The sequence below is a fragment of the Dermacentor variabilis genome, chromosome 8, assembly GCF_050947875.1.
Source record: "Dermacentor variabilis isolate Ectoservices chromosome 8, ASM5094787v1, whole genome shotgun sequence".
In the NCBI taxonomy this organism is placed as follows: Eukaryota; Metazoa; Arthropoda; class Arachnida; order Ixodida; family Ixodidae; genus Dermacentor; species Dermacentor variabilis.
In genome coordinates, this window is record NC_134575.1 from 127,660,293 (window position 1) to 127,804,471 (window position 144,179).

Genomic DNA, 144,179 nt, shown 5'->3' on the forward strand with positions numbered 1-144,179 from the left:
TTGAGCCTGTAAAACTTTTCGTGGGAGATCTGCCTTATAGTCGACGCCAGGTCCAATGACGAGCTCATGTGCGACACTCGTCACATGGTTAACATCGGCCAATAAAGCCAATTGGCTTTATTTGATGCATTGTCAGTGCCTCCAACATACGGCAGTGCTTCATGACATCAGAAAGTGAAGCGATCCTGTCCTTGCCGTTCAGAAAATTGTAGGCATTGTCTGCTGTGTACTTAAGCAAGCGTCCACTTTTTCGTCCTCGGTCATTACTGCGTTGGCTTGCTTGCGGAATTTCAAGATCTCCTCGATGTAGGTAGTGCACATATGAGCCGGTAGATCTGCTCTCTGTGCCAGGGTGTGTCTTGTGTGTTTACATGTTTCCGAATTACTGAAGCATTTCTTAAGCTAACGACGAAACACGGCCGCATCGTTAATAATATTTTATTTTTAAACACATCAGGACAGTGTCAGTGAGCGCGAAGACAACGTTGTTTAATTAGTTGGTCGGTAGTGTCCCAGCCTGTAGACTTGCTTAGCTATTGGTAATGCCTAAGCTACTCGTCCACATTATCACATGCTTTCCAGGCGAAAACCCGAACTCCTCGACAGTAGCACCACGTACCACCAGGCATTGATGACGGAGCGGTACTCATCAGGCCCTGAGCGCCTGCGTCGTTCGACATGTCAGTAGGCGAAGGTGCTAGGTGACGACTCCGTCAAAGAATAAATGGTTCCGGGTCTGTCGTTACTTAATTTACCGGGCACCTGTACCAAAACTGTTACGTCATGAACGAAATAGGTTTTCATAATAGGTTTCAAGGCGACCCTCAGAGGGGCTTACTCTGCTCTCATTTCTTCGCCAACTCGTGTGGCAACATTTACGGCATTAATATTATACTTTCGTGGTCTACATGTGTGACTTTCTACGCACCGGTTCTAGCCATATACTCGCCAACGCCAACCGCCATCGAATTCGCTTTGAAATTGCGACTTTCTTAGCATCGATCCATCCCAACTCTGATATTTGGCCACCACTGTCTTACTCAAACGCTTCCACGGCTGCACTAGATGCAATTTCGCTCAATCTTCTATCACGCGCTGCACACGTCGGCTGCGCTGCAGTCGTGTTGCTGCTGAAATTCAACGCCAGTCGCAACGTAAAACACACTTGGTTACGGCCATATTACATTTGTGTTTGCGTGGATAAGCTCTGCCCCACTAGGTGGCTTAACCGTGCAGGCCGACCACGTTTGCGCTTCCGCTCATCTCGTGAATTCACTTGCGCTTAATTTAATACCAAGCACACCAAAGCACTGTATTAACTAGGCTGTGGCGATAAGACCAAGCACAGCCGGCGTCAGTCTAGCGAGTAAAACCGTACGTGGTGGTTCGTAAAACTTTAACAGGGTGTTCCAGCTAACTTTAGTCAGAATTTAATAATATGTCAATTCCACGTGTCTGGAAAGAACAAAAGTAATGTTGTTTTCCTTTGCTTGGAGATACTTAAACTGTTTTCTTCATTCCGTGTATTTAAGTAAATTGTCAATGAATTATTCGACTTCTGAAATATTCTAACTATATGAAAAAATGTCAATGACAGAATTGTGGAGCGACATAAAAAACTCCCGATACAGATTTCTGTTGCTCAATGCGCGCTACATAAAAGTGTTTTTCCGAGCGTGAAAGAAGCCGACGAATACAGGCAAAGTGCCTGGAGTGGCCAGTCGCGAGGCAATTTCACGCTGATTTCCATTTGAGCTTCAGCCTCTTGTGTTGAGCGAACCTTGTTTAAAAGTAAACTCGGCAACATCTTGGGTGAGTGGGTGCATCACACTGGGTGTGTGCAGCTCCTAACCTAACCCGTTTTCCGGCAGCTTGTGTTATTCGACATATACCACTGCTTATGTGCCTATTCTTAGTGAACTTCTTGACGCCAACTTGGACATCTATGTATGTATCACTCGGTATGGGCCACTCATCAATGGAAAAAAATCCCTTAAGGTTTATCTGGTGCTAGGGCGCCATTGCACACATGTCATCAATAGTCAGACAAAGCCTATCTGAATGTATATTAACACACGCGTCACGCATGCACTTGGGGGCGGAGCTGCTGAATGATCCAGCATGCCCCAGGACATAACGTTGGAGAGAGAGAGGAAGCGCGAGAAAGCTGCCGGCGGCATACGCACCTTACACATGACGCGGGTCTGTGGTGGCAATAGGTTGTGTCACAACTACGCTACATTGCTTATCAATATAAATTTGACATTCAGCGCTAGATGGTTTGAGCCGCTATATTATACTGTTCTTTGGTGGGCTCAACAGAAGAAATGTGCACCATATACGTACGTCACATATTCACCATGACCCAAATCCACAAGATCTGATACATTGCCCTTTTTATTCCTACCTATTGGTTAGGAGAAAGTGTTTGATTCAGCCGAAACCTCAGAGGCCATGGAGGCATGGCGAAATCAGGGTGTAGAGAAGCCGTATGTAAAAATACTGAAAGACATCTATAGCGGCTACACAGCCACCGTAGACTTTCATAAAGAATGCAACAAAGTTCCGTTAAAGAAAAGCGTGAGGCATACGATCTCTCCATTGCTGTTCACAGCGTGTTTACAGGAGCTATTCAAAGACCTGGATTGGGAAGAATTGGGGATAAGAGTTAATGGAGAATACCTTAGTAACTTTCGATTCGCTGATGATATTGCCTTGCTTAGTAACTCAGGGGACCAACTGCAATGCATGCTCGCTGACCTGGAACAGCAAAGCAGAAGGGTTGGTCTAAAAATTAATCTGCAGGAAACTCAAGTAACGTGTAACAGTCTCGGAACAGCACAGCAGTTAGCGATAGGTAGCGAGGCACTGGAAGAAGTAAGGGAATACGCATACTATGGGCAGGTAGTTACAGCGGATCCAGATCATGATGCTTAAACAATCAGAAGAATAAGAATTGGCTGGGATGCGTTTGGAAGACTTTCTCAGATCATGAGCAGCAGGTTGCCATTATCGCTCGAGCGAAAAGTGTAAAACAGCTGTGTCTTACGGGTACTCACCTAAGGAGCAGAAACCTGCAGGCTTACGAAATGGATTCTGTTTAAATTGAAGACAACGTAACGAGCTATGGAAAGAAGAATGATCGGTGTAACGTTAAGGTGTAAGAAAAAGCAGATTGGGTGAGGGAACAAACGCGAGGTATTGACACCTCGGTTGAAATCAAGAAAAAGAAATGGGGGGGGGGGGCATGGACAGGACATGTAATGAGGAGGAAAGATAACCGATGGTCTTCAAGGGTTACGGAGTTGATTCCAAGAGAAGGGAAGCGTAGCAGGGGTCGGCAGAAAGTTAGGTGGGCGGATGAGATTAAGAAGTTTGCAGGGACAACATGGCCACAATAAGCAAAAGGCTGTGGTGGTTGGAGAAATATGGGAGAGGCCATTGCCCTGCAGTGGGAGCAGCCAGGCGATGATGATGATGAGTGGCTAGGAAAGTAGGCCAAGAAAGGTTATAAAGGTTACAAAGGATTGTATTACTCATTTATTCTTACTCTTTATTGTATATATTTGCGGGAACGAGAATATTCAGGCATCATTTGTTTTACGACTCAGTGATACCATAGAATACGAATCGCACATGCCTGACACCAAATATGGTTGCATTTAGAAGTGTCTTTTGGTATAACTCAGTCAACTTCGTTGGGCGACAGTGTTCTTGGCGCATTCCTGGCAGTTTTTCAAAGCTGAACCTTACAGCTGTCAGAGATCGGCGGCGCCGTGGCTGGTGACGCCTTTTCCGCTTGTCTGTTTACATTTGAACTTGTGTATCGTAGCGGTAACAATGCTACCGAAGCTCCAAGAACGCAGATTCACCACATACGCACTCAACGTTCCATAGGGTATATATATAACTCCTTGTAACGTCAGCAGTGCTGTTTAGGCTGCCTAGGAGCACAGGTTTCCGCGTGCTTGCTATCGCTTGCACTCCTTCTCCCTTCGAGTGACATTGTTTTTACCACGAGAGTGCAAATTTGTCAATTTGAATTAGAGAATGGGCCAAAATTTTGCTGCCGCTGTTACTATGAAAAGCGATTTTATAAGAAGATTGGCGTCAGTGACCATTTGTAATTATGCTGCGTATCCTATTTTGTTTGCGCAGTGCCGACTTTCATCTTCTTATTTCCTTCCTTCCTTCCTTAACTCCATTAAACTGCAGCGACCCAGACGCTTGTCTTCTTTACCTGCCTTCCCTTTCTCTTCATTATTTTTCTCTGTCTGAATTGATACTTACATTCTTAATAGAAATAGCAGAAACCAACTGTCGTTTGGTTTATTTAATTTTCTACGCTATGATAAATACCAATATAGGAAGAAGTGGTAAAGGATAGTTCGATAAAAGCTGCGTTTAGGCAGTTTCACAAAAACAAAAGGCATTACGCAGCAACTGGTATAGCACTGTGCAGATGCCATAAGCATATTTCAGAACGCATAATTCACATGGCACAGACATAATATGCGCAAGCTGCGACTTCGAAATACAAAGGCAGAAAACCAATTCATGGCAAACAAATACATTCAACAATCACCAACACAACATTTACAATATACAATTAATTGACAAACCACATTCATCTTCATGTGCGTATGATTACACGTGCTTATTATGTGTGCGTGATCGGAGTGGGTCGGCCATGTAAAGACGATGACGAGACGCTGCAGCAGTTGCGCGAGCGCGCCAAAGAAAGAATTGTAAGAGCAACAACAAGCCAGCGTGGAGTAAACAGGGCGCCAGTGCTCCAGGCACAAGAGGGAAATCGTCGGGCGTGAGGCCCGTGCTTCGTTCTTTCTAATGCACCAGGGCGACGTTCAAGAGGCACGTGGTCACCGGGTTCTCCTGATCGCACGCAGCACAGTGCTCATCGACATGAGAGAAATAAAGCCCATGCACCAGGAGCACAGGTGAAACCGCTGGACTTTGTGTCCAGCGTCGAGATCTCTACCGTGCCAAGGGCACCTGCCCATGCTCCCAACGTCACAGCCGGACTTACTCCTGCATTATGTGATCGCAATTGTTCCCCTTGGGGGCACCAGGATTTTTCTTGAACGGTGCCCGTCTTCGGCACCACCTCTTCGCTCCGAGCGCTGAACCCCATCCCTACCTGTAGTTTATCTCGCAACTCCACTGCAGACCTTGAAACATTATGTCGTGTCTGAATTGGATGCTTTCTTTGTAGACTTAATGTTTTTAGCGTGTTTCGTTATTTTTAGACTTGATTTCCCCCTTTTTGCTGGAGTTGTTTTACTCAGTAAGTGAATGTTTCCCAGTTTATAAGGCCAATAAAACTAATATCCTTACTTCGTATAGCTGTCTGCTAATCTGCTAACGCAATCGATGCTTCAGATTTCGGGGAAACTGGGACTTTTTTTGGTAACATTAAGGCAATACCAGCAGTTGGCTGGCATTATTAGCCATGAACTACCAATCGCATATTTACCATAAAAGGGTCATATTTTTTCTTAATAAATAAACGCTATTCTCCATAATTTATTGCTTGCTAGTTCGTGCGGTTTCAATAATCTGGACACTTCAAAAATGGATTGTTGGTGGCCTCATGTTTTGGTAGAAGTTAATTACTAATAAGCTATTCATTTTTATAGGAAAAACACTCACCTTGGCCGTAGGAAAGCAGTGGTGAAACAAACAACGCAAGGATCATAACATAGTCCATTTTTATAACTAGTTCATTGGACGTGTAAGCAGCCTTTCTGAGAAAAAAGGAGATAAGCATGGCAGTTATTTTTGTGGCAGAAAACATTGGGCATACTAAAGGATGCACAGGCCATGCAATGCGGTAATGTTGCAATAAACGCGCAGCAAAATGTTATTATTTTATTATTAGCTGCAAATTAAATAGACACTGTTCTGGAGAGATATAACCTGTTACATAAGAACCGTGGTCTACAGAAATAACCAAGCGTTGGAGAGTATTCACTAAATTATCCTGTTCCACAAAGCTGTAGTTCACCATTTCGCCTTTTGGCAACTGCGCTAATATATTTTTTATACACTAGGTTGATTATGGTTTAATCAGGCTCAACACTGAACTTTATTGAAACACAGATCCACTGGCTGTTGCACTTGCACTTGTGGAAAGGCCATAACGTCTCTTTTAGGAAGGCATGAATTTTGATTACAAAAATTGAAGCAGCCAGTGCAGACACAATTGTCGTGCTTACTAAAACTGTGCGCAAAAACTATGCGCAAAACTGTGCGCAAAAATATGTTTTGATTCCAATTTCTTGACGTCAAAATTGTGTAACAGCCGACGTAATCATCGGGCGGTGACCCGCAGGGTTATCTGAACAGACCAATCACACACTTTCCTCGTTTATAGGAGGTCACTTTTGTTTCCTTTAAAAACGAATAAGATTGGTTACAGTGAGCGGCTTGCCTTATCTGATTGGCTGACAAGAAGGCAGGAGTATGCTCAAGGGGAGATGGATTCGATGGGGCCGAGCCACGGCTCTGAAAATAGATAACCGGATGAAGAGGGTGGTGCCGGCGTCTGTGTTTCGTCCGCTTACCCTTACTTAAAGCTTGATGTAGCTGCGTCGAAAATCGCGGCGGCATGCAGCGGAAGCTTATGAATGACGCTAAAACGTATTCTCAGCGAAGAAGAGTTGGCAGAACTAGGTCGTTAGCGTGGCGAAAGTGCTCGAACACGTTACATGTCCACGCAAAAAGTTTTATTGTACGCAAATAAGCACATGTTCTCCGGCAGGTGCGAGTATGCAGTCCCTGAGCGATCGGCGGCAGCCGTCTTTTATTCGATTCGGAACGGTGCAGCCTGCGGCTATTCAGAAGAAAATTGAGTTTTTTTCGGAATATTATAATGCATCTTTAACGCGTACACGTCATTTTGAAGGAGTGAGTTGCGGTTTTGTTACGTCACGTGACAGGCAAGTGAAGTTGGTGCAGCCCGCAAGCTTTTGACCAATAGCCGAGGGTTAATGGCGAACAGGCGTAAAATGAGAAATAACCATTTTTTTTTATTCGGTCGAAACATGCATAATCAGTGTATACACGTCATATCAGATGGGGAGCTGGCGTGGCTTTCATGACGTCGCGTGAGAGACAGGTGAAGTGGGGGTGGTCCAAAAAAGATTTTGACTAATCGCGGAGGACTGATTGCAGAACTAGTCTATAAAACCTTGGAATAGTTTTACGTTATAGCGTCCCTGGTTTCTGCGGCGTGAGGTAAGTCGGAAATGCTTATTATGGCGATAAGAAATATATGGAGAATCGTGACGACTTTCCCGTGACGCCATCGCGGTGATATTTCCTATAAAGCGCAAGTGTGACAATGCCGCAGAAGCGCGCCGTGTGGTGTGAGTGCGAAAGAAAGCACGCGACGGCTAGCCGAGAAGGAAGCTGTCTCGATGCATCGGCGCGTTCTCACGCACGCAGCGGAGAAAGGTGGAGAGTGTGTGCAGCATGTCGTCACGTGACGACGAAAGGGGATGCGCAGGGGCAGATTGCTGCTTGGTAGAAGAAAGGGGGCGGGACAGGTATCTCCTCTTCTACTCCGGTGGAGGCGACTGAGTGTGCTAGCGCGCACCCTATCTTGGACGCAATCTGTGGTGGACTGGAGGGCTTGGCTACCAGACGTAGCTAATGGCGTCCTGTGTACTCTATTCATGGATAACTAGTTCACAGCGAAGCGGGAGGAAGCACAAAGCAACTCTCTCCCGCGAAAGCTTGCTGTCGGCGCCAAAGTAAAGCCTGGTTGGAAAACGCCGATGTCAGCGACGACGTTATTATTACGTCACTTTCATACATAGCCATACGCAGAATAGGACTTTGACGAACTTTCTGGATCACCCGTGACCCGCCGTGGTTGCTCAGTGGCTATGGTGTTGTCCTTATGAGCACGAGGTCGCGGGATCGAATCCCGCCCACGGCGGCCGCATTTCGATGGGGGCGAAATGTGAAAACACCCGTGTACTTAGATTTAGGTGCGCGTTACAGAACCCCAGGTGGTCGAAATTTCCGGAGTCATCCACTACGGCGTGCCTCATAATCAGAAAGTAGTTTTGGCGCGTAAAACCCCATGATTAATTAATTAAATGTATCACCGCAGGCATGGTGGCCGCAGGCAGGTGTAGCTTCGGCCTTCGACTCCTTCCCCACGTGGAAAGTGCAATCGGACATGCGCGGCGGGCTGCAGCGAGTTGGAGCTGTTGGCTCTGGTGCTCGTGAACGCAGCCGTCGAACGCAGAGCGCACGAGATCTCAAAGTTTGCATTTGCTCTCTTTTCACGTGTTGCAGGAAATGCGACCAGATATATTCTAGACGTTTTCGCAGTCTGGCCTCGTGCTCTCCTTGGAACGTTTTAGCGCTTGACCCGTTCAGTATTTTCGTCCTATTGCCTTAGCGTACTTTTCTATGTGCTCACCTATTTATTTTGTACTGTCGATAGGGTGTTGTTGCGGCACGATCATTAATTTATTTCTCTAAACAAATAATATGTGGGTTAACACATCATTCATTGTCTGTGAACTGGTAGCTTATTATAGATATTAGACTTGAACTGAGGCCAGCCTATATACCTATTTTTTATCCTACATCGACTAGCGGCGATCCAGCAACGGGCATGGCAGTTTTCACATTTGTAATCCCACTATGTCGTGCATTGATATTCGTGAACCTTTAGTATTATATTGCCTTGTGTACTTTTTCTTATGTTAGTTTTATGTTGCGTGCTATTGTGCGAATAATTTTTTGATGGGATGTCATTTTTTTGCCTTATTAGATAACGCTTGCTTTTCGTTGATGCAATCGTATTAGGCCATGACGCAAGGCCTTGCTTAAGATATGTGTACTATTTCAAACATATCAAAAATACTAATGAATATGTCGTACGCAGACATATGGAAAACTGACGAATACTTTTGTGTTCGATATAAACATTTTACTTGTTAACATCCTTAGTTTTCATTATTCCTGCTCGGGTGGCAGCAACGGATAATAAGAAAAGAGTATGTGGTTGAATATTTCTAACTTCATTCTAGATAAACCATTTCTCCCTTCGTCAATCATGTGACTGCAGCATGCAGCAGGTAAAGGCACAGAAACTCATGCAGCAAAACACACGGATATTTTTCAGTCAACGAGAAAGAACCTTTCCTAATGCTTGCAGCGCCTTAGCTGAAACATTCTTTGTGTGTTTGCACATTTCAGTGACACATCATCTTCAAATATTGCCTTTGGACTGGCACAGTTAATCCAGCCGGTTGGGTTCGTCCGTTTGCTTATAGTGCCAGCACTATACACATGGACAAGCAGAAATAAAATTCTCTGGCATTAGAAGGGAAGCTTATGCTACATCTTGTATTTCGATGTAATCCATCTTTACTTTTGAAGATAACTTTTCAACATTCTGTGATAAAATTTAAAGTGACAGATTGGTGAGTATTTTTTTCTTTTGTGCCTTTTTAGGCACTTAGTATACATACAAATCGTTTGTTGGAAAGTAGAGAGGAAAGAACATAAACCGCGCCGTTTTGCGATATATGATCTTGCTCTGCGTTTCCAGCAATGTCATTTAGTAACACAACAAGAAAATCAATTGCTGGAGTGTATCACCGTGTTTGATAAGGTCACCGAAGCGCCTAGTGCCGTTGCTTTATGCAAGAAACTCCCCGCAATCGCACACAAATTTCTGAGTTATTGTGCTAGACGTAAGGGACTAACCGTCCGCCTACGCCGTACGGCACGCCATTATTCTTCAATGAACCTGTACTTCAAGGAGAGGTATCGTGTCGGCGTTATAGTATCCACGTCCCTATAGGGCATTGTGCCTTTTGGTGAGTTGCGAAAATTTCGGCAGTGAGAAAGCAGGACTCCTCGGTCATTCTGAATAAGTTCGTCGGTACCATTATCGAGATCATGATTCATCTGCATAAGCAGTCCTTTCTCTGAGAAGCAAATGTGCAGCTGGCTGCGACCGGGACAGAGGGACTGACGTTTCGTGCTGGGGAGTTGACGACACAAAATAAATGGACCCGAAGAAAAAGTAAGCCAATTTGCCACTGGCAGGAAAAAATTCAATCACACCAGCAGGCTGCGTGTGTGTGCAATACGACTTAGAACTTTTATCTCATTTTGCTGTCATGGTGCTCTCGACTAAAATTTGTGTTTGTTTACATTATTTCCCCCTTATTGGCCTAATGCCTGCAAATACTTAAAATAAACCGAACTTATTCCTGCTTTCTCGATCGTCAGTATCCTTATGACAAGCATAAACATCCATGACTGGAAAGTGTTGCAGGGATCCGTACACTGGCCTGGTAGAGAGGGTTACCGTGTGTTGCTGAACAAACTTTTCAATCTTTAGCAATGCAATACCAGCTTCAATTATTATGTCCAGTGACGCTGTAATCGCCAGATGACCTTATGTGTTGTGCTAACGCCCATCGCTACGACCTCTGGAGGCCAGAAATTGAATACGGCGATTCTATATTGAGTTCAGTTATTGCAAGCTTTCAATCGCTTTAAATACCTGAACATCAGTCATGTTGAATGCACATCGAATATAGATAGGGAAGAGCCACGGCTCCAAGAATCAGTACTTACGGGAGCACACAGGCGTACCAGAGGCGACAACATCACAATGCATTCCGATGCAAACACCTTTACAAAACTACATGCTTTGTGAAAACGCAAAAGGAAACAAAGGAAAAGAACACCTGTACTATGAAGTCTGGTGGCATAGGAACATCTTTTTTGCGAGGAGCACGTGGCTTTATGGCGAGATGCTTTCATGCTTAAAATCTATTCGTCTAAAAAAAACCTTCCATTCTATTGTATCCCATGTTTAATGCAAGGTGTGACATCGCCTTTACTTTTACAAAGTGATCGCAATGTTTCCGTGCATTGGGAAAACTGTGTTTCGTAATATTATAATCCACGGAACATTTTAAAAATACAAGAAGGTTTCAAGTTTATACAGGACCTCTATTGCTGAACATATATACACTCTACGTTTTCAGGAACCATTACTGCGTGTGTGTCGTTGTTTAGAATTTTTATGCAAATTTTATTTCTTAATTTGTATGTTTATTTTGTTGCAATATCAATTATACGGACGCTTCAGGCGTAGTTCTGCTGTCACCGTTACCGTGAGGCTCCGTATAAAGTCCAAAAGTGATAAAATCGTCACTGCACGCCGTATGTTGCATGTGCGAGTGAAAATGAGAGAGGCTGAGTCAGCGAAAACGGCTGAATAGGTACAATCTCGGGTGTGCGATCAAGGAAGGCGGGCCGGAAGCGCGCCCTCTCTTGTCACACATGAGGCACGTGGTCGAGGCAAGGGAAGGGGGCATCCTTCTCCGGCGGCTGCTCCTTAGGGTGCGGCCATGCGGGCGCCATGTCTTGCAAGCGAACTGCGGTGCTTGCAGGGTCCGTATAGTGCCGGTAGCTTCATATGCCCTGGGCTTTCGACGTTTTGCTCGCGTTGAAGCGAGATGCACGATGGTGCTCGCTGATGCTACCGCAATACCTCATTGCAACATTTTGGTAGTGAATTTCCGGGCTTATTGATGGAAATCTGTTCATGTTCTCCTCTGCGCGCGTGACACCGTGCTTGTTAACTTATTAAACCACACGGGCGGGTATTTGTTCGAATCGGTGAGCAAATATTGCCACGTGTACTTGTTTAACTTTATCGCGCGACCACGCTTCACCGCCTAACAAATATTATCGCACAGCACAGGAGGTGCGTCCATGTATCGGAAGTCTCTCGAAAGGTATCGATGGTTCTATCCGCTCTCTGTTTTTACGAAACCTTGTGCTATCTAATTTCATCGCGTGACGAGAATGGTGTAGAACTTTGTCGAAGACGCATGGGTCCCAGCGAATAGTCTTGAACATTCGACGACTGATATGTAAAAGCCGACGCGCTAGCCCCACTGATCAGATTTTGACCATCGCCGACTGTGTTCGCCGCTCCCGCCGTTCTTTAAGTGTAGAGTGTTTTTCTGGGCACAGGTTCGCGCAGTACAAGTTAGTTTCGTCTTTCGCAGTACTGCTACTGTGTTCTTTATGCGTCACTACCACGTGACATCTGGTGGATGTGCTTTAGGTTCATGTACCAGACGCGCCCGACAAGCCGTAATCCATGCCCAGACCGCAAAGACAACACCAACGTCGTGCCGGAACGTCGAGCAAGCCGCGGGCTACAGCAGCTGCCCCCGAAACACGGACTTCTACCAGAGGCGATCAAGAAAATCGTGAAAGAAGATAGTCCAGAGACGACCAAGAAGACAGCCCCAATGGCAGCCACAACGCCCCCAATAGTTTTACAGCAGCCCAGGGAGCCACTGACGATCCGCGGTTCCACATTCCAGGACCCAGAAAGCTGGCTAGGAGACGTATGATAGGGTCGCTAGTTTAACAGCTGGAACAGCGACGACAAGCTAGGACTTGGCTATTTCGCAATGGAAGACGGGGCCAGGACGTGGATCCAGAATCGAGAAGCCACCTTAACGACGTGAGACCTGTTCTGAACCGACTTCCTGCAAACATTTACAAGCGTCGTGCGTAAAGAGCGCGACCAAGCATTAATAGAAACCCGAGTACAGCTTCCCAATGAGACCATAGCGATCTTAATGTAGGGGATGTCCCTTCTTTTCAGGCGCGCCAGCGCGGAAATGTCGGAGGATAAGAAATCATCCGCTTCCTGGTGTGGGGCGTCAAACAAGAACTTTTCGCCGGACTGACTCGCAACCGGCCGAAGACTGTAGCTGAGTTTTCTATAGAGACATAGACAATCGAAAAAATTCTGTAAATGCCAACTCGGCAGTGTAACCGAGAAGTGCTCACGCCGCTGTGTGCCATCCAAGGACTGGGTTCCCACGACCTTCAAGAGACCATAAGGGCCGTTGCTCGCGAAGAACTGCACAAGGTCTTGCCATCATCGCAACCTCAAGTGGCCTCGATCGCCAACATCGTGAACTAAGAGGTTCACCGATTGCTTGGAGCTACTGAGGTGCAATCAAAATGATCGCAGCCCCAGCCTGAAGCGATGACCTACGCCGCCGTCGCACGTCGTCAACGTCAAGGTCCGCGTCCGCTTCAGTGCCAGAGCCCTGTAACGCCACAATTCTGTCGTCCACCGCCATCGCCGCCAGCACGCAAATCCGTCCCCCAGCGCTGCTACCCGAGGAAGACAGACGTCTGGCGCGCTCCTGACCACAACCCCCTCTACTACCACTGCGGAGAAGCGAGTCACGTCTACCGACAATGTCCATACTTGGAGATGGGTCTGCGCGGGTACGCGTTAACGCGCCGCAACCACAGCTTGTCGAACGACCTCGTGATATCGCCGACTACCTCGCCGCTACTCACTGGAGCTCTCGACGACCGTCCCCTTCGCCTTCACCAGGCCGCTACCCGTCACCGCAGCGCCGTCCATACACTGGCCCAGGCCGGGGCCGCTCTGCGAGCTCATGTCCGGAAAACAAAAAGCAGCAACCGATAGAAGTGCGGTTGCTGTTCGTCGAACTGACCAAGATCCTCGGCCGCTGACGAAGACGCCGAAGAGGCTTTCTCGACGACATAATAACGACACGCCACAGTCCCGACGAAGTCCGGAAGCAAACAACACGCCCACGAAAGACGAGCTGCCGACGCCACGTACCAGCCACAGGTCAACGCGACGCATCTGTGATCCGACGCCAATACCTAATTGTAATGCAAGACAAAGAACCACCGACCTCGACGTGTTTCTCGATGGCCACGCAGTCAGCGCCTTAGTCGACACAGGGGCCGATTTCTCTATCATGAGTGGACACATCGCCACCCAGTTGAAGAAAGTTAAGACTGCGAGGTAAGGCCCTCAAATTCTTATCGCTGGAGGGCACCTCATTACGCCGACTGGAACGGAAGAATTCATGACGGGACCCTGCTCTGCCAACTTCCTTAGCCTGCAACAGTGTTCACGAGACGTCAATCTCGGCATGGAATTCCTGAACCAACACGGCGCAATCATCGATCTGAAGTCGAAAGCGATAACGCTGTCGGAGCTCTCGATGTCACCTTGAGTGTGCTCGAAGGTCAAGTGAGCATCCCACCGCACTCCAGCATTATTATTTCCGTCAGCACCGAAACACCCGCTGGTGCAGAAGCGTCATCGAGGGTAACCAACGTGTACAACTCGACCGTGAAATTTGCATCGCAAGAGCAATCGCTCGACTGCACGGAGAAAAAACAAAAGTGTGGCTGACCAACTTGCACATGAACAAGGGCACGATGATCGCATACATCGAGGAAATTCTGGAAACCAGCAGTGTGCTTTTCCTCTCGGATTCTGCCTCATCTATCCCGACGACCACAGTTCCCGAACCAGACTTCGATATAAATCCATGTCTCCCAATGATTAAGCAGCAACAGCTCAGAAGTCTGCTTCGCCGATACAAAGACTGCTTTTCGACGTCATCGAGGATTCGGGAAACACCAGTCGCAAAGGATGGCATAATGACCGAAGAGTGCTCTCAACCACTCCGCCAGAGTCCTTACAGAGGTTCGAAGCGAGAACGTGAAGCTATTGTCCAAGAAGTCGACGAAATCCTGCGCGACGACAACATCCAGCCGTTGAAAAGGCCATGGGCATCTCGTGTAGTCTTGGTGAAGAAAAAAGACGAAACCCTACGTTTCTGCCTAGATTACCGTCAACATAACAAAACCACGAAGAAGGACGTATACCCCCTCGCACAGACAGACGACTTATTCGGCTCTGCAATGCCAAATATTTCTCGTCGACGGATCTCAAGTCTGGCTACTGGCAAATAGAAGACGACGAGAAAGATCGCGAAAAGACGGCCTTCATCTCCGTTTTACGCGCGCTTACGAACATCCTTATTTTGTTGCTTCCCTGTTGGGGGTGTTTTTGTTGATTACTTTCGTTTGTTTAGATCATCGGGTCGATGCTCTTCAAGAGGCGGTATTGCCACGTGTACTTGTATATCTCTATCAGGCGACCGCGTTTCACCGCCTAACAAATGTTACCGCGCAGCGCAGGACGCGCCTCCATGTATCGGAAGATTCTCGAAAGTTATTGATGGTGCTATCCACTGTCTCGTTTTACCTAACGTTGTGTTATCTGATGTCATTTCGTGGTGTGAATGGTGTAGAACATTGTGGAAGACACGCGGGTCCCAGCGATTAGTCTGGAACCTTCGACGACTGATGTATTAAAGCCGACGCGCTTCACACGACGATCAGATTTTGACGTTCGCCGACTGTGTCCGCTGCTGTCGCCGTTCTTCAAGTGTAGCCTGTTTTTCTCGGCACAGCTTCGCCCAATAAAAGTAAGTTTCGTCTTTCACAGTACTTCTACTGTGTTCTTTATACGTCACTGCCACGTGAAAATATCTAAGCGCGACTGAACTAGAACGTTGAAAGAGACACACAGAGCCAGCGCTGTCTCTGTGCGTCTTTTTCTTTTTACGTGCTCGTTCAGTCGCGCTTACACGTTCTATCATGGCTATGATTGAGTAAGCGATTGTTTGCGTGTTTATACGGCCTAAAAGACTGCTATTCTTACTTTCTAAAGCTGTCTAGTAATTTGCTATCACAATCGGTGCTTCGCCTTTCGGGCGAAACTAAGGCTTTTATTGTTATACGCCGCACATGTATCGGAGGAAGAAGTCACCGTGGCGAGTAGCTTCAGGTTTGAGTTCTATGCATTTTCTATTTTATTTTCTGTGATCTCTGCAATCAGTGACAAGAAAACTGGGGACGTTGTCCTCTGCAATCGGGGACCCAAAGCCCGCCTAGCAATTGGGTCCTGAACGGACACTTCGTTATGCCGCCGACGTGAGTGACCGCTCCGACTCCAGCCTGCTCGCGATTAAATCATCTGATGGCTCCTCCACTGAAGATATTGGCTCGTACATCGATTTTACCTTGGCGTCAAGTCGACATCCGAAGATATTGATAAGAACGACATCACCCTCCTCTCGTCAGGGAAATAAAAAGGCAAGTGGCAAGCAGTCATGCACTATTCCATACGTACCAACAACTACAACAGACAACTACAACTCATTGACGAGGCAGAGCCTTTCGGAATATTTCAAACGAACTGCCCATGGTCAAGCTGACGAAATACGTATAAACGCTCCAAAGAAGATCCTCTCGGTGGAAGTCAATACACCGCAAATACTGGAAACACTGCAAAACATCACTCACTTGGGAAGCATTCCTGTTCGTGCATTCCCCACATACTTCAAGGAAGTGACCACAGGCATCACATACGACGTGGACATTAATATTACAGACACTGCCATCGCGAAACTACTTTCATCGTCGGCTCCTGTGCCCTGCTTTCGCCATTTCGGACAATTCCGATGTGTGAAACTAATGTTCCAGTCGGAAACATTGTCTATGCACGTCAAGCTTTGATATGTGAGGCATTCGGTACGTCCATATGTGCCGAGGCCTTTACAATATAATAAGCGTGTGAAATTTGGTCCCGTCAGCACAGCTGGCAAGGCTGCAGTAACATCCAAACGATGTGGTGGACCTCATGGAGACACCAATGCAACGTTGCTGCAAAGAGTCCAAATTGTTCTGGTGCCCACGACCCAACGTCAAAAAGACCCAAAGATCATGAATGAAACTGGTATTCAAAAGAAGATGCTTAAGGTTCATTTTACACACAGGGAAGCGGCAAGGGCTATCCGCCACCGCAGACACCGTTCAAGATACCGACGTCTAGGATACCCCAGCCCTCGCGTAGAAGGATCGCCGGCTCAAGTGTAGCTTCCACCCTTCCTGATCTGAGGAATCAATGAACAAGTGCCTGAAAGCCTGTGTATTCTACGAAAGTGCAAGGCGACTAGTCATCGGCCCCAAACACATCGGAGACTGAGTGGCCCTCTTTACCATCAAGTCCTGTGGGAACGCCCTAATGTTCCGCTCTGACACGTGCTGGACAGAATGAAAATACGGGTGATATCGACGTCAAGAGTATGTTGAAAGATTTGGTGGTTTTTTGCGCGGGATTCTCCAAAATAAACTGGCTGGCAAGGCTGCCCTGCAACTGCTCAAAGTGCTGGAACCACCTCGAGTGGTTCTAGACTAAGCAAGTATGTCGATGATGTTTGAAGAACGGATGCGCCAATCACTTGTAATGCAATAAAATGCTCGAGGTCTACGTGGTCGTTTGTCGGATTTCCGACAGCGGGTATTTAAGTAACGATTTTCAGTTATTGTATCTGTGAACATAATATGGATTCTTCTTTCAGAATTTCTGGATATGTCCAGCTATGGTCTCTTAACGACAAACTTCAAGCAAATTATTAGTTTGTACACTCAGCCATCTCGTATACTTCAAATACGACGTCCCGACACATACTACTAATGATTACGTATGCCTTACCCCAAAACGCATATTGCGCACGTCCAAAGTGATTGGAGGATACGTCAACCCAAGAGCGAGCATCGATTGCTCGCACCTGGTGTGTCTGCTGTAAGCATCGTAAAGTCCTCACATTGTTATTCGCTAATTTAACACCATCCCCTGTGGGGTAGCATTGCGATGAATTCCTGTGCATTTGACCGACTTCATGTGCAGCCACGGACTAAATGTGCTCAATGACGGATCTGCTATATTTATTCATGGCACATGCTACAGCAGTGGTCTTGAGCCAACGTTTGTATCAAGGAGCCTTCTGTTTTCAGCATGCTGGATGACCGATATAGACGCATGGTAGTTAACTCCTCCCAACTTACGTTCAGTTTAGCTGGTTTCGCCGTTCAGCCTCACGTTGTATTCGTCAACAAAGTAAATTTCATTTAAGACCTCGGTGGGCACAACCTTTCAGAGTATAACATCTCCATCCGAAATAGAGGACATCATTGCATCCACCCTGCGGGACGAAACCAGGAAAGTTAGCGTACCAAGGCACAGACCACCAGTCGGCATACAGAATGAGGCCCTACCTGCCAGTCGTCGCCGCGCGGAACGGCGATACAGAAAAAAAGCAATCGTCAGATCTCCCTCGAACATTCGCCGAGCTCAAGGACATGTTCTTCGACATTTTGACAAGCTTGACAGAGAGCATTGGAGGACATTCTAAATACAAGACAGCCTCTATCTATGATGTGGCGGGTCATCCGAAGTCTCCAGACAACTCCACGACAAAGATACCCATTCCGTGCAATGGATCTACCTTAACTCCGGACCAAATTGGAGATAGCAGAGGACTACTGCAAACTTAATGAGGACACGTCTAACGCAGTGACTTCATCCCTTGTCCCCACCACGCCCCCGTCATCTGATGAGTGTCTCCAAGTATATTTTACGAGTCAAGAGCTTGACGCTGCACTTTTGGTTTCCGGATGCTCATCGGCGCCAGGACCTGACGGAATCAAGTACGCTGCACTATGCCATCTTGGCAAAGAATGACGACATATTGTTCTGTCTTTCTATAGTACAGCGTTGGAGCCAGGCAATGTTCCAGATAGTTGTAAATTCAGTCGCATTCTAGTGCTGCTTAAACCGAGGAAGAGCACTAACGAGGTTTCCTACTCCAGACAGATCTCTTTAGCCAGCTGTGTCAGCAAATGGAAAGAATAGGCTTGTCAAAGATAGAATGGTCCCTGGAGAACAATAATTGCTTTCCTAATATTATGCATGGTTTCAGAAGAGGCCGTTCTTCCATTGGTGCTGTTGTCGACTTGATCTCCAATGTCTCCAATGTTTAAAAAGAAAGACTTCGCCATCGGTTAGATGGAGCTGTTTTTCTGGACATGAAGGGTGGATACGACATTGTACTCAATTATGCAATCTTTGATGCACTGGAAGATCTATACGCCGGTGGCCCGCGACATGCATGCATTGTTAGCTACTTCACTAGCCGCACGGTGTATATGTCGACAAATGATGGCGACACTGTACTGTACAATATCCATAGAGGTCTTCAGCATGGTGGAGTTCTCAGTGCAACTCTTTTCAATGTTATACTGATTGGCCTTGCATCTGAACTTCATTAAACAGTGAAGATGAGCACATATGCGGATGACATGTGCATATGGGCATCTGGAGCCACCAGCACTCAAATGCGTGCTAGGCTTCAACGTGCAGTGACAATCACAGCTAAGTATCTGCGACCTCAATGCCTCCAGCTCTCAACAGAAAAAAGTTCCGTGATTGCATTCACGCGTAAACGAATGGCCAGTTATCCGATAATCTTTAACGGAGTAGCGATACCTGCGGTAAAACACCACATATTCCTTGGCTTAGTCATAGACCGGGGATTATCTCGGTCAAGACACGTCGCCGAACTGAAGTCAAAGGTGAAGAGTTTTGTTCATATCCTTCGCTTCGTTGCAAGAACAAGATGGGGGACCTCAGAGTCGTCATTATTCCAATTGTACCAAGCGCTATTCATGGGGTTTATGCGGTACAGTATACCGGCGCTCTCAAGCAGTGGACTTAGCTCTGTGCGCACGCTGGAGAGCATTCAAGCTCAAACATTGCGCACAAGGTTGGACATCCCACGATGCCCGTCAGGCAATGGAAAAGTAGCGGAAGCTCATGCTTGCCCTATTGGTGTACACTTCCTCTGCGAACCTCTTCGCATGTACCTTCGCGCATTGACCCGACACAGATGCTATCCTCAGTCATCGCTCCCTGCCATGAACGTTCCATGTCACAGCTTTTCAAGGACTCTATCGCGTCGCAGGATCTTCTGCCGTCAAAATTGTTTGACGCCTGTATTCCGAGTTTACCACTGTGGGTTCTGCCTAAGCCTTTCGCTACGTTGCAGATCCCTTGAACTACAAAAAAATCATGCTTTGTATCTATTGGCCTCAAGTAATGTACCCAGTTTCACATTTCTGCAGAGCACGGAGATACTGCACATGTGTATGCCGATGCCTGTGTCAAACAATATGCCTCCACTGCATCCTTCGTCATCCCACATATGATCGTCGTTCGGTGGTTTAAACTAGACCATAAGTCAACATCAACTGCCACAGAACTTGTTGCTATTCGGGAGGCACTTCGCTTTCTCTCCGAGGAGCCTCCTCACGCATGGACTATATTCTGCGATTCCAATCCAGCTCTTTAAGCAATTGACAGTGTCCTCAATCGGGGCCCGTATTACTCAGTGGCTGTAAAATTACAGCGCATCTCGGCCACGCAAATAGAATGAGCCACAATGTCACATTTTAGTGGCTACCTTCACACTGCGGGGTGATAGGCAACGAAGAGGCAGATGCTGAGGCGAAAACTGCCTTAAATAATGCTTCTGAAGTACGCATTCCGTTCTCACGAACAGACATAAACGCCCTACTTCGTCGCCTAATAGGCAATCGTACGTTGGGACACTGCACCCAACGAGTTCGACGACACAAGCGACTACACAAATGGGACCAACAAATGATATTTCGTATGCCTCACAAGCTGAAAAAAGTCAAACAAGCATGGTGCACAGAATTTGCCTTGGTGCCGCATTTACCAACAGTTATAGAAATTTCATAGGTAGCAGTCATAATAACACAAACTGCGAATATTGTAAGGTACCAAGCACATAATCATATATTTTGCGCGCATCCGGCTTAGCGCACGAACAACATAATCTGGTCTCTAGTATTGAAAACATCGATACGAGGCCGCTATTTAGGACCTTGGCGTAATGCAATGAGCGCAGCCCTTATAACAAGTGCCACAATAGCATTTGTCCGAGCCACTGGGCTGGACACATGGCTTTAGAGGTGCCACAAGGATGTTAACTTGTATATACGCATATACGCATTTATATCGGCAAGGCTGTTGTAGTATTAAAGATTGAGTGTCTATTTGGTTTTTACTCTTTGACTTGTTGTTGTATTATTTACCCTTTCTGATGCATTACCTTCCTGACATCAATTTATTATTGTTTTATCTTTCTTTACAATGCTCTTCAGTTACACATGAAAATTTGTCATAGGCTAATACGATCACATCTTATGCAAGTCTTTTCTCTCGCTGAAGATTTCTCCAACCCATATTTACCAGATAACATTAGGTGTTTTAGTGTCCTGTACCAAAGAAACATGTGGACTATGGTGGGCGCCATAGTACCTGACATCAAACTAAGTTAAAGCAACCCTACATTTTGTGTTTCTTTTTTTGTTGTGAAGCCTATGTAGTTGCATACATAAGCATCCACGGCGGTGGCTTAGCGGGTATGGTGCTGCGCTGTAAGGACGAGGTCGCGGGATCAAACTCCGGCAGCAGCGGCCGCATTTCGGTGGGTGCCAATCGTAAAAAGCGCCCGTGTCCTGTGCATTGGGGGCAGGCTAAAGATCCATTCGTTTTCGATATGAATCCGAAGTCCCTCACTACGTGCGTCTCATAGTCAAACCTTCGTTTTCGCCCGTAAAAGCTCGTAACTCAATTCAATTTATTTCTATACATAAACATTTATTTATTAGGACGTCATCAGCGTACGGCTTCCACTCCAAGTTTTAGTAGCTGCGACCTCGTGCTGAGCAGGAGAACTTCATTATTCCACCATTGCTGGGTTGAATAAATATTATTCGTTGGAGTTGTTTTCACGTGAAAATAGATTATTTCGCAATTTCGATTGGCACTTTACTGTTTTCACCGCTACTTTTGCTGCGTCTTTGAATATGAAAAGAAATCGTGGAATTACTGTTTCATCATAGTCTTAATGACACTTTCCTAATCACCAACAAAACCAAAACTAGAAAGTTTCGTTGATTTACAAGCTCTATTTATATTGCGAAATTGACCGCGTGCTGATTTTGGTTGGGTAAAGTTACATTGCTTTGCATTGTGTAGCTAGTCAGTATTATAGCTGACAGTAAAGCATACACAGTGCAAGGAGGTGGATTGATCTTGCTGGATAAATAATTTAATTAGTACAGAACCACTTCGATGCGCCGAAGGGACACAGCTGCTAGATGGGTTATCGCTTTTAGTTGTTGATGAACGAATGCCCATTAATGGGGCGACGGCAACTCGCGTGATTAGGATTACATTGCCGTCTCTGGGCTTATTCATACAAACTTGAGAACTCTTGTCGTTGGGACGACACAATACATCGCCAAAGCACATACTTTCAAGCGCCATACGGAAGGTTTCAGGACGATCTTTCCATAAAACCGTGATAAAGGGACGTAAGAACCACATGAATTCTGCTTTCGGTAGTGCTAAAATTAACGAGAGTTTGTTATAGACTGACAAATATATTGGCTGTTCCATGAAAAACAGTCTCGAATGGCGCATCGTTCATATATTTTGATAGTTACCTTTCCGAATTGAGCACAATCGCCGAGTGCTACCAGTATGAAAGAGCTGAAGGGCTGGGGAAGATGCACGAGCAGCTATATTTTACTCCCTCGAATAAACAGTGGACAAATGATGTGGAACATGCATTTCAATATTAAAGTTCCCACTGTATGCTTGGTCATATAAACGAAGATGATAATACTTGTGCTCTCGCTCTCATCTGGCAAAGCAGAAGGGACTAATGGCATTATTACTTTACGTGGAGTCATCTTTCCCAAGACACACACTTAATTTTTTTAAGCGCTGTGAACTCTTATGCTGCCTCAAATAAATACAGCTGCCGAAGTCTAGACTCCCGCTACGAAATCAGCGAGTAGCGCTCGTGCCAATGTCGCAATCCAGTGTGCACGAGTTACGTAAGTACTGTGGCTGAAAGCTTGTTCCGAATCCGCCGCCTTGACTCGGAGTGGTGGCGCTGGCTAGGACTCTCAGAGCTGCATACACTCTTAAAGAAATGTACACACGTTTGGGTCACATCTTCCTGCACAACAATAACGGTCATCTGTCTTGCTTGCGTTTCCTTTCTTGAAAACCCTGCGCTCGTTACTTTCCTGTTAAAAGTGCTCTTTCATGCTGAAATCGCGCATGCTGTTCATGACTTAGAAGTACCCCACTCGTGGTGGTAAAGAAAGGAAATGAGGACAAGACAGGTGACAATTATTGTTGTGTGGCGTGTTAAGACCCAAAGGATGTAACTTTCCTTAAGAGTGTACAGTACAAATACACTTATAACCAACACTGCCGTGGTAGCTCAATTGGTAAAACGTTACGCACATAATGACAAAGATTGGACTTGCACTTGAGGTCGATGAGTGCGCCATGTTGCCTTAGGAAGTCCATGCCGAGGACGACGTCCCGTGAGAATTTTCACAGGATAACAAAAAGTGTTATTGAGTGTCCAACGTGTCTCGTTTATAAGCCCTTCCCTAGCAGCGCTAACTTTCTTTCTAATTTCTAGATTTCCCATTCGCATTCTTCATGTAATTATAATATTTGAGAATATGATTAATACTTAGGACTACTAATGTAATTAGGTAGCATGAAGAAAGTAATTTGAGTAACTTCAAGCAACAGCAAATATTATCTTGGTTCTGTCCAGCTACGTGGCATTCGCATATGTTTAAGTTCAAGTTAAAGTTTAGATGGGGCACCCTGTATATATATATATATATATATATATATATATATATATATATATATATTGCTGCTAGGTATGACGAGCCAGCGCTGCGAAGCAAGTGACTGGAACGCGCTTTCGGGAAGAGGCGGGCGCTGACGAAGAAGTAGAGGTTCCGCGGACTCCGGCTTCTGTTTTTTGTACGCCATCTTGTACAACTTCCTGACTCGCCGATGCCGGGTACGGCTTCAATCGTCTTTTCGTGACAGAACTGGTGGAGGTGGGAGGGTGCGGATCATCCGATGCCACAAAGCCCTCCTGATAGCAGGAGTATTAGCCCTATGCTAGTGAATACCCCTGTTCACCGGGTCAGCAGAATAATCAGAGGATTGCCTCCGGAGCTTGTTCATCTCTCCACAACAACGTCGACAACCCCACGGACCAGCATGGAAGGAACATGGACGTCTCTATCGTCCATTAAGCAAAGTACGGCGACAACGGCCACTCAGTACCTGCTGCAGAATCTCTGAGTGCCGAAAGTGTTCCACGGGGATATCTTCGAGGATTGATCCTCGCGTCCAGTTTAAGCGCGTTGCCAAGATAAATGAATGGAGCGACGTGGCGATGTTGAGAAACCTCTACTTCAGCTTGGAGGAAGGTGCTCGCACTTGGTACAAGAACCGAGAAGGGCTCCCCAAGTCGTGGCTCGAGTTCCGCCATGCCTTGCTGGAGACATACACCAATGCTGATCGCCACGGACGAGCCGAACGTGCGCTCCAATCCCGCATTCATCTGCCGAATGAGAGCGTGACGTCGTACGTAGTGGATATGACGCGCCTCTTCCGTCGGGTGGACCCTACCATGTGAGAAGAAAAGAAGCTGCGCCATCTAATGCGGGGAGTTAAAGAACAGCTATTTGCTTGCCTTGTTCGAAGCCCGCCGAAGACCATGGCTGAATTCTTAACCGAAGCCCCCACGATAGAAAAGATGCTACACCAGCGCTCAGCTTTCTATAAAAGGCAATTGAACGCTACTTCACCTTCGGACCAGCGCTACGTTACGGATGACAGGCACGCTAATGCGGCTTCACTGCCGGATGTGGTTGCCTTAGGAAACCTGGACGTTCTGCGAGACCTTATCCGCTCTGTGGTACGTGATGAGCTTAAACGGCTAAGCTGCTTGCTTCAGCCCACGCTGGGTTCAATTTCTGCCCTCGTGAGAAGTGAAGTGCAGCAGGCGATTCAAGGTCCCGTTCCAAGCAGCAATGCGCTGCCTGTGACAGCACAGTTGCAGCTGGCGTTCTATGCAGAAATTTTGGGGCGAGTCCCTGTTTCGTCCCCGACCCATTTGACCCATTTCGTCCCCGCCACGTCTTACGCCGCGTCATACGTCCCGCCCCTCCCATCAGTGCAACCGATCCAATGTATGGAGGATCGCGCCCGCTTGAAAGGAAATCTGACATCTGGCGTACCCCGGACAGAAGGCCTCTGTGCTATCACTGTGGAGCAGCCGTTCACATACACCGCGACTGCCCATATCGCCGCCTCGGACAGCAAGGTTTTGCCGCGGATTCACCAAGGCCCAGATATGGCGAAAGGCTTAGGGCGATTGAAATATAACTGAACCAGCAGAATATGCCACTGTTCCCGCGGTGGCAGTCGTGCTTTCCATCCCCCAGGCGATCTTCGCAAGCTCCTAGAAGCCCTCCAATGGCACCGCAGCGACGATCACCAAGCCCTCGCCAGGCAAACTAAGAACAGCGACCTTCGGGGGCGAGGCCGCTCGTAATCACCCTTCCGAAGACCTCCCATGGACGCGAGCAGGGTCTATTCAGCACGATTCAGCGAACACAACAGAGGAGCTCAGTGACAAACTCTCGCTAGACATGACTGTTGTGCTGGACGGCTCCCACGTTAGTGCGTTATTGGACACGGTGCCGACTACTCAATCTTGCGCGGAAAACTAGCGACGGAACTTAGAAAAGTTTTCACGCCTTCGTCTGGAAAACAAGTTTGTACTGCTAGCAGGCTCGATTTGTAGCACCGTTGGGCATGTGCACGGTTCATGTGCACATGTGCGCATGTGCATGTTTGTGGGTGTACGTTTCCTTCCATCTGCTTTATACTGAGCGATTGTCCTCGGGACATCATCTTGGGCTTCGACTTTTTGCGAGAGTATGGTGCCATTATAGACTTCCGGGAGCGCGCAGTCACTTTTTCGACAGAGAGCACAGCGAACAGCCGCGACAATTGCCGACGTAACGCGCTTCGGATTTACAGTGACAGTGTAACTTTGCCACCACGCGCAAGCGTCCTGGTAGCGGTCGTATGCGACGATCTGCGTGACGGCGAAGCTGTTGCGGAGGGCAATTTCTCCTTTATGCTGACTCATGGTGTATGTGCAGCCGCAGTCTCATCATGCTTCGAGGTGGACATTCTGCGCTCCTCATGAAGAAATTCAGCCAGAAACATGGGCACCTATTTCGTCGTACTACTATCGCTTTTGCTGAGCCCATAGCATACGTTATTATAATAATAATATTTGGGGTTTTACGTGCCAAAACCACTTTCTGATTATGAGGCACGCCGTAGTGGAGGACTCCGGAAATTTTGGCCACTTGGGGTTCTTAACGTGCACCTAAATCTAAGCACACGGGTGCTTTCGCATTTCGCCCCCATCGAAATGCGGCCGCCATAACCGGGATTCGATCCCGCGAACTCGTGCTCAGCAGCCCAACACCATGGCCACTGAGCACATAGCATACGTTGCTGAATGATTTGCGTCTATGACAAAGGACAACCCAGCTCAGACACTCAGCAATATCGACAACAATTCAGACCTTTCGGAGGAAAGGCAGAAAGCGCTGCTCGACTTCTTACTTCGGTTAAAGGAGTACTTCGCATCTTCTTCTAAGGTTCGCCAGATGCCCATCACGAGACACCGAATAATCACGTATGACGATTCTCGTCCCATACGTCAACAGCCTTATTGCGTTTTGACGAAAGAGCGCAAGGTGATTAATGCACAAGTAAAAGAAACACATACAACCATACAAACCATCCCAAAGCCCTCGGTCGTCGCCGGTAGTCCTCGTCAAAAAGAAAGACGGAAAGCTTCGGTTCTGTGTTGACTATAGAAAGTTCAACAATGTCACAAAAAGACGTTTATCCGTTTCCGCGGACGGTTCATTCGTTAGATCGACTGGGGCGAACCAGGAATTTTTCATCTATAGATCTGAAGAGTGAATATTGGCAAATCGATGTTGACGAACGATATCGCGAAAAAAAACTATATTTGTTACCCCCGATGGACTGTAAGAACTTATAGCACTTCTATTCGGCCTGTGTTCTGCACCGGCCACATTCCAGAGAATGATGGACACTCTTCGCACGGGTCTGAAGTGGCACAGTTGTTCAGTATACTTAGATGATGTCGTCGTGTTTGCGGCGACGTTCGAAGAACATCTCAAGCGTTTAGAGGCGGTACTTGAGGCGCTCCGCTCCGCTAATCTCACGCTAAAGCCAGAAAAGTGTCAATTCGGTTAGAAAGAGCTCAAATTTCTCGAGCATTGTTGTAAACGCCGACGGCGTCCAGCCTGACCCAGACAAAACACCTGCTGTTTCTGCTTTTCCGACTCCTCGTGACAAGAAAGCAGTACGCAGCTTCCTCGGTCTGTGTGCGTACTATCTTCGCTTGATCGCTAATTTCTCCCGGAGCTCCGAACCACTTATACGCCTCACGCGAGAAGACACACCCTTCGTTTAGACGGATGATAAGGAGGCAGCTTTCACGGAGTTACGCAGCGCCTCCAGGAATCACCGTCCTCGCTCACTTTGACGAGGACGCTGACACCGAGGTGCACAGCGACGCAGGCAACATCGGTCTTGGCGCTGTACTAATTCAACACCAGAAAGGTGTTCTGCGAGTGATCGCTTACACTAGTCGCACCCTTTCACTCACCGAAGTCAACTACTCCACTTCCGAGAAAGAGTGTCTAGCGATTGTGTGGGGCATCAATAAATTTCGGCCTTATCTCTAGGCCGCCCTTTCAAAGTGGTGACAGACCACCATTCCTTGTGTTGGTTAGCCAACTTAGGAGACCCATCCGGGCGACTTGCCCGATGAATACTCCGTCTGCAGGAGTTCGATGTTACCATCGTCTACAAATCGGGCTGGAAACGCTAATATGCGCACACGTTGTCGCGCGCTCCTGTCAAAACTTGCAATAAGCACATGGACGAAGACGGCGCATTCCTTGGCGCCCTCACAGCATCTAACGTAATCATACGGCAGCACGAGGACGCCGTAATACGCCCTCTCATCGATCACCTAGAAGGGAAGAATGTTAGAATCCCATGACATATTTCTCGCAGTCTCTCGACCTTCTGCCTCTGAAAGAGTGTCCTCTAGAAGAAAAACTCGAGTGCCAACGACAAAGAGTATCTATTTCTCACACCTGCCGCCTTCCGTGGCGACATCCTCCTAGCCTGCCATGATTAGCCCACGTCAGGACACTTGGGATTTTCACGTACTCTTGCAAGAGTACGCCAGACGTACTACTGGTCCAGGCTTTCTACCACGGTGAATCGTTACGTGCAAAGCTGCCGTGAGTGTCAACGCAGGAAATTGCCGCCTGTGAAGCCCGGGCGGTTACTCCAACCCATCGCACCACCTCGCACGCCGTTTCATCAAATCGGCAGGGACCTTCTGGAATACTTTACCTTGTCAACCAGCGTAAACAAGTGGGTTACAGCCGCCACAGATTATCTAACACGCTACGCCGAGACGAAAGCTGTACAACGTCCCACGGCCTACAAAGTTGCCCAGTTCCATATAGATCACATAGTCCTCAGACATGGCGCTCCATCTCATGTTATCACCGACAGAGGAACTGCATTTACAGCCCAATTAATAGAGGACATATTCGAGCAGAGCTGTACGCCGCATCGCAAGGCGACTGCCTATCATCTACAGACCAAGGCACTGACGGAACGGCTAAACAAAACCATTGCTGACATGCTGTCTGTGTATGTAGGCGTCCCGCATAAAACATGGGATCAAGTCCTCCCGTACGTTACATTCGCGTAAAACACCGCCATTCAGGAAACCACGCGATTCACACCGTTCCGTCTTGTCTACGGGCGCGAGGTCCAGACAACGCTAGACGCTATGCTCCCGCAAGACACTGACGCATCAATTACTTCCGACGCCGAGCAACTTAACACGTAGACGAAGCTCGTCAACTCGCGCGCATACACATCACGAAGCAGCAGAGTACAGACGTGCTACGCTGCCACCTTCGACATCGGCAAGTCGAGTACCAGCCAGGGGACCAAGTCGGGCTGTGGGCTTCTATGCGTCGCCAGGGGTTGTCTGAGAAGGTGATTAGTAGATAATTTGGACCCTACAAAGTGATACGCCGCGTTAGTGAAGTGAACTATGAGGTCATTCCCGACAGTGCCGCGTCGCCTCGGCGTCGACAGCACCACTCAGAGATAGTGCATGTTATTCGCCTCAAACCGTATTTCGCGCTTTAAGGAGGCGCCAAGCCGGTCTTATACGACTTCCACACTTCCACTTTCTTTATTAAGCATCGTAGTTTAGTAAGCATCGGGTCAATGCTTTTCTTTTGGAGGGGGAATAATGCCGGTAAGTGTCACGAGCCAGCGGTCAGAAAGAAGTGACTAGAAAGCACACTCGGCAAGAGGCGCGCGCTGAAGAAGTAGAGGTCCTGAGGACGCCGGCTTGAGTTTTTTGTACGCCATCTTGCGCAACTGTCTCTCTCGCCGACGCCGGGTACAGCTTCAATTGCCTTTTTGTGACAATATATATATATATATATATATATATATATATATATATATATATATATATATATATATATATATATATATATATATATATATATATATATATATGCACGTATGTGTATAAAAACAAATTCAATTATGGGGTTTTACGTGCCAAAACCCCTTTCTGATTATGAGGCACGCCGTAGTGGAGGACTCCGGAAATTTCGACCACCTGGGGTTCTTTAACATGCACCTAAATTTAACTACACAAGTGTTTACGCATTTCGCCCCCATCTAAATGTGGCCGCCGTGGACCGGATTCGATCCCGACCTCGTGCTCAGCAGCCCAACACCATAGGCACTGCAACCACGGCGGGTGTGTATGTTTATATATATATATATATATATATATATATATATATATATATATATATATATATATATATATATATATATATATATATATATATATATATATATATATATATATATATATATATTTACAGGGTTTTAATATTGAAACAACAATGTAACTGGAACACCAATGTACTTCGACGGACACTTTGAAATTTAATACCTCAGAACTGCTGCGGTCCAGAGTGGATACACTGCGAAATGAGTGCTCAGTGACTATATTCTTTAGATTGAAATATGCGGCGTAAATTATTTAAATAAACAGGTAATTATTCAATATAACATTTAAATTTATCATAGAAGCAATGGCCACCTCATTGAGTATATACATCAAGGCGTAGAATAGTGATATCTGCCATATGGAATCTTGAAAAATTTCGTGCAGTAAAAAGAAAAACACCCCGTATACGTATATATTACTGCGGAAAAGGTATTTGTTTCACCAACAGCAAGCCTTTCATGATGGAAGAGACGATTGAGCAGCAGTCGCAACAACGAGAACGAACACTAATTCCTGCTACTTCTACTGACTGCAGATTCTTCTACGCCGCTGCCTCGTGTCTGTTTGGTTCCTGCCATCTGCGCCCTGCGCAGTTCATTCATCATCGAGTCATCTGTACAATCATCTGGGAAGTGCTTCACCTCCCTGGACCACGCTGCGCTTGTGCTATCTTGGCACGGAGAGGATATAAACGGATCCGCTGTCGCTCCAGCTTCATTGAGCAGCAGTCGCAACAACGAGAACGAACGCTAATTCCTCCTACTTCTACTGACTGCAGGTTGGTTTTCATTTTTTCCTGGAAATTTTCCTACGTCACGGTTCTTTTTGCGACTGCTGCTCACTAGTTTTTGGTTTTTGACTGTGTCTACTTCTTCTGCTGTGAGATGCCTACTAATGCTGAGCTATGCAAAAAGATTGAGCGGCTCGAATCCTTGCTAGAGGGCAAACTGGATTCTGTTGTTGAAGAGATTGCTGCAAGGATTGTGCAAAAACTTGAAGAGCAGGGCCCTGGTAATATTTCTGAACTTGCTGATAGTGTAAGATTTATCAGTCTGCAGTATGAAGAAATGAGGACGACGTTTGATGGACTGTCCGCTACAAACGAGGCGTTGACAGCACAAAATGAATCCGTGACAAAAAGAATTGCATCAATGGAACAGTACAGCAGGCTGAACAATATTGAAATTAAAGGTATCCCGTCCACGCAAGGAGAGGATTGCTCTGCCATTTTGAGCACTGTCGCTGACGCAATTCACTGTCAAATTGATGTGGCGGACATCGACGCAGTTCAACGGGTCGCTGGCAAATCACCCCATAAAAATCTAATCGTTCGATTTTGCTCCCGTGTCAAGAAGAATGACTTCGTCCGTAAGGCTCGAAAGGCGCGCCTGAGAACCTCCATGATCGGGCTCTCTGGTAATAAAGATAGCCCTATTTATGTCAGTGAGCACCTCACATTTGAGAACAAACGTCTGTTCAGCCGAGCTCTTGCTCTAAAGAAGCAGCATAAGCGGCAGTTCCTTTGGACAGACAACTGTCAGTTTAAAGCACGCAAGGCTGAAAATAGCAAAGTGTTCTTCATAAGCTCTGAGTCTGACCTCAGCGTCATCACTTAACCTGATTTGCGATTAGTCTGTGTTTTAGTCATCCAATCATTCCCCCAAACATGTATTTGTTTTCACCATCTGAAGCTACGTCACTGCTTAAATCTGTTGGTTGTTCATTGCTTCACTTCAATGCACGAAGTTTGCTTACGAATTATGATAACATATCTTCATTCATCGACTCTCTTTCCCACACTTTTTCATTCATCTGCATAACTGAGACATAGCTTGGCCAGGCTGATAGCAATTTATACGGGTTCCGCGCCTATCAAGCTGAGCATTGTAACCGTGTTGCATATCAACATGGTGGTAGCGCGATTTTTGCCGCAACCCAGAATAAATATAAACGTAGACTGCACCTTTCTATAGATCTATTTCACTGCGAAACTGTTCGGATCGAAACCGATGCCTTGTCTTTTCCAAATTATTGTGGCAGAATTATTATTGGCTGTAATTGTCGTTCTCCATCTTCTTCCATAGCTGATTTCCTTCGTCATCTTAGCTCAGTTCTTCAAACAATTACTAGTGAAAACAAGCCTGTCCTAATTGTAGGGGATATAAATATTAACTTGCTCGATGTCGACAATAGTACTTTATGCGCTTATTCGGACTGTTTTTGCGGCTTTGGGCTTGAGCAATAAATAACTTCGGCCACCAGGATTTCCACTCAAGGAAGCCGCTCCCTCTTAGACCATGCCCTCACTAATATTTCGCTTTCACCAGAGTCTGGTGTAATTGGCATAGACATATCAGATCATTACCCTGTATTCGTCACATTCAAATCTAACCCTCCTAGGTCAGATCCCTGTTATCTTACGTCTCGTCTTCATATTATAAATTTTGTTGATGCAATTGACAACATTGACTGGATAGCTATAGCTACCAAACTAAATCCAGAAGAAGCGCTTCAGTTATTTTCCTCTTTACATTTAAAAGCAGTTCATGCTAACACTGTCATTGGTATGTGCAAAAAGAACTTTAAATTTGCGCATAATGCTTGGATCACTAATGGGCTACTTGTGAGCATGAGGGAAAAAGAAAACATGTATACTAAGACTAAAAAACAGCCTTTCAATGTTAATTTAGCATTACGCTATAAGAAATATTGCAACATGTTGAGTAATTTATTGAAGAAATCTAAAAGGCAATATTACGAAAATGAATTCATGAAAAATAAGTTTCATCCAAAAAAAAACAATGGCAACTTATCAACGAGTTTTTGAATGTACCGCGTTCTTGCAGTTCAATTGAAAAAGTAATCTACAATAATATGAATATAACTGACCCGCCTAGCATTGCTCGTGCCTTCAGTAGCCACTTTTATGAAATTTATAATACTACTCATGTTCCTTCTGTTTATCATACGAGCCGATGCGATAAATCTTTCTTTTTGTTTCCTGTAACATCTCAAGTAGGCCTTACTGAGATTTTCAACTGAAAGGACACAAGTGCTGGTTTAGATGGAATTTGCGCATTTGATATAATGCTTGTTGCTCCTACTATTTCTCATGCTCTAAGTAACCTAATTAACCTTATGTTCAAGACCGGTATATTCCCTAGAAGTCTAAAGAAAGCTAAAGTCATTCCTGTTCATAAAAAGGGTGACAAAGTTCAAGTCGCGAACTATCGTCCTATATGTATTTTACCTTCAATTAGTACCATTGTAAAAAAATTAATACTTCCTCGTATTAACATTTACCTTAAAAAATTTAGCGTGCTGAAACCCTGTCCGTTCGGTTTTTGTTCAGGAAACTCGACTAACTTGGCTTTGCTAGCATTAACTGATTATATTCGACATTCACTTGATATCGGATACTTTGTTGGCTTGGTCTTTTTAGACTTTACTAAAGCCTTTGATGAAATAAACCACAAAGTTTTGTTTACTAAACTGGAGTCAGTTGGCATTTCTGGTCCAGCTCCTAATTTATTAAAAAGTTATCTGTTTAATCGTGAATTAAGAGTGCACGCATGCGAGGCTTTCGCTGAAAGCAAAATTAACCAAGGAGTGCCTCAAGGCTCGATTTTAGGTCCACTATTATTTTCCAATTATATAAATGATTTACCTGACTGCCTTAATTATAACCTACCTATAGTAAACGCCGACGACACGACTGTTGCCCTCTCTTATAAATCATTACTTTCGCTAACTTTGAAGCTAAACAATGATCTGTCAAAATTTACTGAATGGTGTAACACCAATTTTCTAGTTATAAACCCTACGAAAATGCAATTCCTGTTATTTAAGTCACCAGAAAGACATTTACCTTGCTCTCCGACCATAACTCTGAATAGGCATGACATTCCTGCCTCCACTTGTGTTTCTTTCCTCGGCATCAAATTAGATATCCATCTTAAGTTTACTAACCACATTGCACACATCAAACAAAAAACAGCATTTGGCATTAGAGCACTACACAAATCATGTGCATTTTCTCCCCAAGAAGCATTACTATCGTTATACTTCGCTTTCATTCATAGTCATATCATTTATGGTGTCGCTTCTTGGGGTAATAATTATCATTGTCATCTTTCCACTATTCAGCACATTCAAAATCAGGCTATCCACATTATAACGCCAAGCCATCTTCTCTCTAACGCCTCTTCACAACTACGTACAAACCGCATTCTTCAAGTTACTGATTTGTTTAGCTATCATTTAGCGATATTATTTTTCAAATTACTAACTCAACAAGTTTCTTACAACTTTGTTAGTTCTGATCTGCTTTTTAATCCCAACAAAACAAGACGTGCAGCACAAGGAAATTTCTTGTTGCCTTTGTCATACTAATTACGGAAAGATGGCTTCCTCTTTTTGCACGCTTAAATTTCGGAACAGTCTTCCATATTCCATCAAGTTGTCAACTACCTTGTACTCTTTCAAAAATGAACTCAATAATTATTTGCTGTCTGATTAATTTCCTACAATGTTATTTTGCTATTTAGAAGCTGTGGAATTACCATTGATTGTGCATCTTTCCTCTTCCTTTTGTCTTTTATGTGTGGTGTCACTCAGTTTCTTGGTTATATTTTGTTTATTTCATGATTTGTTTCTGTGCTCTGTATTCCGCTTTATTTTCTTTTGTACAACTTCTAATCCAAGGGTCCCGGTGCAGTCTCTGACTTTGGGACCCTTGTCTGTATACCATATTTTGTAACAAATTGTTATGAACGAATATAAAAGTGGAACTGAAACTGATAGCATAAATCTTATAACATGGCACGGGCTCTTCATTCTGGGCAGGGCAACATGAATATAGGCTTGCAAATATCCCCTAAATAGTCATTCCCAAGAATATTTATACGTAACATATTTCGTAGAGGCTTGCGGTCTCTTTCGTCACCAAAGAACTCCACAGCTGACGCTCACTCGAGGTTTTTACCATTGCCCCTGGTCAATCGACGTCGACCGCACCGGCTGCCCTACCAACCAGAACGACATTCGTCACGCTTTCACACACGAAAGATCCTAGCGTCTTCTCATGCCTGGACAGTACTGACGTGGACCACTGGTTGAACTTAGCAGGTGAGATCATACTGTAAGGGTCGCGAGCGTTCTTTTTCGCCTCGGCGGAACACCTCAATATAGTTCAAACCCACGAAGAGCAGCTTACAAGCTGGCACAGGTTCAAGAAGAAGATTCGCAGCATGAGTGGAAGCCCTTCGGGCCGACCACTCACTACCACGAAAGAATTATCTACTCGTGCGCAGACGTCAACGGAGCCCTATGTAACCTGCATACTAGAAGCACTAGCTCTCTGCCGCAAAGCCGACGAAAAGAGGGCGGAGGCGGACAAAGCTTCTTAATGGAATTCCCGATGGTGCCTTCAACTTGCGTGTGTTTACGAACGTTACGACTGTTGACGCCGTCATTAAATAATGCCTACGCATGGAACAAACCAAAAGCCCACGCATCGCGCATACGTTTCCGCATCTGCCGATTACCGCTGCGGCATCATCCTTCTTGCGAACGTGTAGGCGCAGGACGTATTTGGCTGAAGAAAGCTTGAAGTTCGGCAACGTAGTCGGCAGGTGATGGCATAGGTGTTTTGGTAGTGGCGACAAAGAAATCGCCGAGAAGGCGTAGGTGAGTGCCGCAGACTAGCTCAGCACAGCAGCCACCTAGGTCGCGCTTGAGTGCGGCTCTGATGCCAAGTAAGACGAGGGGCAGATGTAGAACCCAAGTTCTCCAGCGATTCATGCGCCATAAGGGACGCCTTGAGATGCCGGTGAAAACGGTCAACTAGTTCATTGGACTGCGGGTGGTAATAGGTCGTGTGAAAACGTGTCGTTCCGAGTAGTTTCAGTAGCTCCTTGAAGAGTGCTGAGTCAAACTACCGACCGCGATCGGTGATTATTGTGGATGGACAGCCGAACCTTGGGATCCATGCAGACACGAAAGCTGCTGCAGCAGTGGGCGCTGAGATGTCAGCTATAGGTGTTGCTTTAGGCCATCGTGTTAGCTGTCGATACATGTCAGTATGTAGCTGTAACCTCTCTAAGGTGGAAGAGGGCAGACGAGGTCCAAGTGTACGATGTCGAAACGAGCATCCAGTGGAAGAACAGACTTGGTAGGCGAAGTGGGGTGGCACTGGATCTTAGAGCGTTGACACGACAAACAGCAGTGAACCCAATCGCTAATTTGCGCGTTTAGCCGAGGCCAAATGAAATGACTGGACAGAAGCTTCTGTGTCGCGCGTATGCCAGGATGCGACAGGTTGTGGACGGTTTCGAATATACTTCTGCGAAGGGGTGCTGGAATGTATGGTCTAGGTGTGTCGGTAGAAGTGTCGCACACGACGGACATGCCATGTGGAGTCACAACGACGTCCTCCACTATCAGGGACGTTGACGAATTCCGGAGTGTACGAAGTTCGGTGTCGTCACGCGGTTGACTGGTTAGTTAAGACGACATCGCTGATGAAAGGTTCAGACGTCAGCGTGGAAATGGCATTGACGCGACTCAGAACGTCGGCTGGAACGTTGTCGGTACCCTTGATGTGGCGGAACGTTGTTGTAAACTCGGAAATATAGGAAAGGTCTCTAATCTCGCGGGGCGAGTAACAGGACGCCGAACAATTCGTTGCGTGCACAAGGGGCTTGTGTTCAGTCAAGACAGTGAATGCACGTCCTTCTAAGAAATAGCGAAAATGCTTGATAGCCAGGTAAGCAGCGAGTATTTCACGACCGAAAACGCTGTAGCGGGACTGCACAGGCTTCAGTTTCTTGGAGAAAAAGACGATTGAATGCCACGCATTGTTTATGAATTGCTGCAGACGGCACCAACGGAGGTGTTCGAAGCGTCGGTCAAGATGGCATAGGGCGCGTATGGCTTTCGGTGTCTAAGCAGCGTGACGTCGGCGACGGCCGACTTGAGTCTTGTGAAAGCATCGGTGCTCTCTTCAGCCCACTGAAGCACTTGTTTACGTTTGTTTACCAGCAGAGCGTCTAGAGGAGATATAAGTCGTGTGCAATCGGGAATGAAGCGGTTGTAAAAATTGACAAATCTGAAAAATTGGCGAAGCTTGGTGAGCGTGGTCGGTCGAGGAAGGTTTTCGATGACGCGAATCTTGGAGGGCAGCGGTCGAATGCCGTTATTGTTTACGATATGACCGCGGAACTCGAGTTCGGTTTGACCGAATTCGCTCTTGGAGGCGTTGATGACAATTCCTTTATTCGTAAGGCATGAAAACAACTACAAGTGGTGAAGATGTTCTTCTGCGGAAGAGCTTGCGACGAGGTCGTGAATGTGTGCAGAAACGAAAGGCAAGCATCGGGTGGCGGAATCGATAAAAGGCTGGAAGGATTGGCCCGCGTTCCGTAAACCGAAAGACGTGCGGAGACATTCGAAAAGACCGAAGGGTGTGGTGATGGCGGTCTTGAGAATGTCTTCTCCAGAGACCGGTAGTTGATGATAGGTGCGGACAATATCGATCTTAGAAAAGATCGTCGCACCATGCAACGCTCCCGTGAGGTCTTGAATGTTCGGTAGAGTGTAGTGATCAGGAACTGTAACGTTCTTTAGTGCCCGGTAATCGCCGCATGGGCGCCAGTCTCCCGGCTTCTTAGGCACCATGTGAAATGGTGATGCCCAGTTACTGGAGGAAGGGCGGATGAAGCCAAGCTCCAGCATGTGTTCGAACTCCGCGCAAGCGATCTTGAGTTTCTCCGGGGACAAACGCCGGGGTGGGATATCGACTGGCGGGCCAGAGGTGACGATGTGGTGGCACACGTCATGTTGTACCGGTGGCGTTCAGCCCGGCAGGCGCGCCAAAGTGGGAAACTCGCTTAGAAGCGCGGCGAAAGGTTTGTCCAACATGGTAGAAATAGGAGCGATCGGCGATGTGCCTGATGATGGGACGCCGACAACTGATAGCTGGGTCACGAAGTCATGAGACGGCATCGTTCATGAGACGGCATGAGACGCCGAGTTGTTCAGCGGACAGAAGGTGGTGGATGCGAGAACGCTGTGAAACTGCTGTGCGCTGTAGCTGTAAAAATGGGGAGTTTAACAAATCTGTTACCTCGTCAATGGCGGTGGGCGAGAGCGCTGCGACGGTGTAATGAAACTTTGAGGCGTGAGAGCGGATACCAGCGACTTGAAATTGCGAATCGGCCTGAAGAAACCACGCCGAAGGATGCTGGTCCCAGCACTGTGAGAGGTGGACAGCGATGGCCGAATAGGAAGGCTCACCGCGTGCCTCGGAAGGGTTCTGTCCTTGAGCTCTCGTAGCGTTGGTCTGGTCCATGGTCGTCTCTACCACAGGAGCATATGGCAGTATCACGTCCGCCATTACCAAACTGTGGCGACGAACGACCACGTAGACCGGTAAAGTCTCGGGCTCTCGCAGGAGAAGAAAAACCGTCACTCGATCGCTTAGCGTAGCATTCTTTTTAATAATACCCTCGTGAAATGCGAGCCCGTGCCGCAGCGTGCCAGCCTCTCGTGCCTCGTGTAGACGCGAGCGTCTGCGCAACTCTCCTGCTACGCCGATGCTGCCGCCGCTAGAATATATATATATATATATATATATATATATATATATATATATATATATATATATATATATATATATATATATATATATATATATATATATATATATATATATTATTAAAACGCGTTCCTCATGCTGATGGCGTAAAGAGGGTTCTGTGGGCACATGAAGACTCTCTGGTCGTTAAGACTTGACACTACTTCCAAGTAAGTGGAACGTCAATGCGAACGAGAATTGGTCATAATTGCACCAATATACTTGTCTGTACTCGAAAAATGTATCCCTTCTCGCAGCTTAAAGCCACTCTGCTACAAGGGTCTTTTGGTGATGTCTTTATGATTTCGCCTCAATGGAAACTAGGCCCACTAATACCTAAAGCTATTCGAAATTTCTCTTTTTGATTTCTTCAAGCCCTCCATAGTGGGCCAAACATTTTTCGGGCAACACCCGCTTTCCTCTCTGTCCCGCGATATTGCGAAAACCGAGAAGACTACCAATCTGATATGTCATGCACACACTTATTATGCATGGTTAGAGCAAATAGAAGAAAACTAGTCACTTGTAATTATACCGCGTTTTCGCCATTAGCCCACCAGTATTGGTGAAAATATTCTCGGGCTGCGCCCACTTTGCTTGTGTGCCACGCGACGTCGCAAATCTCACCGCGGTAGCTCAGTTGGTAGAGCATCGCACGCGTAATGCCACGACGTGGGATAGCTGCCCCCTGCGTCAAGTTTTTTTCATTCTCTTTCATTTCCATTTATTTATGATTTCTTTAATTCGATTACTAAGTATAAGTGATTTATGATTTGTTTGGTGTCATTATTTGTTGTCTGCTCATTATATATATATATATATATATATATATATATATATATATATATATATAATATGAGTGGGTAGCAGTATAACGTTTTCGAGCACTTTAGGTGGCCTATAGCACACCGCTCTGCTCACTCACGTTGGCCGAGTATCCGTCTTTGTGACGTTTTACACATACCATTACACGCTGCCGCTATTGTCGGCCAGCCAAAGCAAGCCTGGCCAGGGGGAGCGAGTGAATTGCAGACGCCGGAAACCACACAGACGCCGGTTCCACCAAACCATTACGCGCGCGAGATTAGGCCGCGATCGTCGGCTTACTCTCGCGCGCTTTCACTTGCACATGCAGCATACTGCGCGCTGCAACGGTGTTATCGCCCTTCGATTTTACGTAGGATATCACAGCGACGGCGACGGTAAAACTGCTCCTATAGCGTCCCTATAGTCTCAATTGCAAAAAAAAAGAGAATTATTGCTCTATTTTATCACCAGTACTCTTAGGACAGTGTAACGTGCATGTAACCGTCTCACTGTGGCGGTGGACGCAGACTTAATCCGAACCTTTAAAGGAAGCTCACCAGTATTTACATTTCCATAGTAGTCATGTGAGACACTAAAACGGCCATTCCATACGGCCAAGCACACCGCTCTAAGCATATATGCTGGAAGAAAGAAAATTTCAGTACTAATTGCCACTAATTAAAAATCTCCCGGACTAGATAATTGGTGATAGCGCAAATTTAGCTGGCAAGCTCAATCGGGAGTACTTGCCAAAATCTAAATCACCTAAGAGCTAGTGCACCCCAATATTTGGATATAATCTTTATCCATTCTTCGTCGGTGCCAAAGGTTTCAACTATTCTTTAAAAATACCAAACTGCCTTGCTCGAAGTGATCGCCTTAAGCACATATTTGTAGAACGACCCCGAGTAGTGTATAGGAAAAGCAAAAAGTTACGTGATACTCTGACCAAATCGACCCTGAAACCGAGCCTTTGCACAGGCTGTATGCCTTGAAACAAATCACGTTACCAGGTTTTTCCACACATGAGCCTGGCACAGAAAGCAATCAGCGCTGGCTCCAACTTCTCCGTCTAAATTGAACGAAGTTTTCCATGTGACACCGCCAATGTGGTCTACCTTCTTCAAAGTACTACGTGTTCTCAATATACACCTTTCATGATGCGATTTAATTACCCCAGGTCACACCGAAAACTCTTTCGAATCAACCGGTATTCAAACAAGCCAATCTTTCTGTTCGCGTTTTCAACTACATAAAAGCAACAGTATTGGAATGAGGCTTAGGTTACAGCACGACCGGGAAATCTAGGAATACTTTCTCGTTTATATTGTACCGGAGCACTTCGGCGCCAGTTCTGTGCCAGCACAGAGAAAGAAGTTGACGTTCGTGTGTGTCTCGCTCTGTCGAATTTCCGTACTGTGGCTGCCTTGTGTTAGTGGCCCTTTTCCAGACGCCGTGCTCACGTTGCTGAGACGAACAAGCCTGTTAAATTTCGTGGACGCGCGGTGTAGTTCCTTTCCTCGTCCTGGAGCTCCGCAGCCGTACTTTACCATATCACCCTGCAATGACTGAGGACGCCACTACCTCTCAAGGCCTACCCACCCCCACGCCTGCCATGTGTGCTGTTGTGGTTCGTCAGCGTGACCCCCCGACCTTTAGCGGCACTGGCGATCGCGATGTCAAAGACTGGCTGTCCGAGTATGAGCGCTACTGTGGGATGACGCGGCCAAGCTGACTCACGTCATCTTTTACCCGATGGACGTGGCCAGCTTATGGTTTAACAATAACGAAGACGATTTTACGGCCTGGTTGGTTTTCAAGGAAAACCTCCCTTCGTTGTTCGGTCGGCCAGCCAGGCGCAATCCTCGCGCTGTACACCACCTGCGTGCCTGAGCTCAACAAAATGAGCTCAACCTTCACGAGCTACATTCAAGACGTTATCGACCTCTGCAGGAGGGTGCATGTTTCAATGGCGGAAACCGAGAAAATAAGGCACATCCTGAAAGGCATAGACGACGATGCCTTATATATGCTGGTAGCCAAGAACTCGCAGACCATCACTCAAGTAATTTAACTGTGCCAAATTTTTTATGAGCTGCGTAAGGAGCGCCTTTCCACGCGTCGTACCACTGTGGTATGCATGGAAATTTTAGCCTTCGAAACCACACGTACTGGAGCTGAAAATTCCGCCCTGTTGCCGCAAATTCAGCACTACTTCTGCGAGGAAGTGGCCCGCCAGCTCTCCCTTCTGGCATCTGTTCGCGATACCCCTACCACATTGCACAACCTGTTCCGTCGTGTCATTGAGGCGGAAGTCGCTGAGGCATTGCCATCCCCTGTGGCTCCAGCGCACGTTACACTGCCTCTCCCTTACGCTGAAACGGTGACTCTCCCATATGCGCGACCACCTCAAACGCTAAGCAGCCCAGTCACCAGTTGCTACTCGCCGTCATGTGCCGAACGCTCAGTTCACATACTAGCGTACCCACCTACCAGAGCCTCTCACAAACCGTGGCGTACTCCGGATAACCGCCCCGCCTGCTACGCCTGCCGTATCGCTGGGCATGTTGAGTGCGACTGTCGCCGCCATGTAGGTTTTTCTTGTCACGTCGCCTTTCGCTTTAAGTACACCTCAACGACCATAACGCCATCTTCACACTGACGCTTCAGCTGACGCTTCACGTCGTGCCAACTTCAGCTCACGTCGGTCGCTTTCACCTAGCCGCCGCTCCATTTCCCCCATGCTTCGGCGTTCCAACTCTCCGCCGAGGGAAAACTAACAGCCGCAGTTCCTGAAGCAACAACGGCGCTGTCGTTGAAATTTTCAAGGCCTCATACTTTGCCCCCTAATGAAATCGCAGCGTTTATAGATGGTGTTGCGTCCAACGCTCTTGTCGACACAGGAGCTGCCGCGTCTGGGATAAGTGCAGTACTGTGCCGCAAACTGAAAAAAGCGGCGATACCGGTTCCTGATCTGTCATTACGGACGGCGAGCTGGCATCACGTTAAGCGTTTGGCCGCGTGCACCGCTCGTGTTTTGATTGAAGACGTACCGTGTGTCGTCGAATTTGTCTTCCTCTCGCTTGCGTTGCATGTTATCCTAGGCTGTGATTTCCTTTCAGAACATCATGCTGTAGTCCACTGCGCTGTGCGCAACAGGCCCTGTATCCGTTCAGTACGATAATCACTGACCCTACCCGCCCGTCTCCTCAAGTAGTTGTCGCTGCCAACGTCGTCATTTCTCCATTTTTGGTCACCTTAGTGTCCATCCGCTGTGGCTCTGTTACCGATTCAAGTGCTTGTTTTACGTCGTCTGAAGATTGTTCCCTTCCCCGGAGACTCGCACTTCCGTTTCTTGTCATCGAATTTGCTGATGGTTGCCGCGTAGTTTACGCCACGCAATCCCGTTTGTGCCCTTACAACTTCATTACACCACGAATGCCTCGGCCATCTGGACACTTTTCATGCCATTTTCCCATCCCAGGAGCCGCGCGGCGCCTCCGCTCCCTAGCGTTGTTTTTTTTTTCTTTCTCTTCTTATTACGCCGACTCGCTCGCTTCCTCTCCCCCTTTCCCCATTCCCCGCTTGCCTTTGCTTTTGCTGTCCTTTTGCCAGTCAATGGCGCGTACTTTTTTTTTAATCGCACGTTTGGCCTACCCCAGTCATTGTTTGTGAACTGGCGAGTGCTGCCCCGTGGGTTCTTTATGCGTTAGCTCGCACGCAGTTTTGTCCATATTTTTATTGTGCCAGCATACGGCAGAACATATGTAAATTCCACTTCCAACACAACATATGTTTGGCCTCCTTTTATTGACTTCTGCTTCCGAAAAGAAATATTTTTGCATAAGTTGTTATAATACACGTCCAAAAATAAACTAAAGTGAAAAAGGCATAACATGTACAAAACAACACAAATGTTCACAGGCAGTGAAATAAAAAAAAATAAATAACTTATACTCGAGGAAACACGAATGCCTTTTAACATACAGACATATAAAAGGATTTTATATAATGTCCTAAAGAGCAAAGTGTAAAGGTACTTCTGATATGCGCACTCAGAGCTTCTTGTATACTCACTGTATACTCTTATACACTCCATACACTGTACACTGTATACACTGTATACTCACGTGCATGACATAGTCATAACAACCAAAGAAAGGGAAAATTCACTGGTAATGACAAAAAAAATAACACGCAAAATACTTAAAATGTAGAACAAAATGCCAAGATTGTTTGATTGACAGGCATAGCATAAAAAAAGCAAGAGCTTACTTTTAAACCTGCACAAAAGTATATGGAATGTGTGACATGTTCATTAGTACTGAAGAAAATGGAAAAGACACAGCAGAACAAAAAATTACATTATACTAAAAACTGAAATACACATTTCACATTATTTTGCACTTGGCCATAGCTTGACTAACGGTGGAAAGGTGGAACGGAAGGTTGTCAGCTTCTGCAGCAGCACATACAAATAGTTCGCAGAAAGGCCCATTCCTCAATCAAAGATAAGGTAAAATAAGCCAACAACACTAGTTTTCTTTCATTCCGAATGCAATGCTTAGCAGTAAGATTATGCCACTTAAAGGGAAGCTGAAGAGTCTGTCGAATTCAAGAAGACGCTCATATACGGATGCGGAAACCATATAAATCATGAAGGTAAAATTTTGGGGGGGATTTTTCACTTAGGAGCGACGCAATCGTCGGTTGAAATTGCGCTATAGCTCCGCCCCCCGTCGAGCGCTGCGCGCTGCTGCTGACGCTGACGATGCGAGCGGAGACCGGTAACCGCGGCTTAGTGACGTCAACACTGGTGTTCCGCTCCTTCGCAGTCTCCGCGACCGTGCCTGACCGGGCTTATTTCTGCGTGCGTGCCGTCCTAAGCTGCTTACAAGCTGCGACCCTACATTCCTTTATTTGTGTGTATATAGGAGTGGTAGTAGACGTGCGCAGTATCAATTGACCTTGTAGGCCGATCATGCCGGCGTTCTGTGCAGCCTACGCTTGCACGAACACCAGCGGCCGCGACGATGTTCCGATGTTCCATTAGTTCCTGCAAGACAAGAAGCTTTCAGCTAAGTGGGAGGCTGCTGTGAAGCGAAACAATTTCAAGCGCTCAAGAACAACAGTGTTGTGCTCTAACCACTTCCGTGACGATTACTACCGGAGTTTATCAATAATGCGTGCTTTGGGTTCTCCTAAAGAAACAGTTAGCCCGCTGAACGGAAGGTGCATGTTTATCGCCCACCCTTGACGCAGGTTTCATCGCCAAGCGCCTCGAATCTTTTATTCGCACGTGTGTTATAAAACAGCCTGCATGCAGCTACCATAACGCAGTGCAAGCGTAAAATTTGCATGTGTTTAAAAGCCTGCTCACGCCAAGACGCTGCGCTCCCCCTTCTCTCGCACACATAAGAAACCGATCATCTCACGTAGCCGACGAAATTCGCCGGTTACGAGTAGCGTGCGGATGGCGCGCTGATGAAGGTTCTATACTACACGTGCTACAACAGCCGTAAACTTTTCCCGCGTTTAAACCGTCTGTGTAGATTGCCGACAGCTTTGGGGCAGCGCACAAATGCTGAAGATCGCATCACCGCTTACGTTCTACGAGGAGGCATGCAGGAACATAACACTACAGTTGTTTGCCCGGAAACGCACTCACTGGAACGCTGAATGCAGCTTAGCAAAAAACATACCCGCCGAAGAACATTTCCAACACAAGCAGGTGCTAACACTTCGCCTTCGTTCGCGTGGAAAGCAGCGCTTGCATCAGCATTTTTTGCTTATTGGAGAGGCCGGCTCTTCGCAATCGGCTCGTACATGTAGTATGTACAAGTATGTACGTACGTGTAGTATGTACAAGAATAAACCCCTTACAAGTGATCTTCCACGCGACAGCGACAGCGCTACAAGCGAGGCGATGGCTGTCGCGTTTACTCGTCGTCTGCAAGCCGAACTTCACGCGAGCGACGACTTCCCGGTATGAGGGCCGCAATATACGCACCGAAACTAGCGTGACGCATGCTTTATCAATTTTAGTTGATGTATTTTACTGAAGAAGGAGCAGAAAATATTTCTGAAGGTCTTGCAATAGGTTCTTATTCTTGCACGTGTAAAATTCAATAGTTTGCTCGTTCCGTGTGACAAACAGTAGTATTTGAGTTATGTACATCCAGTTTCGGCTTCGCACAATTGGCTAGTCGCTCATAGCATTTCCGGGCGATGAGCGACGAGTTTTAGGTTTCTAGAAACGAGCGATGGATTGACAACACCGAGCGATTTGTTCAAGTGACGGCCCGTTTTGTCGCTCGAAGCCGTCGCCCGTCACCGTCGCGCGAAAAATTGCTCTCGTAGAGTTTGGACTTAACGCCGAACTCCTCAGAGAAACGCAAGCTCTCGAAAATTTCCATGACCGTCTCAGCAAAACACCACCAAACTACTTTGCACCGTGCTTCGTGTGTAGCGGCAGCAGTCGGTCTGCACGAACACTATTGTTGACGTCACGAGGCGCCCGACCAATCACAGGCGGAAACGAGGCGCGCGAGCTGGGCGTGTCTGCTGCTGCACTTTTCGTCGAAATAAAATATGTTTGCGCTTTCTTTCGCTCAATTTCGATGCGATATTCGAATTCAGAGGGTTGAAAACCACGGCGTACTGCTCTTCACTCTTTTTTTCTGGAAAACCTTTCAGCTTCCCTTTAAGGCACTAAGTCGTACCTACAGGGCTCTCCTTTGCGTTATAAACAAGAACTGCAAAAATCTGCATTTAGGACACTTGCAATGCTCATGCTTTCCGGAAGAAAAAAAGAAGCGTATCATGCTTACACATGAAGGATGTTCGCATGGTATTCCCAGCGGCGATTACTGAGATAATACACAAACACCAACAGTAATTTAGCAGCTGTTAGTACGCTTGTAGATCGTGCCACACAGAAAAAGCACTCAGGGGGGAATGAAAAGTTGGGCAAATTACTGAAGTTGCAGAATGAGACTTGGCACAGAAAAAAAACGCAAGTCATAGACCAGGTGACAATAAAGAGGAACATCTATTTGTCAGCTTTCTCTACCGATAAGAGGGAAGTGTAGCGCAATGAACGCGCAACGACGTCCGGAGACTCATGGAGCATATATGTGGACAGGGCCGTGTTCATGTACATGCGCCTTCTGATGTTAATGGGTCTGCGCGTTCACTTAGGCACCCGGAACAACCTTGTAGGGAGTGTTTTTGAGGTATTCGTGCACCACTACATGATGCACCAGCGGTGCGAGTCGTGAAACGGGTGAACAATCGCGGAGCTCAAGCACACAGCTATCGGGGACCACGAAACTGACGAAGCTGCCCACGCCGGTCCGGTCAACGCAGAGCAGCGCACACCTCCCGATAACACCAGATAAAGAAACATGAAGCGTCATACAGCCTTCTAAGCTGGCGCCGGGCCGGCAGGCGCGCGCGGAGGCAGTCGAAGGTAAGGGAGCTGAGTGAGGGTGCAAGGGGAGAGGAAATCAAAGGAGGGGCAAAATGGCACGGCTTCCTGGATCGGCGCGCGCGAGCGCCCGCCGATCTAGGAGGTTGTACAAGGGGAAACGATTTGGTCTACCACCCTCCTGATGGATGGCACCAATTACCTCTGCTACCAGAGCGGCCGAGTTTCCGAGGCCGGGTGCAGCTACTTGAACGTTTAAGGCCGAGCCACACGACGGACCAAATTACTCTTTTGGGCTGCGGTCCACGCATCACGTGATAGGACGTCACCAGTTGGTGTAGACAGCCGTTGGCCCGCGCAAGACCACGGCCCTCGCAGCCCTACAAATCGCCGAGGCTTCTCCCACTTCAGTTTTGGCGGCGGACCGCATGCAAACCACAGCAACTTTTTCTTTTATTTTGGCGCAGTCAACGAATGTTGTCCGGCAAGAGAGTGTCTTCAGCTAAATCCAAACTAGTTTTCGGCTCAGCAAAATTCAGTCGTTTCATGTCCGCCGTTGCGCCTACACGTGCATGCAGCAGATATATTTTTTATACACCATGTCCTCTTGGAGTGACGAGGAGGTTTTTTTTTATTTTGTATCCCTCGTTGAGCAGTTCACGGCTTTGGGGGAGTCGAGTCGGAATGATTAGAGTGATGACGCGAAAAAAGCGTTAGTGTAGCTGGTCGGTTTGCTATGCCATTTGCTATGGCGGTCCGCCGTGTGGATGTGCTCTGAGCCGGACCGGACCGCGGCGGGCCGTGACGTCGCATCACGTGACTGATCGGCCCGCAGACTTGGTCCGTCGTGTGGATCAGCCTTAATGTGCGTCTTTCGACCTGGACCAACCTTCCTTGGGGGCGCACGTCTGCGGTTGTTCACCGTATTGACACTGGTGACCATGCTGCTCTGCGTCAGCGTCCCTACCGGGTATCACCGACCGAATGTCGTGGTGTGACCGAATGTCGTGGCGTGGACGTGGCGTAATTCAAGAATCCCAGAGCCCCTGGGGTTCTCTGGTCGTGTTGGCGCGTAAAAAGGATGGCTCGATCAAGTTATGCGTCGATTACCGCTGACTAAACAGGATCACACGCTAAGATGTCTTTCCGCTACCGCATACTGATGACGCCCGGCACCGCCTTCAAAGAGCCGAATATTTCTCCTCGCTGGAGCTGCGCTCCGGCTACTGCAAGTGCCGATGGCTTAATCCAACCACCCGAAAACGGCTTTTGTGATCCCTGACGGTTTATATTAATTTAATGTGATGCCTTTCGAACTTGCAACGCGCATACTACTTTCGAGAGGATGATGGACTTTATTCTCAAAGGATTCCAATGTCAAACCTGTTTGTGCTACTTTGAAGATATAGCAGTTTTTGGTGCAGATTCTTCTTCTCACATCACTCGTCTTGAACAAGTTCTCGAGTGTCTCAATGCCGCAGAATTACAGCTAAACTTGGAAAAGAAATGTCATTTTGGCGCCTGAAACTTACGACCTTGGGCCACGTAGCCTGAAAAGAAGGCATTTTACAAGGTCCTATGAAACTGCGTGCAGTTGCTGATAACCACTAGCCTTCACTATAAGGAGCTCTGTAGCTTCATCCACTTGTGCTCGTATATCCGGCGTTTCATTCGAAATTTCACCTCCATTGTTGCCCCCTTGACGCAGCTTCTCGCTGGCAGCAATGACCTCTCGACTTCTAATCCCGAGTGTGATGAGTCATTTACAACGCTTCACCGACTCCTGACATCCCGTCCATTGCTGCGTGACTGATCCTTCCGCACCTACTGAAATCCACACGGACGCTAGCAGTATCGGACTTGGTGCAGTACTTACCGAACGCAAGCATGGCTTTGACGAGTATGTTGTGGCATACGCGTATGCCAGCCGAACACTAATAAACGCAGAGTTCAATTACTCCGTAACGGAAGAGGAATCCTTGGCCATTGTTTAGGCAATCAGTAAATTTCGTACTTACCTTTACGGTTCTCAGTTTGACGTTGTCACCGACCACGATGCAATGTGTTGGTTTTCGCTGTTGAAAGATCCGACTGGACGCCTCTCTCGCTGGGCTTTACGCCTTCAAGAATGCCATATTCCTGTCAGTTACCGCTCGGGAAGAAAACACTCGGACGCTAACGCCATCCCTCTTTCACCCCTACTTTTTCAGTCTGCCTTCTCAACCACTTCCAGCTGCGATTCTTCATGCCTTGCCATCACGTACATGCCGCTGGAACAGCGCAAATATCCCTGGATTGCTTCGCTGCTTTACCATATATCTTGACCTTCGCCTGACTCGCCCTCACCCACCCTCATTCGTGAAGCTCCACAATTTGCCGTTAGCGAAGGCTTTTTATACTGTCGCAATTACTTAAGCGACGGCCGCGGGTGGCTTTTTGTTATTCCTCGTCCTCTGTGGTCGGAAATTTGCACCGTTTTCCACGATGACCTCTAATGTAGCCACGCTGGCGCAAGACGTACTCCCCTCTTCGCCTACGGTACTACTGGCGCGGCATGGATCGCTACGTTCGCCAGTACTATCGATCATACCCTACGTGTCAGCGCCGCAAGACACCTCCCCACAGCACCGCCGGTCCTCTATAGCCGCTGCCTTGTCCTGCCTGACCGTTCCATCGCGTTGGAGTCTACCTTTTCGGTCCCCTTCTTAACACTTCCGACGGCAACCGGTGGTTCATTGTCGCTGTTAACCACCTCACACGGTATGCTTGAAACATCGGCGCTGCCAACCGCCACCGCGAAAGTCGTTTCTTGTTTCTTCGTAACGACATTCTGCGACATGGTCCACCACGTGAATTGATAAGCGAACATGGCCGCGTGTTTCTCTCAAACGTCATCGAAGCCCTACTAAGGGAATGACACATTTTACATCGCACCGCTTCAGTCTACCAGCCTCTAACTAACGACATGACGGAACGTTTCAAGCGTATCCTTCCCGCCATGCGGCCGATATACGAGTCCGGCAATAACACGAATTGGGACCGGGTACTTCCATTCGTAACCTTTGCTTATAACTCTGGCAAACAAGCTGCCACTCATTTCTCATATTTCTTTCTTCTCTATGGACTTGAACCATCATACTGCATGGACACAAGTCTGCCATACCGACCCGACGTTTCTGAAGCGGCGGCTCATAAAGAAGAATGCCGTCAACTGGCGCGTTCGTTTACTACGCAAGACCAGTGTCGTAAAAAAATCTCGCACATGACGTCTCTGGACCTATTGCCCACTATTCCCCCGGAACGCTGGTGTGGCCAGGAATTCTATCCAGCACTCTCGGCCTTTCTACCAAGTTCTTGTCCAAGTACCACGGGCCTTACAGAGTCCTAGAGCAAACGTCGACCATTAGCTATGTCATCGAGCTGGTGGAGCGATTTCCCGACAATCGTTTCCGTGGGCGCGAAACAGTTCATGCAGCACGGCTTAAACCGAGCTACGACCCGCCTGTGCTGTCTTCTGCCTAGGCCGCCAGGTAGGCTCCTTTCTACCAGGGGAATGTTGTACCGGAGCACTTCGGCGCCAGTTCTCTACCAGCACAGACAAAGAACTGGACCTTCGTGTGTGTCTCCCTCTGTCACTTTTCGGGTTGTGGCTGCCTAGTGTTAGTGGCCCTCGTCAAGCTACCGTGCCCACTTTGGTGAGACAAACACGCCTGTTACAATATGTTAAATATCCCGGCCTCGAGTATCTGTGAAATCACCGGAAAAATCAGGTGCTTGCGTTTTCATCGGAACATTGTTGCTATAGTTGAAAAGACATTTCTTGTAACTTAAGCACGAGGCATGTGAAAGTCTTTCTTCGTGCGGACATGTCCGCATATCCTCTATTTATTTACTCTCTTAGAGCAGCTGTTTCGCAGTATACCCCTTTGCATTGCAAGTCTGTGGTATAGTGGAGTCTACTTATCCTGAACGATGACGACCCCTCGAGACTGGGGAAAGCGCTGACTTGGGCGCTTTCCCGTCGCAGCTACCCACGTGTTTTTCGATTGTGCCACCGTAGAAATGACGTTTTGTTTATTGGCTTCTACAAAGGTGAGGATAAGGCTGCCTCGTCCGTGACTCACCGCAGCAATCCACGAGTTGTGTTTTGTCCACGTGTTATTCCCCCCTTTCCAAAAAAAACGTATTTTAGTTGCTCATTATATTTTTTCCTAACACTTTGCTTGGAGCAGCGCCTGCTTTCCCTTTCCAACTCTGAGAACGAACGTCTTCTGTTGTCTCGTTCACTCCGTTGAAGGTCGTACCGCTGGCCGAAAGCATTAGTAACATTATAGTACTGTTGTTATATGTGTGAGCATTTCTTTCGTGATTACTTTCATCGTTCAGCGGAGATTCCAAATCGAGTACACAAATACACAAACACACACACTCACTACATATATTGCCACCTGGTGTTTTGAGCCAGCGTTGCGTGCCCAGCAAAAACGGTGATTGAAGACGATGAAGTCAAGGATCTTGCGCCAGCTGGTGAACCGTCCTCCTTGTGTCTGACATGTCCGTGTCTGGCTGCTGATACTGCTGCTTATTCTTGCCTTAGCGCGTGACAAACTGGTGGAGGTGCGGGGTAATCTAATCTATGCACCAAACCCCTCCGGGCAGCAGGAGCTCCAGCCCCGTACCGGTGGTTACGCCTGTACACCGCGCCAGCAGAAGGATCCGTGGACAAGCCCCTGAGTTTGGACTCCTCCCCGAGAAAATGGCAGCTCTGACCACCCCAACCAGTATGGAAGGCACAACGCCGATTCATTGTACGCTATTCAATCCGCGAACTCCGAATCCCTTCCACGGCGCCATAAATGAGAACGTTGAAGATTGGCTGGTGCACTATGAACGTGTTGCCGCGTTCAACAAGTGGGATGACGCAGACAAGCTGAAAAATGTCTATTTCAGCCTTAACGATGGCGCACGTGTTTGGTACGAGAACCGTGCAGATGCCTTAACATCTTATGCAGAATTCAAACGGCGGATTCTTGAGACGTATGCGAGCCCTGATCGCCGAGAGCGAGCTGAGCGCGATCTCCAGTCCCGTATACAAATGCCGAACGAGGGTGTCGCAATGTACGTCGAGGACATGACGCGTCTCTTTCGACGAGCCGACCCCAGCATGTCGGAAGAAAAGAAGGTGCGGTACCTGAGGCGCGGAGTGAAAGAGCAGCTGTTCGGCGGTCTCGTGCGCAGTCCTCCCAAGACTGTGTCAGAATTTCTTTCCGAGGCCATCACGGTGGAGCAGACTCTTCGCCAGCGGACACCATCATACGAACGTCAAGTGAACACTGCCTCACCTACGGACTTCTTGGGTGCTCTCGGGGGTCACGTCGATTTCTTTCGAGAGCTCATTCGTTCCGTGATCCGCGAAGAACTCCAGAAACTGTCGATACCTTCACAGCCGACGCTCAGCTCCTTGTCCAGCGTTCTCCGTGACGAAGTCCAGCATGCGCTAAAAGAACCACCCTTCAATACAGAAGCTCGACCGCTAAGAAATGACAGCTGCCATAAGTCATATTCGCAAGCCTTGAGGCAACCTGCCCCACCTCCCTCCCCGCTTCGCGCCGCGCGCCCGGCCATGCTAGAGCCCGTCCAAGCTGCCTCGTATTACCAGGACCACCGACAGGCCCCGAGGAAATCAGACGTGTGGCGGGCACCTGATCGCCGTCCCCTTTGCTTTCACTGTGGCGAACTCGCCGAACTTCTCAGCGAACTCGCCGCGACCTAGGTTCGGCCAGCGTCCTCCGGAAATTGAAGAATACGTTGCCCAGCAGCACGGATCTCCATCAGCTCGACACCAGTCACGCTCCCCTTCGCCGCGGTGGTTTTCTCCGACCCGTCGTATGTATTCAAGCGTGGTGCAGGGTCGGTCTCCCTGCCCACGACGGGAAAACTAACCACAGCGACCTTTGGGTGCGAGGCCGCTCAGTCTGGACGTGCTCAAGGACCTCCACTGACGCGTACGTGGACCGACGATATATCGACGACGACAGTACCTGCTGATTACAGAAAAAGAATTTCCTTGGATATTCCTGCACTGCTTGACGGTCGTGAATTGACTGCTTTAGTGGACACTGCCGCGGATTATTCTATAATCAGCGAAAAACTGGAAACCCTTCTGGAGAAAGTGACCACGCCTTGGAATCAAACGCCAGTTCGTACAGCTGGCGGGCACATCGTCACACCACTCGGCATGTGCACGCCACGAATACAGATTCGCGGCTCTACGTTTGTTGGTTAGTTTGAGCATTCTCCCTCAGTGTTCTCGAGACCTAATCACCGGCATGGACTTTCTCAGGGAGCACGGCGCTATAATCAACATTCGACAACGCCTCGTCACTTTCTCGACAAAAAGCGCCACAGCAACGACCAACACCATCCACCCTCGAGCATCTCTTCGTGTCATCGATTACGCTGTCACGTTACCACCGCGTGCAAGTGTCGTGGTTCAAGTGGCATGTGACAAGCTCATACACGGTGAAGCAGTCGTAGAAAGAAATCGCTCTCTCCTGCTTTCTCATGGTGTTTGCGTAACAAGAAGCCTTGTCGATCTCCACGATGGCCACTGTGACGTTCTTGTCACCAACTTCAGCTACGAACACCGGCACCTTTTCCCCGGTACTCCCATCGCCTACGCCGACCCGATCGCCGATGTCACTGAGTGTTTTGTTTCCGAGGCAATCGGCACTGCTGAAGCACCTCTACGCAACGTCGACATTAGTCCAACGCTTCCTGAAGAGAACAGACAACCCCTGCGCGAGCTGTTGCTTGAGTTCCACTCTTGCTTTGCACGGTCGTCGAAGGTATGTCAAACATCGATTACGAAACACCGTATCATCACCTATGACGACGTGCCCCCATACGGCAACAACCTTATCGTGTTTCCCCGACCGAACGACATGCTATTCAAACGCAGGTGAAGGAAATGCTTCAAGACGGCGTAATCCAGCCTTTATGCAGTCCCTGGTCATCGCCAGTCGTTCTTGTTAAAAAGAAAGATGGCACGCTTCGATTTTGTGTAGACTACCGGAAGCTAAACAACGTCACAAAGAAAGACGTGTACCCGTTGCCTCGTGTCGACGATTCTCAGGACAGGCTGAGGCACGCGAAGTATTTTTCCTCTATCGATCTGAAAAGTGGCTACTGGCAAATTGAAGTAGATGAGCGTGACCGCGAGAAAACTGCTTTCGTAACTCCGGACGGCCTTTACGAATTTATAGTACTCCCTTTCGGCCTCTGTTCCGCTCCAGCCACATTCCAGCGAATGATGGATACCGTTCTCGCTGACCTCAAATGGAAAAGCTGCCTCGTCTATCTCGATGATGTCGTTGTCCTTTCGGAAACTTTTGCGAGCACTTTCGACGCCTTCGGAATGTACTCGAAGCCATTCGATCGGCTGACCTTACGCTCAAGCCAGAGAAATGCCATTTCAGTTACGAGGAACTAAAGTTCCTTGGTCACGTCGTAAGCGCGGCAGGTGTTCGGCCTGATCCCGAGGAGACTGCGGCCGTAGCAGCTTTTCCCGCTCCAACCGATAAGAAAAGTGTGAGACGATTTTTGGGCTTGTGTGCATATTATCGACGCTTCATTGAAAATTTTTCGAAGATTGCAGATGCGCTATTTCGCCTTACGCGTGACGACACGCCATTCCCCTGGACTGATGCACAACTGACGGCCTTTGCGGAGCTACAACGTCGCTTGTCTTCGCCTCCCGTGCTCGGTCATTTTGATGAGGATGCCGACACAGAAGTACGCACTGATGCCAGCAATATCGGTCTCTGAGCTATCCTGGTGCAAAGGCAAGACGGGACTGAACGAGTTATCGCCTACGCGAGCCGCACTCTGTCACGCGCAGAGTCCAATTATTCCACCACAGAGAAGGAGTGCCTCGCGGTTATTTGGGCTACCACAAAGTTTAGGCCGTATCTCTACAGGCGGCCATTTAAAGTTGTGACCGAACACCACGCTTTGTGCTGGTTGACCAACCTCCGAGACCCTTCTGGACGATTGGCACGTTGGAGTCTGCGACTCCAGGAATTTAACATCACCATCGTGTACAAGTCGGGCAGGAAACATGAAGATGCTGACACGTTATCACGGGCACCTGTTAAATCTCAGAATCCTGACGAGGAAGACGACAGCGCCTTTCTGGGAGCCCTCAGCGGGCTGGATCTGCTCGCTAAACAGTGATCGGACGCTGAGTTAAGGCCCGTCATCGATCACTTAGAAGGCGGCATCGCGTCCATTGCTCACCCACTTTCGCGACGGTTGTCATTGTGCCTACGAGGGGGCATCTTATACAAAAGAAACACAGGTGCCGGCGACAAACCACATCTGCTACTAGTACCTCACGCCCTTCGCGATGACATCCTATTAGCCTGCCACGACGAGCCGACATCTGCTCACTTGGGCTACTCAAGGACTCTGCACAGGGCACGGCAACTGTACTACTGGCCTAGACTGACTGCTTGCGTCACACGCTACGTGAAAGGATGCCGTGCATGAGAGCGCAGCAAGTCACCACCCTTCAGGCCTGCAGGCCTTCTACAACCCATCGACCCTCCGCGTACGCCGTTTGATCAAGTTGGAATGTACCTTCTTGGACCATTTCCCTTCTCTTCCTCCGGCAATAAGTGGATCATTTTCGCAACTGACTACTTGACGCATTACGCTGAGACGAAAGCACTACCACGCGGGACAGCATCTGAAGTTGCCCAGTTTTTTATGCATCACATTGTGCTTCGGCATGGCGCACCGTCATTCATCATCACTGACCGAGGGACGGCATTTACGGCAAAGCTTCTGGATGACATCTTCAAGCTGAGCTACACGAGTCATCGAAAGGCCACTGCATACCACCCTCCGACTAACGGCTTGACAGAAAGACTAAACAAAACACTGGCAGGCGTGCTCGCTATGTACGTGGATGTGCAGCACAAAACGTGGGACGAAATCCTACCGTACGTAACGTTTGCGTACAACACTGCCACGCAGGAAACTACACGCTTCCCGCCATTCCGCCTTGTTTATGGCCGAGATGTCCAAACTATGCTAGACGCCATGATGCCATACGAAGATACCGACCAGCTCGACCAGTTAGCTTCTGACGTCGAGGAGTACATTCAGCGCGCCGAAGAAGCGCGTCAACTGGCCCGCGTGCACATAAGACAGCAGCAGTGTACCGATGCAATAAGGTACAATCTCCACCATCGACAAGTGACCTATGAGCCTGGTGACCAAGTTTGGGTTTGGACACCCATTAGACGGCGAGGCCTCAGCGAGAAACTCCTCAGCAAGTACTTCGGACCATACACAGTACTAAGGCGTGTAAGCGACGTGAACTATGAAGTGATTCCAGATGGAGACCTGCTATCGCCCAAGCGCTGTTTACCACGCGCAGAGACTCTACATGTGGTCCGCCTCAACCCGCAATTTACAAGGTAAAGTGTACTAGTGAAACAACCTTTTTTTTTGCTGTCGTCGCGTCTTCCGCCAAATAACTTTGAAGCGTTTTATTTGTTCCCGACCACAGAACACATTTTTCCGTATGCATTTCCGTATGTGTGCTAGCGCGTCCCCCCCCCCACTTTTTTTGTTTAACTAAGTTGCCTAGTTTCCATGTACGTTTTGTGTTTGAGCATCGAGTCGACGCTCCATTGGGAGGGGAAATAATGCCGCCTGGTGTTTTGAGCCAGCGTTGCGTGCCCAGCAAAAACGGTGATTGAACACGACGAAGTCAAGGATCTTGCGCCAGCTGGTGAACCGTCCTCCTTGTGTCTGACATTTCCGTGTCTGGCTGCTGATACTGCTGCTTATTCTTGCCTTAGCGCGTGACAATATATATATATATATATATATATATTATCCCCAACCTCTGCAGGAGCCGTTGAAACTGACACACAGAGAGTTTTAGTATAAGGGCCCCAAACCCTTGGGGCCCCATAGAAATAGCGCCGAAGCCACTGCGCGTGTGGTAAACGCAAACTAAGTTTGGGTTATTGCGGCGGGCGCGATATTTTACTGATTGAGCGGTAGCCCCAAAAGCTGCCCCAAAAGCTGCCCCAAGCGATTTGCATAAACAAACATGGTGGCACCCATTGAAGCGGCGGCTCAAACGTAAAACCAAGCTGGGCTCGATTCGTAGTAACACGTAAAGTTTGCAAGGTAGCAGAAGTGACTGCGCTTATCGCTTTCTCTCAACTGTCGTGAGTTATGAAGAGTCATTAATTACACGCCGCCGATTCCTAATTCTATTGTAGATTTCATGGCTCAAGGCCTAAGACGGCTTAGCTTGGGTGATCAAACACGTAAAGTTGGTTACCCAAAACTAAGCGCAACTAATTGTTTGCGGCTTACAGAATAACCTCTACATTGTACATGCGAAAACACGTAACATAGAATTACTCTTTTTATAATAAAATGGTATATTATATTTAAATATTTCGAATAGTTTTTCTTTCAAGCCGTAGTATTGCTCTCAGCGCAATAGGCTATCCGCAAACGCAAAGACCTATTCTAAAGCTCTTCACTTTTGCGTGCGCCAGCGCTAACACCTGCAAAGCTCTTTGGGGCCCCAAACTATTGGTGTACCTATTCTCAAACACTCTATTGACTTACCGGAGGTCACGCAAAATGCCCCCCGTACAAGCATGACCAAAGAATGAATACATCTTTACTGATGGGTGTTCAGCATGAAGGAAGACAGTTATTAACGTCGTTCAGGGCGACTTGTCGCAGGAAATCTGGTGTCGGTGTCTGCTGTCGGGGCGTTGTCCGTCAGAAAAAAATTGTCCCGTGCCACAACCACGCAGGCCCCCTCGTGGCGCAGAGGCGTTACTGAAGTAATTTAATTTTTCAATCCAAAATAATGCGTAAGACTGTTCGTAAAATCCAGCTTACACAGAACCTGCAGATATGACAGGATGAGATTGTAATTTGAATATGGGATAAAATGATTTGAATACCCGAAAAAATGTAATTTTGTTAAGAGGAAACTCAAACACAAACCCCATTTTCCTTGTTTACGGGGGTATCAGCCATTCGCGACTCACAGAGTGAGAGAGAGAGAAAACATTTATTGAGACCATCAAGGTGGTTGCTTTTGAGATTGAGTGGGTGATGTCCTCATTTCAGGACTCCATAAGGAATGACTGCTTGACTTACTTGTTGGCCGGGAGCTTCTTGTCTCGCCCGGGTATCGCCGGTCAGCTGTACCTGCCATCACTGAAATAACGTGCTAGGCGTTTTTAAGTGTTGAGGTTTGCCCCCGTACCCCCAAGAGGTGTGTGCGTGTGTCGCCGCACCAGGGGCAGATGCCGCGATATATATGTGGGAACATTTTACCGTATCTGTGTAGGCTTGGAAAGTGTTGGCCTGAATAAGTCTGAGAGCTACTGCCTCTTCAATGCTGAGCTTTCTGTGAGGGGGGGATTAATCCTGCGTTTCAGTCGCAGGATCTCCAGCCGGCCGCAATAGTTGGATGGCAGGGGCACGAAGGCAAATGGTGGGGATTGATGAGACGATTGGTCTTGCCCCGCTTTGTTGATTACCACTCGAGCTACGGTGTTCGCCCTTTCGTTCCCCTCCAGACCCGCGTGGCACAGCGTCCACGTGATTAGATGGGATTCTTGAAGCCTCGGGCCAAAATCTGAGCCGACAGTAGCGGCGTTCGTCCGTTGGTAAAGTTACGGCAGGCCTGTTGTGAGTCGGTAATGACATGAACTTCTGCCTACCCTGTCTTTTTGCTGTCTGTATTACCAGCGTCACAGCTATGGTGTGAGCTGCAGCTGGGGTCTCTACCCTGGCGGAGGCCGCGAGGGTCAATGAGTTGTCTTTCTCGTTCACGGCGGCTACCGCGAAGACGCCCCCTGCAGGTTACGCCGCCACGCCCACGTACGTTACGTACGGTTCACCTTTGAACTGTCGGCGCTGTCTGTGGACGCGAGCCTTGCGTCGTCCTTCATGGAGTTCATGACTCATGTGCTTTCGTATCTGGTTCGCCTTGATCTTGCCTCTCACCTCAAGTGGGAGTGATCGTTGCCCATCAATGGCACAGAGCTCCGTTGCCGTTCCGGTCCAGTCGACTCGGCCCGCCGCCATGTTCTGCAGTCTGGCTTTTTGCGAAGCCGTAACCTCATCCGACAGCTCAGTGAAGGTGTTGTGGAACCCGAGGGCCGCTAACTTCTTGTTGGAGGTGGTGACAGGGAGACCCAGGGCAATTTTGTACGCACCTCTGATGATGGCACCGACTTGTTCTTTGTCACGTGTTTAGCGAATGATAGTGATACGGCATGGTATACGTTACTCTGCTGATCACCAGAGCCTGGACGAGGTGAAGCGTGTCCTCTTGTCGCATGCCCATGCGGCTTCTTGTAATATGTTCGATAATCCACGAGATCTGGTTGGTGACATACCTTAGGGCTTGGATGGTGTGCGAGGCTTTCAGATTGTTCTGGATCCAAAAACCCAGAATCCTAGTCTTATTACTTTCCGTGATCTTCTGTCGCTGTAGATAGAAGTCCATACCGCCGGGGGACTGGTGGATTCCTTCTCCGTGCACGCGGATCACCTCGGACTTCTCGGGCGCGCAACGGATCCCGCTCGCTGCTGCAGGTCTCTCCACGGCCGTCGCGGCTTCTTGAAGGGTCGCCTCTTTTCGCGCTAAGGAGCCCATGGTTGCCCAGAGCGTGATGTCGTCTGCGTACACGGCGTAACCTAGGTCCGGGATCTTCCGCAACTCTTTGGTCAGCGCTAGCATCGCGAAGTTGAAGAGAATCAGGGAGACTTATCACCCCTTGTGGTGTTCCTTTGTTCGGCGCGTCGATCATATCCAATCGAGTCTGGCCTATTCCGATCGTTGCCGTCCGGCCCGACAGGAACGATTTAACTTAATTAAAGATGCGCTCCCCGCAGCTGGTGTCACTCAGTCCCTTGAGAATGGCCTGGTCAGAGATGTTATGGGAGCGCCCTTCCAGGTCGAGTGCGAGCAGGGGGTGTTCTCCTCCCTTCTGGATGCCCTTGAGAACTTCTTCCCTTAGGATTAGGAATGCATCTTGCGCAGAAAGTCCCGGCCTGAAGCCAAGCATGTTGTGCGGGAAGAGGTTACCGTCCTCTATGTAATGTTGGAGGCGCGTCTCGATCACCTTCTCGTACAGCTTGCAGAGGCAAGAAGTCAGGGAGATGGGACGCAGAGCACCGATCGCGGACTTCTTGCATGGTTTGGGAATTGTCAGCTTCTAGCCTTTTGCCTTTCGTGGGTGTGAGCAATTGCTCCTCCCTGCACTCCCAGCGGGATTGGTTCACCATTACTTTATGTCGCGCCACTTGTTGCTGATTGCCCGGTGTCGGTAGCGGTGGGAACGGGGCCCGATAACGCTATCACCTTCCACTCTTAAAGGCGAAGCGTAAGCGTCCCCTAACTACCCCCTTCTCTGTCGTCCTCTCAACCTATTTCTATTCATCTAATAAGAGGGATACAATTATACTAAACCAGTTCGAAACAAAGTTGAAACCGAAATTTTGTGTACGATTATGTTGTGGACGTATGTATGTCGTTCTGTATAAAATATCAATCTGATTAAGGGAACGTCGCTAGTAAAGCACAGGTTTGTATATAAATGTGTCTGTGACAATAACAACAACAAAAAAGTCTGGGCACCATACATGCTCGTAGACTTGTTTGAATAATAAGTGAGAAATTTCTACTTTTTACTTTTTACATATCTAAGTTGACCAGGTATCCTTACACCAGCACCACGGATAATACTTATGTTTGCTGACAGATTTTACTTCCCTCTGGTGCTCTGTGCGTCCAACACAATTGAGGTTTTGTATTTGTAGTCAGACGAGCTCCAAAGTCTTACGTCGTCTGCTTGCTTGGTGTATGGAGTAATTGCTTGGGACGTGCTAGCAAAGTCCATCATAGAGCATCAGCAGATATTGCACTACTCCCTGGAAGTCTACATTATTGATGCGACGCCCTGAAATAGCTTGCTGTCGTAGTTCCTTGCAGGAATCAATTTTTTCCCGCATGAAGCTCGCATAAATTGCTGTGAACTGTACTGAAGTCTGCCAATCTTGCTGAGATGAAATGTTCGACTAACATCTCAACTGTGCATGCAAAAGCCAGTCATTGTCGGTCGGTGGCCTGCAATATAAAAAAAATGATAGTACAAAAAGTTGATCAATGAAGCAACAACATTAATACAGCAAAATATGTCCAGTTCATTGTTAAGCCCAAATGCTGAATATGATATGAACAAAACATCGCACTAGTTATACCATTGTCGTACGCTCGTCAAACGGTTGTCATCACGCCATCGTCATAGCATAGTCGCCGTCAAACCATCGTCGCTATGCCGTCACCGAGATTCTGGCTTCGTCGTTCTATCCACGTCATACCTTCTTCGTCATTCTATCGTAACGCATGCTGTGTCATTTATTGACAATTATTTCGCCATTGTCATGCGATTGTTGTGACTGCGTCGTTGTCTGACAACCACTACCTGCATCAGTAGTCATACCGCCATCGTGATGCCATCGTGGTCGTGTCATCGTCGTTGCTCCCACTTCGTTATACGACTCTTGTCAATCCGCCGTCGTCGCGCCATTGTCGTTCTACATTCGTCGTTATCATATTGTTCTCATACCGTTTTCTCATGTCATTGTTATCATTTCATCGTGTCCTTATAATTGTCGCCATGCATCCGTTCTCATACCGTCGTCGTGATGCCGTCGCGTTAATTACTTCGCGATGCCCTCATGGAGATGCCGTCGTTTTCACATAGTCGTGCCGTTGACGTCATGGCGTCATCGTTACGTTGTCGTTTATCATCGTCATCGCTTCAGTAGCGTTATCCGACTGTCATGCTTGTGATAATATGTAGTACGCGGGAGTTCGAAGCATGAACACATGAAGACAGTGCGCCATGCGATGTCGAAGAGGACACCAACGCTTTGCAAATACCCGCGAGAAAGCCATGATCATCATGGACACCGATTTGGGAGCGTCGACAGTGGCACGTCAAAAAGCGTGGTGCGAGAGGGTGTGGCCCGTGGCGTGAGCAGTGCGCGAGGTTCGACGGAAAAGAGCTTCCTCGCTGGGCGCCCGGCCCATAGAAGCTGCCCGCGTCACTATGCCACACCCTAGTCAAGGCTATCGTCCGCTGAGAGGCTTCCTCGCCCCGCTCTTGCGCTTGGCAACTGGTCCAGGAGGGCTGGTGGTGCTGAACTGGGGTGATCTATCGTTCAGGTGAGTGGCCACAGGGCTACCCCACCAGCTGCGGACGTGACCCGGTGACTGTGGCCGTGGGTTCCCGAGCGAAAACCCCGCCGGAGGGAAACCGGGCGCGCGGAGGCGCCAGCATATCGACTGTTGCACAGGGCCACCTGAGCCCCGAGAGGTGGTCCGATCCTGTTGTCCAAACCTGCTGGTCGTCACTGCTGTCCGACCCCGCTGGCCGACATAGGTTCAACGAGGTCTCCGACACGGCGATACGCGCTTCTGCCTGAACTGTAGGCCAATTATAATTGTCCGATACATATATATAGCTGCATGTCGTCTATGAGGTATTTTGGGGAACTGCCGCGTGTGTGTTCCATTTCTATGTGTTATGTGCGTCAATACAAGCCTGATCTGTGTTTGTGCTTCCGCGTGCTGCTTGTGCCTCTTTCTGGAGTGATCCTGCACTAAATAACATCCCAATGTTATCCTAGTCAGATGATCTTCATTGATCGATGGACCGTCATTTTTCGTCATCACAGAGTCGCTATCAAGTATACCTTGTCATCATGCTGTTGTGGAGGTGCGAGCAAATGCCTTAGCAAAGTGGAGCAATACCGAAGCAACGGAAGTCTCAGAATGAAGACTAAAGGCGCTAAATAAACTTGACTTTAGATACACATTGTGCCCCTATATTGCGCCAACGCAAAACGTATTACCATCGACAGTCAGTAAAAGGGGAGTTCAAGCTCATGTTTTCTTTTATGATGTAAGAAATATTCTTTGTGTGGTTCACTCACAATAATTGGCTGTTGCCTGTGCTCCCATTGAATGTTACCTGTGCTTGGTCAACAGCGAACAGGTTCTATTTTATTTTCTTCTTAAGAGGCCGAAAATCTCTGCCTTTTACCCACCAACTTCAGCGTTCAAGGCCTGTTTCAGTGCAGGAACAAAGTCTTCAGCAGACTTTTGTTCGATAAAAACTACGTCATCGCCCCACAAAGCTCCCCAGAAGACATCACTCACACAGCTAGTAAGCCGGTGCGTATAGGAGCATGTACTACCGCTACATATGTGCCGTTTACTGGCGCTGAACATTATTTTGTGTTTTACCCATTTTCGTATTCTCATTTCTTTTCCTAAGGCCACTAGTGGGTCGCGAAAGCGAATTGCGAGACGCGTTCCTCGCTGACGGCTGACTAGCTCTTTGAGATGTAAGACACATTTATGGCGTCTGAAGGTTTACAAGCAAGGGTCATTAGGTAGTTCTGTATGGCGCTGGCTAGCGCCCCCCCCCTCACCCCGCCCCCAATGCTGACAGTTAGTCGAGTTTGTCCCCGTGGTTCGGTGCGCGTCTCTCGTTGAGATATGCCGAATAGCGTTCTTGTTCCAATGATAATCGAAGTGACTACCACATCGGTGGAAAGCTATAGTTGACTACTTTAACTGCTCTCTTGGCACGGGGCGACCATTAATTCCAATCGCGTACATTACAATCCGTTTCAATCGTTACATTTTAGGACACAGCAATGAAGGCATAAAATTATGACGATAGGAATAACCGGGACAGCATGGTAACGACAGAATGTTAATTTTGGAGCGAATACTTCGCTCACATGCGTAAGCTCCTGCCGCGGACCCCATAAATTCACACCTTACCTGTTGTTTGCACGTTGTCCAATATTTGCAAATCTGTGCGTCTTGATTTCCACTATATCCGGTGTTTTCGGGCAATCTGCCCTTAACGGGCCTATCGGGACAACCTATTTTGAATAATGTGTGCGCTTTGGGGCTCCTCTATCCCCTGATGGCCCAAATTGTTTAAAAATAAATTGTCATTACAACATCATCAGGCCCTTAATCGCGACATCAATTGCTTTGACGTTAGCCCCGACTAAGTCAAAAAATGTGTCTTACTTAAAATGCCGACTTCTCTATATTGGAGTATTCGCGTCATGCCCATTTGCCACCGTGCGGTGTATTTCGCTGTGCTTTGCCGTAGCGTTGACTGACTTTTTCAGTGTGCTTTTGCAGTGACATCGCATGCTCTCTGCGTGTGAGGTAAGCATAAAATTTCATCTGGCGATACCCTAGAAGCAATGCCATGAAGACAGTCGATAACGGTTGGAAATCTCTGCCGTGTAAGTATGTGTAATGGCCTACAACACAATCAACATGCCGTGAATGGGGTAAACTGGTGAGACACGGCTACATATTAGGCCTGAAGCGGGCAGGCTGAATTTCGGCCATGTCGGGCGACGAAGTAACTGCATTTGGATCCTGGCAAAAAAGGTCTGCAGAGCAGCTCGAGGAAGGACCCTTCATTGGTAAAAAAGCGCAAGCTTACTTTCATCTAAAAGTTTTTTGCCTACAGAACTTAATGTGTACCAGTCTACATAAAAAATATCACCGACATTTACGATAGTTCCGAATGAAAAATTGGAGCGCAGCTCTATAAGTGTTTTCATTTCGCGATATAATGGCGAGCGCGGATATGTCACGTGGGGCACGTTGCAAACGGGGCGAAGTGTGACGCGACTGCCTCGCTAATCGGGCATAACGGCAGGCAGCGCGTCGGTCAAGTGCAGGCGCGATTCCCATCAGCCGCCGCAGACAGATATCCACTCATCCAAGGCGTTGTTTACATATATGGTGTCGTGTGACGCGCTCGCCGCATGCCGTCGGTGAACAGAGGACGACACTCTCCTTTGGCGCCATATTACAGTGGTCATCACAAGTGTTGAGCAGCGCTACGCTTGTCTTCTCATGCGGCGCTCCGCGTCCGCTTTCATCGTTCGCTGTGCTTGATTGCTTGGTTACGCCAAGGGGACACACCACCAACGCTCGCCGGAGGAACGGGTGCCTAAGCGAAAATGTTTCAAAGCTGCGATCTGAAATAATTCAATCATGCTTTTCTTTTATGTGAACGTTCTATTCACTAACCTGCTCTTCAGATCAGTGTTATCGTTCAAAATTGTATTTGCTAATAAATATTGTGCTATAAATGTAAACATATATTGAACACGTTTTCGAGATGATGTGCTTTAACATTCGGAGCTAAACACAGCTATTCATTTGTCTTAAAATGAGGCTACCACAGTTCCTCTCATTTCATACATGTATACCCTGAGGGCCTTACGGCATAACGCACAAGGGTCGGCAAGCTACACAATACAAATTAGTTCACATAATAGCCACATGCATTCTAAATAATACAGAGTAAAAGGAAAGTTTAAAGAAAGTGCAATCTCGGCCCCAAGGCAAAGCAAATGTGCATAATAAGAAATATTGGAAAATGATAAATAAAATTATGCAATGAAGGTTACAAGCATTCGAAACGAGCAACACAATATACACAGTTGAAGAAAAGTGTTCAGTCTTGAACTCTGATCGACAACCTTGGGAAGCCATAATTAACAGTTTATATGGCTACTTAAAACTAAGAATACTTGTGCTTGCTTTAAAGCTAGATGAATCAGTCATGATTACGACGTCACTATTCAGTCAAGAAATTTGCTCAACTGCTTCTTGAATGGACTAATAAAGCATAGAGGCTAGCTATTCATGTACATGGTGTTTAGAAATCTGCTCGATTTATATATGTGAAGTTAGCAGAGCTGGAAAAAGAGCCAAAATAAAAGCACCCTGATCCGGCTGTAACGCAAGAGGAGAATCTGCTTGAAATCATCGTACGTAACGTCTCGCGGAATGAAAGGATGCTGCTGTTACAATTGCGTTTCGGATATTTGTGCATGCAACCACGCCGTCAACACGTCTGTCATGTCGTTACTGATTCTTGCGGTCACTGCCATAAAACAAAGACAAATGAGAAATCGCTCCAGCAGTAGACAGGTCTGTAACAGCGAAAAAGGAATATTTGATCTCTATAGGCTGACTCACACTATTCCAACGTGACACCGATTTCGATCTGCTGACTGCCGGTGACAGCGTTTTTTCTTCGTGTTGGGGCTTCTATCACAATGTACCGGCCCTGACAATCTCTCGACAACCGGCGGAGAGCTCGGCATCGGTACAGTGTGAGAGAGGAGCTGACGCGAAGGTCAGAAACGCTGTCACTGACAGTGGGCAGACCAAAATCGGTGTCGGGTAGGCCTAGTTTAAGTAAGCCTTTACCAAGAGCACCAGCTTCCATCCAACACCACTGAAGTACTTATACACATGCCACACGATTCTCTTTGCGGCCGGGAGGCGCCGCATAAAACTCGGGCTGACTGCATCAAGCTCTCTTATTTCGCCACCTGAACAAATACTGCCGGTGTGTGGCACCGGGTGATCAACAAGTTTGAAGAAATGCCTACACAAAGGGACTGTCGATACACTTTTGTGCGGTGTTCTATGTACAGGGTATGGTTTTCAGATTATGCAGAAGTACTAATAATTACCGTTGGCAGATATCACAATTAGAACCCTTGAGCTGGATTACTTGTAGAGGCGGGCAGTGCTCGCACACGAAATTAAAATGAGTAATGATTATTCTCTATGATGTGAGAAATTCTAAGGGGGATTTATGTCTTAAAATGACACTTGGTATAAAAAACGAGAGGGTCACAGGATAATGAAGCATCCCATAATGTAGAGACATCGCACTGAAGTGCTTCGCATTACATCCGATTTCCTTAGCTCCATATAATTTAATGAGAGCATCGCGCATCAGTATTTTCGCATCCTACACTACTGCAATAAACTCCTTGCCGACACAAATCGAACGATTGACTTTGAGCACAACACTGACATACGTGCCTCACCATATGTAGGGCCCTGTAACGTAAAAAAATATTTCAATATATTTGTATTACACTCTCGTGACGTGAAGATTACGTAACGGCCGACGCTAACACCAGGTGGTGATCCGCAGCTTTGAATAGCCGAGTCACACGCACTCCTGGGTAATTTCATTTTCGTCAATTTCATTTGCTTTAAAAACGAATAACATTTCCCACACTGAGCTGTCTTTCTTTTCTAATTGCTTGACAAGAGGCGAAGAGCACACTCAAGAGGAGGGGGTTTGGGTGGGGCCGAGCCAGCGCAGTGAAAATAGTTAACCGGATGAGAAGGGTCGTGACGGCATCTGCAATTGGGTCGCAACCCTTTACTTCATTCAAGCATACGCTCATCCGACATATGCTCATCTCATTATTCTTGAATCAATCGCTGCAGTTTGTACATATATATGAGACGTGACAAAACTGCACTTACAGCACTGGCATCCACAGTACCACCTCCCTTTTGATTTGCATTTTACAAAATAGTCTTCACCCGCACAATACTTTTGCCACAACGGAACACAGTCCTTTTGCTCGTCAACTGTAATAGCACAAATTCAAGGTCAGTGAGAGCAATCCTGAGAAAAATGTTATGTTTTCAACTTTACTCTGTTCGTATATAGCGCTAAAATATTGTGTTAGCAACAAGCTAATGGAAGCTCGAAATAATATCGAATTAAGAGAGCGTGTTCACCTAGAAGTGAAACAAATTAAACTGTGCGAAGTATAAAAGAATCATAGTTATATACATTACAAATCAAAACTATTTTTGTACTTCTTGGTTTGCGGTAATCGTTCGTGGCAGCAATGCAAGAAGATACACATGGCAGTTTGACTGCTGCTGCGTGGTGACCATTTTCTTTAGATGATGAATAAACCTTGCAAGATACTTCCTATGGACCCCAGCTCAGTACCTTACTGTAATCTACGAGGAATCCTTAGACTCTGGTCAAGTACCAACTAAATGGAAAACGGCCAAAGTCCTGCCTTTGCAAAATCACGTGATAAACAACTTCTAACTACAGGCCGATATCTCTCACAAGCCAGCCATGAAATAAGTTAGAGCACATTATTCACAAACATATAATACAATTCCTTAATTCTAATGATGCTCTAACATCTACCCAGCATGTTTTCCGTCGTTGTTATAGCAGTGTAACAAAATTAGTTGACTTTGTTCGTGATATCGCTTCTAACCTAGACATAAGTAATCAAGTGAATGCCATCTTTATTGACTTGCCTGAAGCTTTTGACTCTGCGAATCTTTCTAAACTGCTAGTAAAATTAAACGTCCTATTCAATAATCCCTCTCTTGTTTCTAGGATAGCCGGTTTTCCTAATTATCGCTCACAGTTTGTTTCGTTTCACTCATTGGAATAAACTCCTGTCGACGTAACGTCAGGCATTCCTCAGGGATCCGTATTAGGCCTTTTATCATTTCTAATATACATGATTGATTTACCTCGAAGTGCCTCAAATAAAATCAGACTTTATGCAGATGACTGCGTATTATACGATTCTGTAACTCCATTTGTGACCACCACCGTCTTTCCCAATCCCTGATGCGTTTCTGCGCTTGGTGAAAAACGTTGCAAATGAACATCGACTATAGTAAAACAGTCGTGGTGTCATTTGCCAGTAGACTGAGCCCCCTTTCGTTCGGTTATTCTCTGGATGGCATCCAACTTAAAGGAGTGTCTCAATATACATACTTAGGTGTCATTCTAACGGAATATCTTTCATGGTCTAAACATATGAAATATGTCAATGGGAGAGCCCTAAAAAATAGGTTTTTGTGCCCCGTTTAGCTTAAAGCCCTCGCGATACTGAACTTCTATTATATCAAACGTCAATGCGCCCTGTTCTATAACGTTCATCTGTCGTTTGGCTCCCCTACAAACAATGTGAAATAGGCTCACTCAATAGCGTTCAACCAAAATCTATCCATTTCATTTGCCGAAACAGCAGCCGCACGTTCTGAGCAACACAGGATCAGCAGTCTGAACATTGAGCCATTACTTTCACGTTATCACAGTGAAGTATTAAATCATTTATATGCAATAATGAATTTCACAACTGGTCTGTTTGAGTGTAACTATACAAGATTTGCCAATGCAAGTTGTACGCTTAGCTCCGACGCCATGAACATAACACCTATTTACGCCCGTAGTACCACATTCAAGTACAGTTTTGTTCCACGTACAATAGAGCTTTGAAATTCTCTACCAAGCAACATGCGTTCACTCTCAACAAAAAGATTTTATAGCTACCACTGGTAAGCACTTCGATAACATGTAAAGCGCATCTTTTTGATCATTCATTGTTTTGTGTATATCTATGTCTGTTAATGCGTAATATAAACTAATGTATATTAACCAGCCCTGTTGTAGCCCCATATTGGTCTGCAGTATGTGTAAATGAAAAAAATTAAAATTAATATATAACCTCTTAACCCATTACAGCCCAGCGCACTTTCAAAAGTACAGTACCATTTTCATTTTTCAATAATTAAAAACAAAACGCAGCCTTCCTTGGTATGCTATTTTGCTAAAAAGAGTCCTGCGAAGACGACCGCATGGTCGTTGTTGTCAGCTGCGTGATGTGTTTGATCTATTCATCACCAAACTCGGAAAAGTGCTGAACATAACGGGTGCTAGCTCTACTTGCAACTTCTTTACTCATTGTCAAGCATAGTATATGCTTCTGGAAGCAGAAGTTTTAAGTAAGTTTTCGAAAAGAAGGGGGTACACGATGAACGCATGACATTTCATAAACAATACATCTTTATGCTGTCGCAATAAAACGAATGCAGCTATACTTTGTAAAGTACAGTGCCTTTATGCGTATGCTAGAGGGATCTGCTTGATATGAAAGCACAAATGATGATATTTTTACCTGTATCTTGTGACAATATTTTGCTGGCTACAAGAAATTCAGTCTGTTGCAGGAAAAATTGTATTGAGAATTACTTCAACATTGCTACTATTCCTCCTGGTTCCTTTGTTGCTGCCAACAAAAATGACGATGGTCTTGTCTTCTCAATCAATAAAATATTGAGCAGCATTAGTGTATATTTAGAAAAATTTAAACCACTTAGATATCGTAAGAAAAATATTTAAAAAGAAAGGTTATTCATGCATCTTTATTACAACTTGAGAAATGAGTGGGACCGAACAGAAAACAACAAAGATAATGTATATTCCTATGCCAATCGAGATAAGTGATGTAATAAAAGTAGGGCAACCAACATTAGTGAACCAGACATAGACCCCACTTCTTGAAATTAGTGAAAATTATAAAGAAAACGACATCCAGCAATCATACAACAGCATTATAATGCGAGAACCAACGGTCAATGGAGCAGACGTCCCAAGTCTCTTGAATGTTTCAATTATCCCTGAACCAAATTATGAATGATTTAGTTTTGAACGCCTGAATTGATCGTCAAGTGCCGGTATCGATCTTTGTCAATAATACATTTGTTTGCGCGCCTCTGAAAGCAACAGCAAAGCCCATCCTTATTACTTGATGGAGTCATGTTACATACTTGATAAGGAAAACCACCTCCATAACAAACAATATTTCTCACTAAATTCTAATCTTACTAGCAGAAGGTTATGCGGGCTTGCGCATAATTTCACTTGACTCTTCGCTGGAAGTCTGTACTTTTCTTGCCCTTGTTTTCGATCTCCCAAAAGGTTTACCCTTGTCTTATTTTTTTTCTCAACCTATGTAACCATTTAATAAAATGCACTGCTATCATTCAGCGCATCCGTTCCTCGTCCAGTACCATCGCTAATTTCCTATTTAATGCTCCGTTCACACTCACCATTTCTAACATTAGTTTCTCCTGGATCCTACCACATTAGGAACTGCGTTTTAGTTAGTTCCGCAACGTGTTTTTCTTTTCCGCGAATACCAGACTGCACCTTTGCACTACAATATCTTCTATTATGACTGGTAATATGACTAGAATAACTGGTGAGGTTTATACATTGCTAAATAGCGGCCATGTCCTCTGCTATAGAAGTCTCCTAGATAAGAACCAATACGGGGTAGGATTCTTAATCTATCAGGAGATAGCCGGCAGCAATGTAGAATTCTACAGCAGTATTGAGAGGGTAGCTGTAGTCGTAATCAATCTAATAAGAGGTATAGATTAAAGGTACTACAAACCTACGCTCCAATCTCCAGTCACGATGATTAGGAACTATAGAAGTTTTATGAAGATGTTGAATTAGCGATGAAAAAAGTGCAAACTCAGGATACTGTACTAGTGGGCGACTTTGATGCAGAAGTGCGGGAAAACCATGCTGGTGAACAAGCAATTGGCAACTACGGCGTCGATTCTAGGAACGCCACAGGAGAGGTGCTGGTAGAATTCGAAGAAAGAAATAAGCTTCGAATAATGAACACCTTTTTCAGGAAGCGTAGCTACAGAAAGTGTGCCTGGAAAAGCCCTAATGGTGAAACAAGAAATGAAATTGACAACATACTTTCTACTCATCCCAGCATAGTGCAGGATATAGAAGTGATAGGTTGGGTAAAGTGAAGTGATCATAGGTTAGTGAGGGCTAGGATTCACCTCAGTTTGAAGAGAGAAACAGCAAAATTGGTCAAGAAGAAACAGGTCAACATAGAGGCAATAAAGGTCAAAGGAGACATATTCAGGCTGGAGGTCGCAAACAAATATGCAGCCATAGAAAAGAGCGATGACGATGACATATAGCTAATGAATGAAACCTAACCAGGCTGACTTCAGAGGCAGCGATTGAAGTTGGAGGCAAGACACCAAGACAATCAGTAGGCAAGCTGTCTCAAGTAACAAAGGACCTAATATAGAAAAGATAAAGAATGACAGTGTCCAACGGATAGGCGAAAATAAGTGATATCCGAAATTATACCATGTGACAGACTGATGAAGCGGTAAAAGTGGACGCATCCTGAAATCAGTGAGAAAGCAACTTGGCATAGGGCAAACCAAGATGTATGCACTGAAAGATAAACAGGGTAATAGTATCAGCCATCTCGAAGATAAACTAAGAGAACCGAAAGAATTCTATACTGTTCTGTACAATACCCAGGGGAGTCAGGATACATCCATAAGGCACAGTAATGAACAGGATACAGAAAGTCCTGTATCTAGCGATACGGTGAGAAGGGCCTTGCAAGACGCCAAATGAGAAGGACGGGCAGGACAAGATCGAATAACATGCGATTTAATCAAAGATGGAGGAGACATGATGCTTGGAAAACAGGTGGCTCTTTATGCGAAGTGCTTATTGACTGCAAGGGTCCTAGAAAAGTGGAGGAATACAAACATTATACTAATCTTCAAAAAGGGAGACGTTAAATAATTGAAAAATTGGAAATAATATCAAATATTTACCAAAATAATATCTAATAGAATGAGGGCAACACTCGACTTTAGTCAACCAAGGGAAAAGCCTGGCCTCAAGAAAGGCTAATCTACAATGAATCACATCCGTGCCATTAATCAGGTTATCAAGAAATTCGGAGAGTACACTAAACCTCTTCATATCGCTTTCATAGATTACGAAAAGGCATTTGACTCAATAGAGATATCAGCAGTCATAGAGCCAATACGTAATCAAGGAGTACAGAACGCTTACGTAAATACCTTCGAAAATATCTACAGAGGTTCTACAGCTACCTTAGTTCTGCACAAGAAAAGTAGGCAGATACCAAGAAAGAAAGAGGTTAGATAGGGAGACACAATCTCTCCAATGCTATTCACTGCGTGCTTGGAAGAAGTATTGAAGCTATTATACTTGGACGGTTTAGGAGTAAGAATCGACGGCGAATATCTCAGCAAGCTTCGGTTTGCCGATGATATTGTTTTATTCAGCAACAATGCAGACGAGTTACAACAAATGATTGCGTACCTTGCCAGAGAAAGTGTAAGAGTAGGGTTGAAGATTAATATTCAGAAGACAAAGATGATGATAAATAGCCGGGCAAAGATACAAGAGTTCAGGATCGCCAGTCAGCCTCTGGAGTCTGTGAAGGAGTACGTTTGCCCAGGTTAATTAATCACAGCGAAACCTTATCATGAGAAGCCCATTCATCGAAGAATAAATGGGCTTCATCGAAGAATAAACATGGTTTAGATCGCATACGGCAGTCATTGCCAGCTCCTTAGTGGAAGCTTAACATTATCATTGAAAAGGAAGGTGTACAATCAGTGCATTTGACCTGTGCTGACATATGGGGCAGGGACTTGGAGACTGACAAAGAAGCTAGAGAACCAGTTAAGGACAGCGCAAAGAGCGATGGAACGAAGATTGCTAGGCATAACGTTAAGAGACAGAACGAGAGCGGTTTGGATCAGAGAGCAAACGGGTATAGACAATATTCTAATTGACATCAAGAGAAAATAATGGAGCTCGGCAGGTCAGGTAATGCGCCGGTTAATAACCGTTGGACCACGAGGGTTAGAGAATGAGTACGAAGAGAAGCAAAACGCAGTCGAGAACGGCAGAAGACTAGGTGGAGCGATAAAATTAGGAAATCCGGCAGCGCTAGTTGGAATCGATTGGCTCAGGACAGGAGTAATTGGAGATCGCAGGGAGAGGCCTTCGTCCTGCAGTGGACATAAAACAGGAAGGGGATGATGATGGTGAAATCTACGTTATTTTCTTTGCAGCTATTATAAAGGATAGGTAAATTATTAGCCTGTCCTGGAAGTTTGGGAAACTTGCGATGTCTTTGATAGTAGGGGTCATTTGCCGTCCGTCTGGTATTAATATGGCGCGATTACAGAATCTAAGTGAATTTTTGCACAGTTATAACACTTCTGCATCCAACTTTATCTGCATGGGCGATTTTCATGCTCAAGGTGTTGATTGGTTTTCTATGAAAGTGAGCGGACACGAAGTAGCAATTAGGAGAGAGTTGGTCCGCATCTCTTTGTCCTGCGACCTACACCAGATCACTCAGGATTTCACTCGGCAAACTTCAGTCTTTTATCTTCTTTTTTTTACTACATCTCTTTTTATTGTCGGTTATGAATGCGATGTTATTGATGGAATATGTAACCACGATGCTCTGTTAATTTCAGTTTTAGGCATTTTCCCCAAATCCCGGTATACCTACTGCAGATTTCAATCAGGTCAAGTCAAGTCAAGCTAAAATGATAGATTAGAGCTCGGTAATCTCTAAGGCGTCAATATTATCGCGAACAGAGCAGGACAGGTAAATGCAGGACATGACGACAGACCCTCCCGTGACATTCAAGCACTTGCATGATGGCGAAAGCACTCCTCAGTTAATTTCTGTCACTAGTACTCAACTAGTCATTGCAAAAAACATCCTTGTATTGTATTGTAAGGTTAAATAAAATGCACTTCTCCAATTCTTTTTCTTATTTAGAAAAAGGAACTCATTCAAATTACTGTTGACAATAACGCGGGCGGTCGAAAGGTTTCGTTTTCGCTCGACGCTGCACCGCCCACTCTTTCTTGTTTCACTATTTTCCGGAGCGTGTAGCGCTGCTCTGGTTTTGCGGGCTCGCGAGACTCGCACAACCTGCAAGTAGCCGAGAATTCAAATTGCATGGGATGTCGCGGGATGCGCAAACGCACCATGCCACTTGACCAAAAAGCAGCTGCAGTGACGAATCCACCGCTCTTTCTTGGCTCGGTGCCGCCCTCTGTCGGGCGCTGTTCTACTTACTCATTGACGGCAGCAAAGAGCAGCAATGGTGTTTACAACGTCACCACTCCCCCGGTTGGGTGGCGGGAAATTTGAATTTTGACAAAGGTATTCGGGCCCTTCAGATCCAATTTTTTGTAAACTGTGTCTTTTCCTGGCACGAAACAATTATTGCGATGTTTCTGGAAAGGTATGCAAACAGTCTACGCCGACTTACTATTTGCCTTTAGTGTCTCTTTAACCTAACTGACTGAATCCGATTATGATATCATCAGATCTTTAGACATAAGTTACCAGATTGATGCTATATTTATAGACATTGCGAAGGCCTTCGACGCTGTCTCAAAAGTTAAACTTATGCACCAACTATGGGCTATAATAAAATGCGTCATCGTTCGTTGTATATGGGGTATTTTTCCAGAGCTCACAATGTATACGTTTCAACTCTACTAACTCACCGTTTATTCCTGTTTCCTAAAAGTTCCTCGAGGGTCCGCACTGGGTCATCTTTTATTCCTTTTTTATAATGATCTCCTCCTACGCAACTCAATTAAAATACACCTATTCCTAGAAGATTGCACTTTATATCATACTGTTGAATCTCAAACTGATCATGTTGTCCTTAGCAATTCATTGCCTGTCTTCTGCAACTGGTCCAAAGCATGTCAAATAAATGCCGACTTTTTCAAAACAGCTTTGATGTCTTTGGATGCTCATGCCCTGCCTTCTTTGCCTATGTCTTCAAATTATTATAATAAATATAGTGTTATAATTAAAATATTCCGGTATCCTACTTACACACGATTTGTCATGGTGGAAGCACGCTGATGTCATCTGTAACAAGGTCCTTAACAATGTAGGGTAGTTGCATCATATGCTGCATTTTCCTCCTCAAGAAACTACACTGCGGACATATAACACTCTCATTCGTCCCATTCTCAAATACCGCTGCGCTGCATGGAATCCATACAATGATAAGGACGTTTTGCCGTCTCTCTTCCCCTACTTGGTCTCACTCCTCCTGCAGCGCGTCTCAAACTTGAATGCCTAACATTCCTACATATGTTAATCGATTCTCCTCGTCTCTCCTCTCTAGATAACTATCTGAATTTTTCCAAACCCTGTTCTACTAGGAGTCAAAACGACCTAAATGTCGCAACCTTTTTCGCTCGCACTGTTTCTGTTAGAAACAGGTTTTTTCCATGAACAATTCAAGTCTGGAATTCTTTACAGAACAACATCCGTTCACCACCACTGAAAGAATTCACGCAAGTTTGTTTATAAATGATGGTATGTTTGTTGTCCATGCCGCTCCTGCAATAACACCAATGAGGCTGCAGTATGAATGAACGAATAAATAAATAAATAAAAAAAATAATTTTTTCTCCACACGTCGTAATTGTTCATACTCGCGACCTGCATAGCTCCCATTGCATCGTTTGCCATTATTGCTTTCTATGCGCCCCCTCATTCTCCACTGGAACCGTTGTTTAACCAGTTTGAAGTTTGAATATCTGACATGGGGCTCCCATTTTTTGTCATTGCCGGTTACTTTCTTGCCAAGCTATGGGGCCAGTTGACGATGACGGTCACGGAGCACGCAAATATCGCAGTTTTGCGTCCAAATATCATCAAGGAAATCTCACTAGCACCGCTGTGCACCTACCTTTCAATCATTCTGTCGTGAAATCTCCACGGACATCATAGTTCCACACTTTGCTATCGTCTGATGCGGCTGCATCTGGGCCCGCATTCACAAAGAGCCCTTACGCAGAATCATTAACGAAGCGAAAATTCAGCAATATCTTTTACTGGATATATTGCTAACGAAGGGGGCCTGTAAATCCATGAGTAACAGCACTAATGGACAATATTTTATTTTAATTTGGTCCCTCATCTGTAAGCTATTCCCGAACACTGTCCGATAAAAAGTTCATTTAGCTTCAGCAGTCAAAAACACACATAAAACAAAATACCTTACCAACTTCGGAACAACAAAAATTTGGAATCGTTTTAAAGATGTCAATGGATTCAATTGGTCGCGCGAATGGCTCTTCATTCACATGACACTTGATTGCTTGTCATTAATAAATGCTTCCCTCTCTTAGATATTTCGTGGAATAGTTTATTCTGTTACCGGGAGTAAGTAGGCAATAATTATCTTTGTGTGGGAAGAAGACTGAAAAACGAAAACTATAGGCCTTAGAATCAAATTTTGCACAAATATTTTAGCAGCTGGGATGATGTTAGCTGAAACAACTTGCATTATAGTTATTGCCATCAGATATTTTTCTTAATTTTTCATAAACCTGTTCAGTTAGATTTGTCATGTCTGCGAACAGAGTGCGTCGCGCATCAGTCAATCAGTTTCTTTTCTCCAATGAAATTTTAATGATGCTTACCACATCTCCTGTAGGTTACGTGTTCACTTTTGATGAAGCAGCTGAATTTAAAACCTTGACTCATGCACTTTTCTATATTCTTGTTGGGATACCTTGGATTATCTGAGGAAAGAAGTCCTTACACTTATAACACACATGGCAAGCTCGGTAAAAAATCTGGCTGTAGAAAATCATGCAGGGATTGCACTGGTGGTGGATGTGAGCATGTAGCACACTTATAACGCACGTGTACATCACTCGCAATATTGTACGCCTGACGCCTACCGGCACAAAAGTTTGAAAATGTGACGAAGGTATTCAAGTCAGCGGGATGCTACGCTTGTTGTACTTATATAAAATTCGTGCCTGAGCAAAAAGCAATGTGCTAATTATTATATAATGTTTTCAAAGGTTGTAAAAAAATCTGTATTCAGCTCGCTCAAGGTGGAATGAACAATTATACTGAGGCGCACATAAAAGAGCGTTCAGTCGTTGTCTCGCGGTAGACAACTATGGCCTAATTGGGATATGACACTACCAAGAAACATTCGGCATAACTTTCATCTTCTTTATTGGACGAATATGCTTGAACAAAAGCTAGCTCCTTTTCCTACACAGCACAAGCAGAAGAGAATCAAAAGAAACGCTCAGAGAGGGACATTAGATGCAGCAGGAAGATAACAGAAACGTACAGTATGTAGATGTGAGTTAATAAAGGGAAAATCAGACATCCGTCCGTTCGTAGCAATTGCTACAAAGGAAACCCATACGGGTTTCCTCGAAAGAAAAGCCTCATAGTTGAAGAAAAATTCGTCCTGGTCCAGGACTGGAACCCGGGACCACCGCCTTTCCGGGACAGCCGCTCTACCATCTCAGCTAACCAGATGACTAGCAGATGGAAGGGCGAAGTCGAATTTGTAGACCACACGAAGCAAAGGCAAGAGTTTGACGTTTGATGTCAGTTGTTACACTGCAAGCAGAAAATAAGAATTACTGCAGCATGATTGAAAAAATTGTGTAAAATGCTGACTCCTCATATCATGATGCACCATTGTATAACACCCATAATAAGCGTTTATATATTCGTAAAGAACTTTTTTGCCGATCAGCTTGAATAGCCCTATCTGGTTTTCGTTGGGCTGCTTATGCTACAGCGGATGACGCTTCCGGAGAGACATTGAATTCCTCCGAGTAGGCACGGTGGCACACTAACAGTTGGTTATGCTCATTGGAGTCCAGTTCTTGTCATGTAGCTTACTGCTCTGGCGTCCTCGTTATCGCCGCATATACCTTTCGTCGTAACAGAACAAACTTCGCAGTTCCAAATGCAACCTTGCTTTCCAGCAACTTGCAACGAATGCAGCCCATGTTCGGACATTTACTCAAATTTATTCCTTCTTTTATGAAAGCGGAATGATGTTCCAGCCTGCGTCATTTTTCGTGCTGATACTGGGCGTTTTAGGCCTGCCATGTAATCACTTCCCTGATTGCGTCATCTGCTTCTATTATCTGTAGCAAAATCTTTTGAATGTTTTCGTTTACGTCTTAATGTATTTTTCGAGTTGTCTGCCTGTTTTTGCTTCCCATGTCTAATACCCTGAAACGTTGCTGCGACTGTTTGTACACATACGCTCAATATTTCTCGACCGCTATATTTGGTGTTTCCACGTTTTTATTTCTTCAGTTTTTCTACTTCTTAACCTTTGTATGTGCCGATTTTGTTAGTTTTTACCTTTTTCTTGGTTTGTGTTATTGTATTAAACCATTACTATGCTTAATGCAGTTGTATTGTGTTTCTGCTAATTTGTATGGTCGCCCTTCCATCATGTAAAATCCCTCTTGGAGGCAGACTTGAGGTATTGTAAATAAATAAATAAATAAATAGACAAATTCATATTTGCTTTCTTCACACATTGCAAGACATTTTGGAAACTAATGTACGAAAATTTTGGCGCATCAATACCTTCGAACTTGTGAAATACGTACCTCTTGTAGGGGATTCCGTTAACCCATTTGCCTTTACGCTTCAGTGCAAACCTTCTCAACGTACATTTTGAAAATACCTGTTGTACGGGTACAAATGTAATTACACCATTTTCACATAGCTATGAATATCTTTTACTGTATCGCATTGCTACTGGTTTCTCTGGTACTGCCAACCTAATAAACAACTTGTCCATTCACTTTTCTCTCGGTCCTCTTATTATTAGTGGTAAGCTGAAAAATTCCGTCATGTATTGTTCATTGTTAGGTTGGGGCGAACGAGACTGATGGCGTCAAGGTGAAGGCGAGCGGCTGTAGCGAATGTTCGGGGCAGGAGCATCAGCGGCAGTGGATTCATGGCGAGTAGTACAGGGAACAGAAGATCCAAAGGTGCGGGAATAAGCGGCGGCGCATGTCCGAGGAGGTGGTGGCCATCGGTTGCGGCAGTGACGAGGGACTTGGCCGATGCGATAGCCGTGGTAGCAGATCGGCCTGTCATCAGGGGCACGCCATTCGGACGGGTTGCGGCGAGATGTGGCAGAAAAAGACTGCCGGGGATGAGGGGGGCCGCTAGAAAACTGGGGAGCGCTGGGTTGAGAAGCTGAACACACGGAGTTCCGACCCATGCTCTCAAATTCCTGTCTGACGACGGCCTCAGTCATCGCAATCGTGGTTGCTAGTGGATCGGGAGGCGTCGCTGAGAAAGCTGGCAAACAGGCGACCTCGAGTTCACGGCGAACAATACGGGTTACGTCGTCACAGGTGTTAATATGACGCGGTCAACCCTCACATGTCGATGTAGCAGCAGTGTTGGGTAGCCGCGTGATGCGGTGTGAGATACGGCGGCTCTTCCCTTGTTCGATGCGACGACATTCTTTAGTTATTGTGTCGATAGTCGAGACGTTGCCGAAATAAAGCAAATTGAAAGCGTCGTCGGCGATGCCTTTTAGAAAATGCGCCGCTTTATCTGCTTCAGACATAGCATCGTCAGCTTTGCGGCATAGAGTCAAAACGTCGACTATATATGTTTGGCTCTGTAGCTGTCTGAACATGAGACGCAAGAGCCTTTCTCGTGGCAACCTTGCGCCCAGTGGAGTCGCCGAACAGTTCCCGTAGCTTTTCGTTGAAACTGTCCCAACCGGTTATCTCGTCGTGATGCGTTTGGTGCAACACGCGTGGGGTGCCGCCGAGATAAAAGATGACATTGGCGAGCATAATGGTTGGGTCCCACCTGTTATTAGTGCTGGTTTGTTCATAAAGCTTGTCCCATTCGTCAACATCATGTACTTCCAGACCAGAGAACACACCAGGGTCGCGACGCTGGGCAACCGTGACGACTGGAGCAGTCGGACAAGCCGATGCCGTTGCAGAGGCGGGCTCACCACCGGGAGGCATGGTGACAAGCTCGGTGTACCGACCACTTCAGAGTTCCGTGGCGAGGACAGGGACCGCCAACCTCCACCAGAATGTTCCGTGTGGAAAGACACCGGCGAAAGACGCTATTTACAGGCTCTTTACACTCGAGCCAGAGAGCCAGGCTGACCCTCGCTCGCGTCAAGGGCACAGACCCAGTTCGTCGATCTCGCGGCGGTTCGTCTATTGAGCATCGCTCGATGATATCGTAATTATACTGACGAACCTTTTCTAAGAAATGGTTAGATTCATTGCGATTTCTGGACAACATAAAAACGGGAAAGTGGTTTCACTATTTAAATTATCAACAAATATTGCGGACAATAATCACTGTTCTATCTCGAGTACTTGGACATCTTGGAAGCTATTAGGACACGCCCCTACCGCCATCTTATCGAAAATCCTCGAATCAAACCCACACGTTACGTCAGCACAAGAGGAATTTTGTAGATAATTTTCAGGCAAGACGCCGCCTGTATTTTTCACGCCTAAATTATGTCACATTATAGAATGTTCATCCTAGGTCGATGGCACATTTTTATATTACGACATAGCCTTCCAAATGGTCTATAATCAATTCCTATCCTAAAGCAGAATCTATTAAACCCAGACAGCAACTTGCTTGAGCGCATTGTTGTTTTCCACATGATCACATGGGGCTGGGGGTATAGGTTACACATAATAGCCATAACACGTTGCCTACTGGAGGTATACTCGGGTGAAACAAAGGGGTCAATTCTTCCATCCTTATTGTTTTTTTATGTGCACTGGTTACCTCATTTCTGATTTTTCTGCTGATATTCACCTTTTCATCTGGCGAAGGCGTCACATTTTGGGAAAAAATTTGAAGGCGAGTGTTCCTACCTCCTATGTGACCCAATTATCACAATGACCTGGTGTGGTTAATGGCGAATGGGAAAACATTTTTTCGGGATCAACAGGCAGCGGCCGCGGACCGTACTTGGACAAGGGCGCATCGTGCGTCATCGCTAGAGTTACTAAATTTCCTTGATACGACGCAGTCACTCTACGTTTATCACACGCGGAACAGTGGAAATGTGCAATGCGCTTCAATGTTCCTAATCGCCTTTCACCAGCCCGTTTCACCAGCAAGCCCCAGCTTTTTTTGAAAAACGTACCTACACCTCGCTGATATTACCACTGAATTCGCCATCACACTTTTGATAGTCTCAGTTTCTTTATTCACATCTGCGACTTTGTATACTTATTTATACAGGTAATGCTTTCAATAAGCGTTCATATCAAAGACCGGCGCTCGTGCCTTCCTACTTTTTTATTGTCTCCCTCGTTTCTCTCGTTTTTGTTTTCACTTTAAATGATGAGATGGGGGGGGGGGAGCCGGGCGCCAATGCGCCAGCTCATTTCACAGGCAGTGCACTAAAGAAGCGCTCAGCGAGGCTCGCCATTCGTCTCCCCTTTCCAAAGCACTTTTCACTCTCGGTGCTCCGACGAAGGTCGTACGGGAAGAAGGCGCTCTCACCCCACCACGTTCTATTGGGGCACGAAAGAGGAAGGGTACAATGCGCCATAGCTCCTGCCTTCTTCAACACTTTGCATAAGTGTTGAAATCTGGGCCCAGTTGGTACTTACTCGAACGAAAAAACCAGTCAAGAACACAAAGGACAAGAGGACAGGTTCACACCACAACGACTGCTTCAGTCGTTGTGGTGTGAACCTGTCCTCTTGTCCTTTGTGTTCTTGACTGGTTTCTTCGTTCTTCAACATCACCTTTCACAGGCGATACACTTGGAAAGGGTGCCGTGCCCGAGAACGTTTCTTATTCGGCTTCGTCAGCGCATTTCACTAGCAAGAAACAATAAATGTTGTGTCCCGTTGAATCAAAATTTTACTCCAATTTGTAGGTCTATACGCACTCCTCAAAGCGTATTAAAGAGTAATATAGCTCAACATGAAAAAAAGAGGTGAGGTTATTCCGAATTTCAAGGGCGGTCGGCATAAGGAAGTTGAAGACTATCGGTCACTGTCAATATTCCCGCCCTTATTTCAGAGCTTAAAGAGCCATATATTCGTAACAGTAAGCAGCTTATTAAATACGACTGATAACATGTCTCCAACACAATAGTGTCACATGGTAGTGATGTTGAAGAACGCAGTAGCAATACTGTGAAAGACAAAACTAACTTTTATTGGGCGAAATTGTGTCCACAAAAAAAGGCTACACTTACTAGCACAACAATAGCGGCGAACACGGTCGGCGATCGTCAAATATCTGATCAGCGGGTCAAGCGCATCGGCTCTTGTAGATCGGTCTTCGAATGTTCCAGATTAACCGCTGGGACCCGCGTGTCTTCCACAAAGTTCTACACAATTCGCGTCGAGCATAGATGCAATCAGATTACACAAGTTGCGGTGAAAGACAGCGGACAGAACCATCGATAACATTCCAGAAACTTCTTTTACATGCAGGCGCGTCCTACGCTGTGCGATAACATTTGTTAAGCGTGGTCGCCCGATAAAGTTAAGTACACGTGTCATTACTCCCCTCTTAAAAGGCATCGACCCGATGCTGCAAACGAACTAAAGTAATAAACAAGGAACTCGTAGCAAAGAAAACAACAAAATAAGGAAGTTCGTCAGCGCCCGTAAAAGGGTTTAAGGCGCACCACGTGGGCAACTTCAGATCGTGCGCGGCGCCGCTGTGAATGCGAAATTCCGTCCGGCACGACCTCATAGTTCAGAGCGCCAATACGTCGGATGACCTTGTAGGATCCTAAATATCGTCGGAGTAGTTTCTCACTGAGTCCTCGTCGGCGTATCGGAGTCCACACCCAAACACGGTCGCCGGGCTGGTACTCGACGAAGCGTCGTCGGAGGTTGCAGCGTCGGCTGTAGGTGCGCTGCTGGTTCTTGATCCGTAAGCGGGCGAGCTGTCGGGCTTATTCGGCTTTCTGGAGATAGGTAGCGACGTCAAGATATTCCTCGTCACTGAAGTGCGGTAGCATGGCGTCGAGCGTCGTCGTCGGGTTCCTGCCGTAAATCAGCTTAAATGGCGTAATCTGTGTTGTTTCTTGCGCACCCGTGTTGTAAGCGAATGTTACGTACGGCAGGATCGCATCCCACGTCTTGTGCTCGACGTCGACGTACATTGCTAGCATGTCGGCGAGGGTCTTGTTCAGGCGCTCCGTGAGACCATTCGTCTGCGGATGGTAGGCAGTTGTCCTCCTGTGACTTGTCTAGCTGTATTGCAGAATGGCTTGCGTGAGCTCTGCTGTAAAAGCCGTTCCTCTGTCGGTGATGAGGACTTCTGGAGCACCATGTCACAGCAGAATGTTCTCGACGAAAAATTTCGCCACTTCGGCTGCGCTGCCTTTCGGTAGAGCTTTAGTTTCAGCGAAGCGGGTGAGATAGTCCATCGCACCGACGATCTACTTTTTTCCGGAAATTGAAATCGGAAACGGTCCCAACAAGCCCATCCCGATCTGCTGAAAAGATCGGTAAGGAGGCCTGATCGGCTGTAGTAGTCCCGCTGGCCTTGTCGGTGGTGTCTTGCGTCGCTGACAGTCTCGGCATGTCTAGACATAACGGGTGACGTCGGCTGTTACGCGCGGCCAGTAATACCTTTCTTGTATCCTCGATAGCGTCCAGGAGAAGCCGAGGTGCCCGGCGGTCAGATCATCATGTAGGGCGCCCAGTACGTCTGGACGCAGCGCCGACGGAACAACAAGAAGGTAGTTGGCGCGGACTGGTGCGAAGTTTTTCTTCACGAGTAGATTGTTTTCAAGAGGGAAGGAGGATAATCCGCGCTTAAATGCCCTCGGGACAACGTCGGTGTGCCCTTCCAAATATTCGACGAGGCCTTTTAGCTCCGGGTCTGCCCGTTGCTGTTCAGCGAAGTCTTCCACGCTTATCATTCCAAGGAATGCGTCGTCATTCTCGTCATCTTGCGGTGGCGGGTCAAATGGGGGCGCTTGATAGGCAATCGGCATCGGAGTGTTTTCGTCCGGACTTGTAGGTTACAGTGATGTCGTATTCTTGTAGTCTGAGGATCCACCACGCCAGTCGTCCTGAAGGATGCTTTATATTCGCTAGCCAACACAACGCGTGATGGTCGCTGACGACTTTGAATGGCCTGCCATATAGTTAAGGACGAAATTTAACTGTAGCCCAAACGATGGCGAGGCATTCCTTTTCGGTCGTAGAATAGTTGCCTTCCGCTTTTGACAGCGACCGTCTAGCGTAAGCTATCACCTGTTCGACTCCGTTTCTCCTCTGGACTAGAAAGGCACCGATGCCTAGGCTACTGGCGTCAGTAAGAATTTCTGTATCGGCGTACTCGTGGAAGTGCGCAAGTACCGGCGGCGACTGCATGCGTCGTTTGAGTTCTTCAAATGCGTCGGCTTGCGACGTTTCCCACTTGAACTCAACATCACATTTAGTTAGATGTGTGAACGGCTCAGCGATGCGTGAAAAGTCCTTAACAGAGCGCCTGTAGGAGGCACACATGCCAAGGAATCTACACTCTGCCTTCTTGTCGATGGGTTGCGGGAACTGTGGGATGGCAGCTGTCTTTTGCGGGTCTGGGCGGACACCAGATTTTCTGATTACGTGGACTTGGAAAAGAAGCTCATCATAAGCGAAGCGGAAATTTTCCGGCTTCAGAGTGAGCCGTGATGTCTTGATGGCCTCTAATAGTGTCGCAAGCGGCCTCAGGTGATCGTCGAAATGTCCGGCGAAGACGACGACGTCATCCAAGTAAACGAAACAGGTCTGCCACTTCAATCCTGCTAAAACCGTGTCCATCACGCGCTGGAACGTTGCAGGCGCCGAGCACAGTCGGAATGGCATAACCTTGAAATCGTAGAGGCCGTCTGGGGTGATGAAGGCCGTCTTTTCGCGATCCCTTTCGTCGACTTCTATTTGCCAATAGCCAGACTTGAGGTCCACTGACGAGAAGTATTTAGAGTTGCAAAGCCGATTCAATGCGTCGTATATCAGTGGGAGGGGGTATACGTCCTTCTTCGTGATCTTGTTCAGACGACGATAATCGACGCAGAAACGTAGCGTTCCGTCCTTTTTTTTTACACCAAGACTACAGGAGATGCCCACGGGCTTTTGGACGGCTGGGTGGTGTCGTCGCGCAGCATGTCGTCGACTTGGTGCCTTATATCTTGACGTTCTCGCGTCGAAACTCGGTATGGGCTCTGGCAGAAAGGTCGAGTGCATTCTTCGGTTATTATGCGATGCTTTTCGACTGCGGTTCGTCGAATCCTTGATGACGTTGAAAAGCACTCTTTGTATCTTCGAAATAGACTTCTGAGCTGTTGTTGCTTAATCGTGGGGAGACTTGGATTTATGTCGAAGTCTGGCTCGGGAACTGCTGTCGTCGGGGTAGATACAGCAGAATCCGAGAGGACAAACGCATTGATGCTTTCCAGAATTTCCACGATATATGCGATCGTCGTGCCCTTGTTGATGTGCTTGAACTCTTGGCTGACGTTGGTTAGCATAACTTCCACTTGCCCTCCGTGGAGTCCAGCGATCCCTCTTGCGACGCAAATTTCACGGTCGAGCAGAAGATGTTGGTCGCCCGTGATGACGCCTTCTACGTCAGCGGGTGTTTCAGTGCCGACGGAAATAACAATGCTGGAACACGGCGGGATGCTCACTTGATCTTCGAGCACACTCAAGGCGTGGTGACTACGACAGCTCTCCGGCGGCATCGCTTGATCTTGTGACAACGTTATCGATTTCGACTTCAGGTCGATGACTGCGCCATGTTGATTTAGGAAGTCCATGCCGAGAATGACGTCTCGTGAACACTGTTGGAGGATAACGAAGGTAGCAGGGTAAGTCTGGTCGTGGATGGTAATACTTGCCGTGCACATTCCAGCCGGTGTTATGAGGTGTCCTCCAGCGGTCCGAATTTGAGGGCCTTCCCATGCAGTCTTAACCTTCTTCAAATGGGTGGCGATGTGTCCACTCATGATGGAGTAATCAGCGCCTGTGTTGACTAAGGTGGTGACTGCGTTGCCGTCGAGAAGCACGTCGAGGTCGGTGGTTCTTTGTCTTGTATTACAGGTCGGTCTTGGCCTCGGATCACGACTGCGTCGCATTTACCTGTACTGGTATGTGACGTCGTCAGGTCGTCTTTCGTCGTCGCATTCTTTCCTTCTAGACTTCGTCGGGACGGCGGCGTGTCGTTATTATGTCGTCGAGATGGTCCCTTCGTCGTCTTCGTCGGCGGCGGAGGATCTTCGTCAGTTCGACGAACAGCAACCGCACCTCCATCGGTTGCTGCTTTTAGTTTGCCGGATATGGGCTCGCAGAGCGGCCCCGGGCTGGGCCGGTGTATGGTCGGCGCTGCGGCGACAGGTAGCGGCCAGGTGACGGCGAACGGGACTGTCGTCGAGGGATCCACTGAGTGGCGGCGAGGTAGTCGGCGATATAGCGAGGCCGTTCGCCAATCTGTGGTCGCGGCCCGTTAACGGCGAACCCTCGGAGTCCCATCTCCCGGTATGGGCATCGGCATAGATCTCACCCGCTTCTCCGCAGTGGTAGCTGAGCGGGCGGTAGTCAGGAGCGCGCCAAACGTCTGTCTTCCTCGGGTAGCTGCGCTGGGTGACGGGTGGGCGTGCTGGTGGCAGTGGCGGCGGTGGTCGACGGAATTGTGGCGTTACAGGGCCCTGGCGCGGCCGCGGAGGAGGACCTTGACGGCGTGCAGCGGCGGCGTAGGTCATCGCTTCTGGCTGGAGTTGCGGTAATTGAGGTTGCATCTCCGGAACTCCAAGCGACCGCTGAACCTCATCTTTGACAATGTCAGCGATCGAGGCCACTTGAGGCTGCGACGACGGGGAGATCTTCTGAAGCTCCTCTCGTAAGACTGCCCTGATAGCCTCGCACAGGTGGTTGAAGGCCAGTGATTGAACCCCGGCATAGTTTGTAGAGTTGGTGCGGCGGTTGAATTGCCGGTTTCGCATCTGGTGTGTCTTCTCGATGCTAGTGGCCTCGCGAAGAAACTCGTCGACAGTCTTCGGTGGGCTTCGTACCATACCGGCGAACGATCCTCGTTTACATCACGCATCAGTAGCCGGACTTTCTTTTCCTAGGACATTTTCGGGTCCGCGTGGCGAAATAGGCGGCTCATTTCTTCTGTAAAAATCGCGGTGGTCTCATTAGGCAGCTGCACTCGGGTTTCTAGTAGTGCTTGGGCTCGTTCTCGGCGTACCACGCTTGTGAATGTCTGCAGGAATCCGCTTCGGAAAAGGTGCCAGGTCGTTAAGGTGGCTTCTCTGTTCTCGAACCACGTCCTGGCACCGTCTTCCTATGCGAAGAAGACATGTCGCAGTTTGTCGTCGCTGTTCCAGCTGGTAAATGCAGCAACCCTCTCATACGTCTCGAGCCAGGTTTCCGGGTCTTCGAATGTTGAACCGCGGAACATCGGGGGCTCCCTGGGCTCCTGCAGCACGACGGGGGACGCTGGGGCTGCCATTGGGGTGGACTTGCTGGCAATCTTCCTGCTCCTCTCAGGTTGAAGTCCGTACTCTGGTGGCAGTCCTTGCAGTCGGCGGCTAGCACGCTGGTCTTGGGCGATGTTGGTTTTGTCCTCGGGCTTCGGGCTTGGATCGCGGCTTTGCGGGGGCGTTCGGTACATGAATGCACAAGCCCCTCCACCAGATGTCACGTGGTGGTGACGTTGAAGAACACAGTAGCAATACTGTGAAAGACAAAACTAACTTTTATTGGGCGAACCTGTGCCCAAAAAAAACCGGCTACACTTACTAGCACAACGATAGCGGCGAACACGGTCGGCGATCGCGGAAAATCTGATCAGCGGGTCAAGCTCGTCAGCTTTTATAGATCGGTCGTCGAATGTTCCAGATTAACCGCTGGCACCCTCGTGTCTTCCACAAAGTTCTACACTATTCGCGTCGCGCATAGATGCAATCAGATTACACAAGTTGCGGTGAAAGACTGCGGACGGAACCATCGATAACATTCCAGAAACTTCTTTTACATGCAGGCGCGTCCTGCTTTATGCGATAACATTTGTTAAACGTGGTCGCCCGATAAAGTTAAATAAACGTGTCAATATGGTTTTGTTTCAAGTTTCAACACACTCTTTAATAGACGCTTCTTCGAGCGCTTTAGGTCTGGCTTACGAACACAAGAAACTAAGTCTGTGTACATTCCCTCGATATAAGCAAAGCATTGCAATTTTCCTGCCCTACGTAACCTGTGGCATTAGGCGTCTGGCGCTCTATGTCATTGTTGAGCGATTTGCTATGAGACAGACAGCAAATTGTTGCTATTGGCCAAGATATTAGTAATCGCTCTTTTATAATTGTGGAAGTACCTCCTGGTCCCACAGTGCTTCACTACTGAAGGTTTTTGTCAACGATTTGTCTACAGTTGTTTCTGTTAAATTACTCCGGTAAGTTGAAGTCTGTGTGTCTGTTTATCTCAATCGGAACTTTTCTGATACGCTATTTCAGTGCTAAATGAGCATCCCACAAAGCAAAAAATTGAACTGACAGTAATTTATTCAACGTACATCTGACTAAAACTAAGATAATTTTTCTGCTTGCTCTATTACAATGTATATTCAGTGCTATTTGTTTTTGTACATTGTATTCAGATGTTTTGTACGCCGTGCCTAAATCAGAGGTGTTGACATTACTTGTTTTATTTTTTCTGCACTCCTGTAATGGCCCTAAAGGAAGGGCCGGCAGTATCAATAAAGAAAGAAGAAAGAAAGAAATCTGTTGTCCGAGCTTACTGAAAGAGGTCATCTTCAGTTGTCATACACATGGAAAACTTTCCAAAATACTGCCCTTGTAAAATACTTGGGTGTACATATTGATTGGGATCTCGCGTGGAGCACACATATCCCAACGCAGTTTGTTCGAAAGCCCAGGCTGGCAGAATAGATGTTGTCTCTTTGACGGCGGACAATAAAAGAGTGTGCAGCCCTCGCGCTCTATCGTCTGTCGTGAAGCTGACCTTTGGGCAAGATTACCTGCCGTGCTGGATGCCTGACATCCTTGTGTCGAATGGCCTCTAGGCAATAAGCAATCACCTAGGTCGCGTGAAAAAGTAGTTTCTGTTGAGTCTACGCCAGAAATAGATCTCCTGACATGCAATCTGAACGTTCACGTATGCCCATAATATTCCTTCATGCCCACCACATGAACAACTTCAGCCCGAGGACGACGGCGGAGAGGACCGGAGTCAGAACTGCAGGGGACGGCTTCATAGGTCTCGTCACTGAGGCGGAGCGTAAACTCATAGAGACCGAAATACCTGCGAAGCAACTTTGCTACGAGTCCACGGTAACATATGGGAAGCTTGTAGTGCGCACAATGTGTGATCTCCTGCACAGCAGTGTTATAGGAGAGAGTCGCATATTGCAAAATATCGTCCCGCGCCTTGTGCTCTAGGTCGATATACATGAAAAGCATATCAGATAGCGTACAGTTCAGAATTTTTGCTAATCCATTTATTTATTACTGTACCTCCAAGGCCTGAAGGCGTTACAGAAGGGAGTGAAACGAAACACAAAACATGTACAGACAAGTCATAATAATAAAAAGAATCAGAAAATGCAGGTTAACAAAACTATTCTTCACTAGTAGTTCTAAAAGCAGATTTGTTCCAATAATATTCGCAGTGCTCTTGCGGTTAGAGCTATGCGTCAGGTGGAGAACGTCCTGTATCGGCTCGGCTAGGAATGCTGCACCGCGGTCGATGATAAAACCAGAGCGTGCACCACCATGTCGTGGAACGTGGTGGTCGACAAAGACCTTGGCTGCTTCAAAATAGTGCCCTTGCGCGAACTTCTCTCTTCCTTATCCTCTTTCAACCTACTTTCCCTATTACCGAATGTAGAGATGCCTATCGGACTTATCCTGGTTAACCTTCTCACCTTTCCATTGTGATTTATCTGCGCGCGCGGAATAGCTTATGTTTCGGCATACCGTGTTATGCACTAGGTATCAACGACTACCCATCTGTCGCGCCAAGATTTCAGTAGGAATGGACCACGTAGATTCATTTTTATTTGTCGGAACGGTGCTTGAGGAGGGTTGACGGGGCAGAACAAGCCGGACGGTGTAATAGGGAGTTCGTTGCAACGCTCGCAATCGCGGCAGGTCTTCACGTACAGGAGAAAATAGCTGGGACCAGTAATACTTCTGGCGTATCCTTGCTCACGTTTCACTGAATGTCAAGCGTCCATCGCATCACTTATAATGTTGGCTTCCAAAATGTATTGGCATGGCGCCGACGATACGACAAAGGGGTACGTTTCTAGACCTCTTACGCAGTTTACCTGTGAAGGACGTTTTTACGCAAACAGTGCGCGAGAAGGCCACACGCAAGCGAGAGAGGTAAAACAGTTTCAGCTGCTTAAAGATGGTCGATCAGCGGCAGCAACTCAGGCTCAGTGCAGTGGTACACCGACAAGTGACAAGGCTTGGTCAGGGCATGATAAAGTCGTAGGGAGTGGTGCGCATGAGATACATTCAGCTTCCTTGTGCTTCCTTCCAGACGAACGCACAACGGTTACCATACTTTTGTAAGCGCAAGCTTCAACGGGCTTGTCTACCTGAAAGATCATTGAAGTTGGCAAGCCAGAATAGGGTGTGGTGATCGCTAAGGTCCCTAAACAGTACACGCATGCTGGGAACTTGTTAATTGCCAAAACCGCGAAACACTAATTTTCAGTGGTTGAGTAGTATGTCTCAGCCTTGTTGAGACTGCGGCTTCCATAAGCAATGAAGCGTTGACCACTGTCTTGCTACTGCACAAAAATTGCGCCGAACCCCACATTGCTGGTGTCATTATTAATTTGTGTCTGTGACATCGTCGAAACAAGCAAGCATTGTGGCAGTGTGCAAACGCTGGCGTAATTCATTGAACTACCGCTGTTACTTCTCCGCCCAAACGAAAGGCACGACGTCACGCTTAAGCCGTGTCAGACGCTGAACAAATGTCGAGAATTTCTCGATGAAACTATTATAAATGGTGCCCAAACCAAGATAGCGCTGGACTGCCTTCTAGGCTGTTGGCGCTGAAACCTCGGCTTCGTCATCTAAATTATCGGGGTCTCGAGGGATGCCTCTAGCGAAAACGATATGTCAAGAAATTTGAGTTCTTGGAACGCGAAGTAGCGTTTTACGCACAAGCGTAACCTCCAAGCTCGTAAAAGTCAGCGGTTTTTGTCTGAAGCCGCGAAGCAAGCGACCGAAAAAGGCGCCTGGGCCTCTGTGCTAGCTCCGGTTTATCTCCAAATTTCATCTGCACATTTAATTAGCACTATGGGCAACGACAACGCAGATATTTGATGTTAAAATTGCTAAGCGTCATTTATACTCTTTAAACTAACACTCTCAACACAAGGTCTGACATTGTGGCCTGAAATTGCGCTGCTGAAATGTTTGCTGCTAATGGGTAACGAATAAATTTATGAAGAATTAACTCCACTTACTGTTCAAGAATATTTTGAGCACGCATTGGAGCATTCAGACCGTGCGGCCCCAGCCACAGCGTCTGAGCAGCAGTCTCAGAGCACTAGCTGTCACGAGGGAAGAATGTTAGGATGGACGGACGGACGGACGGACGGACGAATGGATGGATGGATGAATGGATGGATGGATGGATGGATGGATGGATGGATGGATGGATGGATGGATGGATTGATGGATGGATGGATGGATGGATGGATTGATGGATGGATGGATGCTATGAGCGTCGCCTTCGGAATGGGGCGGTGGGTTGCAACACCAAGCTTTTGTTCCTATATTGCCTAATGTCCTACCATTGTTAAAGAAAAAAAAGAAAGTAAAAGAAAACCACGAAGAATTCCACTCACCAAGCTTTTCTCCGCTTGGGTGACGTGGCGGCTGTGCTTGCTCTGCGCTTGGGATTCGCGGTCCTCGGTTCCGGCTTCTCCTGCTTTGGGGGCTTAGGTCAAGTATCGGGTGGTATTTTCTTCGGTCAGCTTGTAATTTCAGATAACCTTTATATATATATATATATATATATATATATATATATATATATATATATATATATATATATATATATATATATATATATATATATATATATATATATATTTCTTCTGATGAGTTTTTATGTTAGCCTTGCTGGATGTCTGTAGCATCACCTGGCTACGGGGCTTCCCCGTGGTTAGCGTCTGTAGCTCCTCAGGAGCTGCCGCTTGAGTTTTTTCTTAGTAGTGGAGCCGGCACTGTTCCTGTGGCCATGACATGTGACATGTGACCGAAGGCGGTACGATCAATATGAAAAACCCAAAAACGATTCAGGGCGAATTGCAGAAGGCCTCACCCCACTTCCGTCAAATCACAGAGGTTCGTCAGTTCGGCAGAGGTGGCATACTCTGCTGCTCGCCAGACCACACCAGTGTCAAAGAACTGCTGAATTGTTCCACATTCGCTTCCCATCCGGTGAGCTCTTTTCTACCACCATATCTCGCATGCTCTAGAGGCATTTTACGAGGGGTGGACGTCACTTTAACCCCTGAGGAGATTTTAGAAATGTTCTCGGTGGCTGACGTCATCTCCGTTTACCGGTGCAGTCGAGTGATTGACAATAAGAAGATACCAACAGTGTCAGTCATAGTTACATTTGCTGGAACGATGCGGCCAACAGAAATTAAGGCCTGGCCCCTAATTTACAAGGTAGAAGCTCTAGCTCCACGCATTCTGCAATGTAACAAGTGTTGGCGATTTGGCCACAGTGTCAGAGGCTGCAGATCTGCACCCCGCTGCCGTGCTTGTGGAAACAGCTACAGTTTTAGTGATTGTTCCTCCGAAGAAGAGAAATGTCTCTGTGGTGGTGGTCATTCTGCCAACTACTCGAACTGTCCCTCAAGATCACAGGAAATGCAAATTGTAGATTTAATTGAAATGAGACGTTGCTCACGCCGTGACGCTGTTGTTGAGGTCCAGGGGACGTCTAAGGGATACGAAGGAGTGACAGCCCGTCAGCAAATGGTTGCAGACTCAGCCCTTTCCGATTCTATTGAGACAGCGGTCGAAAAGGCGTTGTCAAAAGCTACGGAACGACTAACATCAAACCTGTCGGAGACACCAGCTCAAGTGTTGACATCACAAATGATTCAGCTTTTCACTCCTTTAGCGAGTTCTAATGTTAGCTCGCAGATTATTACGCAGACCCTAACGTTGAATGCTGAACAACTAATGAATCCCTCATCAATTATTCGACAAGACGCAGAAAGTGCGAGCCGATCAACTTCAACTCAGCAGACCTACAACGGAGGCTTACCTGGATCAGTGTCGGAAAAAAAACAGGATGTAGAAATAGACCTCCTGACTCTTAAACGCACAAGATCACCTAACGATAACTCATCGATCTCTGTCCCGCACTGAAAAACCAAAAAGTTTGCGAAAGATAGTCTTTCCAAGTCAGATTCTAATCCTACTTCTTCCAGCTCTGACCCTCAATCAAGACGAACAAAGTACGGTAAAGACAGTGTTTCGAAGAAAGATTTTTTTAAAACACAGTATGTTAGAGCAAGCGGTTTCTAAAGCAGGCATTAATTCATCATAGGTTAGTTAAAGGTATTACAGTGGAACTACCGTTTCATAATTTCTGCAGCTACTGATTTAATATATTCTTGCTCACAACTTTCTGCCGACATTATTCTTTTGCAGGAAACTTGGCTCTCCAATGGCCAAGATTTTTATATAAAAATTTTCCTTTATTTCGATTGGACCGTCAATCAAGAGGCGGAGGACTTGTTTTCTTGATATCAACTAAAATATGCCACAAAGTAGAAATTTCCTACCAGTATACGTATACGGAGTGTGAGATACTAGTAGTAGATGTAACTATTCCTGGTTGTTTTCCATTTTCCTTAGTTAATACATATTTTCCCACAGGCGTGCATGATACTCGTTTCCTCGATACCGTTGTCAACTCTTGTAGGAAAGAAATTGTGATAGCCGGAGACTTTAATTCGCATCATGTGTCTTGGGGTTTCATAACGAACTCATGTGGAAAGCGATTATCCGACTGGGCAATAATTCAAAATTTTTGTTTTGCTTAAACACGAAGTCAGCTACCTTTATTCAGGGTCTTTCTAAATCAGCATTGGATCTAACATTTGCCAGTTCAGGAATTTCCGTAACTTCCTGGTCTACTGTCGACTCAGCTTCAAATAGCGACCATCTCCCTATTATGTTTGACATTGTCCGCCCTGTTATTTCCCTGGAGTCTCAGACGCGTACTTTTGTCAATTACCAGAAATTTCAGAGTATCTTGAAAACGGTCCTCAATTCCCAGAAAGCGCTACCGAATGACATCAAAGCCATGAGGCTTTGCGCAGTAGTAAAAATTCCTTTAAAAAGTCCCAATTTAATGTGAAGATAAGCAAAAGTATTACCTATGCTTGGTGGAATTCGGTTTGCACGCGGGAATATAGAAGACGAAAAGCCGAGTGGGCGAAATTACTTTACAATCAGTGCCCTAGTAACTAGAGTAATTATAAATTCGCAGCTACTGCGTTCAAGAAAACAGTTCCGAATGCCACACACGAGTATGACGAAAAGCTTCATGAATTCCTCTCCAAGCCTAGCAACAAAAAAGCTCTGTTCAGATTCCTTCGATATAGAAAATTCATGCCAACACCAGAGAATACGGAATCGATAATACTTTCACCACGCGAGTTATCTGCCTCTTTAAAATTCATAGGAAAGGGCTTAGCGCAACGCTTAACATCACGTTTGCCGAATGGTCCACTAAGGCCTCCCATCGCCGATGACTTCGTGGAGGTCACAGTGTCAGAGCTTTATAATGTCCTTAGATGTCTGCCTGCCTCAGCTTCAGGCACTGACGGCATTTCGAATGCCATGCTAAAAATGTTGTTTGAAATGTCTTCGGATGACATTCTTAACGCAGTTAATTATTCTCTAAAAATGCTTGGATTCCACCAGAATGGAGGACAGCCAAAGTTATTCCACTGCTTAAAAAACAAAGAGCTGGCTACAACCTTGACAACATTAGGACTATCTCTCTTACGTCAAATATGGTAAAACTAATTGAAAGAGTTTTATATGATCGCATAATGGATCATATATCTGAAAATTCATTACGGAGCCCAAGTCAAATAGGTTTCCGGCCCGGTCTCTCCATTTGATGTGCGCGTGTAGATTTGGAAAGCCGCATCCAACTTGCTCAGCATAGAAAAGAAGTTAGCGCTTTAGTGACACTTGACATAGCAAAAGCGTATGACAGCGTTCAGTACTCTCTACTGCTGGACACATTACAGTCCTACAATTTTTCGAAATATATAACGGCATGGATTTTTGAATTTCTAAGAAACAGAAAATTTTGTTGTTTTATAAACGGCTTTTCTTCAAGAATGTTCGATCAGACAAGAGGGGTGCCCCAGGGGGCTGTTCTGCCTCCTATACTATTTAACCTGTTGACGAGTTCAGTAGCACTGCACAAGGATGTGAATCTGTATGTCTATGCAGATGACATTGCATTTTTCGCGACAGCTAGAGACATCAATTCCCTTAACGTGTCTTTGAAAACGTACCTCTGTATTCTACAGACGTGGCTTCACAACTTGCACCTGTCACTAAACGTAAACAAAAGTGCAGTCCTTGTTTTTCCGCTTTCCGGGCCGTTACAGTTATCATTAGTATATGAACGGAGAACCAACCATTCGTCAGGTAGAGTCGCTTAAATACTTGGGTATCACATACGACGGAAAACTGCACTGGCGTTCTCACATGGAAAATCTTGGAACGAAGGCGACACGAGCCCTAGGTTTACTACGTAGAATCAGTAACCGACGCTCTTGTATGAGAAGTGACACATTAATTATGATTTATCGTATGTATGTACGACCGATTTTAGAATTTGGTTGTATTTTGTTCTCCGGAAGTGCAAAATATAAATTAAGGCCCCCTGTTCTGTTAGAAAGAGAAGCTCTTCGACTATGTTTAGGTCTTCCTAAATTCGTTGCTAATCATGTATTATACCAGGAAGCGCGCCTACCTACTCTTCACACACGATTCCACATGCTTGCGGTTCGAACCTACTTAAGAGCTTATGATTTTTCGCGACGACGCGGACAATATGCATTTATTAGTGAACCAAGTCAATTTCTTGAGACCACATGGTCACGGTTCCATAACCCGCAAGTTGTATTTGTGCAAGCACAATTAGCACCTTTAAATGTTCGCCTTAGAGAAATAATTCCGCTCCATAGGTCTCCGGGGTCGCTCAAAATTGAATTTGCAGACATTTCTCCACCCAATGCGAAATTTCTGTCCACAACATATTTGAATGACCGTTTACAATATTATTTGGCCCGTTTCAAAATAAACGTAATAGCGACCGATGCTTCTTCGTGTGAAGAGAAGGCAGGTGTGGGTATCTAGTCACCATCCCTGAATTGGTCTTTTTCACTTCGCCTACTAGATTACACATCATTTTTTCATGCCGAACTTCTCGCAATAGTTCTTGCCTTGCGGAAATTACCCATTCATATTACAAGAGTTATTATCGTCACAGATTCTCTATCTGTATGCAGCGCACTTGCTGCGTCTATAAAGTCGACAACCGGAAACAGGTTTTATTCATTAGCTCCACCTCACTTAAGTTTAGTGCATATAGTATGGGTCCCTGGCCACCGAGACATTCACATTAATGAAATAGCCGATTCCTTAGCACGAGCTTCTTTAGCAGGTCCTGTGCTATTTGTGCTGCCGGCAACTGCGCACATTACTGCAGCCAGACATCGGCAATTTTCTTTGAGCGAGGACAAAACAGCTCTATGATTAGCGAAATCTTCAGATTTCTTACACTTAAGCTATTCTTGGAACGGGCAATGGTGTCCTAACCGGAAATTTGAAGTTTTATTTACTAGGCTGCGTTGCCGTATTCCAACACTTAATTTTTACTTGCACAGATCTGGTATGGCGGTATCCCCTCTATGCTACCTCTGCAATGAACCAGAAACTATAGATCATTTTTTATTATCCTGCCGGCGGTTTTCTACTCATCGAAAACTTTGTCTAGGAATTCCACTTCAAAATTTAGGATTACCTTTAAGCAGCACTGTTATACTCTCCGTTGGAGCAACAGTTTTGGGATACAGCCACAGGAACATTTGCCTAGCCATTTATAATTTTCTATGTGGCACAAAAAGAATGCCTTGTTAATAGCTTTTAGTTTAAAGAATTCATTTATTTCTACTGCAGTTTAGAAAATTCGAAAAGTAAAAGCACAAATTCACAGTTCGAATCTCACTATTATTATTCACAATTTACCTTACTCAAGTATAAGTATATCCTTCTTTTAACATTCCTATCAACGCAAGACTTACTATAGTATTGATCAATACTTTATCTCATGTATTCATAGGTTATTTTGCATCTTGGATTAGTTGTTTTCCTTTCTTTTTTCGTGTTATTTATTTATTAACCAATTTATTTTATTTTATTTATTTATTCATATTACCACCCGATTCGTGGCCTATCCCCCTCAGTGCGTTTGTGTCATTAACTGAGGCTTCATAATAATAATAATAATAATAATAATAATAATAATAATAATAATAATAATAATAATAATAATAATAATAATAATAATAATAATAATCACCAAACTTTCGCCGCCCCAATTGGAAAGTTTTTTCATGCGCATCTCCGTTGTTTCTCATTTCCCTACTTTCTTCAACCAAATTTCCAACCACGTCTTAATAAACTATATCGCGGACATATTTACTCTCTCCTGCTCTCACTGAAGCTCTGGGCTTCACGGAGGCCAGAAGTGCCTAAATCTACCGCTATGCAGATATCTTCACATTCTAATAATATATTCTCCATCGCTGTCCCTGCTTTACCGCAGTAAGCAAATGCTTCTTCCTTGTATATGGCTTTATAAGTGCATGTTCTAAGGCATCTGATCTCGCCTCGAAAAGTAATGAGTTTCCTTTGAGTTACCATAAATTGTTTCGTTCCAGATTTCTTTTCTATCCTCAGTAGTTACTCAAAGCAGGTTAATTTTACATTGCGACAGCTGATGAAATTACCTCAGCCTATCTTTCTTTCTGGCTGACGTCCTCTGTTGCAATGTTGCTCGCCTTATGCTCCGCCTACCACCATGCCACCATACTGTACTGAATGGTAATACCCTGCCAGCAGTACCACCGTACTGTCTCAACGCGATGTTGCGCGCGTTCACGCGGGCTTCATCTTGGAAACGATCCGCTTTAGGGGCACAGTCTAGATGGTCTGATGAATCGCAGCTTTGCGTACGCTGTGTTCTCACCACTCAGTTTACGTTGAGGCGACAGACAGCACGAAGGTCACTTCGCTCGCTGCTGCTGCCGATATTCCTCACGCCAGCGTTTTGACAGCGAGTGTCCACAGTCATCGAGTGTAAAGTATTCATGTTTGCATTTGTGGTCTCAGACTATGCTAGGTAAATTAAATAGTAAGCCAGTGTTTACAATGGGGCCTTCTACTCCAGTGCCTGCTGGGTACGGCGTGGCCACGCCAGCCTTGTCTTGAATACGACCTGCGATGCGGACAGGGTAGGCGTCTAGGCGCACTAGGGCCGATAGCGTCGTGTGCGCTATAGCAGCCATACGCTGCGCGTCACTCGCGTTTACGAAGTGAAACGCCACTGTCAATTTCCCTGATTTGATGATGAAGTCGGCAGTATAGATAGCAGCGAGGACGCTGTTGTGTGGTGCGAGATGTTCGTAAAATTGGTTCGAGAACACGACGATCGTCCAAATATACGAGGCAGATTTACCCCTAGAGTTCAGTAAGGACGGTGTTCATCAGCTGCTGGAAGGTGGTAAGCGCGGTGCAAAGGCATAGGGAGAGAACATTGCGCTCTTAGGCCCGTCAGGTGTCACCGGAACTGTTTTCATGTCGAAAGCCTTTGATCGATCATTGGTCGAAAAATCGGTTGGACGGCATATGGGATCACGCTTCAAGCGAACCAACTTGGTTATATGGATGAACCGGCCATATCTCCTATTTGAGTTCCAATCGGTATCATGAGTCTAGAGTTCATGTCTAAAGTTGAACCCATGACTTTCGGTCGGAGTCGATCTCACAACCTTTACTGTTAATTAAGGCGACGTTAATTAAGGCATTCGAACCCACGACTGAACTTGATGATATGGGCAAACCTATCATATGTTCAAGTGGGATCCCAATTGACATCGCGAAGGTCGTGAGTTGGACCCACAACATTTATTGTTAAGTAAGACACAGCTAATTAAGATAGAGTTACTGAAGGCAACCGAACTCACGACCTTTGGTGTTATTTGAGCAACTGTACATTGAGGTTGATGTAGTTGAGGCACTCGCACCCACGATGTTTGGTGGCGCGCAGGCTTTTGCCTCCATCCTTTCTGTTGTATGCTAAAGTGACTGCCAACTCTCCTCACGGTCCTGTTCATTTATTTCGATTTGGCAAATACCCGTACGTAAGATCCAACGAACAAAAAAAACTTGCCATGATGTAGGCGATCCAATGCCTCGTCGATGCGTGCCCGCAGCGTTGGCTTAGCGAGTATGGGGTTCCGCTGCTGAGCACGAGGTTGCGGGATTAAATCCCGGCCGCCGCTGTTGCATTTTGATAGGAGCGAAGGGGAAAAACGCGCGTGTACTGTGCAATGGGGGCATGTTAATCTGGGTGTCAAAATTAATCCAGAATCCCTCACTACAGCGTGCCTAATATTGAAATCGTGGTTTTCGCATGTAAAACCCCAAAATTCAATTCGTATATGCGTAGTTAAAGATAAACATAGCGTTTGGTGTCACGGTTAAACTTTATGCAATCTACACAGAAGCGTAGTGTGGTTGCCCTTTTAGCTTTGTATCACTAAGGGCGAGGCCCTCGTACTTTTGGGCGGCTGGATGCCGTCGTCTTGGAGCACCTCTTTCACGAAGAGGTTCTTTGCTCCCCTTTCCACTGGTGGCACTTTGTAAGCATGCTGGCGAATAGGACGCGCGGGATTTTTCGTAAGGATGCTGTCCTTTGTGATGAACGTGTGTCGTACTTTGGAGGACCTTGAAAAACAGTCTGGAAATTAATTCACTAGACTTAGTAGACAATCTCATGGACTGGAACATCAAAGTCAAGGTGAATGCGTTTGTTTTTCAGGCTGGGTACCCCAGATTGCTGTGCCGATGCGATTTCTGATGCCCAATGTTGGGGAAAGCATTGATTTCGTGAAAAAAAGGCGATTGTCGTGCCTCACTGTATATGCCGATATTGATTATTAAACATTTTTAGCAGAACGACAGAACATTCATTTCGCAGCTGTAGAAGCCTTCTGGCTGCACAAATGGGTTCAAGAAGCAGGGGAACGTTTGACTCCGGAATGCCCTCGCCGTCATTCTCTGTGTTGTATCGGACAACACGGTGGCCTTGAGTGGCAACGTGATGTGATCGTCGGCTACGCGAAGCGCGTCAGAGTCGTCATTGCTCTTCGCTATGAATTGCGTATTAGCGCAACTGACACTAGACTCTTGCAGTTCGATGATCGTCTATATACATCCACACTGCAGGCGTAGGGTGCGTAAACTTGAAGGAAATGTATGCCAAGTATAAGGTTCTTTGAACATTCATGAACAATCATGAAGTCGACAAGATACGTGAAGCCACGAATTTCGACTCGTCCTATGCAGAGGCCAACTGCAGTAACGAGGTGCCATACTGCAGTACCAATCTTAACTCCAGCCCATTGTGTCGAAAGTTGCTTCAGTATACACGCGAGATTTTGGCTCATAACGGATACGTCTTCACTCGTGTCAATCAACACGATGACTTCGCAGTTATTTATGGGTATTCGTACGTCTCAAGATACTGACACCGAACTACACTGCTCTCTCTGAGTTTGAAAACTGCTGCCTCTGCGCCGTTGTTGGGGACGATCTGCATTTGCAACGTCAGTGACCTTGCCTCTGTAGCACAATGTGCTCAGTTTCCTCGGGTGGCAGGGCTGGGTAAGCGACATCTAGTTGTGCTCTGCGTAAAGAGAGGGATCTAAGACATGTGGGTGACGTTGACGAGGTAAACAAAATTGTAATTGGCAAGAACATGTTCTTTCGAGGGCATCGGCTTTACTGCAATGAAAACACAAGGGCCTGCGTTCTGCAGTGCGCCAAACGGCTCTTTTACGGGGTTGCCATGCTTCCGTCATGAGTGCTTTGCTACGAGACTAGAAGTCCATTGTCGCATGTTGAACGACGCGCAAACTATGAAGGTCAGCGACGGCGCTCATACCGTGGAAGATACGGTACTGCGAACATCGCGCCAGTTACTGCATGCCATGCAGTAGCTGCCGTACCTCGCGGTGTGGGGCGTCGACTCGTTCTGGGACTCGGAAAACAAGGGTTTTCCTCCCCGACGACTTCAGCCATAGAAAGTCGTGGTACTGATGCCGGAGTCACCTGAAGCTTTTAGAGCACTTCTCGAACAAGCCTGATGAACTACCGCAAGCCGTCAGTCTTAGAGGGTACATCGAGAGTCTCACGCGATAGAGCCGACACGTCTGCGTTATAATGCCTTGTTCGCTGCTGCACTTCCTTTTTAATTGAAATGGATTCCGAGACACAACTCTCCTTGGCGGTAGCCTATCAGGCCACCTAAGAGCTCTTGCTTAACATCACACATCGAGTTCCTTAACTTCTTTTCTGCCAACATGCACGAACATGCGCGTCGGGAAAGTTGGCACATATCTTCCAGAAACACTGCTGCGCTTTCGTTCAGACGCTGTGCCCTCGTCGGAATTGTAGATTCAGCTTGCTCCTTGCGATTCAGGCTTTCATATGTGCTGATAAGCTGCGGTCGGAATCCGTCATAATACCATAGGACCACCTCATGCTTTTCGAATTATGTCCGCGCGTAGTCCTCGAATTCAAAGTAGACGTTGAGTAGCTTGCGCCTAAGAGTCCATGCGCTGAATTCGGCCACTCGCACACAGTGTTCTAGAAAATCTTTAGCCTTCTCAAAGGCGGCGCCCTGGAAATATTCAGTGATTCGCGGTTGGTTAAGAGTGACCTCAGTCGGTGCGGTTCAGGAACAAGACAGAACTGGTTCCATCATCCTTCTGAGGCGGCAGGGTAGACTCTTGTGCTCAAGTGGTAGCCGATGATGTGAACGTCCTGTCTATATGTGAACGTCCTGTCTGTATGTGAACAGGAGTCTGCTCCACCGAACTTCGTACTGTTCTTGTAGACAGGGTTCGATTTACGAGCGGCAGCATGTACCCAGTACACCTGCGAAAAAATCTAATGTAGGTTAAAGAGGGAGAGTGGAAATATAGACGTGGTCTCTTTGATGGCGGACCAGAACAGAACGTGCAGCCAACGCGCTTGATCATCTTTCAAGACACTGACATTGCGCGCGCCTTTCTGCGGCGTAGAAAGCCTGCATCTTTTTGTCAATTCAGGTTACGCCTGTCAAAAACTTCCTTCAGTCTCTAGTATTCGATGCAATGTAAGATATTACATGCCCTTATTGTTTCGTAAGACTACCGGACACGCATGGCGTCGCAATACGCTCCGCCACTGCTTTTCCGCCTACGACCACTGCGCTTTTGTTTAGCAAAAAAATATATTCTGCATTGTATTCTCCATTGAAAATTATTGCGTATGGTTTAAGTCTCACGTCTGATTTAGATGTGTTAAGGTTGTCAGGTTGCCTGAAGCTAATCCTCCTTTAACGGCAGCAATCGTGATAAAATAGTTTTGATACAATAAATACACAGCGCTATATGCAAGATCATAATCTCGTAGACAGAAGTAAACGGGCTTATGGTGCACAACTTTTCTCGTGTGGATCTGGCAAGACAACTCGCAGATATGAAGTGAGAACATACTTCATTAAGACAAAGTGTATTTCTTACCAACACGAAACACAGCTGAAAGAAACTGTTGTAAATCATTAATTCCAGTTATGCCTATTTTGTTTCGGTTAGTTAAATTTCATGCAAGATGTTCCAAAATCGGTGACTTTGTTGGGTGGTTTACTTATCGCACCTGTTATTGCGCAATTTTATGGCTCTAATTCTTCCTAGTGTTCTTTCTTGCTTTAGATAGTGACATGTGCAATCATATTTTTATGATATGCAGGAGATGAGTCAATGCAATGATCGCATGTCTCTTTCTTCGCCTTTATTTTTATTGTTAAACATAATCTTAACTGGTCTTTACATATGCTCACTGGTTCTTTTTTTATAAACCTTATTGCTTTCTTTACATTTATGTGAAATAATTCACTAAGGGATATGCATATGCGTACCTTGGACGTCTTTGGTTGTCTGAAGGCGCTGCAAGCTCTATGAGGCTTCGACAGGGCGGATCTTTTTACACTTATGAGAGCGTGGAATAAAACGTTATCATCAATATTACTAATGTTAAGAGCATTCTTTTCCTACTTGAGCCGTATTGCGCCTATTTATTTATATATCTATACACCTAGCCTGTGACGCCGACCCAGTGGCCGAAGTTTACCTATTCGGGTCACTAAGTTGGTGCTCCTGTTTGTGATGCCGTCTTTGTCGTTCCATTGCCTTCATTTTAGCTTCGGGATCTTACTGTCATCATGCCGTCGTTGTCTTTGTCGGGTCTTCTATCCCGACCCAGTGGCACAAATTGTCTAACAGCTTGAGGATACCAGGTATCCGTTCGTGGTCTCGATTCCTTTGTGATCGTTGCACCACCATCATTCAAGCTTTGTCATTCCATACTAGTGACGCCGTCATTGTCGTGCTATCGTCGTCATACAGTCGTCATGCATGCATTATCACGCCACCATAGTGACATCGTCGTGGTCGTTCAATGGTCGCCATTCCAGCTTCGCCATCTGACTCTATTAATAGATTCGTCAGTATCCTACCTACTGCCACCAAATGATTTATGTTGTATAATGGATTTCGGGCCAATAGGTAAGTGTTGGGTGTCATAATAAGGTCATGGACGTTGCGTCGTCGGCACTCCAGCTTTGTCCTCCAACCCTCGCCATGCGGTAGACATGACGCATTCGTCTTCACACTGTCGTATTATCACGGTCATCACTTCAGTAACATCATCCCATTTTCAACGTGCCTTCGTGGTTATACCGCCTTCGTCATTCCACGATGTTTATCGTTCCTCTTCATGCTGATATTCTTACGCTGTCGTCACTCATTAGTGATTGTCACCCTTGTCAAGTCGTCGTAGTGAAACACATGCTCTCTAGCCTCCGCTGTGATACCGTCATCATAATGCCGTTGTGGTCGTGCCTTATCGTCACTCCAGCTTTCTCATCCGACTTCGTGCTGTCAGCCTCATGCAATCTTCGTCACATACTTTTTGTGTTACAGTCATCGCCATGCCATTGTCCTCATAGACTCATGTTTATCCAATTTCTCCTAATGTCATTGTCAGGCCGTTGTCTTCACTGCATCGTTAGGATGCTTGCATTGTCATATCGTTACCGGGCTAGCGTCGCCGGTGTTGCGTCGCCATTTCTGTGACTTTGACATCCGACTCTCCTCAGGTCGTCATCGTCTACTGTTGTTGCCATGCCAGCGTCGTCACGCTGTCATTTATCCACTGTCATCACATCACTATCTTCATCTACTTGCGTGATACCGCTGTTGTCATACGACCGTCGTCGATCGATCCATGGTACTCGTTGTTCGTCATTCTATTGTAATCATTCTGTCGTCAATCAATTGTGATTATGCCGTCGTTGTCATGCCAGCATCATGATTGCGTCGTCGTCCTGCAGACGCTCTTATGCATCCGTCATCAAAGCGTCGTTGTCACGGCGTAGTGGTCGTGCCATCTTCGTCATTCTTACTTTTGCATCCATTTGTCGTCAAGCCGTGGTGGTCATCTCATTGCCCGCATCTCGTCGCCGCCACGTGGTAGTCGTTATAACATCGTCATATGTTAATAATGACCATCTTATTGTTATCACGCCATCGTAGTTATACACCTCTGTCTGCCCGTGAATAGCATTCCATCTTTGTAATTTCATCATCATTATGTCGGTGTTATACAGTCGTGCTCATACCTTTATGGTCACGGGGACCTTGGCAAGCAAGTGCCATAGCGAAGTGGGACAATATTAGATTAGCCCATACGACATTAAACCGAAACGAAAGTCTTAGAATTACCACTTGCCGTGCTCAATAAAAGTAGCTTCAGGATATCGTCTGCCGCTACATTGCGCGATTTCTATTCGCATTACTATCGACAGTCACCGTGAGATGACTCCTGCTCTAATTTAGTACTATTATAAATAATGATTTGCCCATTCCTTTCCCTTTTTTCTTCGAATTTATGCGCTCTTCTAGCTTCGGTCTTGCTGAGTGGATATATGACAATTTGCCACTACAAACTGCAACACTGCCCACTGCCAGCTATAGCAAAGAAGGATTTATTGTCTAGCAGACTACTTCGCTCAATGGCATTGAACCCGCGACGGTATGCCCAGTAGCAGAACGCCATACCAACTAAGCCACAGCACCGTATAGTTGGTGCCAGCATATATCATATCGTATGGCCCATGGGTCACCCTGGGTTACTGATTGCACAACCTCCGGCACTGATTCATGTAGACACGGCCTCCACGCATCTGCCATGAATAATGAATCATCTATGAAGCTACCTAGATGTCCGTAAAGATTGTGCTTTTCACGTGTCTAGTCATCTTGCCTCTATCTTCTGTATGCCGTCTTCATTAATATCCGCCGTCGCGCTACCATGATTCTGTCGTAGTCTCGTTCTTGTCCACATATCGTTGCCATTTAGCTGCCGTTTTCGTCGTGGCTTCATCAATCCATTGCCTTCACATTCCTTGTCTTACCGTCCTTAAAGCGCTTCTGTAAAAATGACCCGCGTTCTGTATATTTGTGGCAATATTACCAAAACGTGGCGTGAGCACTAAGCTTGTTGCTCTTGGATGGTTGGCAAATAACATACGTTTCTGTTAGTGTGTAGCAACTGCATCCAACAATTCAAAACGCCCCCACACATTTCAATATGATGTTAGACACGGTGGCCCTTTTCGCAGCATTACTTTGCAAAATAACTCCTGCAAGAAGTTTTAATACCCTGCTGTGCATAATAGCTCGAATGGCTTCTTTGAAGATTGCGTAGAAAAACGTAATTCTTACAATTCGCGATACTCTATAATAACCTAATATATAGTTCATGGGCAGTCGAGCGGGTTATTAAATTTACGCTCATAATTTACTAAGAATAAAAAGGATAGAATAGAAAAGGCAGGCATGTCCGCCAAATTGCACTTTGTTTGTCACCGTACACTCGGGACGCAGTTACTGACCTAAAGTCATTACAAAGTAATACCTTGAATTCCCCATGAGCTTAATGAACAGTATTGAAATGGCTATGCGTGAGCAGGGAACGCGTTGCTCCGTTTCAGGTTTCGCAGAACTATGTATACCGGTTATTCAAAATTAAGCTTTATCGTTTTCTTAAAATTAGGCACTGACAGGCATGGGAAGACCACCCGTGCAAATAAGTTATGTTGCAAGGGGACACAAAGTGAGATGATAATTATCGGTGTCAGCAGCGCAACTAATTAAACTGAATAACTTTTGTTGACTTTAGTAAGTGGATATTTTTGTAATGAAAAGTTAGAGGCACTCGTGTTTCTACACAGTGTCAGTTGAAATAATTTTTCTAACGTATCTGTGCTCCGAGATATCCGATTAGAAATTTTCATTGTCGTTCACATGTTACGCTTGCAAGAGAGTGAGGATCGGCGCAAAGCTCCTCCCTGATGTGACGCTGCTGTTGCGTGCGGCGTTTAATCAGACAACAGGGCGGATGCATAGGCAAATATTAGAACTCTTTCCTACTAGCTAGAAACTGTCGAAGCAAAATTCTAGTCACCCACAGGCAAACACTAGGGATCCAGTAAAGGAGAACAAAGCTCGGATGAAACATTGGGAACGTGGCCAGATAGCCTTGGCAGGTTAGAAATCTCGACGCCGGGCACCAGTTCCACTGGTTTGACCTCTGCTCTCGGTGCAAGAGCTTCATTTCTCACCTGCCGTTCAGCACGTTCCTGGTCGGAATCAGGAGAAGGCGGCAACCTGGCGTCTGGAAGGTCGCCTTGGTCCAGTAGAAGGCGCAAATCGCGAGCCTGACGCCCAACGGCTTCCTTCCTGCGCCAGGAGCACTGGTGCTCTTTGTTCTTTGCCTCTTTTTCTTGTTGTTTTGTTTGGTTTCTTAGGACTAGTAGCATTCGTACCAGTGTAGCATATTGGGCAGAATATGTGAGGTTAACAAACTCCAGACCAAGTTAAAGGCCGTGCAAAGAGCGAAGTAACTAAAAAAGTTAACTGATGATTACGATACCTCTTAAAGCGAAATTTTAACGCAACTCCAGGCATGGCTTCATTTCTCTATGTATTTGGTGGCGTGGACAACTCCAGGCATGGCTTCATTTCTCTATGTATTTGGTGGCGTGGACAATCTACCTCGAACGACACGTTCCAAACGGAGCAAAGTAATGAGCGACTGGCTGGCTAATTGGAGATAACGTGAGGCAGCGTGTGGACGACGCGTAGGTGCAATACACAGCAGTCGCCGCAGACAGACCAAAGCACATGTATCGCTTTGATGAACAGACGACACGTGCTACTCTGGCGCCATCACATAGTCATCATTACCCCCCGAGCGCCTCTCTTTAATTTCGCAGACACGCTTTCGCCAAACCCTCATCCTCGGCTTTCCTCGTGGCGTTCTCTTCGCTATTGCCTGCGTTCATCTCCCGCTGCACTCCGCGTTCCCTTTCATTTTAGCTGTGCTCGTTCTATATATATATATATATATATATATATATATATATATATATATATATATATATATATATATATATATATATATATATATATATATATATATATATATATATATATACACAGAAGGATGAGAAGCTCTACTGCGTAGTTATCTTTGGTTTATTTTCCAAACAGTTTTCTTCTGTCAACCGAACTTTTCCTGTGGCTGCAGTACATTCTCGCAATCTCGCGGTATCTTTTGATACCTCTAGGTTGAGAAAGAAAAGAAATAAAAAGCACGGTAATGAAAGGTAAAGAAAGTGGAAGAAAGTTAAACGATTAAGCAAATAAAAAAAATTCGTGAGACCGCTGGGAGCTAAAGATATTACTCGTGGGTAGCAGGGTTATTTACCCCACATTTACCGAGTCAACCTACTCATCATTGGGGGTGTTCAGGTCTTCGACACGTTCCCCAAGAGGAGTTTTATGGAAAACGGAAGTGAGAGATGTAAGAAAAGCAATTCTTTACGCGTGCTTCAACGCGATAGACGAACACGCAAGCAATTTTGTGGTGTGTATAAACAAAGGCTTTGAGCAATCAAGAGAATGTGTAAACAATAAGAAATGAAAATTTTAAAACGAGTGAGGCTATACTTAGTTTCTGGAGCCTATGCAAGCTGAAACAGAGGTTTCCCATGTGTTCATATATGCCGTATGTAATCGTTCTAAATTTGTACACAAAGTACGAATCTCTTTGTCCCTGTTCACGTGAGGACCAGAAGCCTGACTCGAGAAGGGTGACAAGAATTTTGTCAAATCAATGCTCTGACAGACTGATACGCTTTTAAATGGAAGGTGTGGTAGCCCGCGGGTATGAGCTCTATGGTTATTTAGACGGAGTCTAAACGCGGCTCCAGTCATACCTATATGTTGTCGTTCTCAGACACGACATTGGAGCATATCGACCACATTACGATTGATGATTGTCGCAGCTTAGCGTTTTCTAAAATTTGGATGTAAAATTAGAGGCAGTAGGATTAGGAAGGCAGACTATAGTCACATGCTTGCAGACCGTGCAACGTTGTTCACCTTTTGGTTTGCAGCCTGTTTGTTGTTTTCAACCGTGAATGTTCTAGCTCTAACGAGTACATCTCTTAGTTTATTAACACGGCGATGGGCAACTTGGCGTGGCTTTGTGAAAACTGAAAAGGGTACTCTGTTGAATTATATTGAAATGTTTCGATATGATGTTCTTGAGGTGCGTTAGTGTAGATGAGTTAGTGTGGACAAGGTTTGTTTAGTATTTACGATAATGTGGCTTTTAGCCCGACAAAATTTCATTTATGCCTATGGCTTGGGTCGGCTTATCGCATAAACAATACTTTCCGTATAGCCCTTCGCCACCAGGGGCGTCTTGACTTCCTTTGCGAGACTTTCGAAGTGTGTCCCGCCAGAGGACATGCAGTACGGGATTTCTATCTTACAATGCCACGTGTGGCTACATCTGAAATGAAGATATTGGTTGCGCTCTGTTGGCTTCTTACATAACGCATGAATATGCAATTAGCTTTAATTTTCACATATACATCAAGGAAGTTTACAGCTTATTTAGAATAACTGTGTGTGAAAGGGATTGATGGATGAGCCGAATTAAAATATGCTGCGAACCTGAGGAGGCTTTCTTCGCCGTAGTGACCACAAATATTATGTCGTCTAATAACCGTTTGTAGATGAGCAGCGTCAGAGACCTGGCCACAAGAAAGTGTTCTTCTAGCGACGCCATAAAAATATTCGCATAAATATAGGAGCCATCTTCGTGCGCACTGCCGTTCCGCTTATATGGAGAAAGTGTTTATTGTAATTTACGAATTTCTTGTAACCTAGTACTGACCACACTAGTGTTGACAGCATGTCCTCGTCCAAGCGTACATGCGTGTTTGCCTTGGCGTAAGCCTTGGCTGTCATATCAATGCCATCTACTTGTGGTCCATTTGTGTGAAGGGGTACTACGTCCTCTTTAACTAGGAAGTTTTCGCTGGAGATCTCGAGCCCAGTTATTAGGTGAAGAACCAGATTGCTATGCTGAAGGTAATAGGGAATGAACGTAACTACATATTCCATGGTGAAATACAAGGCGCTTGAAATCCTTTCGGTTACTAAGCCGTTGTATGAGACAATTGGGCGACCGGACTGGTTAGATTTGTGAATTCTAGGGAGCAAATAAGAACGACCTAAGGTTGGGTGAATCGGCTGCATTGCTTTCAGCACATCGCTAGATATTTCTTTTTCTTCCTTATCCAGTAAGTTTATTTCGCAGACCATATCTCATTCAGCTTTGTGGGGTCGTCTGCGAATTCCGTGTAGAAGTCCTTATTTTCTAATTGCCAGTATGCTTCTTTCAGGTAGTTGACCTCTGAACGACTGCTCAGCGACTGCGATGGCTTGAGCTCCTCGTATGACGAGTTGTGTCGAAAGGGTTTTAAATTTTAGCCTGCTGTCGTGATATCGTTTTAAACGGAGTATATATACATTTTCAAGTATCTGTCTCTTAGATAAGTTGGCGAAGAAGTTCTTGTGATGTACCGGGAAGACTGTTCGGCTAGGTTTTACATGAAAATATGCTCCCAACGAAGACTTCTGGCGAATATAATAATTCATTAACTTCATTAAGTTTCTCATTTGTTGGACGGACTGTAAGGCGTTTAGATAGAAGAGTAATTTAGGAAACAGATAACGGGGAAGACAAAAGTTAACTACCATTCATATATTTAGTGTAACCGCAACACATGCCTGATTTTCAACTTCATCATCTCCACGTATAATCATTCATCGTACACCTTTTTCGTCTGTATATATCATCACCAGCAGCACAGCTTGCTCCTCGTGGCTTTGGCTGGAATAAAGCGGTTCCTTAGATGTGGCGTATATATTGACACATGTACATGTTCATCTTTATCGGGTGACCACGTTTCCCATCTTAACAAATGTTATCGCACAGCGCAGCACGCTTCTGCATGTAAAGGAAGTTTCTGGAATGTTATCGATGGTTGCTTTCGTGCGCTGTCTGTGACCGAACCTTGTGTAATCTGATTGCATGCGTGCGCGACGCGAATAACGAAGAACTCTGTGGAAGGCACGCTGGTGCCATCGATTACTCTGGAACATTCGACGACTGGTCGTCGAATGTTCCAGAGCCGACGCGCTTGTCCCGCTGATCAGATTTCCGACGATCACCAAGTGTGTTCGCCGCAATTGTTGTTCTTTGAGTGTAGCCTGCTTTTGAGGCCACAAGTTCGCCCAATAAAATGCTAGTTTCGTTAATCACACATTTGCTGCCTTCTTCACCGTCACTGCTACGTGAGAATATATATATATATATATATATATATATATATATATATATATATATATATATATATATATATATATATATATATATATGTGTGTGTGTGTGTGTGTGTGTGTGTGTGTGTGTGTGTGTGTGTGTGTGTGTGTGTGTGTGTGTGTGTGTGTGCTCCTATAAGCCTTCTAATCTCCTCTCAACTTCTGCCATGTAACCGGATTCCCCACTTTGCGCACATATACTTTTTCGCTGTTTGTCACTCATAATTCTAATGTATAAAGATACCTATAAGGCTATATAGCATTATATAAGCATATAATGTATAAAGATACCTATACCTTAGCAGATACCTGCTAAGTATCCGCTAACATGAGGGCCCTCAAATGTGTTAGAGATTGCCGCCGCCTCAAATAACACAAGCGTAAAAGCAAGTTGCTGATAGCAAGCTCGTTATTCAAAGAATGGCGTTTTATTGATGGTGCGAATGAATATAAGCGAGCAGTTGGTACGTTACATAATTGATACACGTGCCCTTGTTATCTCCGCTCGACAACGTGGCATATTAACAGCAAACAAATCCGGTTACCAGTCCTCACTACGTGACATTCATTCTAAAAGTAGCAATAACACTGGCAGTAAAAATTGTCACATCAATGCCCTATGCAGCAAATAGGTAGCTTTACTCGGAAGCTATTAGAAGCATTTAACTACAGAAGTCAATAACTAGATAGCTTACTGCATGTGATCTTGTCTGTACACTTTATTTTCAAAGAAATTTCGTGAACTTTGATAAATAAGGGCAACTTACATGTGAAGATATTTGCGCCGTAGACGGCAACAAAATGAGAAGCTATTATGATCCATATATTCGCCATAGCGTGTTGCGTACTTGGCTAGTAGAACTTCCTTTTGAAAATATGAAATTGCGAAGCAGAAAATAACAGTTGACTCAATCTTATCACATAAATGAAAAATATACCTAACAGCCATATAAGCTTGATACCGACTGTATTCTGCTGAACAATACTTGCACGAGAAGACGAAAAGATCACTCCTACCAACCTTTACCGTCATAGATGTTTGTCAACCTTAGTGCCTAAGCAAGAAAGACGCAACTCACGACATATTTGTGCTATATAACACGTAAAGTTGGGTACACTCCACTAAAACTATTTTAGAAGCTAAAGACGTACTGCCTCTCAATAAGCCTGACACCCAAACGCCTTGGCATGACACATAGTGGCTGTATTATGAATGGGTTGATAGAAAGTGCGCCAAAAAGTATGCGATTTGCTTTCTCTTAGTGGCTGTGTAGCCCATTTCGCTATAACATTATGTGTAGCATTCAGGTGGGACGCACATAAATACCGATTTGTTCTCTATTCAGAATAGATCCAGCAACTCTATGATCATTCTTTCCTAAGGCAAACAGCGTATTTTAATATTTATCTATTTGCACTGCTAACTGCGGTAGAGCTCCATGCCGTAGTGGCAGCGACTAAGTTCATCAGGGAAAGTGATGCTCTTGATCACTCGATGGTTTACCCGGACTCAAAGTCGGCACTAGTCCGTCTTTGTAACGGTCATTCCGGCAGAATCTTAAGTGAAATGGTTTTAATAGCTGAATATGGGGCGGAACATCTTGCGAAAAATTATTTCCGGGGGTGCCCAGCCACATTGGATAATGCTGCAGCCGGCTGCGCATACCGAATGCCAAATGGGCAAATGGTGTGTTATGCGTCTTCTTAACTCTGACATGCCAAACATGGTGCAAAAACTGACGTATCGTCTTTGACAACGTCATTCCACTACGGTGAAAGAGTGCTGATTCTACGTGCAGTGAACGCAAAATGAAATTAAAATTTTCTCGTTACTTACCCGAGATGGACGAAAACTTCACTCCTTTACTTCAGCTAGTGGTGTCATTAAGCGAATCCATTCCACATAATATAGGGCACGTTAAAGCATGCTCGTGAGCTAGCGATGGACCTAATGTAAGGCCTGCTATCACCTGCATTTTATGCGGCTTCAGGACCAGCTGAGGCCGAAATCTCGTGTCAAGTTTATACAATGGGGATTTGTTCACTGTCTTGGAGAACGATTTTAGACCATCGCTTTGCCTACACTTTGCAAGGAGGGCATTAAGTGCTTGCTGAATATATTTTTTTTCTGCAACCTTTCTTCAAAATATTGGAAGTGCATATAAACGTTAAAAAGTCCTTTCTCCTGCCACTCTTACCACTATTACTATATTTGCTGAAGTTTGATGTCCCGCAATTGTTCATCAGTTTATTTATTTATTTTAGCCCAGTTTATTCATCAGTGTATCAAAAATATTATTAATCGAAGGTGCATTACCCCGCATATAGGTAAACAAGAGCATCAGGAATCACGTGCTTACAGCCTCCCCATCTCGGGACAACACCTAACAGATGCGTGCAGACACGGACACAAGAGAGGTGGACAACACGAACGCCGCCTATCACCTAAAGGAAGCACTGAGGCGAAAACAAGAAAGAAGACACAAAACTCATCTGCGCATGCTATGGAATGGTATAACCACGTGTCAATCAGGTACACGTGTCGGTCTGCGTGAGAGGTTACTGTTAAGACATTCGATCTCCTTCTTATGTAAAGTAATCGAAGGCTGACTCACGCACACACTTCCACAATTATTGATGTGCCATGCCTCGACCATAAGACGCGTATCTTCATTTCTATGCTTGTAGAATACCGCACATTCATCTAACTCGGGTGTGCAATACAATACAAGCTATTACATTGTCAAGATACAATCTTGGCAATCTAAGGAATGCTTAGAAGGCGATCCCCCGCTTAACGCCCGTGTATATTCTATAAGCCTCTGATTGATACACTGCCCCGTTTGCCCTACGTAGAAATGGCCACAGCTAAAGGGAACTTTGTATACCACACCCATACGACAGTCAGTAAAATTGTTGCTCTTGATGTGCTTCACTGGACAAATATCTGTTCTTTTTTTGGCCTTTCGCCTGCTGTTTTTTGCTCTGCACGGCAGCAGATATGTTGCTTAGCTGGCTGTGAGCAGTGAAAACAAAATTAACGCAACTTTTTTAAGCCAGTGCGACATTGAATGAATGTAGGTAATAGCCATTACTCTTTTCTTGCTGTTACTGCTTTCTGTAATCACTTGCGTTCCCCTCGAAATTGACTTCTTTTGGGCGTTTAGTCACAGTGGGCACTGCCATGCTATTCAGTATCACACATGCCAAGTATGACACAGTTCATCCGTCGCGAACTTGAGCCTGTAGCTCCTAGTTCTCCCTGCCCCCATACGCATGCCAGCAAGATCATATCGCTCATTCAAGCTGTTGTCCGCCAAGAAATTGCGAAACATAGACAGCCATTCTGCCGTCCGCCTACGTTCCACCCCTACAGCTCCTGTCACTGCATTTGCTGGACTTCCACAGTCGTTCCCGAATCGATATCTGAACCCCCCTGGGTGTTGAACACCGGATGACAGGCCAATTTGCTTTGCTTGCTCCCGGGTTGGTCACATCTCCCACCATGCCTGTAGTAGCCACTGGTACTCTTCGCCTCGACCATAGACTGATCACCGCTCCGACCGAGACCTTCCGCGTCTGTCACCCCTCTCTGAACCATATCCTGCCAGCCCTCCACCTCGAGGACACACCACTAGCCGATCACCCTCGAGGCAACGCCGTCTCGTTCGCCTACACCTCGTCATCCCTCGTACCCGTCCTACCCGGCCGCTTGTCGGGAAAGTAAGCAATGCAGACCCGGAGGTGCGGCTACATTGAGGACTGGAACTGCAAGACCTCTGCTAACCCCTACTGTTAAACCGAACCTTGTTGAAATTTTTGTTCATGATGTACCCTTTCAAACCGTCATCGATACTGGCGCTCAGGTATTGGTCATGCGATAAGATCTTCGTAGTTTAGAAAAACTTGTTGTTGGGCGAGTTGGTAGATGCTAGCGAACATTAGCTGCGCGAACAAACGAACCACAATGACAGCGAGGGACAAGGACTGCGCCCGTCCTTGTCCCTCGCTGTCTTTGTGGTTAGTTTGTTGGCGCAGTTAAACAACGTTCGCTAAGATCTTCGTAGCCGCCTCCGCAAAGTCCTTGCACCTGCCGAGTCGCCTGCCGTACGAGTAGCTAATGGCAGTAGAACAGCCGTGATGGGAATGTGCGCTACCGGTGATAACGTTGCCGGCCGTCCAGTGTTAGAACTGTTCACTGTAGTGGACGACTGTCCCCACAAAGTGATTCTTGAAATAGACTTTCTGACTGCCCATTCAGCACTTATTGACTGTGCAACTGGTAGGCTACGCCTAGAACTGCCCCATTACTTTGCCGACCCGGCCGTTGACCACAAGTCCCGACTTCGTTCTAATGAATTTGTTCCGCTTCAACCTGATGCTGCTACTTACGCCTTCCTGTCGCCTTCTCCGCCAATTCGAGATGGTCCTTACGTGGTGTTCACACTTTGCGACGTCCTCCTGGCCCGTCAATTAGCACTACCGAGCTCAATTGTAGCTCTTATCAACAATCAAGCGTGGCTTCCTCTTCTGGACATTGGTTCATGTCTGCAAGTGCTTCCTGAGGGTGTATCTCTCGCTGTGCTGTCCCCAATGGAAGATTGTGGAGTAGGTGCTCTTACGCGCGAACCACGATTCAACACTGCTGCAGCTTCTCTCCTTCCTACTTCCCCGCAACAACAAGTTTACGCCAATGATCGCTACTGATGTACGACCTACTTACGCCGGCGCCGTTCGCCGCAGTCTGATGTCCTATGAAGACATCTTTGATTTTGGTAATCGCCCGCTAGGTTGCACCCGTGTCGTCACCCATCCAATTCACACCGGTGACGATCCTCCTGTACACCGGCGGCCCTACCGTGTGTCTGCAGCTCAACGCCAGGTGATCCAAACTGAGGTGCATAAAATACTCTCCAAAAGATATTATCAAAGCCTTCCTGCAGTCGGTGGGCGTCACCTGTCGTTTTGGCTAAAAAGAAGGACAAAACCTGGATATTTTATATCTTTCACCGTCACCTCAATAAGATTACCAAGAAGGACGTGTATCCGCGTTCCGCGTATTGATGACGCGCTGGACTGCTTACATGGTGCCAGTTTTTTTTCGTCGTTTGATTCGCGCTCTCGTTACTGGCAAACCGCAGTGGATAGACAAGATCGCGAAAAGACCGCTTTCTTCACCCCAGACGGTCTCTACCAATTTAAGGTGATGCCTTTCGGACTGTGCAATGTCCCTGCTACCTTTGAACGTATGATTGACTCTTCTGCGCGGATGCAAATGGACCCCGTGCCTCTGCTACCTTGATGATGTGATTGCTTTTTCACCGAAGTTTGAGAGGCACCTCCACCGACTCTCAGCTACCCTTGCTGTTTTTCGACGAGCTGGCCTACAACTCAATTCTGCGAAATGCCATTTCGGCCACCGACAAATATGAGTATTTGATCACTTGGTTGACGCTGCTGGCGTACAGCCTGATCCTGATAAAGTTTGTGCCGTTGATGAGTTTCCACTTCCGCGTTCTTCTATCGATGTCCGAAGTTTCCTTGGGCTGTGTTCCTTTTTTCAGCGATTTATCCAGAACATTGCCGAAATCGCTCGTCCTCTCACAGACATCCGCAAAAAGGACACCACTTTTTGTTGGGGACCCGACCAGGCTGCAGCATTTCCAACGCTTACCAGTCGCCTTATCAATCCACCCATGTTGGGCCATTTTGATCCACATGCCTACATAGAAGTGCGCACAGATGCCAGCGGCCATGGTATAGGCAGGTTGCGAACGTAGTTCCTGTGCCTACTAGGGCGCCCCTCGCGGCGGTGAGCGCGCACCCGGCAGGATACGACCGGCCCGCTTGCGTTCGGAAAGCCTGGCTGTGCACTGTTTCGCGCGCAGCTGTTGCCTTTTCTGAGCAATGCCCAAGTGCGACACGAATTCTTCTGTTGTGTGCGGCCACAGCACGTACAGCAACTCACCAGGAACGAAGTTTTGCAGGTTTCCGAGCCGACCGTATGAAGTAGAGCGGCGTCAATACTGGATCGCGCTTGTCCGACGGCAGAAGCAAGCTGTTCTATATTCCGGCGTTATGCCAAGTGCGTTGTAACGCTGAATTCGTTGCTTTTACAGCAATGATGGCAGCAACAGGACACCTACACTGCGTACCAGGATATGCTGCAAACAGAGTAGTTCGTTTCCACACTTTACCGCAGTAAAGCTGTGGAAATCTTTCCCAATCCTCTCCCATGCAAACAGCGCCAGGGCTTGCTGAGAGCGACGAGGAGAGGTTGCAGCTGGCTCAACTGGCATACACCCGTCTGTGCCCAGCATAACAACTAAGGGGCCGCTGAGATCACCAAAATATTTGACGACGTGGTTTATTGGAACTTCCTTTGCACGCACTGAAAAATCGCAACATAGAAAGTCTCGAACTTCCAGTAACTTGGACGAAAGCATTTTCCCAGAGTAGTCTAACACAGCTGGTAAGCTCCTCACTTTTTTTTTTGTTTAGGGAGAGCAACATCCGCATACCTCGGGTAGGTCTTTCGAGGCGTTCGTACGCCCCACGTTCTTGGATGAGATGTTTTCGATTAGCATTTGCCGTCCTGTATATGGTTTGCGCGGCGACAGCGCGTAGCATTGCCCTTGACCGACTTCTGGCGTCTCAGACTAGACAAAAGCATCGTTACGACAGTCGTCGTCGGGACGTTCATTTCAACTCTGGGTCACTTGTACTGCTTTCGCTACCCTGCCGTCGCGTCGGCCTTTGCGAAAAACTGCTGCCGTGATACGTCGGGCCATACCGAGTTCTTCGCCAAGTCACTAGCCTCACCTATGAGATATCACCTGTGACTCCGACGTCTTCAAACCCACTTAGAACTGATATCGTGTACCGTTTCGCGACTAAAGCCCTATAACTCGCACACTGATTAGACACCCTAGGAGGCATCGAGAGGATGCTTCTGCCACCAGGGGTTTATGTCACGTACGAGCTTGTGCCGCTCTGGACAAAAGGACGTTGTGAGGTGAAGAGGAGGTTGAAGTGTGTCGACCATCGGTAGATGGTGCTACCCTGACTACTGAGCTACAACCTCGTAGCTGTGTATATCGTAAATACATCTATTTTCTCCCCCTGTAACAATATGACAAACAGGGTACTTTATTTCATAGTAGTCTCCATTACCATTTAGACACTTGTCCCACTGACTAACGAGTCGCGTGATTCTCGTCTCATAAAACTCCTTGGGTTGCTACTTCAAAATGTCTGCAAATGACTTTCACGTCATTGTACAACACGAATCCGATTACCTTGAGCTGTTTTTTCAATTGCCCCAAGAGTGCCGGATTTTTGCTTCCAGAGATGTGGCGGAAGTTTGTAGAAAGTTCGGAGATAAAAGAAAGTTGCCGACGCTCATATGCTCGGAACGAGGAAGTGCTTTTCTTGAAAACGAAGGTTGACGGTTTTTTGTGGTCAGAATATGAAAGCCAGAGTTTTTAAGGAAAAAAAAGAAAGTTCTTGACAGCGTAATAGATGTCTGACAACACCCTCTGTAGTGAGCCTAATTAAATAGGTTTGGGCGCTTTCAGAAGAAACCCAGGGCCCTCCAGTCTTTGTCATCGTGCTGCTGCAGTACTACACCCACTGCCGTAGTGGGTGCGTATACCGTAAGGTGAGTTGTCGTGTCGGGAACGGATGAATCAGCAACACTGCAGTCGCCAACCGACTGTTGGCTTCCTGAAAGGAGTGTTCATGCTCCAAGGACCAGTGGATAGTAGGCGTCTTCTTTCTTTTTTTTGGACTCGCGATGCAGCAGGTGGGCAAGAGGCTGAAGTACATGTGCAGAAGATATGTGCGCCTGTGAAAGTTTATGAGCCCCAGAAACTCGCGCAAGCTTCGGAAGGAGGTTCGAAAGGCGAAGTCCCCGATTATCCACACTGGTGATTCCAGGGGCCTGATGCCTTGGGGTGTAATAAGATGGCTGAGAAAAGCCTGGGCTTCAAATCCGAAAATGGATTTCTATGGCTTAGGACCAGGCCTTCTTCATCCAGTCACTCAAATGCAAGGCGAAAGTGCTATTTGTCCTCTTCGTCTCTGCGAGTTGCAACGAGAATATCGCACTTGCACGCACATTCGACAGGCACGGAATGGCTAGCAAATGTAAAAGAGTGGCTTTAGGCTAGAATATAGAATGCTTTTGCAAAACACCTACGTTAGCTAAAATCTATTTTACAGTTTTAGTGGGAATTTTAGTAACATTTCTTTCTCAACTAAGCGGCACACTTCAATAAACTTGAGCTTCACTCCATTGTAAGGTTATAACGTGTGATAGATAATCACGTTAGAAAAGACAAAGATAAAAATTACAGTTGTGATGCACTTTTGAGGCTTTTGTGGCGATGTTAATCGACAAATTTTTACTCAGCGAAGGCTCATCTCCGTGATCCATTTGTTTGATATGCACACGTAAGAAAGAGATATATGTGCGAAACGGACATGCGCGGCGCCCGCCTATGTGAGCTGGGAATGAGCCAGTTTGACGAATCACTAAGAGGAAATGGGAGATTTGCAATAAAGATTTAGTTCGAAACGTTTTACATTATCCTGGACCAGGAAATTCAGGAACTTGTCCTGCACGTTTCTCAAGGCGCGGCGGGTCTTCCTTTTAATGAAGCACCCACAGTGACTCCGTTCCCTTCACGAAGGCCACTTCCCAAAGGAACTGACTCTGCATCACTTTATCGTAAGTTCCATGGGCCAGTTACCTCAGTTGCAAGAAACTAGAGTAGAAAGGAATAAGACAACCGTCCTCGCTGTTGCATCATAAAGCGAAACCAAAATTGCCCTTTTTGTTTTGTACAGAATCCTACAGGAATGTTACAAAATAATGCACAAGGAGCTTGTAATGGCGCGCCTTTAGAACGCCTTTTTGGAAGGACGTTATTCCAAGGGAATAGCACAGGAGAACATAAACACACCGGATGACCTATGGCATGTCTTCGCGTAATTGTATTATCCACCTCGTGCCTGGTGAAAAACCTATCCCGATTATTCTAATATCAAAATATATAATCTTTTATACTTGCTTTCCGTGATCGCGTACTGAGTTGCAAATGATGGCTGCGCGTGAAACCCTGTTGCTGCTACGTCAATACATAGCCGAGACGCAGCGATTCATTAATATGAAATAAATATTACTCCATTCCGCGTGTACAATCATTTAATAACTATTTCCTAATACAGCTTTCACATAGACGCTAGGCAGGGACGGCGCATTCTCTCGAGTACGAGGCACATATTATCGACAACTAGCATACTGATATAATAGTCTCGTCCTTGCTGAGGTCAGACTCGAATTTCGGCAATGCAGCACGCTCTCTAGTTCGGAGACAAAACCCCCGAGGAGAAAGTGGAGTTAGTCATCCGAACATACGGAGACCAAAAGCGTAAACATCTCAGCTGTCTTGTTCTAGAGAAACAGCCCGAACAATCTAAGGCGCACACCCGCCGTGGAGGACGTGGCGCATACAATGGAAGCTGTCGCAGCCACCTAGTCGGTACTTCCACGAAATCGGCCGGTGTACAAAGTAGAATGATTGAGCACCTCGGAGTGGCTACCATAGGAATTGCGGCGCCTAGAAAGAACCAAACTAATGTGTTCCACAATAGGGAATAATGTTTATTTTTCGTACAAAAGAACTCAAGTGCCGCAGCGAAGTGCAAAAGAACTCAAGTGCCGCACCTGGGGTGCTATGCAGGATGCGCCGAGTTTCTCGTTCACCCGAGTTTTACCCGAGTTTGCTCGACGGCAGTCATTGAACGGAGATAGCGCGGAACGCGCAAAAGCTACAGGCAAGAAATTATGTAGACAAAAAGCCGCGTATGACAACATGAGCGCACCCTGCGCGGCACGCTGCTTCCACGTTTCAAGCGCAGAAGGATGCACAACGAAGCGCGCCAGCGCCGCGTATTAACGGATTATCGCAACTTAGCAATACTGTGACTGTGCCGCTGTCTGTCTGCACACTTGCCGTGAGCCGCTTGCCACGCCTTTCCCGGGCGCGTCAAGGGCGTGGCTCCTCTTTCGGCGATATCTTTCTATCCTCGATCGAATGCGAACAGGGTACATGCGGCGCATTCTTGCACCTACGCTTTCGCTCAAACGAATACGTTAAAGTACAACAAATAAAATAACGAACATTTTTATTTCTTGAACTGTCTGTTTTTCGTTTTGAATGCTAGAAATTTGTGATGACAAACGGAGATCGAGCAAATTATTAAATTTTGTACTTCTTGCCGCGAGTGACGACAGTGAGCCGAAAGCTTAGAAGCGGATACATTGAAGCGGGTCGCACGCACGAGGCAGTTCATACGGTGAGAAGTCGCCTAGGGGCGCTACAGTGCTATTCTCAATAATGTCAGTGATCACCGCTCTTTCTCTATTAGGGGAATAGAAACGCAGCGCCGTTGTACGGCTGTTCATCGCAGGCGCCTTAAGGCCTCCACTTTACCAACTAAAAACGACCTACTAGTAATAAATGCGGGAGCAACGGCTGTCAATGCAAAATGGCGGTCCGTAGTGACCGTAGTGACGCAGTTTAGTGAAAATGTACCAGTTTATCTTTGTGCGCGAAGCCTCGGCGATGCATTGCGAAGAAGTGCGTGCTTCCCATCGACACAATTCATCGCTTGTCATCGCTTGCCCAGTGAAAGTGCCTCTGAGCGCATGTACGTACGCAGTAGTTGAGTGTTTTGTGCGCACCAAGGTGCTTGCGGATTACTTATGCTGGAGCCAGCAGCGATCGCAGAAGGATATCGTAACGACACCGCAGCAATCGCATTTTGGCAGGTGAGGGCTCTTGTGTGCGGTTATGAAATGAGACTTCGAACTGAGGAAGGTGTTGGAACTGTTGAGTGCGCAGTGCTTGTGATGAAGAAATGCCATTGCACTGGGTCTAGAAGAGCGAGCGATTCTCGGACGCTGATCGTGTTTACGACGCTGTGGCTCCGTTTCATCACCGATGACAGAGCAGCCATCTCAGACGACTGCTGCAATACGCACTCCTCAGCATCGTCGTCCCCCTCGCCGCATCGACGCCTTGTGAGCAGCTACGGTGACGTGACGATAATTATTTACTGTGCGCTACGCGCCACAATGCAGGCAATGAAACCGTGTTGTGCGGCGATCTCAGCCCGAGAAGATGTATGCATAAGCCAGCGACAGTCAACGCTTTGGTTTTGATAGTGGTGCTCAGTACATCACCGATGACAGTGCGTTGTGCGTGTTTTATGTCGGTGGTGAATATTGTTGATGCCTCTCAGCTCGGCACCGCGTCGCTGTTGCCGAAAGATAAGTTGGGCGTGGCCCAACCGTGGTGGGTGCGCGCACAAGAGTTACGTGCCTCGCGCGGGGCGTGACCTCTGGCTTTGATTGACAGGCGAACTCGTGCTAAACTCGTACATCGCGAAACCCCCTCCGAGTTCAACTCGGGAACATGGCGGCGGCGGCAGCAGCCTGTGTTATTGCAGCCAGCGGCAGCAAGCGTCAGTATGACCGTCTGGACCCGTTCGCGTGCATGACCGCCGTGGAGTTTCAGCGTCATTTTGGCCTGTCGAAGACATCAGTGTGCTGGCTGTGTGACGAGCTAGGCGAAGACCCTCGTCTGTGGAGACAGCGTGGCGGGCTTCATTCGCTCACCGTTGAAGAGCAAGTCCTCTGCGCCCTCCGTTTTTACGGGACTTGGAGTTTTCAGGGAAGCGTCGGCGCCGAGCGTTACATTGGACGTCATCAAACTACTGTGAGCCTCTGTGTCAGCGATGTCTGATGCGCTTATTGATGCGGCAGTGCTGAAGCGGTGGCTGGCTTTCCCGAAGACTGCGGCTGAGCGGGCATTTATAAAAGAACGCTTCTTACTTCGCGGAAACATTACGAACGTAGTCGGGTATGTCGACGGAACGTACGTAGGAATTAAGGTGCCTTCAATGTCAGCGTTACTGTGATTAGCATTGAAGCAATGTCTAGACGCACCATATTGCCAAATTTGTCACTTCTGTGTAGCCGATTTAAATTTTGTTACCGACGTCACACACGCGGCAGCCTATGATACTGACTTTTTCGCTGGTTGCTGACACTTTACCGATTGTTCTACTTGTCTATCAGGGTGCCTTCCATATGGCACACTTTTTGGGGAAGGAGGTTAATGAAGTATAAATAGATAAACGGATATCACAAATTGTGTGAAGTACCCTGTGAATGCTAATCTCACAAAGAACTTGGGGTTTTTTTTTAGATTACTTAGTACGTAGCACAAATTACTTAGTATGCATAATTCTGAATTTTGGTCATGCGTCATGTATCGGCCGCACTATGAAACAGCAAGGCATTGCACAATTCGTTGCAGTGCGAGATGTGGATGTCGCGCCAAGCCTGTTGTGCCTATGCATTTACGGCAAAATGAAAATGCATTGAGAATCTTAGTGTGCTGGCTTGCATGAAAAAAATACTTCACAGTGTTTGCTGTGTTCACTGTTGGTGCATGTGCCAGTGGTTCAGTGTATTTTCTTTTTGGGGGGGGGGGGGGTCAGCGTTATTCTGTATGGACAAATCCTATATATTTTCGTCTCATAATGGGGCTCTAATTCTTCAGCAGTAGAACAATGCAGATCCAATGCTCTGCAGAACTCAGTGTGCGTGAAGATGTCGTGAACCACAAAGGCAAAATTACATATCGGGCGAAATGTGGTGCAGATGCCAATGAAAAGTGGGTCTTTAACCCACCATGATAAAAATAAAGATTGCAGAGCGAATAGACCTTTTGTACAGCTTTATAGCAATGATTACACAAACTGTGACATGCTCAAACGTGTAAAAGCTTGCCGCAATGCCAAAGTAGGATGAGCGATATGCAGCATATTTTGGCATTGAACATGTCTTGTAAATGCTATTTTTATTGTAAGCCTCAAGCCTCGCTATCACGCCTTTCCCTCCGGCACTCCCTTTACTGAAACGCAGCACTGTCTTTCTACTGGTGTCATGATGATGATGGTAACGGCAGCAGTAAGGCTGGTTAATGCTTGCCCCTTTGATTCTTGCGAGTTTAGTGGTACAGAATATGGCACGTGCATACACCTGTGCAGAAAAATTTTATGCTTGTGGTGATTTGTTGGAGACTTAATTCGTGTTGGCACATATCAAAGATGTGCGCCATTGTGGCTTAATAACTAGATCATTGGTGAGGTTGAAGACTCATTGTATCGGTATAGAAGCTTGAAGCTGAATTGTACCACAATTCGACGGGACACAAGGAAGAGAAATACACACAGCAGAACGCTCTGCTGTGTGTGTTGCTCTTCTTTGTGTGCCGTCGAATTGTTGCACGATCCAACTTCAAATAGAGCATTGGGCCTCTTTGGTGCAGGACCGAGGAAGGGAAATACACACAGCAGAACGCTCTGCTGTGTGTGTTACTCTTCTTTGTGTGCCGTCAAATTGTTGCGCGATCCAACTTCAAATAGAGCATTAGGCCTCTTTGGTGCAGGACCGAGGAAGTGTGAGCTATTCGACACCATGCCAGTGCCTTGCCACACAATTATGGAAGTCTGAAGGTTTGCAAACAAAGCTTTGCTTTCAAATCCACCTGCTCATGTAATACAAGCGCTAATTGATAGAACCAACATACAAAAATAATGGTGAAATGAATGGCCTTTGAAAATTTGTATGTTGACACTATGACATAATAGGTGCTACAGCGAACTCGACAATTGTACTGGACAGAGCACTTTGTTTCCTATGTGAAGCACATGCTTTCATTACATGCTGTGCAGATAACCAAGCTCAGTTTGTTTTAATGAGGTACACAACATTCACTGTAATCTGTTTTTTGATTCTAAAGTGCCAAACACCACCTCTTCTTCAAGGATGTCATGGGAATATTTGGCGAGAACTGTTTACAGCCCCTCATAATGGAAGTGTGGCCAGCCAGCTTTACTTGGGTGCCTTTATAGATTTCTGTTCCTGATCATTGTGTGCTATCAAGTTTCTTAAGTCTGTGCAACCAGTGCAAGGCATTACGTGATTCTATAGTCGGATACAACTTTAGGAGGCCACAGAATCTGCACTTCAACGGCAGGTGAACACAAGCCTGCACCAATGGGCACACACACTACACTGACGTTGTGCCGCTGGACGCACTAATACCCGCTCATTGGAGAGGGACTATTTCTTTAGACGTGGAGGCAATCAGCTGCTGCGCTTTGGTCATCTGGGTGGGGCCTCTCCTCTCTTGTGAAGTTGTATCCGACTAGAGGATGCCGCTTTTCATACAACACAAAAGGACAAAGTGTACAATTATTTGGCCTATGAAATGGATACATCACAAGTGAGCTATGCATGGGCTTAAGGTGTGTGAAAATTAGTACATGCAAATATATGACATTGTTAAAGAATATGTGGTATCGAACATGCATGTAATGGCATGTTTAAATCGGGGAGTGTTGCATTCATGTGCACTGTCTATAGGTGATAGCATTATTAAGGTCATGCCGTTTCCTGTCGTTTCATTGCGAAATACACACACCGTTCATTTTGTGGCTAATCAACACCCACTGTATTCTTGCACATAGAAAGAACAAACAGCACAATGACATATATGCTGCATTAGTCTCTTTTTCATTTACACGGTCCAGGTTTTTACGTGTTTGCCCATTTTGAAGAGACATCAAGTGCATGTTACAAGTGTCCCAATATGCACAGCACAATGTTTACTGCAATAATTTTATTCATGTTCTTGAATAATAAACAAAATAATAAACTGAAAGCTCCTTTATAAGGTGTGTTCTGGGGGCTCGACTGGAAAGCAGTGAGTGCACTGATCCTACTGTTGCAGAGCAGCCCTCTGGACAGCAGAGCACGTGCCTGGCGCTCGCCTACTGCCACCAGGCGGTTGAGTGCCTCCAGCAACAGAATGTTTTGCTGCAAAAAAAGTGGATTGTTGGAATGAATCAACCGCATATAAATTATTATTTACAAATAAAAATGCTCATTGCACTATGGGTACTAACTGCCCTTAACTGTGGAGGCCTTTAGTTTATGCATAATAAGACAATCTGTCGGGACAACATTGCTTTATTTTTCATAACGGGTTGTTTTTTTCAGAGCCAATTGTAATGTTTATTAGTGTGCCAACAGCTGAGGTGTCCTCGAACCTTCACGAGTCTCTACTGTCAGCACCACAAAACCTATTTTTGTTCGCTGCAAAATCAATGGCGCTCCCTACAATCCCGTCGTATGCGAGCTGATTGCATCCTATGCATACAAACATCATATTTTTGTCCCGTTACGTAATTTTCTACCATCCTCGGCTGCAGGTGTCTCTCCTTGACATCCATTCTGTCACGCTTATGTAATCACCTGTTATAAGTTGGCAACAAGTGATTGAAGACGTGCATGGCCTGCCCACTGATTCCATTTTTTTTTCTGAATCTCAACTAGCATATCAGTTGCCATGGTTTACTACGCCACTGTCTTCCTGCCTTAATGCTATCTCCAACAATTTTTGTTACTTCGCCTTCTGCACAGTCCTCGACTTCTCAAGTTTCTTTGTTAACCTCCAGGTTTATGTCCCATATTGCATAACCGGTAGAATGCAACGATTCTAAACATTTTTCAAGGATATCGGTAACGTGGCGATCACGATGCGGGAATGCCTCCCATGTGCTGTTCAACCCATCAAATTTTTGTATAAGTTTCCTGCTTTATATCAGTACCTGCTATGGATATTTTACCTGGATAAAATACTCTTCCATAGATTCTGCGGGCTGAATGTCACTGATGAATTTCTGTTATATCACTAAGTTAGTGAAGGTTACCTTTATCTTTTCCGTATTTTCGCGGGCCCACGTACATGTAAAAGCACAAACACTCTTATGCTCTCAATGCCTTTTTTAAACTGCTGGACATTTAGTTCGTTACTACGAAAGTGACTTAATTCGTGCACTATTATTATGCTAAATATGAAACAGTAGAAATATACTTATCCGCAGTTTGTCGATGTCTCCGTCACTGTGTTGGTTGCGAGATCCATCGTCGGCACCACCTCCTTGTCGCATCGTAGCTATATCGGCTGCCTTCCTTTTGCACACACTATGCAATATTCGTGACGCTCGCAGTCACGCACAGTGGAGGAACTCAGCGCACTCACAGAAGCAGCACCGGATAAGTTGTTTGTTCAGGATTGTGCCGTGAACAGTAGGTACGCGTTGCGATCTGTAAGATCGCCGAAGCTATTGGCAGTCTTTTGGGGTGCACGGAAAGATTGCTCACGGAAGAACAGAACTATCCAAGAAATAGTGGTCATTGTCGAGCCTGATCACTACGTCGCGCACTGCAAGCTCGTTGTACGAGTTTGTTTACACTGGGCCTCGTCGATGTTTAGCCGCCATGCTCGCCCGATGAATGTATTTGATGACGCCACCACAGCGTTCCCTCGTGGTATAATGCGAAGCGTACTAAATTACAAATTAGTCGAATACACATTCAGTGTACATCTTGTAAGCTTTAAAATGCTTTTAAACCACGTCAAACTAACTAATAATATTGTATTAAATGCATTTGTTTTATAACTCGCTTGTGCGTGTAATGCACTCGGTGGAACGACAAACAAGTGAAAGAAGGCGCGACCATGCACCGACGGTATGATCACGTGAGCCCCAGTTTGTCGACCGCCCAGAAGGCAACGCCCAAGGAATGATAGCCACCCAGAGTGAATCTAGATAAACCAATGAAACTGGAGGCTTGTCGAAAGATAAACTGTGTCTCGGTACCATTTGTGCTTTCATCTTGGGGTGTCGCCAGAGCTCGTGAAGATCCCGAGTTTCGCCAAACTCGGCGCATCCTGCATAGCACCCATGAGCTGCCTACCGTAGTTCCAGGAAAGGCGCGTCCTGTTTTAGTGCGCCTTACATGCACGATATAGGTGAAGCGCTTAACTCGCTTTCTATTTTTTTTAGGCGAAATTTTCTGTTATTCTTTTTCTTGGGATTAGCTTGCACTTTGTGGACACGCTGATGATCGCTAATGCCTGATGCGTGCAGGCTGAAGAGGTTTTTCGAAGTGTAGGCGGGAAACACGTGAAAATATAAACATATACACTATACTAGGAATGCACCATGTTTCGATCACTGTTCCACGCAACATTCGCAAACGCTAAATAATTACCATGTGTTGTTTTTTTTTTTGATGAGGTAACTTGTTCTCGACAGCAGTGTGCTTTCAATTGCGACCGTCATTTTCATGCGCATAATTTTTATCCCACAATAGTGCACTTTGCAGGTGAGCTTGTGTCGGTCTATCTGACGTTGCGTGGCCCACGGGCCTAGTTTATTTGGTGCATCGTGATTGAGAGTCGCTCAAGTAGACATGGTTCCGTACTTGCTGGGGTGTATGCTAAAGAAATTGAGCTGAACATTCCTTTTTATATATTTAGCTTTACTTCCTATTGTCTGTCACATTTAATCAACATGCTGTGTCATCTTCGCTATGCCCCCCTCATTCTGTAGTGACAGAAACAGATAGAAATCTGGTGAATAAACGTTTTTAATTAGGTGAGCATGTGTGGTATAAATACACGCAAATAATGTTTTATATGAACATTGCACACGTAAACGCAAAGTGGGGTGGTTGCGAAAAAGTTTTCTACCTTTCTAATATCCAACACTTATGCAATAAACTACGCGGGCAAACTTACTTGCAACTAACCTACGCGAAACCGATAGTTTCACCAAGGTGAGTTTCCGGGATTGCGTGGCAGCGTATGAACGCTCAGCACATCTTAGTTTGCTGGCTAAACAATTGTGGCATTGCTGTTTCTTGTACGGGAAGAGTGGGTACAACAGATGCTGTAAAGTAAAATTGTATGCTATGGTAACGTGCGACAAGCTCTAGCCCATTAAGCTCCGTCACATTTTACAGAACCGACACAGTCCATTTGAAGCAATCGGCTGCTTTAAGCACAAGTTGTCATATGGCCAATACCGAAACGCCGAACCTCAACTCTCCACAAATCGCCGTCAGAGATGTTTCACAAACGTGCAGACATATAACTACAATTTTAGTATTCGCAGGTCTCAACACTGTGGAACAATTACTACATAACGAGGCTACTGTCAAAAGGTTTAATAAAATTCCAATAAAAACTTTCCGCCCCCAGGACGTGGATCCATCAGGGTGGCGGAGTGACAAAGGAGGATGTTAGTTGAGATATTACTGACTATTTACCTTTAATTTCTACAAGGCTAAAAATGATCACTAGTTTCGTAATGAGGCTAAAACCACACACAGAGAGGACGCGACGAGCCACGACCACTCGGTCTACATTCGGTGACCCGACGACTGTGTTGCATAGAAAAGCCCCATTGTTTCTAAGAACCTCTCATGGTGGAGTTCATGGCATATACGAAATCATGCCAGCATCTTTTATCATCGAAAGAAAGCCTTCCAGTTGGCCTGAGTGCGGCGATTAGACAAGGAGGCACAGAGCGGATGGCGGCGATTTACGGCCATGTTAGTAGGGTCAACTTTTCCCCAGCGTTTCTAGCCTCGATATGAAGCCTATACTCTTCGACTAGTAAAAACGTCGCGCAGACGCATAATATTGTGAAAATAAGAAAAAACAGTTTCTTTATTCGAGCATGTACAACCAATAAAAAAATGCGTCTCAACACGTGTTGCTACACAAAGTAGGCAACATCCTGCTGAAACGTTTTTCAGTTAGGACATGCTCTGCTTCCTAGTTCATACAACGAGATATTGCCGGGTCATTATAAAAAGTTTGCCGTCCCAGTTCGGCAATATTTTACATCAAGAGAGGACTTTTTCAAGAGGAAATTCCCAACGTGTATCTTTAATATCCTGCGTGCTCGGTAAAAAGCGGCGCTGATGTAAAGTGACTGATAAGGCGTTAATAATATCAATGTTACCTTGTTTTAATAATATTTGTATCAGCCGCCTCTGAACAAGTCTTCCATTCCTGACAAACGTATTTCTCAGAAGTTTTAGAATGTCAGCCCACAAACGTGTGTCATGAAGCATAACATTTAGAGCACATTCCTTTTATCTGAACTCTTTTGTATTGAATACAAAAATCGCAAACCAACATCAATGTGCAAACCTGAAAGTGATGCCATTTTACTCGCGTGCCTGTTGCGGGCACGTAGGCTATGCTCTATCATTGTAGACCCTGCACCGTGTACTAAAGTTTTCAGAAACAAGAAGTAAAGACGAAAACGAAAAGAGCACATACCACAGCACGGGCGCCGAACTTCCTACAGACAGACAGACAATGAAATTTTATTCAGGTCCTGAAGGACTAGCCGGCGGAGACCCGTTGGGGCCCCCGGCTCGCCGCTGGCTGCTCCCATGTCGGAATCGGGAGGCCAAGCCTCTCCGCTCTTTCACGGGCCCTCTGGACGGCCATGGACTGGAGCTTGAGATGCGTACTAGATATGGCCTCGACCCAGTCCCGTTCGCTGGTGAGGGACGTATCCCGTAACGCAGGACACTGCCAGAGCATATGAGGTAGAGTGCTAACCTCCCCACAATCCGGGCACTGTGGGTCAATTTCTGGATAAATCCTGCTTAAGAAACCTCGCGAGGGATATGACCTCGTCTGAAGCATCCTAAGCGTGTCAACTTCCTACTGGCATTTATTTTAAACTATCATCTAATTTTATGCATCAGGTAGCTCACGCACGCATCATCATACAAAGTTAATAAGTTCACACATACGATTGTATGGTCAATCAGTTCACGTTCCTAGATACCACGAAAGTAATCTCACTTATTTTTCCCGTGGCGTGAAAGACGGACAGTTGACACACGTCTCACCTGCCTTCCTTATAAAATACATTTCCACAGTTACGCGTTCCGTTGTTCTTCTTTTTCTTTTTACTCGGTGAAGTTGTGTCCCCAACCATGAGTGTGCATAAGCACTTTTTGCTAGGTTCAGCCAAATGAATTTCTATCCTTTTCTAACGTCATTATTACGCTGTCTAGCCCTGTCGTGGAAGCGCTGGCCAGTTTGCCCTGTACGAAGGCGTCCACAATCTGAGGGTATGTCATACACAGCATCTGAAGTACATTTTGCGCATTTGGTTCGGTAATAAGTACGGAATTTCATGCGTCTCTGATGCTTTTTGTTTTGAAGGTTTTATGTTGCTGATAATTTACAAGGGGCTGCAAAACAATACTGACATTGTGCCGCTTTGTCACCTTTCTTAAAATATGTGAAAGTTTACGGAGATTTCGACTTACATGCACAGGTCTTTTGCCACAATCTTTGGTTGGTTACTGCCTTGTTTGTTTAATTTTTTCAGGTAATCTCTCACAGAGAGATTCAATGACAGACACTGGGAATACTGCGTGTTTCAATACGTCTATTTGGCGCTGCTGTGTGCATGACTTTAGCAAAGCGCCATGAATGCATGGGGTGCCTATATCCCTGTTTATCAATTTAGGATGGGCGCTATCAAAATTTCTAGCGATATCGAAATCTTTGTGTGATAATGCGTGCATTATATAGCCGATGCGCAGTGCATAAAATAGATGAAATTTTGAAATAAACGCCAGTTGGTAGTTCAACGCCTGTGCTGTCGTATGTGTTTCTTTCGCCTTGGTCGTTAGTGCCTATTGATCAAAACTGTTAACGTGAACCTACTCGCCCAAACCAAGGTAATGTTGCCTGTTGAAGCTTTTAAAGGAGCCCGAAATTTTTGTGCACCCGCCTATGTCACACCATTGTTAGTTCGACGTCAGTTTAATTATCACACGGTCACAGAAGTTCAAGATCAACGCTAAACCTCGCCATCGGAGTCAATGCTCCACCTTTCTAGCGAGAGTGTGAGATCTTTTTCATTTTTCTTAACGTTATCATGTGGGATCGGCATATATTATCACTCTACCTGTATTCCAATTGATACTGTTTATTTATATATTTCATTCGATGTATCTTATAATTATTTCCGTGAGCAACTTGCCATGTATGCCGTGCACCAATACCTTTCTGCACATAGAAGTGTTAAATATTATTCCTGCTTCATACTTGTTTCAGTGTTTCGTACAAAGCCGAATATCATCACACTTCTGTGCTTTGCGATAAGCACCAAGTAAAATTGGTAGTGTTGTGTGTTTTCATTGCATTCTTTTTCCGTTAGCCTGCTGATTCCTTAACATGCCTGATAAGCGGCCCATGGTCTGGATAGCGCCAGCGGTGCTTTTATCAAGCGGGGACAGACGGAAAAAAATAAGTATGCTAACAATCGTTACAAAGTACCCCACATGAAGTTCCCGTCTAATCCAACATTATAACTGATCGTAAATACGTAAGGAAATGTTAAAATAAAATAAAATTTAGGTGCTGCTGAAAACATATGTAAATTTACAGCAAAAATTCACCTGGCGATACATGCGGTCATATTCACACGAGGCTCTAAAGAAGCAAATACGGCAAGCTTAGCCCTAATTTTTGTCGTGGTAATTTCTAAACTAAATAGCTCGACAAAAACTGCATGTTTAAGAGCGTTAGTCTTGTAAAAAAAGAGAGGTAAAAAATTTACCGGTAATCTTATTAAATATATGACTGAACATTTCATTTATTCATGGGATTTAAATTGCTATAGCAACAATGTGGCTATATACCTTCTTCGCAGAGTACTTTACAGTTGCGCGATGGCTTTTTAAGCTGAGCACCGCATATTGCCTAAGTGATAGCGCACGAATAACAACGATTACCACTTCCGGCCTGCTACGGCGTGATGAGCTGTCGCAAATGCACATGAGTGTACGCTAGCTCACTGTGCAAGTCATACAGCGAATTCTAGAACGATAAATCAAAGACATATGCTGGAGTTGGCAGTACAGACAGTGATGGGAATGTTTGGAAGGGGAATGGATCGCTGTGACTATGTCGCTGTGATCCGCACGTGTGCGTAAGTCCAGCATACATCCTAATTCTTCTAGGCCTTCCACCGAGCTCAAGTGCTTTATTCAATTAAATGAATGTTTAATAGAGAATTATGTCAAAAAGTGTGTAAACTACAACTTACACAGAACTTCCACACAAGATAGCTTCGGGTTGTAATTTGAAAGTGCGACAAAACGGAATTCTATTACACGGAAACTGAAAGCCAAAACCGTTTTCCAGCTGCCCTTTGAGGTCTGTTCTAGGGGACGCGACCGATAGTTGGCGGCACCGTTTTTCAACAGTTTGTCATAATGGCGATTTCAGTCGCAGCACACACTCTGCGAGAAGTGCAACGCGCAAAGTGGCCACACATCAAGGACACATACACTGTGTGCGCACGTTCGTCATGCACGGCTCCGAAAGCACAGCATACGTCTTCAATCTAGTAGGCCCCCAGATTATCGCTAAATGACTATCAAACTATCGCTTAATGAGCTAAATGAATTTCTCAAAATAACATGCGTCATAAAATTCGCAAAGAACGACTTACACATGGGTTGCAGAAGGGAAAGTAGAGGATTGTAATTTCAATATACGAGAATTGCTATGAAATCAAACACAAAGCCATTTTTCAGCGGCCGCGGTGGTCATACTGTCTTTCGGGTGAGCACAGACCGCCAAATCCCGACCTACTTGAAGCGAACAGCTTTATTGTAAAACTAATTCTTTCGCAATCATTCTAAAGCTAACACCGAGAGAAAGGATCAAAACTTCGGAGCGCCCGCAAGAGAGAGTGCTACTAGTTACACAGCGAGCAAAGGAGTAGCTAGCGCCGCTTCGTTGCATAATTAGTCTCTTATTTTTTATTTATACACACATTCACCACAACTCACATGCAAGCTTACGCCCGCTCTACAGCCAATTTTTCAGCAATGAATGAATGGGCGCACAACTGAATCCATGCGCCAAAACATGGATGACGTCGACTGAAGCGTCTACACAAAAATGCTTGAAGGTCAGCATTTCGTAACAATACACAAGTTGAGCGACTGACAGAATAATGCGCATTTCCTACGGGCAATAATCGGGACATCCACGTTCCGAGCCCTGTGCGCTGCAACAACGAATTTATAGCAAATGAGCGCAACCGCGAGCACGAGCACGAGCCATTGGGCAGGAAATTAACGATCATATGGTGGATGCAATTAGAAACGTTACTTACTCTGAAAATTGGCAAACCGCTGCTTCAAAGTGTTAGCTCACTAAAGATTTAAGAGCAAAACACACTGCTCCTCATTTATTTCGTAGGCGGCAAATTTAGACAGCTTGGAACCCGTTTCTAGCCACGCGTTTCGTATAAGCACCGTTTACGTTGTCCGCGCTGTTTGGGCAAGTTGTACTGAGCGCTCAAATCACTTACGTGCCCTCTGAAGATGTCGCCAAAGTTTTGTGTCGTCCACCAATCACAGGGGTTTGCTGAGCCTCACCGGCGTCATGCCTATCCCTCGTAAACACGGGGGCAACTTAACGCAGCTGAGGCAGCTGAGACAAGCGACGAACGCGTCAACATATGATCAAGCAAGGCGGTGCCCACGGGACCACCCTATAAAAGATCTACACGGGGTGCAGTGGCGGAGGACTCCCTATTATTTTTTGCAACTTTTGATCTTTACCGGCCACCTAGATCTAAATAGTCAGCCGTTTTGGAATTTTGTCCCACACACATTCGGACTCCATGGCGGGGATTCGAACCTATGTTGTTGAATCAGGCAGCACAAGGCCAAAGACGCTGCGAGGTCAGTAAATAAGCCTCTTTGTATGCAAGTAAAAACATTGGATTGGAACACGTGAGCACGTAATTGGTATTCTTTTCAATCTTGAAATAGAACAACAAAAGCATTCGAGCGCTTGTTCGTGAATCTCGGCAGCTGAGACCCAACGTCATTGCGCAGTAAACAAGTACGACTCAATGTGGCTTTTCTGGGCGCCCTTACAGGGTTCGTTGCTATCCGCTTGATGCCACATATCCGCTTATCTGCCGACATGTCACCATATACAGATAGTCTGACGGGCAGCCGTGCTCGCTTCTCCTTATCTCTATTTTCTGCACATTCGGCCACCCGAGTACCTGAGTTTTTTATCCTGCGCGGGGACTGCTAGAGGCACTCTCAACGGGGTTCTCGAGCAAATCAGCGTATCCGTCCGCAAAGTGCTTGACTATCCTGTTTTCCGACTTTTGGGGAAGATTTACTACTTTCTGCGTGTTTGTTCCTCGAAGTTATAGAAAGGCATTGGACGTATAATTCACACCGTTTCTTTTGGATACCATGCCCCAGCTTCCGCGCATCGTAATACTGCGCGGGTTCCAGCGGGGAGTCGACTGGAAACCAACACAGCTGGCTGATCAGGTCCCTTCCACGCTGCATGCTTGTAGTCTGTGCGGTGGTGTGCAGCGAACTACGACTGTGCTGCCTTGCTTGCACGCGTTTTGCAGCAACTGCCTACCAGCGAGCGAGGCCGCATCTTACGACTGTGAAACCCGCTGCGTGTTGGACGGCAGGTCGTTTGTTCCTGAGGAAGATGTGGTTCGTAAGGAATGTACTGCGCAAGATGCTGCATCGCTCAAGGTGAGCTTACGACCGGCTTTAGCCGGCGTTGTACGCGTGCAACAGATGTCAAAGCCTCACAGTAAACTGTAGGCAGCCATAAATAGGCTACGTGCATGAGGACCTTAGAGGTAGACTGGTTTCACTTGGGGTTAGGAAGCATGCCTAGTGATATTGTTATCATTTCATAAATTCAGTTACCACTTTCATACAGCCAATAACTCTATTTAGGACCCTTTGTGCATTCAGCTAACCCAGCATGATAAGAACAGAACATTCTTTTTAAATGTATATAAAATTTGCAGTACTGCTATTTAGGACACTTCGAGGTTGTTGTTAAATGGAGCTAATTAGAAAAAAGAACGTTTTCTTGTTGCATAGACGTCACTTCTTTTTCTTGGTGTTGACGTTGTTTTCCACCAACGAGCTTATTTTAGGCGCATCTTATATTGTGGGTGCGTGCCATGTTTGAGGCTTATCTTCATCATTGGCATGGCCGCTTTCTTCGGACCGCTGCGGGTATTTTCAGGAGCATGACAACGAAGAATGACACGCAAATGCAGCGTCATCTTGTCACTCACCGCAGTAGCGTAGTGGCTTTGGAGTTGCGCTGGTAAGCGCGAGGGCGTGGGATTGAATACCGGCCGCGGATGGTGCAGTTACATGGTTTCCATATCGAAAACGTCCGTGTATTATACATTATTTATATGTTAAAGAACCTCAAGGGGCCAAACTTATTCTGCAGTCCATCACCACGGCATGCCTCATAGTCACGTCGTCCTTTTTGGCACGTGATACCGCAGAATTTATATCTTTTAACCGTTATTTTAACCTTCTGAGCGATGCATATAGTGGAACCCTCGTCCACTACAGTGTTGTTCGTTCTGGGCTCCAAAATACATATATAGATGCAGAGGCTGTGTGCAGCTCAAAACTTTAAAGGAGTGTACGCGCCAAATTTAGAGGCTAACTTGGCTATAGCAAAAGATTACATGCATACGAGGAAGGTTTTCGAGAGGTATCGCTGATGCAAGATGGCTAAAATGTAATTTAATACAATCTAAAGTCTACAAATTCAACATGCATTCCATATCGAGACTCGTCGTGACAGCCACCATGGAAACGTCGTTGTTGAAACAAAATAATGTGACCGTAAAGACGCCAATAACGATGCTTTTTCAGAGCGGATGCAGGTGCATTTGTCAAAACACGAGCGCGAGACAAAAGCGCGCGTTTCATACCTTGATACCGCGTCTACAAACGTAAGCGCGCGTGTCAAATTGAGCAGACACAGGTGAGTTCGTTGTCGACAGCTGGTTCGCAGTTCATGTGAGCTCTCCGACGTTGGATCCTCATGATTTCCTTCACGCAAAGTTGATCGAGTCCTACTCCAGGGAATTTAGAAAGCCGGAAATGTGCGATGGAAGTAAATTTATCAGAATACGCGAGATGGATTACTCACTCGAGCTTTGGCAAGCGTTCGTTAGGTGCCTAAGTGGCCAGATGTGGTGTCGTCATGGCAAGCGAAAAGAATGTGGCTCTGCAAGTTTTTCGGCACCACCAGGTGGCCGGTTCGGTCATTCGAACGGGCGTTTTTCTCGTAAAGCACTTTGTCTCGTGGACAATAGGACCAGAATACGCGACATAGATGGCGTGGAATGGTTGTTGGGCGGCCCTTTAAGTGGCCCATGATAGGCCGAATTTCAGCGTCGTCATGCTGCCGTCTTATCAAGCCTAATGCACTAATGGCGCCCAGGAAGCCGTCGTTGTCTTCTGACTCTCGATTGACAGATTCGGCGAGTGCGCGCCACAATGTGTCAGCGTCTGCGTGCTTGCGACCAGACTTGTAAACGATTATGACGTCAAATTCCTGGAGCCGTAACGTGCACCTTGCCAGTCATCCTGAACGACCCCGTATGTTCCCCAACCAACATAGTGCATGATGGTCTGTCACCACTTTGAAACGACGGCCGTAGAGATCAGGGCCAAATTTGTGATAGCCAACACAACGGCGAGGTGCTCTTTTTCTTTTGTAGGGTACTTCGCCTCGGCATGGGACAGTGAGCGGCCATCATAAGCTAGTACCCTTTCATTGCCGTCTTGACGTTGGATGAGTACTGCACCAAGACCGATGTTACTGGTGTCAGTGTACTTCGGTATCAGCGTCGACGTCAGAATGTGGCAGGACGGGTGCTGATGGCATGTGTTGTAGTTCAGTGAAGGCAGCCTGTTGCTCAGTCTTTCAGGCAAATGGCGTGTCATCCCTTGTAAGGTGAGTCACGGATTCCACTATCTGCGAGAAGTTTTCAACGAAACGGTGGTAATATGCACATGAGCCTAGGAAAAGGCACACGACGTTCTTGTCGGCTGGAAAAGGAAATGCTGTTACCGCGGCAAGCTTGTCGGGATCAGATGAAACTCCTCTAGCGCTTACGACGTGTCTGCAAATATTGAGCTGTTCATAGCCAAAGTGGCACTTTTCTGGTTTAAGCATGAGCTTAGCCGATCGGATAACTTGTAGCACATTCCGCAGGCGATGAAGATGTCGCTAAAATATTTCAGAAAATACTACTACGTCATCAAGATAAACGAAACAAGTGTGCTATTCAGTCCACTGAATACAATATCCATCATTCGCTGAAGCGTAGCTGGAGCTGAACACAAGCCGAAAGGGAGCACTCGAAATTCGTAGAGGCCGTCGGGAGTCACAAAGGTAGTTTCCTTGCGGTCTCGTTCCCCTACCTCGATTTGCCATTACCCGCTTTTCAAATCGAGTGATGAAACATAATGGGCGTTGCGCAGACTATATAACGAATCGTCGATACGCGGCAGTGGGTTACGTCTTATTGGTTACGTTGCTGAGCTTTAGGTAGTCGACGCAAAAACGTAGCGTTCCGTCTTTCTTTTTGACAAGAATGACCAGAGGCGACCCTGAGCTCTTGGAAGGTTCGATAACGCCGTCTTCAAGCATCTTTTTACTTGCATGGGAGTCGCTTTGTGTTCTCTCGCTGTCACTTGGTAGGGCTGCTGGCGTATCAGGCGTGCGTCGTCGCATGTGATAATCCTGTGCTTTGCGGTGAAAGTGTGGCCTGGCTCAGACGAACTTGCGAAACATGCCCTGAATTCGAGCAGGAGCTCGCGCATTGCGGCCTTGTTATCTTGCGATAGCTCTTAATTATTGTCGATGTTACCTAGTGAGTTGTCAACCAACCCCACTGCTTCAGAGGCAAAACATTCTGTCAGGTTCTATATTTCGTCCGAAAAAAGAATCAAACTACCGCGGGAAAGGTGTTGACGCTCGTTACTCAAGTTGGTTAAAGAAACAACTGAGAATTGTCATCACTAAGCTGTAGTCCACTCCTAGCTGCACAAACAGCTCGTGTAAGCAGATGTGATAAGTTACTTTCTGATAACACTTAGCCTTCGCGCATTCCACCGCACATAACTTTGAAGAGGACAGTGGCTCGTGCAAGAAGCTTAACGCTTTTGAAGGAAATACAAAGGGCGTAGTCACGTCGGTTGTTGTCGTACCCGTACATTTTTCGATGGGTTTAGAAGGTGACTGCACCTCCCCATTGTTCGATAACAGCGCCATATTCCTGCTGAAACTTGGCCCCTAGAATGATGTCACGAGAGCATTCGCGTAAGACAAGGCGGCTGGCCACGAATGTCGATCCTCGAATCTGAACTCTAGTAGTGCAAGTTCCTAGCGGAGTAACGACGTGGCCACCAGCCCTGCGAACCTCCGAGCCATAACAAGGGGTAATTACTTTCTACAGAAATTTCCCCATCTTCCCGCTTAAAATTCAGAAGTCCGCATCATCTCTTGCAATCGAGGCTGCGTTTCTGAAAATCTGGCCAATTTAATGTACCTGAACACATCTAGCCTAGTACAGAAACCTATTTAAATAGTAACTATAACAAGGCTGTATCGTTTAATTGAGCCAGCCAGCTGCGGTTGGCAAATATATTGAATAGAAATCTGCCTCGCCAGTAACCGGAGGTTCAGTTTTCACGACACTTGTTTCACAAGGAACCGTTTTCTTCCACTCTCCAAAGGACATATGACGTTACAGCTATTGCCTAATTCCTTTGCCTATGTTCTGAATGTTGATAACCAGGTGGTAATGGGAGCACTAACATCTTTTCTCAGATTCTGGCACATGCATAGACGTACTCGACTACGCTTGGTTTATTGTAAAATGCCTAGTCGTCTCACTGCAGGTCTGACATGCACGTATGACTCATTTTTACGCGTTCTTTCCATTCAGAATATTTTGCATACGAAGCACCTGGTACAGTAGTCTGTTTCTGATACCTCAATACATAGCCGAGTCGTCAGTGTTGGGCTCACAGAAACGTTGTCCAAATTAACATTCGTATAACCAGCAAGTAGATACATTCGCAATAACTGCATTCTTTCGATTGTTCTTTGATGATTTACTGTACTATTAAATAAACATTACTTCACTGCGCGTGTTTTGCACAGGTGTTCAATTTTGGCGGACAATATTTTAATAACTCTGTACTAACATAACTTTCATATAGATGCTGAGCAGGGACAGCGTATTCTCTCGAGTGCGGGGCACATAGTATGGACAAATAGCATGCTGATATTAGACTGGCCCTTGCGAAGGTTAAACTCGAATTTCAACAATGCGCACCGCTCTCTAGTTATGAGACAAAACCCCGAGCAGAACGCATACTCGCGCACCAGAACAAACGGAATCCAAAAGCGTAAACATCTCAGCTGTCTCGTTCGAAAGACACAGTCCAAAGAATCTAAGCGCGCACCCGCCGTGGCGGACGAGGCGCATACAATGGAAGATGCCGCAGCCACGTGGTCGGTAGTTCCACGAAATCGGCCGGTGTACAAAGCAGAATGATTGAGCATCTCGGAGTGGCCAGCATATGAATCGCGGCGCCGAGAAAGTACGAAGTTAATGCGTTCCACAATAGTGAATAATGCTGTTTATCTCCTGCAGAAGCACTAAAATGTTCCACATGTGCTGCCTACCGCAGTTTCATGAAATCCTTGTCCCGGTTTATAACGCCCTACATGCACGATATACGTGCAGCGCTTAGCCTTGTTTTCCACTTTTGTAGGCGAAATTTTCTGTTCTTTTTCTTGTGAGTAGCTTGCTTTTTGTGGGCGCGGTGATGATCACTACAGCGTTATGCGTGCAGGCTCGTAATGGTTTTCCAAAGTGTAGGCTGGAAACACGTAAAAAAATATAAAATTTACGCTATACCAGGAATCCACCATGTTTTGATAACTGTTCCACGCTATATTCGCTAAGGCTAAGTAATTACATTATGCTGTTTTTGATGAAGTAACTTGTCCTCGATGGCAGTGAGCTTTCAATTGCGACCATTTTTGTCCCTATAATTTTTTGCTAGACCATTTTTTGCTAGAATAGTGGACTTTGCGGTTAAGCTTGTGTCGGTGCATCTGACGTTGCGCGGCCTACGGGCCTAGTTTATTCGGTGCCTCATCGTCGATATTGATTAAAGTAGACATGGTCGCGTACATGCTGTAGCGCATGCTAAAGAAATGGACCTGAAGATTCCTTCTTACACTTCTACCTTTAGTTGTTATTGTCTGATTACATTTCACCAAGATACTGTGTGATCTCCTCAATGCCCCCTTCATTTTGTAGCGAGAGAAACAGATATAAATTCGATTAATAAACGTTTTAGGTTAGAGCAGTATGCGCGGTATAATTACGCACAAATAATTTTCTTACATGAACATTACGCCCGTAAACGTAAAATGTTATCGTTGCAAAAAAAATTGTCTGCCTTTCTGATATCCAACACATACGCAATAAACTACGCCGGTATACTTACGTGCACCGACCGTACGCGAAAGCGATAGTTTCAGAAGGGCGATATTCAGGGACTAGGTGGCAGCGTATCAACGCTCTGCACATCATAATGGGCGGTTGTCAACAATAGTCGCATTGCTGTTTCTTGTACGGGCAGAGGGGGTAGAAGACATGCTGCAAGATAAAAATGTATCCTATGTTACGTGCCACAGGCGCAAACCGATTGAACTCCGTGACAATCTTCAGAGCCGAGACAGTCGCTTTGAGGCAATTGGATGCTTTATGCAGAAGCAGGCCAGAACATTGGCCCTAACTCTCTCCAAATCGCCGTTAGAAAAATTTGACAAAGGTGTGGACACACGACTGCAATTATAGCATCCACAGGTCTCAACACAATGGCACCATTACTACACAAAATGTTGCCGTTGAAAAACGTTTGTTAATACACCAACAAAAGCTTTCGGCCCCCAGGAAGTGGTTCCATCAGGACGGGGAAGGGCAAAGGAGAAAGTAAGTGCAGACATACTATTGCTAATTATAGTTTCCTTTGTACAAGAATATAAAATGGTCAATAATATAGGAAGGAGGCTGAAACCGCTCAGAGAGAGATTACCTCTAGTTCGCGACCGCTCCGTTCACATTCGGCGACCTGACGGCTGTATTGCATGGAAAGCGTTCCTTCGTTCCTCAAAACCTCTCATGGTGGAGTTCTTGGCGTATACGCAATCGCGCCAGCGTCTTTGATCATCGAAAGAAAGCCTTCCAGTTGGCCATAGTGCGGCGTATTGACAACGAGGCTTAGAACGGATGGCGGCGATTGACAGCCATGTTAGTAGGGCCAACTGTTCTCCAGCGTACCTAGCCGTGGCATGAGCCCTCTACTCATCGACTAATAAAGAAAAACGTCTCACAGACGCATTATATTGTAGAAAAACACGGTTTCTTTATTCGAGCAGTTACAAAGAAAATTTGTCTTAACAGTTGTTGCTAAACAAGTTAACGAAGATGTTGCTAAAGTGCTGTTGCTTTCTTTTTTCATGTTAAGACATGCTTAGCTTCTTAGTTTATCCACGCAGATATTGCCGCTTCGTTCCAAAATGTTCATCGCCCCAGTTTCGCGATATTCTTCACCAAGAGGCGACTTTTCGAGAGAAATTTCCGAATAGTGTATATTAATAAACTGTGTGCTAGGTGTAAAATGGTGGTGATGTAAAGAGTGTTTGATAAGGCGTTAATACAATGAATATTACTTTCTTTTTATAATTTTTGTACCAGCTTACTCTGACCAAGGTTTTTATTCCTGACGAAAGTCTTTCTCAGAAGTTCGAGAATGGCAGCACACAAACAAATGTCACGTAACAAAACATTCACAGCGCGTTCCTTTTATCTCAAGTCTTGTCAGACTATTGAATACAAAAATTGCAAAACAAAATGAACATTTAAACCTGAAGGTGTCATTTTACTCGCGCGGCGTTTACGGGCAGTGTAGGCTGTGTGATATCATTGTAGGCCCAACACGGTGTCTTCATGTATGATGAACACGCGCTAAAGACGAAGACAAAAGGAACACATACGGTAGGACGGCCGCCGAACTTCCTAGTGGCGTTTATTTCAAACTATCACCTATTTTATGTACCGCGCATCAGGTAGCTGAAGTACGCATCATCATAAAAAGTGAATCAGTTCATACAAAAGATTGTATCGTCAATCAGTTCACGTGCCTAGATACCGCGAAAGAAATGTCAATTCTTTTTCCTGTGACGTCAAAGACGGACAGCTGACACACGTCTCACCTGCCTTCCTTACAAAAAATACGCTTCTAATACGCTTCAACATTTTCACGTTCTGGTGATTTTTTTTCCGCCGAAGTCGTGTCGCCAACCAGGTGCGTGTGTGCGCACTTTTTGCAGCGTTCGGCCGTCTACTAACCCTTTTGTAGCATCATTATTACGCTATCTAGGTATTTCGTTGAAGCACTGGCCAGTCTGTCCTATAAAAAGTTGTCCACAATCTAAGGGTATATCAAACACAGCAGCTGAAGTACATTTCTTGTAATTGCTCTGGTGATTATTACGGCATTAAATTGCGTTCCTGTTGCTTTTAAACCCGCCATGGTTGCTCAGTGGCTATAGTGTTTGGTCGATGAGCACGAGGTCGCGAGATCAGATCCCGGGTGAAATGTGCAAACAACCGTGTGCTTAGATTTAGGTGCGCGTTAAATAAGCACAAGTGCTCTAAATTTCCCCAGTCCTTCACTACGGCGTGGCTCATAATCAGAAAGTGGTTTTGGCACGTAAAACCCCGTGATTTTTTGCTGTAAGATTTTAGACTATGTTATTGCTAAGCGCATACAAGACTTCCTCTCCGAACATAAAGTGCTGTCGGTTCATTAGCATGGCTTTAGAAAAGGTATGTCTACAGTTACACAGCTGGTATATGGAGATTGCATAATTTGTTTAGTGTTCTTGACATGACTGGCCCAGTAGATGTATTGTTTATGGATTTTTGCAAGGCATTTGACAAGGTACCGCATGTTAAATTATTATAT

General features: G+C 46.2%; 1 protein-coding gene across 13 annotated transcripts; it reads right to left on the bottom strand.

The window, feature by feature from the left end:
- Positions 1-17,862: 17,862 nt before the first annotated feature.
- LOC142590575 (uncharacterized) lies at positions 17,863-113,238 on the bottom strand. 13 transcript variants are annotated; one of them, XM_075702867.1, is made up of 6 exons: positions 113,091-113,238; positions 112,021-112,114; positions 107,134-107,251; positions 76,684-76,785; positions 67,041-67,148; positions 57,665-60,749 (listed from the first exon to the last, which is right to left on the bottom strand). In XM_075702867.1, exon 6 carries the CDS (start codon positions 59,358-59,360, stop codon positions 58,863-58,865), a length of 498 nt encoding a protein of 165 aa, XP_075558982.1. In that variant the 5' UTR covers positions 59,361-60,749; positions 67,041-67,148; positions 76,684-76,785; positions 107,134-107,251; positions 112,021-112,114; positions 113,091-113,238; the 3' UTR covers positions 57,665-58,862. The 13 variants fall into 13 exon arrangements, with proteins under 13 accessions (XP_075558992.1, XP_075558982.1, XP_075558981.1 ...); XM_075702866.1 differs by having other exon boundaries at positions 112,021-112,118; XM_075702877.1 differs by lacking the exons at positions 57,665-60,749; positions 107,134-107,251 and adding an exon at positions 17,863-17,930 and having other exon boundaries at positions 112,021-112,118; positions 113,091-113,235.
- Between the last annotated feature and the right edge of the window lie 30,941 nt (positions 113,239-144,179).

Bases quoted from the DNA above. Each gene is read 5' to 3' on its own strand.
- LOC142590575 (XM_075702874.1), bottom strand. From the start codon at position 59,360: ATGCTAGCGCTGACCAAAGAGTTGCGGAAGATCCCGGACCTAGGTTAC.